Genomic DNA, 121896 nt, shown 5'->3' on the forward strand with positions numbered 1-121896 from the left:
CTGATCGATCTCACTTCCTCGTCACCATCTGAGAATCTGTCGGCGACAGATTTGTTATTGGGGAATTTATAGATTGCATTTGAGCGGGGCCTAACCACGTGGCCATGGCTGTAGAGAGAGTGGGGCAGTGGACTAAGAACACATCTTTGTTGTGTACCAGCGACGACTGTCAGTGAGGAGGAGACGTTATTTCCGATCTGTACAGGCTGTTGTCTCCTGAATAGGAAGTGAAGAATCCATTTGCAGTGGGAGGTACAGAGGTTTTGAAAGCTTGTGGATTAGTACAGAGGGGCTGATGATGTTGAACTTGTAGTCAATAAACAGCAGCCTGACATAGGTATTGCTGCTGTCCAGATAGTCTGAGGCCAAGTGAAGAGCCAGTGTGATTTTGCGTCTGCTGTAGATACATTGTGATGGTAGGCAAATGGCAGCAGGTCCTGGCCCATGCTTGTCCACAGTAGGTGTGAGTACAGCTGGGTCATGGAGGCAGTTCACTCTGTTCTTCTTGGGCATTGGTTTGATTGTCACCTTTCTGAAACATCTGGAAACTTCCGACTGCAGCAGTGAGAAACTGAATACTCCCACCAGTTGGCCAGCACAGGTTTTCATTGCTTGACCAGGTACACCAACAGGACCTGACACCTTGCGAGAGTTCGCCCTCTTGACCAGATGTTGTAACATCGGCCTGTGAGACAGAGGTCACAGGACTGCCAGATGCTGCAGGGACTTGCACGGTTGTAGTTTTACTCTCCCTTCCAAAGCCTGCGTAAAAGGCGTGACTTCATCAGGGAGTGAAGCTTCACAGCCATTAGGTTTTGCCTTGCAGGAAGTAATGACCTGCAAACCCTGTCAGAATTGACGGACATTGGATTCCATCTCTAACCTCAATCAGAATTGCTTTTATGCTCTTAAGATATCTTTCCATGGGTCATACCTGCATCTCTGGTATAGTTCAGGATCACCGTACTTGAACGCCACAAACTTAGCCATCAGCAGACCGCAAGTCTCCTGGTTCATCCACGGCTTCTGGTTTGGGTACGTCCGGTATGGTCCCACAGGCCTTTACGAAGTTGTGAAACCTGTGAAACGTTCATTCGGATTTGAAGGAAAATCCTTGAATACCGTCCAGTCTACCAATCTGAAGCAGTCCTGTTCGCACTCCTCCAGCTCTTCTGACCACACCTTTGTGGTCCTCAGTTGCTGCCTGTAGCGGGGTGCAGAAGTACAGCCAGGTAATTGGATTTGCAGGCAAGGGGTGGCACAATAAGCATTCAGTGGTCAAGTGTGTTGGCTCCTCCGGTTGCACAGGTGATGTGTGGGTGGGAGTTGGTCAGAGACCAGTTCAAGCTGGTCTGGTTGAAAATCCCCGCATCGGGGAAGGCATCAGGGTGCGCTGTTTTGTGACTGCTGATTGCAGTTCTCAGTGCCTGCCTGACGTTAGCCAGGAGTGGAATATACACTGCAACCAGGACGATGGCAGGAAAATGCCTTGTCAGATAAAATCGACCGCACTTGATCGAGGTCAGGGAGCAGGACTGAGACAGAACCACCAGGTCTGTGCACCATGATGAGTTAATCATGAAGCAAACTGCTACTCCTCTACCTTTAAGTGAATCAGCTGTCCCGTCCATGCAATGGCTGCTGAAGTCCACGGGGTACAGTGCCGTGTCTGGAGTGCTGGGGTGAGCCATGTTTCAGAGAAGCAATGTACGCAGCGCTCTCTGATATCCCTCTGGTAGTGTAATCCTGCTCTGAGGTCTTCAGTTTTATTTTCCAGAGACTGCACCATTCAGCAGGATGGAAGTGAATTGGGGCCTCTGGGCCTTGTATTTCACTCTTACTTGCAGCCCAGCATGCTTTCCACATTTCCTTTTTCTTAAAGGGAAACTGCACTTTCAACCTGAGTCTGTAGACTGGAGTCTGCTGATTCTGAGGATTGATAGGATTTTTAAATGTCTTAAAACAATATTGCTTAGTGAAGTACATGGCTGTGACTGGATCTCAACTGTAGTAGTCCTAAACAAGAATACTTGATGATTCCCTTCAGAGCTGCGCGCAAAGGGTCGCCATTTTCCAGCACCATCTTGGAAGTCCCTCTGTAGAATTCAGACAGAAAAATCCCAGGAAACTCATGCTTATTGTATCAAAATTCAGTTTCAGACATACTTGGAGCATTGTGTGCTACATTCCAGGAGGTTTTGGAGAAGGTGCTACATAGGTTCACTAGGGTGTTGCCTGGATTAGAGAGCATTATGTCTCAGGAGAGGTTGGACAACCTTGGATTGTTTCCTTTGGAGCGACAGAAGTTTATAAAATTATGAGAGACATAGATCGGGTAGACAGTCAAAGTATTTTTCCCAGGAAGTGTCAAGTACTAGAGGGCATAGATTTAAGATGAGAAGGGGAATGTTTACAGGAGATTTATGAGGCAAATTTCTTACCTGGAGAGTGATGATTGCTTGAACACGCTAACAAGGGAGGTGGTGAAATGAAATTCCATTGCAATGTTTAAAAGGTATTTACACAGGCACATTAAGAAGCAGGAGAAGGAGGGATATAGAATATATGCAGGTGGATGGGATTAGTTTAACTTGGCATCGTGGTCGGCACAGACATTATGAGTGATTGGAACTGTTTCACTGCTGGATATACAATGTCTGTGCTCTATCACTGCAGCGCCACTCTAACAGTGGCTTACAGCTGGAGATGCTGTCTGACCCAGAGTACAAGATGATGTCTGGCTAGGACTGGGTAAACACAGAACGTTGTCATCAACAGCAACATTTAGGTATTTCAATGGTTGGCCAAAAGATTTAAAAGATCACTGAGAAAAAGCATCTTTTTTACTCTCTGGAACTTACTGCTTGTAACAGTGTTGAAAATCATTACAAGGGATTTGGGTGGAAAATTCAAAATCTAAAAACAGAAAATACTGAAGCACTTTGCACATCAGGCAGTACCTGTGGGACTTACTGCCCATTACACTGCTGACACTTCGGGTTTCCTTCATCAAGTCAACAGCTTCCCCTCGGTTTTCACTGCTGTCTGTCCTGCAAGTCCCAAGTGGAGACTCAGGAATATCGTCGGACCCAGATGTAAAAGGTGTCACGGTGAGCGCTGGCAACGACTGAACCCAGTTGTGGAGGAACGGAAGACTCGCATGTCGAGACTGAAACAAGACGTTATACATAGGAATTCTACCAGAGCATTGGTGACACAATCAAGCAACACTGCAAGACAAATCATTCTAAACACAAGGGCCCCACGATCACCGCTAATTGAAAGTCTAAATTGAGTAATTACAGAAAGCGGAAAAACCCCTACCAGTAACAATTAACTTGACAAGATTAGACAGAAAGAACTCTCATTAAAACAACAATGAGTAAATGGAGGTGCTCCAGAAACCCAGAAGCCCTACTCTCTCTGCCTTGCCACAGAGCTCATGACAGAAGTATTCATTGCTGGTTCCATAATAGGTTTCTTTTACCAGCCAAGGTTGTTAGCACTGGGCTGAACCCCCAAACCTGGAGGGCTGGTGGACCACTCTTAGTCTGGCCTCTACACCTTGACCTGTTTGGCATGAGTGGCCCTATCAAGAGCATTAGCTTTAGCACAAGGCCTTGACACCAGCTAACATCATTCCCTGGGTCATTGAGGCACACAAGCCTCCAAACCCAGCAGCAGGCTGTGGTCCTCTAGGAGGATTTGTGGGAAGAGAAGTGGAACTAAAGCTTCAAGACAAATACAAATTCATCTGAACTAGGAAGGAGAGAAAAGAAGCATAAAGGGCATTAGTGAACCAGATTTGCTAATCTGGTATTAAATTCCACATATATGTAATTAATTCTATTTAATTTCTTCCGTTTTTGGGATTAGAATGAAGGCTCTGGCTTTGGATTATTAGTTTGATCATATAGATTAAACTTCTCGATCTCTACTTCACAATAGCTGATCTCACTTGAGCTGCAATATAATTGAGTTTTTTGAAGTGTCAGATATGCTTGATGGGACTACGACCTCCAGTTTCCTCCTGCTGTAGTCTATAAACAGTTACTTGGCTTTGCTGAAACTGAGAAGGATGTTGTTGTTGTTGTGGGGGGGGTGCTCAGTCATATTTTCAATCTCCTTCCTGTATGCTGACTTGTCACCACCTTTGATACGTCCAACGGCAGTGGTGTTGTCAGCAAACTTGAATATGGCATTGGAGCTGTGCTCACAGTCAGAAGTATAAAGCAAGTAGAGTGGGGGCTAGACACACAGCCTTGTGGTGCATCCACACTGATGGTGATTGTGGAGGAAATGCTTTTGCCAATCCAAACTGACTGGGGTCTGCAAGGGACGAAATCGAGGATCCAGTCGTACAGTTGCATATTAAGGCCTATATCTTGGAGCTTATTGAGTAACTTTGAGCGGATTATAGTGTTGAATGCAGAGCTGTCATCATTGAAGAGCATCCTGATGTATGCAAATTCACTACCCAGAGGTTTCTTGGTTGATTAAAGAGCCAGTGAAATGGCGTCTGTTGTGACGGTCGGCAAATTGGAGCCGATCCAAGTTGCATCTCAGGCAGGAGTTTCTATGTTTCATCACCAACCATTCAAAACACCTCATCACCATGGATTTAAGTGCTACTGGACGATAGTCACCTAGGCAGGTTGCCACCTTTTTCTTAGGCACCAGTATAATTAAAGCCTGCTTGAGCAGGTGGGCACCTCAGACTGGTGAAGTGAGAGGTTAAAGATCTCAGTGAACTCTCCAGCCAGTTAATTAGCACAGGTCTTCGGTACTCGGCCATGTACCCTGTCTGGGCCAAGTGCTTTCTGCGGGTTCATCCTCCTGAAAGATGCTGTCAGGCTGGCTTCAGAGGCTGAAACCACAGGGACTTCAGGGGCTGTGGGAGTTTTTGAAGGCGCCTCCACGTCTTGTTAGTCAAATCAAGCATACAAGGCACTGAGCTCATCTGGGAGAGAACCCCTGTTGTCACTTATGTCGTTTGGTTTTACTTTGTAGGAGGTGATGGGATTCAGTCCTTGCCACAGCTGTCAAACATCCTTCCGTGATTCAAGTTTGGTTCAGAGTTGCTGCTTTACAGGTGAGAGGGCTTTTCAGAGGTCATATCTGGACCTCTTGTATTTTGCTTGGTTACCAGACCAGAATGCCATTGATATGTCCCTCAGCAGCTTACATATTACTTGATTCATCCAAGGCTTTTGGTTGCAGAAGACTCCGAATGATTTTGTGGGGACACACTCACCCATGGCTGTTTTCTTATAAAGTCTGCGACAACTGTGGCATACTCATTCAGACCCTCTGATGAGTCCATGAGCATGGCACAGTCCACTGGCTCAAAGCAGTCCCGTAGCTGCTTCTCTGACTTCCGTGACCTCCACTTTTGTTTTCCTTCCCTCTAGAGCCTTGTTCTTTGGTCTCTGCCTGTATGCAGGAAGGAGGAGGTCAGCCAGAAGATCAAATTTCCAGAAATGCGGTCTAGCCATGGAACAGTAAGCATTCCCAACGGTAGTGTGGCAGTGGTCGAGTGTGCTGGGAGCCCTGGTGCTGCAGGTGATATGCTGATAATAACTGGGCAGAGATTTCTTCAAGCAAGCCTGATTGAAGTCCCCGGCAATGATTTGAACGCCATTGGGGTAGGCTGTTCCTTGTTTGCTAAATACAGCACTCAATACATGAAGTGTTTTCTTAACACCAAGTTCAAGTTTATTGTCATTCAGCCATACACATGTATGCTGCCAAATGAAACAATGTTCCTCTGGAACAAGGTGCACAACACAGTACATACAACATAATGTAAAGCAATATTGCCACAAATAAACTAACGTGCTAAAAAGTAAACACTTCACTGCTACTGGTGCTTCCTACATGCTGAAACCTACTGAAGGCAGGGAGTTCAGTAGATTTATGGCCTTCAGGAAGCAGCTGCTTCCCATTCTAACAGCTCTTGTCCTCGTGCTATGTTACCTCCAGCCTGATGGTAGGGGAGTCAAAGAGATTGTTAGACAAATAGGAGGGATCACTGACAATGCTAAGGGCCTGCGTATGCAGCACTCCTGATAAATATCTCTAATGGGTAGAAGGGATACTTGATGATCCTCTGGACAGTCCTCACAGTCCTTTGAAGGGACTTACGGTGAAATGCCTTGTATTTCCCGTACCAGATTTGGTCTGGACTCTCTCAATGATGCTCCTGTAAAAATTGGTTAAAATGCTTGGGGGGGGGGGGGGTGGACTTGGTCAACTCAATTTGCTCAGGAAGCGGAGACGTCATGTGCTTTACATCAGCCTTTGGCGAAACGTGATGTCAGGGGGTCACAGCGGAAAACTCTCATGGTAGACTGAAACGGACAGCACTTAATTTTCCGGTTCGGGAGAACAAGACTGCTATGATTGAATGCCACAAAGAATATACGAAAATAAAATAGCATGAATGCCTGAAATCTAATTAAAAATTGAAAACATGCAGAAAGGGAAGTGCAATTAAAATGTCTTCAGATTTAGCACAGCACTTCAGCCATGCGTGGGAAGGTCTTTCTCTCAGGCTAGGGTAAAACGAGGGTGTGTAGGTTTAGGGTAAGAAGGAAAAGACTTAAAAGGAACCTGAGGAACAAGTTTTTCACAAAATGGGTGGTTGGTGAATGGAAAGAGCTGCCAGAGGAAATAGTTGTGGTGGATAAAATTTGGGCAGAGATGTATTCCTATTCCTATGTATTGCTAAAAGTCATTGAAAAGATTTACAGGCATATAGGCCAAATGAAAGTAAAAGGGACCAGTTCAGGTAGGTGCCTTAGTCAGCATGGAAGAGTTGAGCTGAAAGACTGTATTACTCTAAAACTTTATGACAGAAGATCCCATCTCCCCTGCTCATATTTCTTTTGAAATACACTCATGCTAGAAATGGATATTAATAAAAAATAACGATTTCCTAATGATCATTTGCAACAGAGGCTGGCACATCCTCAGAACTGTACTGAACACAGTGAATAATTATTTGGAACAATACAGTGAACTCCTGACACTGTTCTCATACTTGCAGTTTTGTGGATTTAAGTTTTTTTTATGAAATACCATTTTTATACACAGTATTAGAGGGACCAAGCGATAGGAATCGGCAACAAGGAAATCAGCACTCAGATCAGCCATGATTTTACTGAACTCACACAAAATGCTGGTGGAACTCAGCAGGCCAAGCAGCACCTATGGAAAAGAGCAAAAAGAGCAACCAGTCAACTTTTCAGGCAAGACCCTTCACCTAGAGGGGTGTTTCTCAGCACACCAGCATCTCAGCCTGGCCTGCTGAGCTCCTCCAGCATAACCTGTGTGCTACCGTGATTTCTATACTGATCTCTGGAGAATCTGGACAGTAAAGATGTCCGTATCAGACTATTGTTTATTGACTACAGCTCCACCTTCATTGCTATAATTCCAAGCAAACTCATCATTAAAGATTCTGCTCTAACTCCACCTATGACAGAGGTTCCCAACTTTTTTTATGCCATTGACCCCCTACTATTAACCAAGGGGTCCGTGGACCCCAGTTTGAAAATCCCCTGATCTATAAGTTCTGCAGATGATACCACTGTGTGGGCCATATCTCAAATTACGATGAGTCAGAGTACAGAAACAAGATGGAGAGCCTAGCGACAAGATGCCACAAAACAACCCTTCCCTCAATGTCAGCAAAACAAAAGAGCTGGTCATTGACTTCAGGAAGGAGTGCGGTTCAAAGATTCAAAGGTCTAATTTAATGTCAGAGAAATGTATACATCTTGAAATGCTTTTTCTTCGCAAACATCCACATAAACAGGGGAGTGCCCCAAAGAATGAACTACAGTTAAATGTTAGAACCCCAAAGTACCCCCTCCAGCTCCCCTCCCTCCCACGTATAAGCGGCAGCAAGCAACAACCCCCCCCCCTCCCCCACCAGCAAAAAAAGATCAACAGTGTTGAGGATGAGAAGGTTCCTAGGAAGGAATGCCACCAAGCACATAGATGCTACAGCCAAGAAATCACACCAATGCCTCTACTTCCTCAGAGGGCTAACGAAATTTGGTGCGTGCCCACCAGCCAGCCCCACTAATAGTTGTCAGTGCACCACAGAAAGCATTTCTCTGCATGCATAACAGCTTGGAATAGCATCTGCTCTGCACTTAGCAAGTCACAGAATGCTGTTTCTGCATTTCAGCCTGCCGCTCAACACCACTGTCCCACAGACCTTGGTGAACAAACTCCCACTCCTCGGTCTAAATACAACCCTGGGCAACTGGGTGTTGGACTTGCTAACAAACAGACCTCAGACAGTCAGGATACACAACTGCTCCACCCTCCCCATCATCCTCAACATTGGATATATATATAATTTATATATAGACTAAATAAAATAAGTAGCGCCAAAAAAGCAAAATTAAATATTTGTTGTTTTGTGCGTATGTATGTACTTTGTATGGGTAACAGTGCAAAAAGAGTGAGGTAGTGTTCATGAGTTGGTTTATTCTCCATTCAGAAATCTGATGGTGGAGGGGTAGGAACTGTTCCTAATCTTCATGCTCCTATACCTCCTCCCTGATGGTAATAATATAAAAGAGCACGCCCTTTATGACGGATGCCACTTTTTTTAAGCTTCACCTTTCAAACGGAGTTTTGGGGGATTTTAAAAATCTGAAAAAATCACTAAGCAATTACCATCAACAGATCACTTGCAATAGCAGAGGAAACAACACACTGGACCATTGCCACACCACCATCAAGAATGCCCACCGTGCTATTCCACACCCTCACTTCGGGAAGTCTGATCACCTGGCTGTACTTCTACTCCCTGAGTATAGGCAGAGACTGAAGATTGCAGCACCAGCAGTGAGGACCAAGAAGGTCTGGACAAGGGAAGCACAGGAGTGCCTACAGGACTGCTTTGAATCAGTGGACTGGACTGTATTCAAGGATTCATCTTTGAACCTGGATGAGTATGCTGCAATTGTTACCGACTTCATTAAAACCTGTGTGGATGAGTGTGTGCCTACAAAGACTTACTGTACATTCCCAGACCAAAAGCCGTGGATGAACCAGGAGGTGCGTCGTCTGCTGAAAGCTAGATCTGTGGCATTCAAGCTTGGCGATCCAGGCCTGTACCAGAAAACCAGATATGATTTGTGGAGGGCTATTTCAAGGGCAAAGAAACAATTTTGAATGAGGTTGAAAGTGATATCAGATGTAGGACAACTCTGGCAGGGCTTACCAGACATTACTTCCTACAAAGTGAAACCCAATAGCATGAATGGCAGTGATGCTTCATTATCAGATGAACTCAATGCCTTTGATGCCCGCTTCGAAAGGGAAAATATAACTACAGCTGTGAAGATCCCTGCTGCACCTGATGACCCTGTGATTTCTGTCTCGGAGAATGGCATTAGGCTGTCTTTAAAGAGAGTGAACCATCGCAACGCAGAAGGTCCCAATGGAGTACCTGGTAAGGCTTTGAATACCTGTGCCAACCAACCGGCAGGGGGGACTCAAGGGCATTTTCAACCTCTCACTGCTATGGGTGGAAGTCCCCACTTGCTTCAAAAAGGGAATAATTATACCAGTGCCTAAGAAGAATAATTTGAGCTGCCCTAATGACCATTGCCCAGTAGCACTCACATCTACAGTGATGAAAGCTTGGAGAGGTTGTTCATGACTAGACTGAACTCCTGCCTCAGCAAGGACCTGGACCCACTGCAAATTGCCTATCGCCACAATAGGTCAACGGCAGACGCAATCTCAATGGCCTTAGACCACCTTGACAACACAAACACCTTTGTCAGGATGCTGTTCATCAACTATAGCTCAGCATTTAATACCATCATTCCCACAATCCTGACTGAGAAGTTGCAGAACCTGGGCCTCCATACCATCCTCTGCAATTGGATCCTTGACTTCCTAACCAGAAGACCACACTCTGTGCGGATTGGTGATAACATCTCCTCCTTGCTGATGATCAACACTGACGCACCTCAGGAGTGTGTGCTTAGTCCACTGCTCTTCTCTCTACTTACACATAACTGTAAGGCGAGGCATAGTTCAAATACCACCTATAAATTTGCTGATGATACAGCCATTGTTGGTAGAATCTCAGATGGAGATGAGAAGGCGTACAGGTGCAAGCAAGTGGTGTCACAGCAACAACTCAATGTCAGTAAGATGAAAGAGCTGATTGCGGACTTCAGGAAGGGTAAGATGAAGGAACCCATACCAATCCTCATAGAGGAATCAGAAGTGGAGAGACTGAGCAGTTTCAAGTTCCTGGGTGTCAAGATCTCTGAGGACATAACCTGGTCACAACATATCGATGCGACTATACTTCATTAGGAGCTTGAAGAGATTTGGTACGTCAACAAATACACTCAAAAACTTCTGTAGATGTACTGTGGAGAGCATTTTGACAGGCTGCATCTCTGTCTGGTTTGGGGGGGGGCTACTGCACAAGACTGAAAGAAGCTGTAGGGAGTTGTAAATTTAGTGGCTCCATCTTGGGTACTAGCCTGCAAAGTACCCAGGACGTCTTTAGGGAACGGTGTCTCAGAAAGGCAGCGTCCATTATTAAGGACCTCCAGCATCCAAGGCATCCCCTTTTCTCACTGTTACCATCAGGTAGGAGGCACAGAAGCCTGAAGGCAGCAATTCAAGGACAGCTTCTTCCACTCTGCTATCCTATTCCTAAATGGTCACTACCTCACTCTTTAATAAATATTATTTCTGTTTTTTGCATGATTTTTAGTCTATTCAATATACACATATTATAATCAATTTAATTATTTATTTCTTTTCTTCTTCTTCTTCTTCTTCTTCTTCTTCTTCTTCTTCTTCTTCTTCTTTGTCATTGATTGCATTGAACTGCTGTTGCTAAGTTAACAAATTTCACGACACATGCCGGTGACAATAAACCTGATTCTGATTCTGAGATCCTTGATGCTGGGGGGCCCCATGCCCATGATGAAGCTGGTTGAGCTTGCAGCCCCCTGCAGCTTTTCCCGATCATGTGCAGTGGCCCCTCCATACCAGATGGTGATGGAATGAGATAGAAACTTGCTAGAGTCTTTGGTGACATAACAAATCTCCTCAAACTCCTAATGAAATATAGCTGCTGACGTGCCTTCTTCATAAATGCATCAACATGTTGAGCCCAGGACAGACTGTCAGAGATGCTAACATCCAGAAACTTGAAACTGCTCTCCCTTTCCACTGCTGGCCCTTCGATGTTCCCTCAACTTCCCCTTCCTGAAGTCCACAATCAATTCCTTGATCTCAGCTAATCATGTCTGCACAATGCTGGCCCTCCTGTTTTTACCACATACAAGTCCAATGTGGCTTGTTGATTATTGTATTTCATGTTACTTATTACAAATGTCATTCCCACAGGAGTTAACATTTCTCTAGTATAAGTTTTATGTTAGAAATCTATAGGCTTCAGTTCAGTATTTTTGAAATACTGTTCAAACTCAATTTGTGAATGTTTGAAACAGTCAAGCCAGTGACCAAGTCCTTTTTAATTAATTTGCCATTCACTTCCGCTGTAAGCCATATTGCTTGTCTATTGTTAGTTTTCACATTGTAAATCTCAAAGCTACTCAGTCCTGCATCACTCTCATCATTATCAGATTTTTCGTAAACAGTGTGCAGATTAGTGCTCATTCTGAAACTTCAACTTGACTTTTTAGCTTTTTCTCTTCCCTGTGCAGTCCATCTATTTTTGTCTGCCTGATATGCTCTTTGTGTGTGCCCTACTTTCTTACATTTTTGGCAAGTTTCACATTTAATCCTGCTTTGTTTTGGCGCATGTGAGCCCGTTACAGTAGTATCACAATTTGTTCGGCCAGTTGGACATTGCAATTGTGTTCACACTCGCTTTCATTCCTGACTGCTGTTTCTATTGAGACAACCGTTCCAACTGCTCCTTTAAATGTAGGTTGTGCTTCAGTTAGGAGCTGTGTTTGAATGTTTTCTTGAAAAATTGCAATAACTAAGTGATATCTGAGTGCATCATTAAGCCAATCAGTGAACTGACAATGCACAGACAACTTCTTCAATTCAGCCATATATGCTAAAATGGACTCCCCTTCCTTTTGGTTTCACTTATGAAACCCAAAGCATTCTGCAATCAACAATGGTTTTAGTTCTAAATGCTCCCGCATTACTTTCACAATATCAGCAAAGCTCATTTCAGATAGTTCGTTTGGTATAGCCAAACTTATATGCAAGCTGTATGCTTTTAAACCCAAAGCAGTCAGCAAAACAGGCACTCACTTTTCATTTACTTCAAAATACTACTCAATTCACTCATTATATACTATCCAGTTATCTTTTGTGTAATCAAATGCTTCTATCTTTCCAATGCAGCCATCCATTTCTGCTTTTTTTTTTAAAAAATTATGATTAATATCATCTGGCACTCACTGTTTATGAACTGTGAGTTTGTTCATTTTCTACCTTTCATTTAACTCACCCGTTTCTGTCTCTTCCCGAAGAAACACAAAGTGTGCTGCTTTTTTTTAACCATCTTGATGGGCTTTAACAGGCAGGTAATCATCTTGGGCTTGTTATAAAACTTCCTCACTGCCACTGTAATGTTTTGTAACTCCAAAACATAAAACTAATTGAAAGAAAACACAAAGCCAGAAATACATGCCTTAGTTTTGTTTTTTTTTTACGTTTAGTGAGGCACACACATATGATGTAGTGGAATGATAACGTATGTCATTCACGTAATTTTACATATAACGTGCAATGCATTATGTAAACAACAAATAATACTTAATCGAACAATATATTTACAATAATACTCCAATAATACTGAAATATTAAATACACGCAATTGCCGTCACAGGTTTTCATTGCCCTACCAGGTACAAAATCAGGCCTGACACCTTGTGATGGTTCACCCTCTTATAAGATGCTCTGACGCCAGCCTCTGAGACAGAGATTACAAGGTCGCCAGATGCTGCAGGGTTTCACACAGGTGTAGTGTTATTCTCCCTTTCAAAGTGTGCATAAAAGGCATTGAGCTCACCTGGGAGTGAACCATCACAACCATTCATGATGTTAGATTTCACGTTGCAGGACCTTCAAACCTTGCCAGAGCTGACATGCATCCAATTCATCTCTCAGTTCAATTGGTATTGCTTTTTTACTCTTAAAACCCTTCCATTGGTCACACCTGGACTTATAGAGTTCCAGATCATCAGCCTTGAACGTCACTTATGTAACCCTCAGCAGACTGCTGATCTCCTACAGATTTCTGCACTGTTGAAAATATCCTGACTAGTTACATCATGGAATGAAACGCCATTTCCAATGCACATGAACACAAGAGGCTGAAGACAGTTGAGCCCTCCCTACCTCTAACAGCATCTACAGGAGTCACTGCCTCAAGAAACTGGCATCTATTCAGGGATCCCCAACCTCTAGGCCGGGGGTCGGCAACCTGCGGCTCCCAAGCCATTTGTGGCTCTTTCACCTCTGTGCTGCGGCTCCCTGTGGCTTTGGGAAATAATTGGTCAGTATTTAATTAAAATGTATTTTATGTTAGTTTGTTAGCTTTTGAAATGTAATTATGGTGATCTTGTACAACCTAAGTGTAGCGACACATTTCCTGCCACATCCAAAACGGCTCACAATTAGCCAGCATTCCGGCTAAGGGAGATAGCCTACGGGGGTTTGTGAGTACGCGTCTTTTGCAGCATCTGCGTCCATGGGGGCTGGGTTGAGGGAGGCTTAAAAGCAAGGCTGTTTAGTTCGAATAAAGCTATCTTTGACTGCAGTTTACTGACACCGCTACAACGTGTTTTTATCGCTGGCTGTCCAGACGGAAGGTGCTGAAACGCTTTGTCGCGTGTCTGGAAGAAGTGAAAACTTTCCTGGGCAGCAAAGGGCTCACCTTTCCTGAGCTGGAACAGCCAGAGTGGCTGGAAAAGCTACACTTCATGGTAGACATGACAGCGCACCTGAACACGCTGAACACAGCTCTTCAGGGGAAAGGACGTACAGCCCTGCACATGTTGGAGGATGTTTTGGCATTCGAGCGCAAGTTGACAGTGCTTGCCAGAGATTTACAGAAAGGCACTTTGTCTCACTTCCCCAATTTGAGAGAGTTCAAACAAGGTCACGACATGATAATTTCGGAGTATTTACATTCTGCAATCATCGCAATGCAAACATCGTTTGGGAAACGCTTCTGTGAGTTCAGAGAGGAAAAAAACACATTATCCTTCCCGGTCACTCCCTTAAGCATCGATCCTTCCCTACTGAATACGACTGCATTGGCAGGTGTGAGTCAACCTGATCTTGAGATGGAACTGGCCGACATAGCCGACAAAGACATATGGGTGTCCAAGTTTAGACGCTTGACAGCAGACCTTGAAGATGTTGCCCGTCAGAAGGCCGTTCTTGCTCAGAAACACAAATGGAGTGATATTGAAAACCTCACAGATGACAGCTTGCGATCCTGTGTAAAGATGAAGGTGACATCATACAGCCCTGATGTGCAGACGCTGTGCGCTGAGGTCCAGGAGCAGAAATCCCATTAACCAAGTATGATAAATATTTTAATTGCCTATTATTTTACTTATATTCATATTTTTTCATTGTTCAGTGAAATAGTCCTTTCATTTTTCAGGATGACAGCTGGCTGACGTTATTTTTGGTTTGCTGCTGGCGGAAAATTTAAGTTCGGCGTTTTTCATAAATACAAGAAGGACTCAAATAGACATTGAATATTTTACTTAAAAGTAACTTTCAACCCAACGTCTTTTTTTCGGAGTTCAAAATGTTTTTGTTGCATGCAGAAATGTAATTTCGTTTTCTCTGCAGGAGTTCATCAATTTCATAAATGCAACACATTATAGTTTGTTTATACATAGCATAAAGGCAAAAAAAACGTTGTATGCAGTGTTATTTCATTTTAAATGTCAAACGGGTTTTGCGGCTCCCAGTGTTTTCTTTTCTGTGGAAAACGGGTCCAAGTGGCTCTTTCAGTGGTAAAGGTTGCTGACCCCTGCTCTAGGCTAAGGGTTTGGGCATGTCCAGTAGGTTCTCCAAGACACACATTCATCCACACAGGCCTTTCTGAAGTCAGTGACAAATATGGTGTATTCATTCAGATTCCAAGGTGAAGATGCAGATGAAGAAGATTCTTCTAATAAGGTAGTTAAAACTTCTCCAAGAATACTAGCAAAACTGCCAGCAAGTCTATTTATCTCAGCACTGTTGAGATGCAACCCATTGCCTCAGAAGCCTAAAGTCCTCCCTCCTGCATATTCCTCCATCTACATGCTCATCTGCTCTGCCCAGATTCCACAGAAGAATTAACATAATCTCTTTCTTTTGGTACTCCATTTTTGTTAACATGTAACTGAAGCTGAAACTGTACTTCATCAATAGCCTTGGTCAGCCATTTTAAAAGATTTATATGCAAATAACTAAGCTACTCTATTTCTGCACTTCCTTTAACAATTCACTATCTTATGCCTTCCTGATGCTCCTGGATATATACTTCATTTCCAAGCTTTATGCCACCTGCCAAGGTTGAGATTATGTTCTGTATTCAAGCCATTACCACATAATATCTAGAAGAGCAGTGATCCCCATAATAATCGCTTTGTAGATATCCTTATATCCTACATTCACCAATATGAATGTAACTTTGCATTATTGTCACAGTTTTCTACCCATAAGCCATATTTGTGCTCACTCTATGGTGCTGAGGCTATGAAGACTGCCCACTCCGTGCCTGCTAATATGATAGACTGATACTGGAGCTTTGAGCCTACTCCGGGTTGCTGCGGAGTTCAAACCTAAGGACTCATGAACATTGTGTTTTCCCCCTTTCTCAAGGTTGTGCAATTTCTACATTCTTTGAAAATAAATGTACTTTGAAACTTCAAAACACTCTCATTGTCCCTTTAACCTGATAGTACACCTATGCTGTGATATGGCTACCATCTATTGGAAGTCCATATCGACTACACATCTCCTTTCTGTGCTTCCTATTCACCCTTCGTTCCCCTGACTTAACTCACCTTCAACAAATCTGTACCTGCCTGTCAATAAATGAGCCATTTGTTTCAACGTTATAATTAACAATTGATTATACTGTTTTTTCCCGCACTTTTAACACCAGAGCATCTTTTCCATAGACACCAGTTTGCATACAGGGAGGTCCTCCTCTCACACCATTACAAAATATAGACAGGATTAAATGATTATGGCTGGTGTTTCCCCATTCTTTCTTTACCTTAAACCACAGATGCATCCTATCACATGACATCCCTACTTTGAATGCTGTTCAACTCTTTAATCTAATTACATTCACCTTTAATATGACATTGACAGTATCCTCCCATTTGGTAAAGACATTTGCAAAGAGCTCACTTTACACATTGCCTGCCTTCACAAGAGGATAGCCTTCACGATGTCTAATAGGGCACACCCTTATCTTGGCCTGCCATTATGTTTTTTAAAAGTTTGCATCCCCTGTTGCATTACATTTTAATTTTTGCTCTCCCACTTTCTTTGCCACTCATTTCGACTTTCTGGAACCCCACAGAAGCTAAAACACTAAAGAATACGGTGAACTTTACAGCTTGGAGTCTTGGAATTCAGCCCAGGATAAGGAGTGGTTTTTGGCAAGCTTTTCATTACCCGCATTTCCAAAGTAGACAAAATAGTTTTGGATCAAGGTTTCTAATAGAGGAAACAAAGTACAAGTATGCATCTGGATAAAGCACCTGGGCTGGATGGCTTCCTCGAAAATTTACAACTGTTCTTGCTATAACTTGCTCTTCTGCTACTGAAGTACCTATCTACCTCCTCACAATTGGATAGGAATTTTTCTTTTCCTTTTCAGAAAAAGGTGAATTGCTGTTCATTAAAATCATTAGCCTTAGCAGAGAAATGAAGGAATATTCAAAAGATTTTCATATTCCATTTGAAGATAACTTATCGCCCGATCTTCCCCGATAAGTGTGGATGTGAAGAGGAAGCTTCCTATGATGGGGGAGGCTTGGACCAGAGGGCACAGCCTCAGAATAGAGGGACATGCATTTAGAACAGAGATGAGGAGGAATTTCTTTAGTCAGAGAATGGTGAATCTGCGGAATTCATCACCACAGGTGGCTGTGGTGGCCCAGTCATTGAGTGTATTTAAGATTCCTGACTGGTCAGGGATTGAAGGGAAACAGAGAGAAGGCAGGAGACTGAGGCTGAGGGGGAAATGAATCAGCCTTGATGAAATGACAGAGCAGAATTGATTGGCCAAATGGCCTAATTCTGTTCCTACATCTTACGGGATTCCTTTTTTTGACAAAGAATGTCAACCTACTAACAAGATTTTAGTACCATAACAGTCTGCACCTAGAAATAGGAGGGGTGCAGCCTCCAGAATAAGGATCGAGTATTTAGGATTGAGGTTAGCAGGAACTTCCTCACTCAGAAAGCTGTGAATCTTCAGAATGAACAAATTCAGTGAATTTTGGATGCTCATTTGCTGAACTTACTCATGGCTCCAAAGGAAATGAGCATCAAGAAAACATGGGAGCAATGATTAGTAAGTAAGGTAACAGGGAACATGTTTTTTTAAAACACTATGGTAGGCAAAGGTTAGGTGTGTTCTATTAGAAATTGTAAAGGATATCCTTGTGAATGTTCAAGTACTAATATATTAAATGAGAACTTTACAAAAGTCTTGACAAAGTAAGGGGCCACTCCCAATGTCATTATTCGCAAAGCAATATGAAGGATCCCACGCACCGCTCATACAAACTCTTCTCCCTCCTGCCATCTGGGAAAAGGCACCAAAGCATTCGGGCTCTCACGATCAGATTGTGTAACAGTTTCTTCCCCCAAGCCATCAGACTCCTCAATACCCAGTGTCTGGACTGACACCAACTTACTGCCCTCTACTGTGCCTATTGTCTTGTTGATTATTTATTGTAATGCCTGCACTGTTTTGTGCACTTTATGCAGTCCTGGGTAGGTCTGTAGTCTAGTGTAGTTTTTGTGTTGTTTTACACAGTTCAGTGTAGTTTTTGTATTGTTTCATGTAGCATCATGGTCCTGAGAAAAGCTGTCTCGTTTTTACTGTGTACTATACCAGCAGTTATGGTCGAAATTACAATAAAATGTGACTTGACTTGACATGCAAAGGTAGTAGTAAAGTTGAATGGAATATGGATAAAGAATGAAGAAGTTTTTATAAGATTGTAGATGGATATTTAGAAGCCAGGGGTAGAGATTTGGGCCAAAAAGCAGAGTTGAGGCTGAAGACTATATCACAGAGAAGAGTAGTCTCTAGTCATTGTCTAGCCTTCACCTTTGATCATTATTATGAGAAAGGAATGGAGTGTTCGTGGCACTTTGCACGCAAGATTCAAATCTGATACTAGCTTCATAGAGGAGGTTACAAAACAGAAGGGTCCATGTATTCTGAAAGTTGCAAAGACAGAAAAAAAACGTATCCATCACTATTCCTGTTTTTAAGCTGAGTATTAATCCCTGAGGAAGGTTTGGTGATAAGAGTTCAAAATCCTTAACAATCGTGGAAGAATTTAAAAAAACATAAAAACAGGAAGGTATTTGATCATGCACACAATTAAAACTCAAAATGGTTCATTAATGGTCCTCAGCAAAGGAAACTGCCATCTGAGGCCAGTCTACCATTTGTGTGACTCTAGTCCCAAACAGACCTGGTGACTCTGCTGCCCATAAGCTGCTTAGCAAGTAATTAGCTGGATGTGAACAATAATGAAGATGACACCAAGATCTGAAAATTGATACATGTTTTAAAAAAAAAGATCCAGCGTGCTCCGTAAAAGAGAGAAGACCATAGAGACATAGAAAATCTACAGCACAATACAGGCCCTTCGACCCACAAAGTTGTGCAGAACATGTCCCTACAGGTTCGAAATAGACCATTATTTTATTTGTTTTCACTAAGGAATAGTGAAAACAACTAAAGTGACGAATGCTGGAGGAACTCAGCAGGTCAGGCAGCATCTATGGAAAGGTATAAACAGTCGACGTTTCAGGCTGAGACCCTTCATCAGGACTGGAAAGGAAGAGAGAAGTCTGAGTAAGAAGGTGGCAGAGGGGAGGAAGAATACAATGTGGTAGGTGATATGTGAAACCAGGAGAGTGGGATGGGGTAAGATAAAGAGCTGGGAAGTTGATTAGTGAAAGAGATAACGGGCTGGAGAAGTGGGACTCTGATAGGAGAGGGCAGAAGACCTTTCTAGAGTTTAGCAACACTATGACCACTTTAATTGCTTTGCACTAAAATGAAGTTGTTTTTTGTTTTGTTTTAACATTAAAAACATCAATTATTTATTTTCAAGGTGATTTGATTGAATAGGTGGGAAACAGCAGTTCCAGTAATTTTGCTGGAAAGAAAGGGAGGAGCACCAGAGGAAAGTGATGAGCAGATAAGGTGAGAGATGGAAACGGGAATGGGGAATGGTGAAGGAGAGGGGCAGGCAATTACTGGAACGATAGCTCATTTTATATTGTCTTGTTCCTGATTCAAAGTTATAGAAACTCAAAGTTAGACAAAACTTTCAAAGGCCTTATTGCTTGTTTTGTTGTATTGGTAGTTTATCTTCCATAATGCTGCAACTTTGGAGCATTGTTCCACTCGCACAACAAAATGTAATCCTCTGGCTTCCTTCCCCAGTATCCTAAGTAGGTAAAATGTTTGGGTGGTTCGGAATTCACGGACGAATCCTGACATCTGGTGGTGTTGCATAAATACTGCACAAATGCTTCTCCAATTTCAATGTAAATGGGAAATGAATGAAATGAAATATCTTTATTGTCATTGCATAGTACAATCTGTCATGCACCAATACAGCGAAAATGAGTTTGCAACCCTCATACTCAATGCTATAAAACAACAAATAAAATAAATAAACAATAAATAAAATCAAGTTACCAGCCAGCACAAGCAATACAAAAGCGCAACTCACATGCATGATAGCCATAAAACCAGTATTAAGAGTAACAATATAACAAACATGCATTCAACACTGGGCAAAATTACTGGAACTGCTGTTCCCCACGTATTTAATCAAATCACCTTGAAAATAAACAATTGATGTTTTTAATGTTAAAACAAAACAGAAAACAACTTCATTTTAGTGCAAAGCAATTAAAGTGGTCATAGTGTTGCTAGACTCTAGTGGTTAGGGTTGTGCCAAATGATTCAGGAACCAATACACAATGTTCAATTATGAACAATTGCATAATGTTACACAACGTAACATTAGGGCAAGGCATTCAAGCTACTCATTATTTTTGTCCAAAATACTTTTAAAGAAACAAAACATTGGATTAAAAATAAGGTCCTATTCCAATAAGAACAGCTAGCGCTCAGCTGTTTTGCACACCCCTATCCTTTGTTATTCCAGGCACACCCAGTTTATATTTGTATCCTTTCATAGGTTACTCTGCATTCCAAAGGGCAAGGGCTAGACCTCTCAAGCTGGTGTTCTGTTTATAAAGATCTTTGCCTCTACACGATCTGTTGTCCTTTGCACATTGGTTATTCGTCCGTCTTTGTTGTAGGCCATTTTTCATTGATTCATTTGTGTTACTTTGTACTTACTGTGAATGCCTTTGAGAAAATGTCTCTCAGGATAGTACATGGTGCATATATGTACTTTGATGATAAATTTATTTTGAACTCTGAACTTTGAACACTTAATTTCCTTTAAGACCATCCTTAAAATCCTCGATCACTTTATCTGGGTATTCTTTTAATATTAAGTTTGTCAACTAGAAGGCCATTTCTTTCCAATAATTTCTCACAAGATCTAGGAATATTTTTCTTCATTAAATCATTGAAGTTGCCACAGATCAATTCCCTATCCATAACTCCTGACTCCCATTCACCCAAACAGATGTCAAAAGTCTCCTTGCCAAGCTGATAAACCCAGTTCTTTCGTAATTCAGACAGTGTGAGACAGTGTGGGACATCGGAGACCGAACGAAGGGTCGGTAAATTTTAACTTACAGTGTTTATAGCCAGACCGGTGGGGGCTTGTGTGTGTGTTCACCCTTGCCTGGGTGACGAGCCCACCATGGAAGAACAGTCTAGCTAAAGGATGGAGGGGTCTTACGTGAATGGCCACAACAACAAAGCATCAACGGATCAAAATCGTAAAGGAAGGTTGACAAGATAATAGCTGTTACTGTTCACACATTTTCTCTCTCTCGCTCTCTCTCTCCAACAATTGCAACACATCGACAAACAACTACCGCAGCCTGCATGAACTGAACTGAAATTTATATTTCCATCTGACAATTCATTATCCTGTAGACAACGATAGAGCTTGTTTCATTAGTGATTATTATTATACCTGCACTTTTAGGTTTAGTATTGCTAACGTATATTCTCTGTATATTCGCATTGATATTATTTTGTATATTTTTGCTAATAAATATTGTTGAAAATAGTATCACCAGACTCCAATGGACACTTCTATCTTTGCTGGTAAGACACCCAGTTACAGGGTTCGTAACACCACCAAGTGCTGAATCTGTGGAATTTTCTGCCTAATGAAACAGTGGAGGCTACCTCAGTAAATATACTTAAGACAAGTTTGAATAGATTTTTGCATAGTTGGGGAATTAAGGGTTATGGAGAAAGGGCAGGTAGGTGGAAATGAGTCCATTGCTAGATCAGCCATGATCCTACTGGATGGCAGATCGAGCTCGATGGGCCAGATGGCCTATTCCTGCTCCTATTTCTTACGTTATGTTCTGTCACAAACTGTGCAGCCTGGTGTCCCTACTAAGGTATAAAAGATGCTAAGGAAGCATGACATGGTGAACGTTGCAAGGTCTCCACTAGTGGGAGAGTTTCAAACAAGGAGACTAGTTACAAGGTAAGGGCGTGGTCATTTCAAACTGAGGTACACGGGAGTTACTTCTCAGAGATCTCTGGAATTCTCCACCCCAGAAATTTGTAGAGGCCAGATCATTACTTAAAGAAATGAATAAAGTTTTGGAAGATTGGTAATTGAGGACAATATAGAATTGGCAATAGAAGAGGGGTTGAGGTTTGGAGAAACATTAATCAACAGGAGTGGCTTGACGGGCCTGGTAGTGTAATCTGTCCATGCAAGGCCAAAAGACATAAAAAGGAAAAGGCTGCTGGGCCCATTGAGTCTGTTTCTACCGTTTGATCCTGCCTGATTTATTTTTCCTTCTCTATCCCCATTCTCCTGCCCTCCTCCCTTTAACCTCTGACATCTTTATTAATCAAGAACCTATCTCCGCTTTAAATATACCCAAGAGCTGGGCCTCCACAGCCATCTGTGAATTCTACAGATTTACCAGCCTCTGGCTAAAGAAATTCCTCCTCATCTCTTTCTGAAAGAGATGTTTTTATTTTGAGGCTGTGCCCTCTGCTCCCAAACTCTCCTAATACTAGAAACATCCTCTCCACATCCATTCTCTTCATGCCTTTCAATATTCCATAAGATTCCTTCCCACACCCCCCCACCCCCACCCCCACATGCATCTAAACTCCTGTGAGTATAGGCCCAGGGCAGAGCCATCAAATACTTCTCATTTATTAAACCAGGATTGTTATGTTACTTCTGTTTAAACTTAGCGTGGGTTAACAGTAAAGAATCATATCCTGGAAGAATTAGAGAGCTTTTATTTACAGTAATAAACAAACTCGGCTTAACCCAGCCATGTGCTGGAACATTCTGGCAATCCCGCGCATGCTCAGTGCTCTGTACTGGCACATCATTGCACATGATATTTCCATAAGGATCATTCATATAAACCTCCTCAGGGCCCTCTTCAACAACAGCACATCCTTCCTCACATATGGGGCCCTAAACTTCTCACAGGACTCCAAACGTGGTCTGAACAATACCTTATAAAGCCACAGGATTACATCCTTGCTCTTATATTCTGGTCCTCTTGAAACTGATGCTAATAATGCACTTGGCTTTCTCACTACCGATACAAATTACAAGTTAACCTTTAGGGGTGCCGCAGAGGTCAGTGCTGGGCCCGCAGCTGTTTACCATTTACATTGATGATTTGGAAGAGGGGACTGAGTATAGTGTAGCAAAATTTGCTGATGACACTAAAGTGAGTGGAAAAGCAAATTGTACACAGGATGTGGAGAGTCTGCAGAGGGATATAGATAGGTTGAGTGAGTGGGCCATGGTCTAGCAGATGGAATACAACATTGGTAAATGTGAGATCATCCACTTTGGAAGGAATCATAGAAGAGCAGATTATTATTTAAATGGTGAAAAATTGCAGCATGCTGTTGTGCAGAGGGACTTGGGAGTGCTTGTGCATGAATCACAAAAAGTTGGCTTGCAGGTACAACAGATAATTAAGAAGGTAAACGGAATGTTGGCCTTCATAGCTAGAGGGATTGAATTCAAGAGCAGGGAGGTCATGCTGCAACTATACAGGGTACTGGTGAGGCTGTACCTGAAGTACTGTGTGAAGTTCTGGTCTCCATACTTAAGGAAGGATATACTGGCTTTGGAGGCAGTGCAGAGGAGGTTCACCAGGTTGATTCCAGGGATGAAGGGGTTAACCTATGAGGAGAGATTGTCTCTCCTGGGACTATACTCTCTGGAATTCAGAAGAATGAGAGGGGATCTTATAGAAACATACAAAATTTTAAAAGGGCTAGATAAGATAGAAGTAGGAAAGTTGTTTCCATTGGTAGGCGAGACTAGAACTAGGGGACATTGCCTCAAGATTCAGGGGAGAAGATTTAGGATGGAGATGGGGAGAAACTGTTTTTCCCAGAGAGTGGTGAATCTGTGGAATTCTTTGTCCAGGGAAGCAGTTGAGGCTTCTTCACTAAATATATTTAAGAAACAGTTAGACAGGTTTTTACATAGTAGGGGAATTAAGGGTTATGGGGAAAAGGCAGGTAGATGGAGCTGAGTTCACAGACAGATCAGTCATGATCTTATTGAATGGTGGGGCAGGCTCGATGGCCTACTCCTGCTCCTATTTCTTATGACTCCTGCACCAGGACTTTAGTACCTCTGATTTTGTAATTCTCAATCCATTTGGAAAACAGTCTACTCCTGCATTCCTTCTACCAATGTTCAAGACCATATACTTCATTAACACTGTATTCCATTTGTAATTTAGGCCATTCTCCCAGCTTGTCAAAATCTTTGTGCAGGCTCTCTGCTTCCTTGACACTGTCTACCCACCACCTCCACAACCACCCCCCCCCCATCTTTGTATCATCCCAAACTTGGCCACGACACCATCAATTCCATCATCCAAATTATCAATATATTATGTGAAGAGACATTCCCAAAACCAATCCCTGTGGAATACTACTGGTCACCAGCAGCTAGCCAGAATAGGCCCCCTTTATTCCCACTCTTCGCCTCCTGCTAGTCAGCCAATTTTCTGTCCATGCTAGTATCTTTCCTAAAATATCACATGCTCCATCTTGTTTAGCAGTCTCATATGTCAAAGCCTTCTGAAAATCAAAGTAAACCTACTAACTCTCCTTTGTTAACCCTGCTTGTTACTTCCTTGAAGAATTTCAACAGAGTTGTCAGGCAAGATATTTCCAAAGGAAACTGTGCTAACTTCAACCTATTTTATCATGTGCTTCCAAATATCTCGAATCCACATCCTTGATAATCGATTTTGAAACCTTACCAACCACTGGGACTGCTTAGGGCAGCATTATCGCGTAGTGGTTAGCCAAATGCTCGTTATTACAGGCCAGCTTTAAGATCAGAGTTTGATTCCTGTCTCTATCTGTAAGGAGTTTGTACATTCTCCCTGTGACCATGTGCATTTCCTCCAGGTGCTCTGGTTTCCTCCCATATTCCAAAGACACACGGTTAGGTTTATGTTGGCACCAGATACTTATGGGCTTCCCAGCAGTTTTTGCTGATTTGATTTGATGCAAACAAGACATTTTACTGTATGTACTGTACATGTGACATATAAAGCTAATTTTTTTCTTTATAATCACTTAAGTCAAGCTAACCGGCCAATAATTTCCCGACTTTTGTCTTGCTCCTTCCTTAAAAAGTAGTGTGTCATATGTGAACTTCCAAACCTCTGGAACCATTCCTTGCCTGAGCAATCACCATAAGTGTGCCCACAATCTCTTCAGCAACCCCAGGGTGCAGTTAATTCCAATCCACTGACTTACCCATTGTCAAACCTTTCAGCTTCCCAAGTGGTTGACTTGACGATAAATTACTGTATGGCTAACTGGAGAGCTGGAGGAAGTTGACGTACATGTGAGAGAGAACTATGTGAATGAGTGGGACCAATGGGACTGCTGGTAGAACTGGTCATAAGGAAATGTGAGAAAATTCATGATTTCCCACATCCAGAACATACCAAAGATATTGGCCTGCAAACTGGAAGGATTGGATTCTACTTTGATGCGTAACGAAAGAATCATATTAACATGTTAAAGAGAATACAGTATAGCAACTTGTACAAAGTAAACAAATGTATATCAGAAGGTAGCGCAGCCAAATTGCACTGCAATCAACTCCACAGAAAGCACCCCAGAAGGAACTTGAAGGAGAATTATCCAGTTCCGGAGGCAATATTTCACTGCACATGTAGGGATTTCGGTTCTTCCAGTTCTGAGATGAATTCACTGGTAGAAACTTGAGATGGGAAATTACCCAAATCCTGTTGCTCCCTGTTTGAAACTGTTCCACGAAGTGCAACATTCAAGGGGCAAGTAGCCGAGCAACACACACAAAATGCTGCAGGAACTCAACAGGCCAGGCAGCATCTAAGGAGAAGAGTACAGTACAGTCAATGTTTCTGGGTGAGACCCTTCGTCAGGATTCATGAAGAGTTGTGATGGAGGATCTCAGCCCGAAACATTGACTGCACTCTTCCACAGATGCTGCCTGGCCTGCTGAGTGCCTCCAGCATTTTGTATGTGTTGCTTGGATTTCCAGCATCTGCAGATTTTCTTGTTTGTGAGAGCAGAATACCCAGCTTCTGCTGCTCTGAGCTCAGCAGAAAATATGGAGAAAGCAGACTTAAACTCTGCAGGAAGTTGTAGAGAGAGGGGACTTATCCCAGTTATGGCAATGGCCCTACTTCAAAAATCACTCATTGACACCTTGTAGGAAAGAGATTTTTCATAATTTCCCCATAACAAGGATGTTTTTGACCAAAAGTTTTAAGGTAAAGGGTTTGAAAATTTAGAGTTATGAGGGCTGCTTCCCCTAAAAGTGAAAGCCCTTGCCTGAGGTTTTTGGTGGAGTAAGGTACTCTCATGACATTAAAGTCAAGGTTTAAAGTACGTTTATTATCAAAGTATGTATGGTTTATACAGCCTTCAGATTTGTCTTCTCATAGGCAGCTACAAAACAAAGAAACCCAATAGAACCCATTAAAATGAAAGAAGGCCGTCTGGTTAAAGCAACTGAAGAGCTTTTGAAATGCCATGACATTGCAGGCTGCAGGGCAATCCATTTCACTGAGACATGGGAAATGCTTTTAGCTCTTCTCTCCTCGGATGAGAATTGCTTTTATCCCAATTTGACCCTTCTCCTCTCTGCAGAAACGATCTTAGTGGTAGACAATTATAATAAAAGAAAAGAGCCACTCCAATTCCACTGCTTTCTGCAAAAGCCACTGCAAATGTAAACCCATGACAACATGCACATGCTCACCGCCTCCACATGCGTGTTCCCAGAGCTGACTCGCGCAAAGTGCGCAGGCGCGCCCACCGGGAGGGAGCTGGGTGCGCAAGCGCATTGCCTCGGCGCCGGCTGGCGCGGACTGCGCATGCTCCCGTTGCTCCTCCGGCTGGCTGGTGGGGACCGGTTGCCGTGGTGATGGGGGAAGCAGGGATCCAGGCGTTGCTCTTTGACTTGGACAACACGCTGATCGATACGAGCGGGGCCAGCAGACGAGCGGAGACACAGGTACGTCCCGGCCCGGGTCGTGGGGGAGAATGTCCTCAACTAGCTTCCCGAGCAATCCGGAAGTGAGGGCGAGGCTGGTTGAGGGAAACTGATCTCTCATTTCCTGAACTTTGATGACTATAGAGATAGTCGGTCCTCCTTATATAACAGTCGTGTACTCCAGGACACTTTGCTACTTTCTTTCAATGGGAATTCTGTGGTTTCCTCAAATAGGGACCTAAACTGCGCACCAAGTCTATGTATGTCTGCAGTAAAGCTTCCTTCTCAACTGCTCGCTGCACCCATGTTTGCAGAGACAGATGTGCAAGGACCTTTGAACATCAACATTTCTCACCTTTGTCACTATTTAAATAATGCTTTTCTTCTCTCGGTTTTTCCTACCAAAGTGGATAATTTAACTCCCCCCCCCCCCCCCCCGCCCATTCATTCAGCTTGCCTAAATTGCATTGTAGTTCAAACTACAGATCTTCAGTTTCATGTCAGAATCAGGTTTATTATCACCGGCATGTGATGTGAAATTTATTAACTTAGCAACAGCAGTTCAATGCAATACATAATCTAGCAAAGAAAAAAATAATAAAATAAAACATAATTATAATAAACAAGTAAATCAATTTAAGTATATTGAATAGATTTTTAAAATGTGCAAGAACAGAAATACTTTATATTTAAATAAAAGTGAGGTAGTGTCCAAAGCTTTAATGTCCATTTAGGAAATAGATGGCAGAGGGGAAGAAGCTGTTCCTGAATCGCTGAGTCATCAGCAATTTAGAAATATTCTAATCAGTTTTCCTCATCCAACTCGAGTATATCCAAGACAATCTCACTAATCCCTGCACAACCCTCAAACATAACTGCCTGCTACTCCAAAAGAGGCTTGTTTAGTTCTATGCAATTTTCATATCTGTCAACCAGGCAACAGACAAAATGGTGGAGGAACTCAGCAGGTCAGGTAGCATCTATGGAAATGAAAGAACAGTTGACGTTTCAGGCCAAGACCCTTCTTCGGGACTGAGAAGGAAGGGGGAAGATGCCAGAATAAAAAGATGGGAGGGGAGGGGGAGGAGGATAGTTGGAAGGTGATAGGTATAGCCAGGTGGGTATGAAAGGTCAAGAGTTCTGGAGAAGAAAGAGCCTGGTAAGAGAGGGGAGTGGACCTTAGGAGAAAGGGAAGGAGGAGGAGATCCGGGGCGGGGGAGTAACAGGCAGGTGAGAAGAAGTGAAAGGTCAGAGTGGGGACTAGAGGAAAGGAGGCTGGGGTAAATAGCTCACCATAAGGAGAAATTGATATTCATACCCAGATGGAATACAAGGTGTTGTTCCTCCACCTACTCCAAACTCTAGTATGTTGGTCAACAAAATTTCCCATTCATAAATCCATGCAAGCTTTGTCCAATTAAAATATTTTCAAAATGTTATGTACAATTAACTCCAGCATTGTTCCTACTGCTGAATATTAGGCTAACTGCCCTATAGTTCTTCATTTTCTCTCTCCCTCATTTAAATGATGATTACATTTGTCACCCAGTAAGCTGCAGAGCGCATTCCATATTCTACAGAATGTTGGAAGGTGCACTCAACATTAGCATGGCTGCTACTTTCAGCAGTCTTGGGTACAGAGTATCAGGCCATGGGAATATATTATCTTTTTAGTCCTTTAATTTCTTCTTAAGTTCATTTTTCTCATTAAGTTCAAGGCTCCCTTTCATTTCTGAGAAACAGAGATGTACTCGTGTTGGATTTAAGAGGGCAGGTATTAACAAAACTGAAGTGCTTAAATTATGACAAGAGATTACACATTTGAGCTTTATCTTTTTAGGTTAAGGGATGATTTAATCAGTTCAAGATATTAAAGAGAATTAATGAAACAGCTATAGAAACTATTTCAAATAATGTCGGGATAGGATGCCTAGGTCTACAGGCAATGGCTTAATTAGGGTCAGAGCTTGCCTGAGTGAAGTTTGAAAACACTTCCACTTAGCTGGTGCTCATTGATTGATCAGAACCCACGATCCCTGTTCCTAACCAAAGATTTTATCACTGAGCTGTTTCTACTTTAATTCCATTTCTGTGGTTCTGAATTACTTCCTAATTCCAACTCTCCAAGATGCCTATTAGCTAGCATGTCTTGACATCGACTCTGGATACACACCTTTAGGAGTCAGCAATGAACACTGTCTAGGTTGCTGGCAAACTCACCATGCTGTATTTTCACCTGGAAATAAGCTTTTAAGGCCAGACTATTCAGTCCAGGTACAAAGTCCTGACTCTGGACTGTTGACCTCACAGTCTACCTTGTCATAACCTTGAACCTTATTGGCTGCCTGCACTGCACTCTCTCGGTGACTGTAACACTCAATTCTGTTTTCTGTTGGTGTTTTCCCTTGTACTGCCTCCATGTCCTGATAGCACAGTTTTCACTATACCGCAGTACATATGACAATAGTAAACCCATTTACCTTTTAATGGACACTCTCCTTAATGTATTTTTTTATTGATGTGCAGTCTTATGATAGCTTTCAATAGGTGGGTAAAGGGTATTCTTCATTGGGAACTAAAAGGTTTATATTTCTTCCAAGATTCAAGATTGTTCGATGTCATTTCCAGTGCACAAGTATAAAGGAAAATGAAATAATTGTTACTCCAGATCTGATGCAGCACAAAAAGAAACACAATAAATATAAATACATAATATATCATATATACATTGTATGAGTATAAAGTGATGCTAGGCACAAGAGTGTACATCATGTGTATCCGACAGGAAATGATAAAGTAGCGGTGGTGGGTGGAGGTGTAGATCAGCCTTACTGCTTGGCGAAGTAACTGTTTTTGAGTCTGGTGGTCCTGGTGTGGCTGCTACATGGTCTCCGTCCTATGGAAATTGGACATACAGTCCATGAGCAGGGTGGGTGAGATCATGATGTTACTGGCCTTTCTTCAGCACCTTTCTGTTTATACAATTCATACTTGATGGCGGGCAGGCTGGTGCCACTGATGCAATGGGCAGTTTTGACTGCCCATTATAGGGCTTTCCTCTCGCCACGGTGCAGTTTCCGTACCGTGCAGTGATGCAGCTTGTTGGGTTGCGCTGTTCTGTGCATCTGTAAAGACACGAGTATAGATGTGCATAGTCAACCATGTAAAGATCTGAATACTTTTTTAGTACAGATCTGTGATTACAATGATTGCAGTTAAGACATTTCTAGTGATCTAGTGTTAACAAATTACAGTCCACATTTAAGAGTAATAATGAAGGTAAGAGTGAAAGAAATTTTTTCCTGTCCTGATGAAAGGTCTCAGCGCAAAATGTCAACAGTACTCCTTTCCATTGATGCTACCTGGCCTGCTTAAGTCCTCCAGTATTTTGTGTGTGTTGCTTGGATTTCCAGCATCTGCAGATCTTCTCTTGTTTGTGATTAGAGTGAAATAAAAACTTTCAGCTTATATATTTTCTTTTTCCATTTAAAGGTTAAAGATTTATTGAAATCACAGTATGGTTATGAAGAATCTGCTGCAAACCTCATCATTGAGAAGTTTAATGCCAAATTGCAGATGGAGAATTTTGATTGCGTTACAGGAGTAAATGTTGATGAGGAACGGGTATTACATTTTGAAGCAGCTCTGCAAGAAACAAATGGTCTTAACGCAGATCATGATTTGGCTACTAAATGTTACCTTCTGTGGAAAACAACAAGGCTCCAACATTTTCGCATCTCAGAGGAAGTGAAGTCCATGCTGAAGACCCTGCATCAGTCCTACAAGCTGCTTCTATTAACTAATGGCAGCTCTCAGGTCCAGAGGGAAAAGATTAATGTTTGCGACTGCCAGCAGTACTTTGACGCGATAGTAGTAGGGGGTGAACAGCAGGAGCAGAAACCTGCTCTGTCCATATTCCAAAAATGCTTTCAGCTGCTCGGAGTGAAGCCAGAGGCCTGCATGATGATCGGTGATAATCCAGAGACCGACATTAAAGGTGGTGTGAATGCTGGAGTTCGTACAACTGTCTGGATAAACAATGCTAATCTAAAATGTGAGGCTGGTGCTATGCCTGACTACACTGTGAAATCTGTACTAGAGGTTATGGATATTTTAGGGAAAAATAGCTCTAAAGTTTAACAGAAAATAATCTTTTACTGTAAAATGTTTCTAAGTATAAATCAAATTAGTTTGAGAGGGGCTTTGAACTTTATATTTAATTTTTTTTCAGAAACAAAGTCCAAACAATTTCACAGATTAACAGTGGATATTGCAAGGGCTTGGGGTTTTATTATGATAGTTGTGGAAAATTCATCATAATTCAATGTATGGAATATTTATTTTATCAAAGTTTAGGTTAATTACAGCTTAATAAAAGCATCAACAAGATATAAAGGGTGACCAGCTTACTTTCACTAAAATGTTTTGTCAATATGGAATTTTCAATTAAAAAGTTAATGGAATTTTTAATGAAGTAGGTAAAGTATTTAAGAGGGATGATTGCATTTTCATAAAATACTAAAAGATTGTTATATTACCCCAAATTAATTATCATTGTACTGTATCATACCTGAAATGTGAATCATACATTAAAATCAACCTAATGCATGAATTTTTGTGTTATGTCTAGAATTCATTGGATGTAAAGAACAGCCAGACTGGTGTTTATGTTCTTGTTAAACTGCCACATTCAGTCTCCATTTACAGAAACACAAGAACAACACTGATTTATTGAACTAGTAGACAGTGAGGTACATGCAGCAAACCACAGTGCAAACTTCTGCTCTGGAGTGAAAGAACAGGCAGTGCAATCATCATCAGTCAGATATCAAATCTTGATAATGTACACTGCTTTAATGTGCACTTGTTCTACTGTTACTTGCCCTCATCACACCTAGAAAATGATTAATTGTGAAATTAATCATTAAAATAGTCATGACGTGATGCAAATAATGTGTGCCCGGAACAAGATGTTCATTTCATCACTTTCACACAATTAAAATAATTCAAGTTATCTTCACCCCAGCACTAGTTACTGTGTTCAGACCTTAAATCTGAATCTCTCCAATTCTCTCCTCAGAAATATCTTTGTTACTGTTACCCTTATCTTTATCTTGTACTTTGCTTTAAACATCTAATATTCCTGTGAAGCATCCTGGTATGTTTTTCCTACATCAGGTACTTCATAAATGAAAGTTATACAGGTAGTTCTGCTAAAATGCAAGCCTCCGTAACACAAATTGTGCATAATGCAACTGATGATTTAGCTAAGACTATTTGTATTTCATGAGCCAACCTGGTTTTAACATGATTTCAATCAGGAACTAAACCACTATTAATATGGAAAATGATGAAAAGGTTGTCTTTGGTAAAAAGAAAATGAGAAAAATCCTATTTACATGCGACCTCCCCACAGTAATTATCATGCTTTCTTAAGAACACAGGATGCCAGTTTCACCACAGGAGACTTGAAAAATAACAAGCAATCGCTGCTATTGATACTTATGCAACAATACTCTATTAAATGATGCAAAACACAGCCTTTAGTATTCATTTACAGTATCAAAGTAAACATATAGCTATTAAAAACACTTCTACCATTGAAAAGAAGTGATGTAGAGAAGCAGGAAAATTTGTGTCACAAATTTCAGACCAAAGAGGACTCAATGTAAGTGAAAAGGTCTGGTCATTAACTTCAGGAAACAGTGTGGAGTGCATGCATGCACACACACACACACACTTTAATGCATCAGTGGTGTTCAGGTGGAAATGGTTGAGAGCTTCAAAGTGTAAACATCAGCAATAGTTTTATCTTGGTCCAACCACATGGATGCTATGGCTAATAATTTACATCATCTTTTATTTCCTCAGAAGACCCTCATCAATTTTTGCAGCTAACATGCAATTGGATGCATTACCGTAAGTCGGTCATGAAAACCAGCCTCACCTCCACGACTGTCTACAATTCTCACTGCCTTGGTAAAGCAGATAAAATAATCAAAAGGCCTCTTCCACTGTGGTCATTGTCTCCTCCCTCATTGGGCCAAATGCACAAAAGCTCAAACACACACACACAGCAGCCTTAAGGTCAACTATCCCAATGTTGTAAAACATTCAAAAGGACCTCTTGTATAATAAAGATGAATTCTTGATCCCAGACCTTATTGTCTATCTACCAGAACTGCATTTTCTCTGTAACCGTAGCACTATATTCTGCATCCGTTATTCTTTTCCCCCCTTGTACTAATTGATGAACTTGGGTTTTGAAATTATCTGTACAGATGTCATGCAAAGCAAAGTTTTTGGTAATATCATGACAATAACAAACCAATTACCAAATTGGTAGCTGAAGACAGCCAAATTATGGGGATAAGCAAGATGTCAGAGTTGGAGATGTTCAAAGTTCAGAGTAAAATTTATTATCAGAGTGCATACATGTCACCACATACAACCCCAAGATCCTTTTTCCAAGCAAATTTATAGAACAGTGACTGTAAACTGTAAACATCAGGAACTTAACTGTAAACAAACTGTACAAATGCAGATATAAATAAATAGCAATAAATAATAAGTATGAAATAACAATATAACAGAGTCCTTAATTGACTCCTTAAAAGAGTGTAGCTATCTCCTTTTGTTCAGGAACCTAATGGTTGAGGGGTACTAATTGTTCTTGAACTTGATGTGCAAGTCCTGAGGCTCCTGTACCCTCTACCTGATGGCAGCAGTGAAAAAAGAGCACGGCCTGGGTGGTGAGGACCTTTGATGATGGATGATGCTTTCCTATGGCAACATTTCATGTAGATGTGTTCAATGGTTGGGAGGGTCTTACCTATGACGTACTGAACCAAATTCACTACCTTTTGTAGGATGTTCCACTCAAAGGCATTGGTGTTCCCATACCAGGCCGCAATGCAACCTGTATAGCAGTTTGCCACGGTTTTCGATGACTGCTGAACCTCCACAGACTCCTGTGGAAGTAGATGTACTGTCATACTTTCTTCACAATAACATTTATATGATGGGTCAGACTAGGTCCTCAGAGACAGTGATACCCAGGAATTTAAAGTTAACGATCTTCACCACCTCTAATCCTCTGATTTCCCTCTCCTGAAATCTGCAATCAGCTCCTTGGTCTTACTGACACTGAGTGAGAGGTTTTTGTTATTACAGCACTAGCTAAATTTTCAATCTCCCTCCTGTACACTGATTCATCATTTCCTTTGATATGGCCCACCACAGTGGTGATGTCAGTAAACATGTATATGGTATTGAAGCTGTACATAGCCACACAGTCATAAGTGTAAAGTGAGTAGAGCAGGGGGCAAAGTACATATCCCTGTACTGCTCCTGGTCTGATGGAGATGTGGAAGAGATGTTTTTGCCAATGCGAACTGACTGAGATCTACAAGTGAGGAAATCCAGGACCCAATTGCACTTGGGTATTAAGGCCCAGGTCTTAGAGTATACTGATTAGTTTTAAGGGGATGATAGTAAAGAGCATCCTGATGTATGCATCTTTGCTATCTAGATGTTCCAGGGTTGTGTGAAGAGCCAACAGGTTTGCATCTGCTCTAGACTTGTAGCTTTGCTAGGCGAATTGAAGTGGATCCAAGTCACCATACAGGAGCTGACATGCTTCAACAACAGCCTCTCAAAACACTTAATCACTGTGCCGATAGACAGATTACCATGCTCTTTAAGGGCACCAGTATGATTCAAGCCTGCTTGAAGCAGGTGGGTACCACACACTGCCTGAGCAAGAGATTCAAGATATCCGTGAATACACCAGCCAGTGGTCAGCGCAGGTCTTCAGTACTCGGCCAGGTACTCCTTCCTGACCAAATGCTTTCCTTAGATTCAGTCTCCCAGGCAGCCTGCTCGTCATCTTTGGATACTGGGGCCAAAGGATCATCAGGAGACATGGGGGTGCATGATGGTTCCTCCCTCTTCTGGTGGTCAAAGTGAGTATAGAAAGCATTGAGCTCACGTGAAAGCAAATTGAAGATGTCTCAGATCATTATTCTGATGCAGATGAAGAACTCGAAAAAGAGATCAGAAATTTTTAAAAATGTGTACTGTAACTAGAACCAATCAAGTCAGGTAAATAGGGCTGAGAGTGAATATAAATTGTGGTAAATAGTTATATGGCCAAAAAAGATTTGGAAAATCTCAAGTTTATCTACAGCAGAACAAAGCAGGCTGACCAAAAAAAAATTTTAAAAAAGTCTAGTCTGGATGAAACAAGGTCAGAGTGAGAACATCAATGAACCAGAAAATGTAGCTGCAGAATTAGGACCATTGAGTCTGGTCCACCATTCCATTATGGCTGATTTATTATCCCTCTCAATCTGATCATCCTGCCTTCTCCCTGTAACTTTTTACGCCCTGACTAACCAAGAAACTATCAACCTCCACTTTAAATATACTCAGTGATTTAGTCTCCACGGCTTCCGTGGCAATGAAGTCCACAGAATCATCATCAGCTGAAGAAATACCCCATCATCTCTGTTCTAAATGGACGCCCCTCTATTCTGAGACTGTGCCTTCTGGTCCTAGACACACCCACTATAGGGAACATCCTCTCTACATCCAATCTATCTAGACCATTAAAGATCAGATAAGCTTCAATGAGATCTCCTCTCATTCTTCTAAACTCCATTGATTACTGGCCCTGAGCCATCAAACGCTCCTCATTCATTTAGCCCTTTAATTTCCAGAATTACTTTTGTAAACCTCCTCTGGACCCTCTCCAATGCCAGCATATCTTTTCTTAACTACAAGGCCCAAAACTGCTTACAATACTCCAAGTGATGTCGGACAGTGCCTTATAAAGCCTCAGTATCTTTGCTCTTCCTTACCATCAACTCAATTTGCAAGTTAACCTGAGTCTAGTCTGATACCAACTTACACACACTCAACTGAACACCACTCCATTCCTTTTGCAATTTTTGCTCTTTTTTTCTTAACTCCTGCTAAAACATTGTTTACATTTACATCATTTATTATATTGTAATTTGCCCTTTACTGTGTTTATTGTCTTGTTTATTAATTATTGTACTGTCTTGCACTGTTTTGTGCACTTTATGTAGTCCCGTGTAGGTCTTAAGTCTTGTGTCGTTTCAGGTAGTCTAGTGTAGTTTTGTGTTGTTTCATGTAGCACCATGGTCCTGGAGGAATATTGTTTCATTTTTACTGTGTACTGTACCAGCAGTTATGGCTGAAATAACACAATAAAAGTGACTTGACTGTAACAATCCCTCACATGAACCACCAAGTCCCTTTGCACCTCAGGTTTTTAAGATTTTCTCCCCATTTAGAAAACAGTATGTCTTTATTCCTTCTAACAGAGTGACTAACAATATACTTCTGTACACAATATTCTGTTTGCACTCTCTTTCCCCATACTTCCAACCTGTCCAAGTCCTTCTGCCGATTCCCTACTTCTTCAACACTACCTGCCCATCCACCATGCAAAGGTTTGGCCACCCCAGTCAACATTTCTGTTACTGTGAATAGCTAAGCAAGTAAAAGATTATCTTAATCCCAAAAGGTATAAAGTTAAAGATGACACAATCCTTTAATGTTTTAAGCAAGGTTACTTTTTCATTTCCATCCTTTACAGTTTCAAAATAACTAAAAAGGAAAAGGGCTCAAAGCAAAGGTTTGGGCACCCTGCATGGTCAGTACTTAGTAACACCCTCTTTGGCAAGTATCACAGCTTGTAAATGCTTTCTATAGCCAGCTAAGAGTCTTTCAATTCTTATTTGGGGGATTTTCACCCATTCTTCCTTGCAAAAGGCTTCTAGTTCAGTGAGATTCTTGGGCTGTCTTGCATGCACTGCTCTTTTGAGGTCTATCTACAGATTTTCGATGATGTTTAGGTCGGGGGACTGTGAGGGCTGTGACAAAACCTTCAGCTTGCACCTCTTGAGGTAGTCCATTATGGATTTTGAGGTGTGTTTAGGATCATTATCCTGTTGTAGAAACCATCCTCTTTTCATCTTCCGCTTGCTTTTTTTTTTACAGATGGTGTGATGTTTGCTTCCAGAATTTGCTGGTATTTAATTGAATTCATTCTCCCCTCTACCAGTGAAATATTCCTCATGCCGCTGGCTGCAACATAAGCCCAAAGCATGCTCGATTCAACCCCGTGCTTTACAGTTGGAGAGGTGTTCTTTTCATGAAATTCTGCACCATTTTCTCCAAGCATACCTTTACTCATTGCAGCCAAAAAGTTCTATTTTAACTTCATCAGTCCACAGGACTTGTTTCCAAAATGCATCAGGCTTGTTTAGATGTTCCTTTGTAAACTTCTGACGGTGAATTTTGTGGTGAGGATGCAGGAAAGGTTTTCTTCTGATAACTCTTCCATGAAGGTCATAGATGTGCAGGTGTTGCTGTGCAGTAGAACATTGGACCATCATTCCAGAGTCTGTTAAATCTTCCTGAAGGTCTTCTGCAGTCAAATGAGGGTTTTGATTTGCCTTTCTAGCAATCCCTCGAGCAGTTCTCTCAGAAAGTTTTCTTGGTTTTCTTGGCCTCCACCGTTCCTGTTCTTGCCATTTCTTGATTACATCACGAACTGAGGAAATGGCTACCTGAAAACACTTTGCTATCTTCTTATAGCTTTATCCTGCTTTGTGGGCATCATTTATTTTAATTTTCAGAGTGCTAGGCAGCTGCTTAGAGGAGCCCATGGCTGCTGATTGTTGGGACAAGATTTGAGGAGTCAGGTTATTTATAAAGTTTTGAAATTTGCAACACCTGGCCTTTCCTAACAATGACTGTGAACAAGCCATAGCCCTAACAAGCTAATTAAGGTCTGAGACCTTGGTAAAAGTTATCTGAGAGCTCAAATCTCTTGGGGTGCCCAAACTTTTGCATGCCACTGTGTCTTTGTATCGTCTGCAAACTTGCCCACAAAGCAATTAATTCCATCATCCTAATCATTGACATATAATATGAAAAGAAGTGGCCCCAATACCAACCCCTGCAGAGGACCACTAGTTACCAGAAGCCAAACAGAATTATTCCCACTCTTCACCTCCTACCAGTCAGCCAATCTTCTATCAAAGCTAGTACCATTCCTATCATACCATAGGCTCTTAACTTGTTAAGCAACCTCATGTGCAGCATCTTGTCAAAGGCCTGCTGAAAATTCAGTCAATATTTACTGTCTCTCCTTTGTCTATACTGCCAGTTATTTCCTCAGAATTCCAACAGATTTGTCAGGCAAGATGTCCCCTTAAGTAAACCATGCTGACTTTGGCCTATTTTATGTGTATTCAAGATCCATAAAGCCTCATCCTTAACAATAGACTCCAACATCATCCCAGTCACTGGAGTCAGGCAAACTGGCCTATAATTTACTTTTTTCTGCCTCCCTGCCTTCTTAAAGATTGGAGTGACATTTGCAGTTTTCCAGTCCTCTGGAACCATTCCAGAAAATTGCAATTCTTTAAAAATCATTACTAATGCCTCTATAATCTGTTCAGCTACTTCATTCAGAACCCTGAGGTAAAGGTCCCACGGACCAGATGGACTATCTACCTTCAGACTTCCCAAGCACCCTCTCTTAGTAATAGCAACTACTCTAACTTCTGCCCCGACATCTTGAATCTCTAGCATACTGCTAGTGTCTTCCACAATGGAGACTGATGCAAAAGTACACATTAAGTTCCTCCACCATTTTTTGTCACCCATTACAGCAGTCCAATATCCACTCTCACCTGTGTTTTACTGATAAAACTTTTGATATTCTTTGATATTATTGGCTAGCTTACCTTCATATTTCATCTTTTCTATGTTTTTTCATTGTATTGTTTGTTTTCAAATGTTTCCCAATCTTCTAATTTCCCATTAATCTTTGTTATATTAATCTTCCTCTTGCTTGAATGCTGTCTTTATCTTCCATTTAGAATACTTTGCCTCATCCTCCCTTTGGAATATTTCGTCATCTTTGGCATACATCTATTCTGCAGCTTCCAAATTGCCCCCAGAAACTTCAGCCATTGTTGTTCTGCTGTCATCCCTGCCTGTGAACCCTTCCAATCAACCTTGGCCAGCTCCTCTCTCATGCTTCTATAATTTGTTTTAATAATAGATACATACAACTTTGACTTCTCCTTCTGAAATTGCAGCGTGAATTCTATCATATTATGACCACTGACTCCTAGGGGTTCCTATACCTTAAGCTCCCTAAAATCTAGTTCATTACACAACACCCAAACTAGAGTAGCCTTTCCCTTAGAGGTCTCAACTGCTCTTGAGGTCCAGCACCAACCTAATTTTCCCAATCTGTCTGCATATCGTAATTCCCCATGACGATCCTAACTTTGCCCTAACATGCCTTTTCTATCTCCTGCTGAAATTTGTACCTCACATCCTGGCTACTATTCAGAGGCCTGTATATAACTCCCATCAGGGTCTTTTTATTCTTGCAGTTTCTTTACTCTATCCACAAAGATTCTACATTTTCCAGTCCTATGTTACCTTATTCTGAAGATTTGATTTCAATTTTTATCAACAGCCAACTAACCTCCTCTGCCTAACCTTTCCATACAAACTGTATCCTTAGATGTTAAGCTCCCCAACTATGATCCTGTTTCAGCCAACTCAGTGACACCCAGTCATACCTGCCAATCTCTAACTGTGCTACGAGATCATCTACCTTATTCAGTGTGCAATTAAATATAACACATTCTGCCCTGTATTCATCACCTTTTTCAACTTTGCCATGTTACACTTCAATTTATCCCACTGACTGCAATTTTGCCCTATCCTTCCTCACAGTCTTACTACCCACTTGTATATCAACTGCCCCATCCTCAGCCCTATGACTCCAGATTCCAACGTCCTGCCAGCTTAGTTTAAAACTCCAGCAAACCTGCCCGCAAGAATATTGTTTCCCTCAGGTTCAGGTGTCATCCATCCTTTTTATGCAGGTCATAATTTCCCCAATGATCCAGAAATCTGAAAGCCTTCCCCCTGCACCACTTCTTCAGCCACTCATTCATCTAAACTATCATCCTATTCCTGACTAGCACGTGGTACTGGGAGTAATCCAGAGATTACTACCTTGCAGAACCACGCAAGAATGGTTAAAACTAATTGTGAGGGATATGGAGAGTTATGGTCCAGGTGCAGGTCAATAGGAGTAGACAGAATAATAGTTTGGCACAGAGCAGATGGGCTGAAGGGCCTACTTTTGTGCTGTAGTGTTCTAAGACGCTAATACTTGAATACTGATGTACTCAAAAGCTCACTGGTGTCAGATGTGACAAAGATTGAAAACAAAGACTGTATAACTGTAAGAGTGAAACAGTTAATGTCTCAGGCCAATGACCTTTTATCTGATAGACCATCATCTTAATTTTTCAAAACATTGCAGTCGTTAACATCTGTCGCCTTTAATTTGAACTGAATCCTGATGATTTCTGATAAACTTTCGGTAAAATGCCCAACAGTTATCAAACATGTTCACACTGGTTTCCCAGGACTAAACATTATTTTCCCAGAAGGTTCAACACACCTCAACATACTAACGTTGCAGGAAATTAATTTTCTAACATTTTGAGAGGCAGAGGTGGAGTAGGCTGTGGTATCTTTTCTCCAGTGAGGAAAATACTAGAAGACATGCATTTAAGTTGAGGAGGCAAGTTCAAAGGAGACGTTTGGGGCAAGATTTTTTTTTAAAACTACAGCGAATAGTCAACACCTGAAATGCACTGCCAGGGGTGGTAGTGGTGGGAGAGACAATGGAAGCAGTTAAAGAGATCTTAGACACATGAACATGCAGAAAATGGAGGGATATGGACTGTGTACAGGTAGAAGGCATAGTTTAGTTAGGTTAGAAGGGATTAATTTAATTAGGTTTCATTATCTTAATTAGATCAGCACCACATTGTGAGCCATAGGGCCTGTTCCAATGCCATACTGTTCTATGTTCTAAGCAGCGTCTGTAGAAATCAGTCATGTTCAGTCTCTTCTCAAGAGAGGGGAGCAATTTAAAAAAAGTTGACCTTATTTACGTTGCCACAGTCTAAAGGCTCCAGAATTTTATGGATTTCCCTTATGCTCGTGAAATTAATCTACTGCATTCAAGTTGCCTCATCACTTATACAGAAAAATGAATTTCAAACATTCAAAGGTTGACTGAAAGGTAAGAATGTTCCAAGCTACAGAAGAGCACGTAGCTGTTGATGAAATCAAAGCGTACAATAAGATAGCAACAGATAAGTCGGTAGCCCAAAGCTTTCGATCAGAGCAGTTTTCAGTGTGAGGCACGGTAACATGGCATTATAAATAAACCGATTAAAATCAGATACTGCATAATTTCTGGAATAATATGTCATGGTTTCTGAAGCACAATTAAATTTGCACGTATGGCACCTGTATATAAGAGCAGTTGAGAACACCAACTTTCATCAATAAACCACAAGTGAACCACACTATCTCAAAAATCAGTCCCAGATAAAATTCAACCCATCTAAACATCTGATCAGTCATTTACACCAGATATTTCAGGATGTTAAAGAAAAAGCTATCTTAATTCATCAACTAAATTAATTATTACCCTATATGTTTTTAATTCTAAATTTTTGCTTCAACTGTTCCACATATTGAACATAAGCTTTAAAACTTCTAATAGCTGTCATTAAATAACTACTTTGAAACTATATTCCTCTGTACTACAGGAATAATATGGTTACAATGTTAGACTCATACATCACAGCACAGTCTAACAAAAATTTGAATTTAATTTTACTTTGAGAATCACAAAAATATTAAACTGCCAGACTCTGAAAGTTCTTAGGTTTACTCTGGTGCTCGAGAAATAGAACTGCCATTCTTCACTTTATCCAGCCAGTAAGTCATTCTGATCCAAGACTAATATGGTTAACAGTGGCTAGCACAATACAGCAACCAGGGGTCAGTTCCTGCTGCTGTCTGAATGAAGTTTGCACATTCTCCCCGTGACTGTGCGGGTGCTGCGGTTTCCTCCCACAGTCCAAAGACGCACTGGTTGGCAGGTTCATTGTAAGCTGTCTAGTGATTAGGCTAGGGTTAAATCAGGGATTGCTTGGTGGCACAGCTCAAAGGGCCGGCCGATTCCACACCGTATCTTAACAAAAAAAAAATTGGATGCCATTCTATTGTAACCCAGTGAGCCAGTTGCAACAAGCCACAGAGAATTGCAACAGCATTGCCAGGCCAAAGCAGTTGAAGATTACAGCTCTTCTTAAAAAACACAAACACAATCCAGGAACCTGCCCCTGTACTATTGGTAATTTGGTATGCCCAGCTTATAGGCAATATTACTAATGAATACAGTAATAAATGGTGCAAAAGGTATTAAGGGTTTGTCAATGACCTAAAATTAATTGGTGAGTATGTTGCAATGTTGGATTCAGCAAATGGTCAGGAAGGCAAATGAATATCTGTCTTCACTGAAAGAGAATTAGTCTAGAAATGTGGAAATATTATTGCAATTGCATAGGCAGAATGGGTGCATTATTTAAGGTAGGATTCACTGATATTGGAAGCAGACCAGAAGGGATTCACTAAGTAATTCCCTGGGTGGGGGCGGGGGGGAACTTCCCTACCAGCAATGGTCAAATTAGAATGATATGCCTTGGAGTTCAGGAAAATGAGGTGTGATCTTATTGAAACATGCAAGATCAGATATTGTGATGTTACCAGTGGTGGGAGAACCTCCAATGAGTAGATACAGTGACTAGGTTAAAGGGCAGATATTTAAAAATGAGCAGCACAGGACTTTCCTCACAGCAGGTAGTGAATCTCTGAAATTTTGTGGGGGAGACATCATTGGGGGTATCTAAAGATCAGGGAACTGACACAGAAGTGTGACCTGCAGCATATTCGCTGGGGTCATACTGAATGGCAGGCAACGATTGAGGGGCCAGTCGGCCTACTTCTGCTTCTATGTTCTTATGTTCTTGTACCTTCCTTATGTGAGTGTCCAGCTTTTAATTCCATCCACTATTCAATCAATTTTGGTTAGGGGGCGTATAATCAATCCCCAACAAAATTCTATGCCTCTCCGTATTTCTTAGCTCCACTCATAGACATTCCATATTGATTTTCCACACCAATATTCATCTCAACTTTAATGACATCTCCACCCCAACTCTTTCTCCATTTTTTTTTGCCTAGCTTACAAAACTCAGAAAACTTTTGGATGTTCATTTCCCAGCCTTTGCCACCCTCTCTGCATCTCTATAATAACAGCAATATGATACCATTCAAATTCGTTTGTGTTATTAGTTGATGTACCTTATTGTGAATCTTTTGTGTAATAAGACAGTGTCATTACACTGTCGTGGCTTCTCTGCTAATCAGCATTTTTCTCAGTCACAATGGTAGCGTTCTGTAAATTTATGAGAAGCTGCCACCGTACTTTGCTGAGATTTCCCATCCTTACGTAGCAGACCCTTGAAGAGGCTTTCACACCTTTTATAGTGAGATTCAATTCTTCAATCTGTAGTTCAGACTGGCGAACCAGACGCAAGGCTCTTATTGCCTGTCTGCACTTTCTCTTTATTCTGCATTCTTTTATTGTTTTACCCTGTATCACCTCAATATACTTTTGTCATTAATTGATCTGTATGAACGGAATACAAGTTTTTCACTGTGCCTCGGTACATGTAATCAATAAACAAACATGGCAGCTGCAAAGAAAGATTAAACTGAACAAAGCTGCTACCATTAGAATGCACTTCAAATCTGAAAACATCTTGTAGAAACTACATGCAGCTCTTAAAAGACTGTGAATTGTAATTAAGGACTTCTATACAATTCAAAGAAAACACCTAATAGAATTTTATATCTTTTTAACTAACACATCAGCAAATATATCAAATCATTATGGGATGATTGACCAGTTTACCAGTGTCCCTGGCACTGATGGGAAATTAAATACTCAGAGGGAAAAATGGGATCTGTAAAATGTCTGACTAAAGAAAGATTAACATTTCAAATAGATGGACAGAGCAGTCTGAGCAGTGATGGGTTCCTTGAATTATCAGCCTTGTTACATGGTCAAATTTTAAAAAAGCTTCAAATGTCACTTTCTTTGCAATGGTTGTCAGATTAATGAGAAAACAGTCCAGGTGCAGGATCTCAGCTCAAAATGTCATTTATACCTATGCCATTTGAGCTCCTCTAGCAGCTTGCCTTTCTGAATCAGAAAACACACTGCTTATGATAAAAGAGCTCTTTGAAAGCAGAAGGGCCAAGATCTGGGAATAGGCAGAGGTGGAACCTCATGTGAACATGAAGGAAGGCTTTGAAAAGAAATAAATACAGGGGATGTATCCCTTATCCAAAATGCTTGGGGCTGGAAGTATTTCAGATTTTTGTTTGATTTTTGAATATATAATGAGGTAGCTTGGGATTGCCATAATTTCCAATTCTGCTTATGTGCTACTGATAAGCGGCATTTGACCTACATCACACATATGTACTTAACAGTAAAGGGTATCCCATACCTTTAATGCAATGGAAATATAACGCGTGCAGGATAACAGAATCAGCACAGCAGCATCGGGAGAATACCTGAATCAGCTGTTGAACAACAACAAACGGCAGGCTTTCAGTCTCTGCCTATGATGCCATATTTTGATTAAAAGGTTACAGTACACTGTATTTATATTTTCTTTTTTAAGTTTTATGTAAAATAATTAACATTGTAGATTTGTTCTGGTGTTAAATTTTCAACAGAATGATCTTCTCAAGCTCAATGATTTTCTCGACTGCTTCCTGATCAGCAAGCATTTTATTTTTAAAATTTTAAATCTTTAAAAATTTAATGCCATGCCTTTTCTTAAATATTTGCAATCAGCCTGCTGAATATTAACAATTACCTTAAATTTTCAGTCGTTGTGATTTTTGGTTGTTTCGTAGTCAGCATACTGTTAAGCAGCATATGCTCACTCAGATGCTGACGAATCTACTCAATCAATACACGATTGAGAACTTCATTTTTCACTTTAAAATTTTTCATTAACTTTTGTTCATTACATATAAGGAGTCACTTCTCATAACTGTCTGCGTGAATCTTTCCAGCACACTGTGTAATTTTCCATTTGTGATGTCAGGGCTCAAGCAGTTTTAGATTTTAGACCGTTCCAGATATTTTTTCAGATAAGGGGTACTCAAGCTGTACTTAGAAATAAAAATTGAAGCAAATTTCTTGAAAAATACATTAATTTAGTGATTTTCCCACAGAAAATTGTTCACACTGTAACAACTCTGTACTAAAATCATAATCTATAAAATGACTCCATTTTTAATGCACAGAATTATGGTGTGAAAAATGTTGGGAAGGTATTGTTGTCATGTTTAGATAATTCACTTATTTTTTTAAAAAGGTTCGACAACGAAATTGTCAATATGTTTACTTGTAGTCTGCAGAAAGCAACATAATCCTTAAATAAATGCATGTGTTGTCATCAAGAGTTAACAAGACCTGATTATAAATTGCTTTGTTTTTCTGCATTTTACAAGTTACCCCATATTTCCCCTTTCCTTAACAGCTGCACAAATCCAATTACAAAAACTCAACTGCGATGAATCTGCCAGATCATTGCACGTTGAGTCGGACGTTAATGTTCATTGCAGCCAGTTCAGCTACAAAGTATCGGAAAACGTAAGGCACAGATATGATCTCAATGGTGTCCGACTGCTGACACACAGTACACTGGTACTTCCTGTGGCGGGTTGCAGACCACGACGGCGGTGGCTTCTCCAGCACCGGTGACAGCAGGCTGCCGCACTTGACGCACACTCGAGCCACAGAACGGTCAGAGCAATTAAAGAGGCGGTCTTGCAGCAAGAAGGATGTGCCGTGAGCCAGAAGGGCATCACGTTCCATCTCCCCGAATCGAATGCCTCCTTGGATGTTTCTTCCTCCCAGAGGCTGGTTGGTTACTTTATCCCTTGCCCCAGTAGTCCTAACTTGGAATTTGTCGGAGACCATATGACGCAGGCGCTGATAGTAAACCACCCCAATAAAGATGTCTGCCTCCAGCTCTACCCCGCTAATGCCACTGTACAGCCTCTCTGTCCCGTAGTAATTGTAACCAGCCGCGTGGAGCATCTTCCCAAAGTATTCCAGAGCAGAGTTCTCCTCAGAGAACGTGAATGGCGTAGCATCGTGGCAGAGGCCGTGCATGGCAGCAGACTTACCTGCCATGCTTTCAATCAGCATCCCTATGGTCATACGGGAAGGGAACCCGTGGGGATTGAACAGAATGTCCGGCATCATTCCACTCTCAGTGAATGGCATGTCCTCTGCTGGCCATAGTCGGCTCAAAATGCCCTTTTGTCCATGCCGACTGGCAAACTTATCTCCAATCGTAGGGTTGCGAGGGATCCTCAAGGTGATGCAGACACGCTTAAACAGTGCAGTCCCACTATCATTGCTGCAGACTTTAATGTTATCCACAACAGCACTTTCTTTGCTCCTAGATAAAGTAACAGAAAAGTTTAAATTAATTGCAATTCACTAACTCTAAATATTAAATCCAAATTACCATATACCAACCATGATCAGGTTAATAACTTGAAATTTTACACTGGTAACAGTCTCTATCACAAATAATCGCACTTTCTTATCCTTTTCCCAAAATTCCTTTTCTTTTTGTATTTAAGTACCCAACAATTCCCATTTAAAAGCCCCCAGGACTGAATTTACATCTGGCACTGTATTATGCAATTCATTTCCAATCTTAAACTACATTCCCCACATCGCCTTTGACTGAAACTGCTCAATGTATCTACATCCTTACAAAAGTTCCTATATCGTCCTCATAGTTTGCATGCGTACTTGTATATCTTTGTATCGTTGGCATATTTGTCTATCCCTTTACTCCTTTCATGGGAACTATTAAAGTAGAACGTAAATAGTTAAGCCACAAATCTGACATGAGCAGCTTCAACTAATTACAGCTTGCCAATCTGAAAATGATCCATTATTTTCCATCTGTTAGTTAGACAGTCACCTATCCATTTTAATGGGATAACCTATTGGCACAAAGCCCATTTGAGTGTAGTAACCTTTGATGTGACGCATTATTGAATGGTTTCTTTTAATCTGGACATACCCACCCACATTCCCCTTTAACTATGCTGCATGCTATGTCTTTAAAGAGCACTACTGACAGGTCTCACATCAACTGGCTATCTTCCCGCAAATGGTGAATGAATCACCACCTAACTTATTCAGCGTTTCGTATAAACACCTCACAATACTGTACAAAAGTCTTAGGCACAGTTTTGCGGTAATTTTATATATTGTATCGTACTGCTGCTGCAAAAATAACAAATTTCATGACATGTGAGTGATGATAAACCTGATTCTGATATGAGTCTCTATTGTGGACTGAGAGTGGGAAGGGGACAGGAAAGAGGGGAATCATGGTTGGAAAACCCTTGCCATGCCCAGCATACTTTGCTCCCGCCAGATTTACAAACTTGCTCTCCAATGCAGGAGGGGGTCTTAGGCACACTGGGGGGGGGGGGGGGGGGGTGTGGTGTGTGTGTGTGTGTGTGCGCGCGCGCGTCTAAGACTTTTGCACAGTACTGTACATGTCATACTTGTCTTAGAGTATTACAGCAGACAAAACTAATATCCATCTAACCTTCCTATCCAGTATGTAAGATTTAGAGAGAACAAGAACAAGTTCAACCTTTGGATGGAAAAATGATGAAAATGAACTTAACACTCTGGGTATTTGGACTGAAAATAGGAGTTAGTTACTGCATTAAAACTCACTTGTAATAAATTACAAAACTTTCCCCCGTGTTGATATTCACATAGCCATAAAATGGGTCGCCGTACTCCAGTACAGCTCCAACGGACGGCAATCCATCATCATCAAGCTTGTGTGTTATTCGCTTTTCACCAGATGCCACACCAAACACAAAGTTTCCATTACTTTGCTTAACCTGTTGATCAAGGTCAATCATTTCGGTTTTATAAACACTGCCCTGGGCAAATCCTCGCTCCCATGATGCCTTGTTGACAATCTTTCAAATAAAACAAAATACACATGACATTAGAACCATACAAATAGCTTCACACAATCATATCCCCAAACCAAATTCCAGCTAATGGAAACATACTTTTCTCCAAAATGTTTCGAAGTTAATGAACACTGTTACTTAATATACCGTTTAATGTAGGTTAACCTCTCTCTCAACATCAGCAAAACTAAAGAGCTGATTGTTGACTACAGGAAAGGGGAAAGAGGGCTAATGTGCAGCAGTCTACACTGGGTGATCAGTGGTAGAGAGACAAGACAGCAGATTTAAATCCCTGCTGTGAACATATTGGATGACTTGTTACAGGACTAGCACATATAGCACAGTGCAAATGTCGTAGGCAGATATATATAGCTAGGGTGCCTAAAGCTTTTGCACAGTGCTACTTTATATATTGCACAGTACTGCTGCTGCCACAAATCATGGTTGGGAAAAGAGGAAGAGAGGGGGAAGGGAGTGGGAAGCACCAGAGAGACATTCTGTAATAATAAACCAACTGCTTGGAATCAAATAACCTTGTCTGGTATCTCAGGGCTGGGTGTGTCTACATCTGCATCACCACCTGCCTCTGGCACTCCTTCTCTGCCACCTGTTCCACACTCTCCTGTGGCACTCCACCTGCGCCATTCCCAACATCCTTCGCTCCTGCCAGATTTACAAACTCACTCTCCGCTCCACATTGACAAGTACAGCATTGTGCAAAAGTCTTTAGGCACTCTAGCCATACGTACGTGCCTAAGACTACTGTAGATGCAACCACAAAAAGAGCGTGCCAGTGTCTGTACTTTCTTAGGCGGTTAAGGAGGTCTGGCTCGTCACTCTGAACAGATTTCTACAGATGCACTGGAACGTAAGCAGCTGGAGAGTAGTGCACTCGGCCCGATCCATCACGGGCATATCCCTCTCCACCGTCAGTCTCTTCAAAAAGAGGCAGCATCCATCACCAGAGGTCCCCACCATCTTCTCATAGCTACCATTGGACCAGTGGTACTGAAACCTGAAGTGCCACATCATCAGGTTCAAGAACAGATTTTTCTCTTCAACCATTCAGTTCTCAAACCAACCAGCAAATCCTTAATCACTACACCTTTGCAACACTATGGCTAAAGTCACTATGTACTAAAGTCGACCTTGGAGGGTGTTTTTTTGTTCTAAATGCGTTATTGTTCTTGTAAAAATTGCATATGTACAATGTCCTGGGTATGTTACTCAAAATGGCCTCTTTGGTTTGTTACAAGTAGGAATGTTTCTTTGTCGGATAAGTGTTTCTCTAGCCGTTGTTTCACTTTAGAATGGCTGATATGGTAATTGTATTCATTTGTTAATCAATGGGGAATGTCATTGTGTCTTGTGATGCTGGGAACTTGGGGGAGGGGTTTTTTCGCGGGTTTTTTGAGAGAGGCCGAGGAAGACATGGAAGAAGGTGGACGTGTGCTGGACTGCTCGTAAGACCACCGGGGTGGTCCCAGGTGCGACGGCCGGATGGGTCGATTGGTTCGTTGATTGAGCTCCAACGAGTGCACTAAACAGACTGAACTTTGATAAGTGGCGCCTTTTGTTTTTTTTCCTTGTGTATATATATTGTATTGCTTACTACTCTTTTTAATTTTAGTAAACTCTTTAAAGTGTATTTCATAACGGTATTTGTTGTGGATTTGATACTGTTGGCGGGCTCGAGGCGTAAACTTGATTCTCACAGCACCTGCGTGTACGGGAGGTGGGTTGGAGAGTGGCTGGATCCCTTTTTCCCCTAGACATATACCAGCCTGTGGGTAAGTGTTACACATATAATTTATGTATACTTTGTTTTTCTTGTGATGCAATCTGTCTGTGACACTGCTGTAAGTTTTTCACTGCAAGCATGCATTCATATACTTTGTACAAACCAATAAACTCAACTGCTGACTTCTTAAAAATAGAGGAAGTTCAGTTTTCTTTACTAAACATTCTCCAGGGATGTGCAATAAAATTAGTTGCAGGCTCCTTTCATGGTAAGTAAATAATCACTGGTCTCAAACGTTAAAACAAATTGTCACAACGTGGATTAAGAGTTCAGAGGTTTGAATTCAGGGAAGTAAGTACATCCATACCATGGCATCTTCCATATCATATCCAGTGTATGAGATGACAGCTACAACAGCGTTTGTTCCTATGGGATAGTTATCCATATTAAAGAAGTCATACATATGTGGTCGCACCAGGGGGCTCTGTGGCGTTTGAAGGCGATACAGTTTGCTGTCAGATCTATCTGAGAAAGTGTATAAAGGAAACCCCATCGTTTGCTTCCCTAAGAGAAAGGAGAAATAAATCTATTGTTGGAATACAGTGGGAAATTGAAGATCCACTCATCAATACATAGAAAATACAGAATTCAAGCATGTATTTTGGTTGTATTAGTGAAGCTATGATCAATAATATTTTGCAGACAATATCTTCAACTGAGATAACACATAGGATCACAATGGTTGCAACCCGGATGGAGGCCATTCAGCCCTTCTAAGTCCACACTAGCCCAATATAGAAGCAATTCAGCTAGTTTGCTTCCTATATCCTTCCCTCCAGCCCTGCAATTTCTATCCTTTGGAGTAGTTATCTGGCTCCCAAATACATGTCTCTGGAAGATGAGAAAATCTGTAGATGCTGAAAATCCAAGCAACACGCAGAAAATGACCAAGGTCTCAGCCCAAAACAATGACTGTTTACTCATTTTTATAGATGCTGCCTAACCCACTGAGTTCCTCCAGCATTTTAGAGCATACGACCTTAAGATATAGGAGCAGAATTAGGCCATCAGACCCATCGAGTCTGCTTTGCCACTTCATCTTGGCTGATCCAATTTTCCTTTCAACCTCAATCTCCTGCCTTCTCCCCGTATCCCTTCATGCCCTGACCAATCAAGAATCTATCAATTTCTTCCTTAATATACATTGTCAGCTGGTCTCCACAGCTGCCTGAGGCAAAGAACTCCACAGATTCAACACTCTCTGACTAAAGAAGTTCTTCATCTCCATTCTAAAAGGATGCCCATCTATTCTAAGGTTGTGTCCTCTGGTGTTAAACTCTCCCACCATAGGAAACATCCTCTCCACATACACTTTATCAGGGCCTTTCACCATTCAATAGGTCTCAAAGAGGTCACCCTCATTGTTCTGAATTCCAGCGAATACTGGCCCAACGCCATCAAATGTTCTTCATATGACATACTATTCAATCCTGGAATAATTTTCGTGAACCTCCTTTGAACATTCTCCAGTTTCAGAACATCCTTTCTTAGACAAGGGGCGCAAAACTGCTCACAATACTCCAAGTGAGGCCTCCGCAGTGCTTTATGAAGTCTCAACACTACATCCTTTCTTTTGTATTCTATTTTGTGTGTAATGCCAGTATTGAATCTGCCTTCAGTACCTTACTCCCCTGCAGCGTGTACACAGCTCGAAGCACTCACTGCAAATAAAAAATTCATTCACCTTAACTTTAACTCTTTTGCCAGATACATTTATTCTATTCTCTTGGCTTGACCTTTGTATCATTAGAACAGATTGACTCCATCTATACCCCTTATTATTCTAAATACCCTCATCACACCCATTCTCACCTTCCTCTTCTCCAAAGATCACCTCTGGTCCATCAATCCATGAAGTTCCTCACTCCTGGTATCATTTTTGTAAATCTCTTCTGCATCCTCCCTAAATTCATAGATTTGTTTAACTGTACCTCAGATTTCCCTGCTCCTGAGAACTTCTTCAAACTCCTGACAACCTTTTCATTTCAGGGTTAAGACAGTACAACTGTTTATGGCGCAATTGTTCCCAGTTTACTCACCCATCTGACACTGGTACATGTTCCTGGGACTTTGGTTATGATCAGAGTAGGGGATGAAACTGGCCACAACACTCAGCATGCTGTGTGGAAAAAGCTCCTGATGGCTCGTTATTCCAGGCAAGATATCTGCCTCTGTAATGGCAATGTTCATGTACAGCTGCAGGATGACAAGATATTGTAAGTGTTTAGCACCTATCTTGTTCCAATATTATAGTAAATTATTCAATACTGTTATAACAACCACTGAGTTGATTTTCAGACACATCTGCTCATTTTCTTTGAGGCAACAACAATATTAGACGTTTTAATCTACTTAAACCTCCAGAGGATTACTTAATCTTCATTTGTTACCTTTTCATTTTTACTTATAGAGTCAGCCATACAGCAGGAATCGGGCCCTTTGGCCAAACTGGCCATCCGATGGGGTTAATTTAGGTGCTAGGGTCAGTATACTGAAGATAAGTTAAGCCTGAGGATCATCTCCATCTGAATCAGTTTAACCACTTAGTAAACGATGAATTAGATTTGTTCAGTCTTCATGTGGAAATTGCTGGGGAGGGGTTTTTACCTGTTCAAGTGTTCCAATAAGCTCCTCTTTTCCCAAGGCCAAGTTTCTCACGGGTCTCATCATCCGGCACATGGTGGTGAAGAGGTACAAACCGGGGTAAATACCAGGCTTACCCATCATCGGAATAAGAACAATTTCAATCCATGAAGGGACTTTTTTCATTTGTAGAACCTGTCAGCAAGACAAACTTAATGTAATTGCCATAAAGATCTTTATACTGTGATTCATTAATTCTGATCTTTTCTATTATTTACCATGATTACTATAAACAAATCAATGCAGAGTTTCCTTAAACAGACTGGAAATGGTCTTGACCTGTCTGTGTTGAGTAAGTGCAGCCGAGCAGAGTGGCAGCTTTGTGGGAGGGAAGTACAAGATGGTACTTGTCTCTGATCATTAACCAGGACATGGCACACCACTGTTAGACCACTGCAAACTTTGGGTTTTTGGCTTTCTATCATCGTCTTAAGTTCACACATCAATAAGACTGCTCTCAGAAAGGTACTGCATGGAATTTTAACTCAATAAGCCAACAGCAATGTCAAAACCAGGAAAACGAGAAGAATTATTAATTCTTGTAAGCTTGGCACGATAACAGTGGTTGGGGCAGCACAGTAGGTGTAATGCTATTTATAATGCTAGTGATGGCCGACAAGGGTTCAATTCCCACTGCTGTCTGTAAGGCGCCTTCTCCGTGACTGTGTGTGTTTGCTCTGGGTGCTCCAGGTTCTGCCCACGGTCCAAAGACTGACCGTTAAGGTTAATGAGTTGTGGGTCTGCTATGTTGGTGCCGGAATGACCATAGCGACACAAATGGGAAATGAATCACTACCTAATTCATTCAGAGTTTGCTGCTCCCCCCTCCCTCACTTTTCCCTTCCCCTTTTCCCAACCATGGTTCCCCTCTCCCACTCGGTCCACAACAGAGACCCACATTGATCTGACACAGAACGACACATTTCACTGCACGTGACAAATAACGCAAACTTTTATCGTTAATTGCAGTAATTACGTGAAAGAATTTCAGCCATCTCTGTTGGCAGCTCAAGATTTACAGCACTGTGCAAAAGTCTTCAGCACATATATATAGCTAGGGTGCCCAAGGCTTTTGCACAGTACTGTAGTAACTTTATGTATTGCACTGTACTCCTGCTGCAAAAAATAAAACAATTTTCATGACCTATATGAGTGATGATAAACCTGATTCTGATATGGGTCTCTATTGTGGACTGAGAGCAAGGAGAGGGGAGTCATGGTTGGGAAAAGGGGAAGGGAGAGGAGAGGGAGCAGGAAACAGGGAGACATTCTGTAATGATCAATAAACCAATTGTTTGGAATCAAATAACCTTGTCTGGTGTCTCAGGGTGTGTCTGTATCAGCGGTAACCCACACCCCCCGCCCTGGCACTCCTGTCCCACACTTCTCCTGCGGCACTCCACCCTCGCCATTACCAAACATCCTTTGCTCCCACCAGGTTTACAAACTGGCTCTCAGCTCCTTGTTGATAGATACAGTACTGTACACCCTAGTGTGTGCACACTCTCTGAATTATATAAATATATGCCTCATTAAATAAAGCAAAACTGCGTTTGCATGGGAAATCCCAAGCATTGGTGTCTGATTGCTATAGATGGCGCTCCATAAGGATGGGAAAAAAGTATTGCTTCCTTCTTTAATATCCTTCCATCTAAGGCAACGATATTCATTCTTTTTCTTGTTGATATCCTCTTGCATTTATCATGCACTTCCAAAATTACTGAACACGACCTCCAGTAAACCGATCGGCTACATAAAGAAAAGTGGTTCTCCAGTTACCAAGGGCATATTTTCATTACCATATATGACAAGGGTGAAGTACTACTACTAACGGAAAACAAAATACAGAGAGGATTCTCAATTCTGTGCCACAGACACAATGCTTGTCAGCTCAAGGACAAATCTCCTGACCAAGATGTTCAAATTTCCTAAGCTCCCTTTATCAGCAACCAAACGGATTGGCAGCTGAGGAAAGGAGAAAATGCAAGTCTCTGTTAGATGGGGTGCAGTCATCAAGAAAGACCAGTGAACCTCCCGCCGGCAGCCACCACATAAAATAGTTCAAAGAAAAAATAAAAACGATACCTACTTTGAAGTTGCGCAGCGCATCAGCAATACTCGGTCCCTTCTCTTTCTCTACCCAGCCCACTACAGCGCCATCCAGCAGAACCGGGTAGCACTCAGAGTACGGCTGGCTGGGCTTACCGTCGACCGGTGTAACACCTGCAGAGCACACAGAGCACAACAGTTCACAGCACAATCTGAGCAAAGAACAAACTGGTGAGGGAGCCCTTCACCAAATTCCATTATCTCTCATGTCTGCACAGCTAAAGAGCTGCTGCAACAGCAGAATTTTCAATGATTATAAGATACTGCTGCTCCTTCAATCATGCAAGCCCTCCCTGGTTTACAAACTTATGGACACCCCATGTAAACAACCTACCACAAATGTGATTAAATTCAAACAAGAACCATCCCCAGAACCCTTCTAATAAACCTGCACCCAACCCTTCTAATAAACCTGCACCACTTAAAAAAGTTTTAACACTACTGAAGTGCAATTTCCAGAATGAGATGTGATTTGTTTCCTATGGTTGCACACTGGCTGCCTAACAGGTTCAATCCTCACTTCTGACACTGCCTGTGTGGCATCTGCACACTCTCTATGACTTTTTCCAAGGGCTCTGGTTTTCTCCCACTTTTAATAGAGATGTGATCTGAATATCGGCTCATGGAAGACAGCAATCTCCATACGTCAGCTTTTATTCAGCTAAATATGGCTGGCTATGCCATATTTGCAGTATAATGTGCAGTCCTGGTCCTTTCACTAAAGGAAGGATGTGGAGGCTTTGGTGCAGAAAGGGTTCACTTGATGTTATGTGGATTAGAGTATTATCTACGAGAAGAGGTTGGGCAAACTTGGATTGTTTTCTCTGGAGTGTCAGAGGCAGAGGGGCAACCTAACAGAAAGGTGTACGTAATCAGACATTTCCCCAGGACGGAAACATCAAAGACCAGAAGTCAGAGCTTTCAAGTGAGAGGAGATAATTCAAAGGAGGCTTACAAGGCAATTTGTTTTATTAAAACACAAAACATGACGTTGCAGGTGCCTGGAAAACAGTCAGGAGAGGAGGTAAAAGCTGATAGGACAGCAGAATACAAGAAACATTAAGACAGGCACATAAATAGGCAGGGAATTATGAAGCACATGCAGCAGATGGGATTTGTTTAAATTGGCATAATTGAGGGTACAGATCTCATGGGCCAAAGAGCATCTGGCTGTTTTGTACATGCCACCGCTTGTACCCAATGGGTTTGAAGAACAATCACCGGTCTCCTGTTTTTTTATTCTTTAGTACCTTTCAAACTTTTGCTCTCAATATTTGTCACTATAATTGTGCCCACAAATGCTTTTTGCAAGAAGAAACAAAAACACCCTGTGTCCAAATAGCAAGTACTTCCATTCCATTTAATGGCTTAGGTGTACACCTTAGTATGCACAGTTGCAATAGTTATGCATCAACATGAATTCTCAAAGGACTTTATACCATAGTCATTCCTAGTTAGGAGAAACTCAATAAAGGTACAAATCACTTACCAAGTGCACAAAGCAGAGCTGGCAGAGAGACTGTACTTGACGTCTGGGTCACAATCTCACAAATTGCAGTCAAATGATTCATCAACCCACAGGGTTCTCCATCCGGAGTGTGCACAGGACAAAGGAAGCCCCAGGACTCTGGCAGCAACTTGCGTACGGAGGTGGTTCTCATCTTAGCAAAGGCCGCCCCTCTGTGTATACAGCGGAAGTGGGAAAGATAACGGATGAAATTCAACTTGTCCGCCACAATGCACAGACCCGAATCTTGCAGCATTCCCAAACCTTGGGTCAGAAATGAATAACAAGATTAAAATGAATGTGTTAATTGCCAGGGTTAGGATTATTGCAAGAAATAAGGAAATACTTTATTTTGCAATGGATTTAGTCAGGTACATCTTGTATAATTTTTATTTACTTGGAAGTTATACAAATGTTTTTAACAAAGAGTGCTCTCAGGTACTTTTCAGTAACTTTTAAATAAATATTGTTGCAGTTAAATAGTTTTGAATGATTGGAAATAAAGAAAACAATTGCTTTTTCAGAACTTCTGTTCTACCTATACATCACAAGCAACAGGGCAAAAAATGAACCCACTTGTAAATTCCCATCAGCTGTACATGCTGGAGCTCTTAACTACGAAGAATGACATTTCCTTAGGTGATATACAAGGTATATCCTGCAGATAAATACATTCACCACTAAATGAGACTATTATCAAGAATTGCTTATATGAAAACTATTTTCTTTTCTCATATTTCCCTTCCCTTGTAAAAAATGGCCATTCCAGCATCAAATCTATGCTGGCACTCTGATTCCCATCAGTCCCATTCTCCTCACTTACTAAAGTCATTTTTTAATGTTTTTTTTTATTTTGCTGGGAGCAAAGGATGTTGGGAATGGCAAGGGTGGAGCACTCTGGGACAAGAGGCAGAGGAGGAGTGTCGGGGCATGGCGTGGCAACATGCCCAGCTCCAAGACACCAGGCAAGGTCATTTGATTCCAAATAAGTGGAATATTGATCATTACAGAATCTCTCTGGTGCTGCCCACTCCCTCCCCTCACCCTTCCCCTTTTCCTGTTTTCCTCTCACTGCCCCCTGCCCACTCTCAGTCCACAATAGATACCCATATCTGATTCAGGTTTATCAGCACTCACCTTTGTCATGAAACTTTCGGGGGGGGGGGGGGGGTTTGTCACGGCAGTAAAGTGCAATACATAAAATTAGTACAGTATTGTGCAGAAGTCTTAGACACAGTAATCATTTATACGTGCCTAAGACCTTTGCACAGTACTGTATTTCCCTATAATCTGTTCTCCTGTGAACACGTGCATCTTCTCCTAACACCCACTTATAGCAGAGGCAATTTACAGCAGTGAGTTAATCCACCTGCACATCACTGGGATGTGGGGGGGGAGAGAGACAAGATCACTCAAGGAAAATGCACACACTCACTTCAGAGAGACTACCAGGAATCAGATTAAGCCTGAAATGCAGGAGGCAGCACTACAACAGCACTAACTGCTGTACCACTGTGCCACTCAGCTAGCAGGTCTTTGCCAAATGCCAAAACATAATTTGCCAATATTAATGGGTGATCAGGAATTAGAAAATGCAATTAGGTTTACTCCAGTGCACATTCAGTTAATGGAAATAAAAATTCATTCTCTTTTCTGGGCAAAACCCCCTATCATCCAAGAGAGAATAATATTTTCTGGAATCGGACTTCAATCAATTTTCATGTTCACTGCCCTTAGATTATATAAATAATTAACAAACTTTAAATACAGCATAATGTGACCAGCTATCCAAATATTCATGCAATAAACAGAAAGGTGATTTATCATAATCCCTATTTTGTTGTTTTCATGTGCTGTTTTAATTTATCCAAGTCTAGTCAATGTGTTATGTTTTAAATTCAAACAGAGATGCCAATACTCCCATCAAAGCTGGAAGGATTTTTCTCTATACACCTGGGACTTTGATAGTCCCAAGCTAGCAGACTTGCTGGACTACAGAATAAAACCATTAATACTTAAAAACATTTTGCTTACATGCTGCATCTTGCTTCCATTTTGAACTAATGAGTAGGGGGATGCAGAATCATCAACATATCCAAACAATTAGGTGTTGGATTAAGAGTTCCACCATACTACAATTATAGACAATAGACAATGGACAATAGGTGCAGAAGTAGACCATTTGGCCCTTCGAGCCTGTACCGCCATTCTGAGATCATGGCTGATCATCTACTATCAATACCCGGTTCCTGTCTTGTCCCCATATCCCTTGATTCCCCTATCCATAAGATACCTATCTAGCTCCTTCTTGAAAGCATCCAGAGAATTGACCTCCACTGCCTTCCGAGGCAATGCATTCCAGACCCCCACAACTCTCTGGGAGAAGAAGTTTTTCCTTAACTCTGTCCTAAATGACCTACCCCTTATTCTCAAACCATGCCCTCTGGTACTGGACTCCCCCAGCATCTGGAACTTACTTCCTGCCTCTATCTTGTCCAATCCCTTAATAATCTTATATGTTGCAATCAGATCCCCTCTCAATCTCCTTAATTCCAGCGTGTACAAGCCCAGTCTCTCTAATCCCTCTGCATAAGACAGTCCGGACATCCCAGGAATTAACCTCGTGAATCTACACTGCACTTCCTCTATAGCCAGGATGTCCTTCCTTAACCCTGGAGACCAAAACTGTACACAATACTCCAGGTGTGGTCTCACCAGGGCCCTGTACAAATGCAAAAGGATTTCCTTGCTCTTGTACTCAATTTCCTTTGTAATAAAGGCCAACATTCCATTAGCCTTCTTCACTGCCTGCTGCACTTGCTCATTCACCTTCAGTGACTGATGAACAAGGACTCCTAGATCTCTTTGTATTACTCCCTTACCTAACTCTACACCATTCAGATAATAATCTGCCTTCCTGTTCTTACTCCCAAAGTGGATAACCTCACACTTATTCACATTAAACATCATCTGCCAAGTATCTGCCCATTCACCCAGCCTATCCAAGTCACCCTGAATTCTCCTAATATCCTCATCACATGTCACACTGCCACCCAGTTTAGTATCATCTGCAAACTTGCTGATGTTATTCTCAATGTCTTCATCTAAATCGTTGATGTAAATCATAAACAGCTGTGGTCCCAATACCGAGCCCTGTGGCACCCCACTAGTCACCACCTGCCATTCCGAGAAACACCCATTCACCGTTACCCTTTGCTTTCTATCTGCCAACCAGTTTTCTATCCATGTCAATATCTTCCCCCCAATGCCATGAGCTCTGATTTTACCCACTAATCTCCTATGTGGGACCTTATCAAATGCCTTCTGAAAATCGAGGTACACTACATCCACTGGATCTCCCTTGTCTAACTTCCTGGTTACATCCTCGAAAAACTCCAATAGATTAGTCAAGCATGATTTTCCCTTGGTAAATCCATGCTGGCTCGGCCCAATCCTATCACTGTTATCTAGATAGATTGCTATCTAGACAATTGTTGCGCTGGTTGAAGAAGAACAACAGAAGCTTTACTAATTGGTACAAGTAACTGATTAAATAACATGTAATTTCTGTTTAAAGCTATAAAATATATTTTATTAAGTCACATTTAGATGCAGGTAGAATTTTTTACTGACTTTATCGCAACTGCTCGTTTGCCAGCTGCACGAAGCACTTGGGCACCTTACAGCCGAATACTCACCTGATTTTGAGCGCAGGTTTCCTGTGGCCAAGAGGTACTCAAATGGGCGCGTCAGATCTGCCACCAAGTTAAACACCTTCATCAGGTTTTCAGAATTAATTTGGATGGCTCCTTTTTGGCTCTTTTTGTCCAGCGCTAGTTTTATGGATTGTAACCAGAACTCCATCTTCTCCTGCAAGCAATAATCTTATTTTTATATGATTATCACACATACCGAGATACAGTAAAAAGCTGCCCAGATCATTCTATATACAAGTATATCAAGATTGCACAAAAGGAAAATATTAACAATGCAGCGATTAGTGTTACAATTACAGAGAAAGTGCAATGCATTATATAATAAGCTGCAATGATCATGAGTTCGACTGGGAGATCAAGGGGACACCTTTATCATATATAAAGTCCTTTCAGAAGTCCCTTAACAGCAGGATAGAAGCTGCCCTTCAGCCTGGCAGTATATGTCCATATGGTTTTGTATCTCTTCCCAAAAGAAGGTGCAGGGTGAGGGGAGCAGGAGAGGAGGAGGAGGAGGACAGAGTTATTGGTATCAACATGAACTCAAATGGCTTACACAACTACAATCAAAAATTTAGTGGAATTCTATAGAACACAACTTGCCCGTGACTCTTCTCTGAACTACACTAGCTAATCGAGCAGCGAGCCAGCATAGTTGTATCTATCTCCAAATTAGGTTAAGTACAAAAGAGACTGTTGAAACTCAGTAAACAGAGTGGAAATCTGCCTTGTGCCACCATGCGAGCAGTTCAGAGAAGCTTTAACTATGAGCGAGGAGCAGCAGCATCTTCCTGAAGGAGTGAACAACGCTGGGTTACAAAAAAGGGAAAAATAAATTATTCAACAATAGGATTTAGATAAAGTAGCATGTGAAAAAATATGGAAGTTTAATTGAATAGTTAAAAAAATAATTCTGGTGGATTTTTTTCCAAACTTGGCTGCCTCGTGCCGTATATATAACTCCCATGGGAAGTACTGATGTTATGCTTCCATTAAAGGCAAGAGAAGTCATGAAGGTCAACAAAAAGATAAATGTGACAATATTCAAACACATCAGCAAGGAGTGTCAATTCACTGGCCAATATGTTACTGAAAAAGGTTTCAGCTTTTAGGTTTTGTTTATTAGTTTACCCAGAATATGAGGCCAGTGTAGTATTGAGGAAGTCATTCAAATGAAGTGGCTAGTACTATGACTGACACACATAACAAAAACTATATGTTGGACATGCCCCACCTTACTCAAACGCACTTTAAAGAGCCAGTATTATGATTCAGTGAGTTCACCTGATTATCTAGCCCAGCTCCACTCTCAACTAAAACAGAATAACTTGACGCTCATACATACAAACAGCACAATACTGCGGAACAAGGATAATTTCATTGGTGCTTGCCTTCCATCTTAACAGCTCTGCATTTCTGCCAGTCCCAACAAGATCCCGCATCTCTTTCACCTCGCCTTTCGGCATTTCATAGGTTTCATTCCCTCTGCATCTCTTCCCCAGTCTATTTGACGTAACCATAAAAGATGCATTTTACTTCTTCCCTTCTCCACATCCGGAGACCCAAATGGTCTTTCCAAATGAAGCAGTGATTTACTTGGACCCCTTCTGACATGTGTACTGCATTTGGTGTTCAAAAAATGGTGTCCTCTACACTGGCGGAGCCAAATGCAGTTGGGTGACCTCTTTGCACAGGGGCGACTAGATGCTTTTGCTGATTCTCACTAATTCTCCATCCAACTCTGACCTGTCTTTCTGTCACTTCCTCCACAATGAAGCCCAATACTAGTTTGAGAGACAGCGCACCAGCTACTAGTCAGGAATGCTGCGGCCTTTCGGACTCAATATCAAATTCTGTGGATATTGGATCAAGTTTTCTCTCTACGTGAGTACATCCCGATCTGTTGAAGTCTGCTATAGGCATTGTGCATCTTCGTTTGTATTATTACGCTGACTCAGAAGCAAGTATCACCAAATCAGCCTAACGCTTCATACTGTATGACCAAACTGAAAAAGGCACGTGATCATAAACACGAGAAATTCTGCAACAAACACAAAATGCTGGAGGAACTCAGCAGGTCAAACAGCATCTATTTACATGAATAAACCATTGATGTTCCGGGCTGAGACACTACTTCAGGACTGGAAAGAAAAGGTGAAGGCACCAGAATAAAGAGGTGGGGGGGGGGGGGTGGGAAGGAGAATAGTTGGAAGGTGATAGGTGAACCCAGGTGTGTAGGAAAGGTAAAGGACTGAAGAGGAAGGTATCTGATAGGAATTGGAATTTAAATGTTTGGCTACCGGCAAGTTCCACTTTTGGTAGATGGACTGGAGGTGCTAGATTAAGCAGTCCCCCAAGTTACAACAGGTCTCACCAATGTACAGGAGACATTGGGAGAACTGGACACAATAGATGAACCCAGCAGATCTGCAGGCGGTGTTGCCTCACCTGGAAAAACTGTTTGGGGTCTGAATGGAGCTGAACAGGAGGACGTAGCACTTAGGCCGGTATCAGATATAAGTGCCAGGAGGGAGATTACTGGGAAAGCACAAGCGGACAAGGGAATCACCAGAGGAAGAATCCCTGCAGAAATTGGAGGTGGGAGGAGGTAAATGTTTGAAGTAGCATCCCTTTGCAGATGGCAGAAGTTGTGGAGAGTGATGTGTTGGATGCAGAGGCTCGCAGGCAGGTAGGACAAGAGGAACTCTTTCACTGTTAAGGCAGCGGGAAGATGGCAGATATTCGCAGCGCAGATATTCGGGAAATGGAGGAGAGGCGGGTGAGGGCAGCATCAACGGTGAAGGGAAACCCCGTTCTTTGAAGGAGGAGGGCATCTCTAGTGTACTGGAAAAGAAAGCCTCACCCTGGGAACAAATAATTCAGAAATGAAGGAACTAGGAAAAGAGAATAACATTTTTACAGGAGACAGGGAGGGAAGAGGTTTAGTCAAGGTAACCACTGGAATCGGTAGGTTTATAAAAGATGTCAGTAGACAGTTTGTCTCCAGAGACGGAAACAGAGAAGTCAAGAAAGGGGAGAGAGGTGTCAGAAATGCATCAAGTGAACTTAGCAGCAGGGTGGAAGTTGGAGGCAAAGTTGAAGAAATTAACAGGTGCATGAAACGTCCATGCAGTCATCAATGTAGCCCAGGAAAAGTTTGGGAGCATTACAGGGAAGGTTTTGAATAAGGACAAAGCTAATGAAGAGGCAGACATAACAGGGGCCAATGCAGGTGCCCATGGCTATTCCTCGAGTCTGGAGAAAGTGTGAGGAGTTGAAGGAAAAACTGTTGAGGGTGAGGACCAGTGCAACCAGACAGAGGAGGGTGGTGGTGGAATTGAACTGGTAGGTTCTTTTATTAAGAAAGAAGCAGAGATTTTCAAGACCTTCTTGATAGTGTATAGGGATTGGACATCCATGGTGAAAATGAGGCAGTCAGTGAGGAAATCGACAGCATGTCTTCAATTGTCATGCTTTCTTTTCAAATCTTTTTATTATCAATCGGAAATTATCAAGAGTACATCAAAGTAAACATCACTTACAATGTCTCAAAGAAAAAAAGACATTCATATTAAAAGATTGAAAACTTTTTAGTGACAAAAAGAAAAAAAAAGAAAAAACCCTACTAAAGGAAAAGAAAGTGAAAAAAACCCCATTGGGTGTTCAAACCCGGAGCCGTGTGTCATAGAAAAAGCTTCTAAAAAAAGATAGACATCAAACCGCCTGCAAAAAAAATATACAAACATTTACAGCTAGATCATGAACGAAATCCATCAATTAACTCAATTGTCATGCTTCGTATCTTTCCACTCAGAATTAAACATTTCACAAACTCAAAAATTAAAATCAGGAAAAATATTGTTAGCTACATTAGTGATGACTCTAAGTAGAGAATGCAAATAAAATATCCAAATAATATACATACTCCAAGCCATTCCTAGTCACTAACCTTCAAAAACATCAGATAGAGCTGGCCAGGAGTCAATACTTCATGATTTATCAAACTGTCTGGATTCTCTTCCTGACATTCACCCTTGGCGAATGCGAACAACTTCCGAGTCATCAAGCAGAGCAGATAAAACTTCTCCACATTGGACTTCAAGTGTATACACAGGCAGTGACTGTGGGTAAACAGGCAGAGCATAATCTTCTATACAGTATGCATTCACTGTAGCAAAGTTACATTACATTTATTTTACAGTTCTATTTCACAACACCCCACCACCACTGCTTTATCATTTCCTGTCAGTCACCTGATACACAGACACTCTTGCACCTGTATCTGTACACATACAGCTTTTGGTGCCCAAGACTTTTACAAAGTATTATATTTGTCAATGTGGAGCAGAGAGCAAGTTGTAAATCTGGTGGAAGCACAGGATATTGGGAATAGCGAGCGCAAAGTGCCACATGAGGGGTGTGGAACAGGTGGCAGAGGAGTGCCAGGTGGGGGGGTGGTGTGGGTGCAGTCACACCCGGCCCTGAGACACTAGGCAAGGTCACTTGATTCCAAACAATTGGTTTATTGATCATTACAGAATGTCTCTCCGGTGCTTTCCAGTCACTCCCTTCACCCTTCCCCTTTTCCTGAGCATGATTCCCCTCTTCTTGCCCCCTTCCTACTCTCAGTCCACAATAGAGACCTATACCAGAATCAGGTTCAACATCACTCACATACATCAGGAATTTTTTTTGTGTGGCAGTAGTACAATGTGGTACATAAAATTACCTCAGTACTGTGCAAAAGTCCTGGGCACCCTAACATGTGCCTCAGACTTTTTTTTTAAACACAGTACAGAACAACCTATTATATAGGCTATCTTATATCTTTATATTTATTGCTTTCTATCATTGTGTTCTTTCTTATTGTGTTTTTTGAGCTGCTTCTGATCTGGAATAATAATTACTTCATTCTATTTGACAAGTGTCTACTGGAAATGACATTAAACAATCTTGAATCTTACAACGTAAGAAAAATGCCTAGGCAGAGCCCAATATCCAGGCAGCATCAACCGATCATTGAACAATTAAATATAAACAATATGCAAGAGGGCAGATTTAAAGGAATTTGAAGATCTGCAGGTTGCCAAGGTTGAAGTACTGCTGGAGAGCATATCTATGTATATTACTGAGCAGACAAGTGATTGATCAATGAAAGCTCATTTGAATCATGACATGGGTATCATAGCTTGAGAAGGTCTCGCATTTTGCAAAACAACAACAGTATTTCTTTTTTTTAAATTCATGTTCAAGATCTAGACAGGCAGAGCAAGCATTATATTGCCTATTCCTAATTTCTCTTGAGAAGATAGTGACGAGTCACCTCCTTGATCTGCTGGAGTCCATTTGAAGGTACACACACCATCATTAATGCCAGGTGATGAAACTAAGGACTTAGACACAGCGACAGTAAAGGAATGGCAATATATTTCAAAGGTTGTGCGATTGAAGCAGAACCTGTAGGTGGTGCTGTTTCACCGAATCTGCTACCTTTGTCCTTTTCATGCTCAAGGTCACATACTTGAGACCCTGTTGGAATAGCCTTGTAGCGGTGTGCTACACGCAGCGCTAAAATTACGACACGGAGTCGGTAACTGCAGTCGAAGGAAAAAACTTTATTCGAAAACTTCAGCCTCACTTTTAAGCCTCTGTCAACCGGCCCCCCATGGCGCGGAGGCTCCAAAGCTCTGTGCTCGCAAACCCCCGTAGGCTATCTAATTGTGAGTCGGTTCGGATACGCTAGGAAATGGGTCGCCACATAACCCCCCCCCCCCCAGAACCGGCGATACACCCCCCAATGTCCACAGTCGAACGGGCTAGTGGAGCGTTTCCACCGTCACCTGAAGTCGGCCCTCATGGCCCGCCTGCAAGGAGCCAACTGGGCGGACGAGCTTCCCTGGGTCCTACTCGGCATCCGCACAGCGCCCAAGGACGACCTGCACGCCTCGTCGGCCGAGTTGGTATACGGCGCGCCCCTGGTCGTCCCCGGGGAGTTCCTACCAGCCCCAAGGGGGCAAGAGGAAGAACCTGCAGCAGTCCTGGGCAGACTTCGCGAGAAGCTCGGTAACCTGGCCCCCATACCCACTTCACAGCATGGGCGGAACCCGACCTGCGTACCCAAAGACCTACAGAACTGTAAGTTTGTGTTTGTACGAAGGGGCGGGCATCGGCCACCGCTGCAGCGGCCATACGAGGGGCCGTTTATGGTGCTCCGGAACAACGGGTCCACGTCACCAATTGTAGCGGTGTGCTACACGCAGCGCTAAAATTACGACACGGAGTCGGCAACTGCAGTCGAAGGAAAAAACTTTATTCGAAAACTTCAGCCTCACTTTTAAGCCTCTGTCAACCGGCCCCCCATGGCGCGGAGGCTCCAAAGCTCTGTGCTCGCAAACCCCCGTAGGCTATCTAATTGTGAGTCGGTTCGGATACGCTAGGAAATGGGTCGCCACAGCCTCACCTTAGGCAAATAACTACAAAGCATTTTATAGATTATACATGCCAGTTATGCCAAGGTAATGATGAAGAGTTTGAATGCTTGCTTCTTCACACTGAAATACATTGGCCATCAAAAAGCTGCTGCTTAAAATGTCTCTTTGATCTTTTTGACACCGTGGTTGAATTTTTGCTCAAAGCTGATAAGAGCTTGGGAAACAAGAGTGAACTTCTACGAGATGTGGCATACCTAACCAAAATGGACATTCTAATTGTGAAACTGCAGGGTGAGAATTTCAATTCAATCCAAGCAAAAAGTGCAGTGTCCACTTTTATTGGAAATACAGAAGCAAAACATTGGGAGAGGAATGTTCTCCCAGTTTCCCTGCATGGAAAATATGTCACTCTCTTTCACAGACGGTGATTTGCAAGAGTACTGCTTACACCTGCAGTCACTGAAGAAGGATTTTCAGAATTGATTCATGGATTTGAACAATCTGGAAATTCCTGACAGGGTAATTAACCCATTTCTTTACAAGGTGAAAGAAAAGCAAGAGAGCTTGCAAGTAAAAAATTATCAAAATTCAGAATGAAGAAGAAGCAAAAATACTTTTCAAAAGTGACGGCATTTGTAGTATATGGGTGATTACACTGTCATACTAAGTTTCCTGGTCTTTGGAGAAGAGCCAAACTGCTCTTCATTGCATTTCTATCCTCCTACCTTGTTGAAAGATGCTTTGGTGCAGTGAACCATAATCACAAAAAAAACACAGAAACCACATGGGCATTGTTACACTTGGGGACTTTAGGCTTTTGCTGTCACAACTTGAACCAGATTTTTCAACTCTTGCTAAAAACAATCAAGCTCAAGGATCATACTGATATCAGAAGCTGCTGAACAGCGCACAGGTACTGCGTAAGCTAGGTTTAAAGACAAATAAAAATTTAAAGCAGAATAATTTTTCTCATGTTAGCATTTGGTAGACATATTTCACACTACGGGGTGCCAAAAAATATACTGTGCTTGGAAGGGGCATTGGGCTAAAAAAAAAAGGTTGGAAACACTGGGATAGACCAGTTGATGTGGTACTTTGCCCTGTCACAGCATTCCTTCAAGCAGATGGAAGTAATCACTCATAACACTGACCTGCTTTGAGGATAGTGGAGAGGCCTTGGAGCGTCAGAAAGAGAGTCACATAGCGTTGCTTAAAGGCTCAAACATTATGGATCCAGATGTTCCAACAACAAGAATAAATACTGCCTTTTTACATTGAGCTTTAAATTAATGATTGCATCTCTCAGATCAGGAAGAACTTACAATTTTGTTTTTTTTGTATCAATTTATCAAGCCATCCAAGATTCAATGTCACATGTACATCGAAGCACACAGTGAAATGTCTTGTTTGCATTACCAACCAGCTCATTCAAGGGTGTGCAGGGAGCAGCCTGTCACTCTCGCCACACATCCAGCACCAAAATAGCATGCCTACAGTGACTGGCAGAACAACACCGATGACAACAAGCAACAAAACAACAGTAAAACCAGCCCCCATTCCTCCATCCCACCTGCATGCATACACAGTCTTCTAAACCTAAGACAGCCCATATTCTTCATTCATGGATTTCTTTTCTATAATGGAATAGGTGGCTTTTGGGCAAACCATTTTGCAAATAACTGATGTGGTCTTAAATACGACAATAACATCTCATTTCCACTGGTGCAAACATCTTCAGTAGATTATCTGAAGTTACATGCAATACTAAACTGTCAATCAAAGCACCATTAGTAAGCTTAAGGGACTTCCTCCTTCAACTAACCCAAACTAAAAAAAAGATTAGAAATTATAAAATTAAAAATGATGGAATCTGTGACAAAGTCAAAAATCTTGGAAGAACTCAACCAATCAAACAGCATGTATGGGAAGAGAAACTAGCCAATGGCTCGGCTCAGTGACAATTCTTCAGAACTGGAGCAAGAGTGGCAAGTTTATGCCAAAAAAGAGCTGGGAGGAAGAGAGGCGTAAGACTGAAACAAAACATGGAGATTTGTGAAGTTAGATCAGGTGAAATGGAGCACGAGCACTGACCGTCAGCAAGGCATCTTACAGAAATAGAGCAAGAGAATGGGAAACATTGCGAGAGCAGCTTACATGAAGCTGGAAAGTTCAATGTTCATTCCAGATGAAGGCAAAATGTCTAGAATGAAGATGTTGTTCCAGTTTACACTGGGCTTCACCATGGCAATGGAAAAGGCTACAGAGAGAGGTCAGAAACAGTGTAGACTGTGAAGCATAAAGTCTTCTCTGGTGCAAACATCCCAAGTTGTTTATCTCATATGAGGCACAATAATAAAAGAGCAAATGAAACATTGCTTCACCTGGATGAGCCCTTGAATCGTGGTAAGGGAAGAAGTGAATGAAGAATTGTACGGGAAGATGCCATAGGTCAGTAAGTGATAGGTGGGGATGATAGGATGGACTAGGGAGTAATGAATTGAGTGGTCCATGCAAAATACAGAAAGGGGACTAGTGGTGAGAGCTAGCAGAGATTGCCAAGGATAACGTGTTCAATGGGGAAACTGGTGACGAAAGGTGAACACTAATGAGACTCTATCTGTGTCCTGGCAAAAAAGGAGCAAGAGCAAATGTGGGAAAGAGGGGAAATGAGGTTGAGAGCTCTATGCACTGTGACTGAAGGGAGATCATATTTCAGGAAGGAGAAGGACAACCACCAGCTGATTAAGTATCTGCTCTCAATTTAAGGTCAACTTAAGAAATCTACACCTTCAGAACTAAATGACAACCGCTCAGAGACACTGATGTCTCTGGGCTTTGAATGGCTGATAATGGCACATATCATAAACTCCATTCCTGCCACGTTGGACACTCACCAAAATGCTTACTGACAGAACCACTCATAGCATCTGTCATTGACATGGCCCTGACAAACCTAGGAAACAAAGACACTTAAGCTGGAATGCAGTTTCTGGATTTCAATTCGGTATTCATCACTGTTGTCCCACAGAGTTGGGGGAACAAACTCCTACTCCTCAGTCTAAATACAACCCTGTGTAACTGGGTGTTGGACTTCCTAATAAATAGACCTCAGATAGTCAGGATGCCCAACCCCTCCTCCCTTCCCATCATCTCCAACACTGGTGCCATGCAGGGCTGTGTGCTGTACATGTTACACGACGGCACGGCTAAACACCTGATCAATCACATCATCAAGTCCACTGATGACCTAAATAGTGGTGGAGCTCATCACCAACGATGAGGCAGCCTACAGACGGGAGATGGAAGGGCTCAGGGCCTGGTGCCAAGCAATTAACCTCTTTCCTAATGTCAACAAGACAAAGTACGTATATACAGAAAGGTGCCCAAAAAGGCACCGGAAAGATCCTACACACCCTACTCATAGACTGTGCTCCACTCCAATCAGGGAGGATGCTACATAGCATCCACGCCAGGACCTCCAGAACTCAAAAACAGTTGCTTTCCCCAAGCAGTAAGACTGACCAACACCACCACCCACTAACTCTACCTCCATTTTATTATTTTCTGTCAGTCACCTTGTGTGCAGCCTAGCATCACTTTATGGACAAACAATGTATATAAGCTATCTTATGTATTTATATTTATTGTTTCTTTTATTTTTTGTGGGGGTGTTTTGTGCTGCATTGGATCCAGAGTAACAATCTTGTTCTCTTCATACTTGTATACAGGAAATGACATTGAGCGATCTTGTATTTTAAATAATTCCACTTACTCTAACAGGAATTCTGCAGCTTGCTCGTTTGTATACCACTCTGGGAGGAAAAGCTTCACACGGAATCTCTGCCCCAGGTAATTCAAGACCCGCTTCTTCGTGGTGCACCCCTCTGACATCACAACTCTCAACATCTGTGCCACGCAACTCTTGAAGAAAGAGTTATTTTCTTTTCCTTTAATCAGCTCCTGATAAATCTGGAAATCTGTGAAATCAACTAACCCCTGCAAAAAGAAAACAGGAAGATCTACATTAAACTCAGAATGAAATAAAAGAAACAAATGCAAATGGTCACACTTGACTGACAAGTGCACAGAGAGTCAAGTTATCGATCCAAATGAAGAACTGGAAAAGAAAGCAAAGATAGAACTGGTCTAAGAAAAGATAAAGATCCTTCTATTATTACAAATGACTGGCTAAAGGGATCTACAGCTTCAAATATATTTTACAATATATTACCATAAATGCCACAAATAAGGTTTGTCTGAGGATTAAATTTCCTTTAATTTACTGCCCGTAGATTGATCATGGTAAAGATCTAGTATATAGTTCATCTCACCCTACCTCAACAAAAAACACCCATGAAAGAAAGTTCACCAGAGTGATCATAGGAGCTGGTCTCACGATAGAAGATTAAGCAGACTAGAATGACATTCTCTGGAGTTCAGAAGAATGAGAGATAATGTCACATTTATATGTTGTCTACAATATCATGCTGATTTGATACAGTGCCAACACATTCAGTTGAAGAATCAGAAGGCCTTGTTGATATTCTTACATTATATAAATCATACCATGGTCATCCCTATAAAATTGTCAGCCCATTTTTCATCCGAACCCAAAACCGGTACAATATTCCATCTCACCTTAAGTGCAAAGCAGAGGGGTATAAAGAATAGTTCCTTCTGGTAAATGAAGTTGAGCATCACCATGCCATTGTCCAGATAATGCAAATTCATATTAATGGCTGTATGCTCATCCTTCACACAGTGCATATTGATACCTGGCAGAAGAAAACCAACAAAAGTAGTTCTTACAAATTATTGCACTTATATTTTATAGAAGTAGTTCTTAGAAAATGTTAGCAAATTATTGTCATTAATTGCTACTTCTCTACCATAAACTATTTTCTCCCCTTAAATTCTTTTGTTACAAGCATGAAATGCAACCAGGGCAACTTAACTTCACCCCTCTCTTTACTACAAACTGTCAAATTAATTAATAAAGAATGCTTTGTGGAGAGTTAATATTTGTTCTACCATCATTCAAGCTTATTGGGCTTTTATCTACATCTTATTTGAGGAAGTGGACACAATTATATTTTAGACCATGCAAAAATGTTGCATATAGTAACTTCCAAGGAAATCTAAAGCAGAGCACAATGTATTATGACAAGTTTAATGACCGCTATGAAAATTGTTCACTAACTTCAACCTAAAGCAGAGCACAATGTATTATGACAAGTTTAATGATCTCTATGAAAATTGTTCGCTAACTTCAAGTTTGCTTTTATTAACATCTTTTACCACATTATTTTTGTAACGGCAAATTTTTTTATTCTATGTCTCAAAGATTTTTTTTTTGTCAATGATTTGTGAATTCTTTGAAGACGAATTTTTGTTACCGGTACTGCTGTTATGTGAGGGTCACCGGTATTCGTGTGCAAACTGCAGAGTGCATGAGCAGGCTGTTCAAATTAATTCATTTTATAATCAAGCCCTACTCATGACATTCATCACCAGAATACTGGCTTTATTATAAGATTTTCAAATAGAAAATCATTTAAAAGCACTTCACAGACATTGAGCCTGTATTGCAAATAGGGTTGTTAAAATCTTAATAACATGGATCTTGAAGCAAGGCTAATAACCAAGCATATTAAAGAAAGTAAAAGCAAGATGCTGAAAATTGAGTTCAAGGAGGTTAGGTCTTTAACATGAAAGTGAGAATTTAGTGTTTTGGTATTACAGGTCCAGAAATCAGGTTCTTTAAGCAAATTAGGAGTGACAGAAGAATTGTGAACAAGCTTAAGTTACAAAAGGTGGTGGTTATCAGATCAGCCAACACCACATGGGAATACTGAAATACATTAGAGGCAAAGGCAAGTCATTGAACGGCTGATGAGCTGAGGTAAAGATCAAGGCAAACAATTTGATCTTTGTCAGAGAGGGTCTGTAGTCAGAGCACAAAATGGGATTGAAGATCTGAGATGCGGCTGCAAACAGTCTGGTCAAGGCTGAAATAACGGCCAGGAAAAGCTTTCAAAAAAAAAATCAAGAGAACCAGGAATAGACAAGAAATGATGGAACTATCAATTCCCTCCACAGCTGGGAATTAATTTATTAGGTTAATATTGGCATTTCATTGAGCTAACAGAGAAGAGAATGACATCTTACTGTTATATTTTAGTCAATCACTGGAAGAACAGATTCAGTAAATGTTCTTTCATTATTTAACAAAATTACTTAGGTACAAGCAACACACACAAAATGCTGGAGGAACTCAGCAGGTCAAGAAGCATCTATGGTAAAAGTACAGTTGATGTTTCGGGCCGAGGCTGCCGAAGGGTTTTGGCCTGAAATGTCGACTGTACTTTTTTCCACAGATGCTGTCTGGCCTGCTGAGTTCCTCCAACACTTCGTGCGTGTGGCTTGGATTTCCCGCATCTGCAGCTTTTCTTTTGTTTGTACTTTAAGTACAGGGAGGTTCACACTGAAAACCAAGAATTTTTTAATTTGTGCAGTTGCACTGGGTAGTAACTATCTATATATAGTTGCATTACAATCAACACTGATGCAGCAAGTTCAGAAAGTGAAAGCAATGCAAGTTGACTTTAAAGTCTGCAGGTGGATTCCTGGCAGAGACAATAAACTACTAAATAAAACAACAAGCACAAAATACTGCATTCACGTCGCAATAGAGCCATAGAGTTGTTCAGCACAAAACAAGAACTTCAAACCACTATCCATTTACATTAATCCCATTTGCCTTCATTAACTCTTCTATGCCTTGCTAATTCAAGTACTTGCCTAGACATTTCTTAAATGCTTCTCAATCACGTGTCAGAATATATCCCATCTAAATCTACTACCTCTCATCTTCAAAGTACTCTTCCTTGTCTTAGACACGCCTACCACAAGAAAAAGATTTTTTACTATGTACACTACTCCCCAGAAATTTTGATACACCTCTATCAGCACTCAGCCTCCTCTGCATCAGGCAAAACAATCCCAGACTAATCAGTATCCACTTTTAATCATAATGAAACCTTCAAGGCAACTAAAACATTTACACAACACACACAAAATGCTGGTGGAACACAGCAGGCCAGGCAGCATCTATAGGAAGAAGCACTGTCGACAGTGCTTCTCCTTATAGATGCTGCCTGGCCTGCTACGTTCCACCAGCACTTTGTGTGTGTTTGAATTTCCAGCATCTGCAGATTTCCTCCTGTTGCTCTTAAAACATTTACACTTTCTGTCCTCCTAGCTCTGACAAGTATATGAACCTCATCCTTTTATTTAATGATTATTTGAAGGTAATGGTCAGTAGCTTAGAAATATGACTACCTACAAGTTTATCTCCATGTTGAGAACCATCTTAATTTGGAAGTATAATACATAGCTATTTTTTAGGGTAAAGATTCTGGAACCTGTCACTCAACAAAACTATTGGAAGACTTTCACCAGAAGAACTGCAGAAGTGTAAGTTAGTGGCCCACCACCACCTGCTCCACTAAAGATGGGCAACAACTGTGCTTGCCATCAACCCTTGCATCCCAAGAGAACACAAGCTGGGAAAACATCACTCACACATTAGTTCTATTGTATAAGCACACTAACCAACAATTAAAATCATTTCTCAGCATCTTCAGCAGCGGAGACTGCTATCCCATTCGACCATACCGTGGCGGTTACAGTTGATTACAAAGAAAACAAACCACATCAAGAAAGGGTCTTCACTCCCTCTTTCAAATTACATACGGAGGACATTAGAGCTATATTACCATACTGGGTGTAGCCAGGCCCTCTGTTCTTCCACTTGGGTCTCACCATAGCAATGGGGAAATTTCGACGTGGCATGATCAGCATCCGGATTACCTTCTCTATACCATTTATTATGAAGTATCCTCCCATTTCCTAAAGAGCAGAGAATAAAAATCAGTTTCTGTTGTTTTGTCCTTATCTCCCTTTTGTCACCTGATCTCAATAAATATATCTTTAAATTTTACAGTTGAAAGTAGAAGACTGAACACTAATCAAGGTCTGGTATCTTCTCTCTGATACTGGATGTTCAAGAGGTACGATGATGCTCAGATGCATCCTAGGATGACTGAGACACATCATCAGTAACGTAGCCTGGGGGTCATCCGGTGTTTTGGGTCCTCTGTCATCAGATACCTTCACCCAGGCGACTCAGGCAGGGTTGATCAGGCCCTGGCTAATGTCCCAGCAGTACTGGTCCACGGGTCATACCTCTTGATCCAGATCCACCAGGAGGCTCACTCAGCAGCCTCTGTGACGGCCCTGATGGCTCTTTCCTTTGCAGCCCCCGTAATACCAAGGAGAGAGTAGGTGACACGAACCAAGAGTGTGCTTTCCCTACATACATCTCACACACTGACCAAGTGAAACAAATTTCTTCAGCAGTATTTATGTTCCTCATGGATAGAATGATAAATTCAGCAGTGAGTTAGAAATATGGTCATTAGTAACCTGGGTGACACCATAAAGGAATTGGGACATTCTTTGCCATTGTTTACAAATTAACCAATTTCCCAAACTTTTTACAATGTCATTAATACAGTAATTAGTACTGTGAACATAACACAAGTTGTCATTAGAGATAGGCATCCGTTAGTCTCATGAGACCATGGATTTGCGCCTTGGAAGGTTTTTTCCAGGGCGCAGGCCTGGGCAGGGTTGTATGGGAGACCGGTAGTTGCCCAAGCTGCAGGCCTTCCCCTCTCCACACCACCGATGTTGTCCAAGGGAAGGGCACTAGGACCCATGCAGCTTGGCACCAGTGTCGTCACAGAGCAATGTGTTGTTAAGTGTCTTGCTCAAGGACACAACACGCTGCCTCAGCTGAGGCTCGAACCAGTGACCTTCAGATCACTAGACCGATGCCTTATCCACTAGGCCATGTGCCAACACTGTCATTAGTGATGAATGATTAAAAACACTAAAATAAGTAGAGCTCATGAGCTTCCAAGACTGTTCTACTATCCAATATCACAACTGATCTGATGTTTGGCCTCAATTCTATTTCTGAAGACTATGTTCTGAATTCCCATTTAGTTAAAAAACCTATCTCTGCCTTGAATAAACAACAATTTAACATTCACATCTCTGTGCATAGAGAACTTTATACACTCAAAACCCTTCATCTCAGTATTATGAGCAACCTCTTACTCCAAGTCTATGTCTCCTAATTCTAGACAAGCCCACTAGGAGAAAAAAAATATCTACCATGACCAAACTTCCTCGGCATGTTAAGTTTCGATAAGAATAGCTTCTTTTTCCTCTTTAAGGGAGTACAGGCATAATCCTTCCTCAAAATCTATCAACTAGTGCACCTATCTAGTGAATCTATGAATCTAGTGAAATCTAGTGGCAGGTTGCATTACAGCCTGACAGGGAAACATCAACGCCCTTGAATGGAAAATCTTACTGAAAGTAATGGATACAGCTCAGTCCTCTCGGGTAAAGCCTTCCCCACCACTGAGCACAGCTCAGCGGAGCGATGGGGCAGGAAAGCAGCATCCATCATTAGGAACCCCCACCACCCAGGGCACACTCTCTTCTCTCTCTCCTGCCATCAGAAAGAAGGTACAGGAGCTTCAGGACACACACCATCTGATTCAGGAATAGTTATCAGGCCCCTGAACCAAAGGGGATAACTTCGCTTAACTTCCCACAACCTATAGACTTGCTTTCAAGAACACTTCATCTCACACTCTCGATATTTATGGCTTATTTATTGACTAGTAATATTTCTTTCTTTTTGTATTTGCACACTGGTTGAACGCCCAAGTTGGTGCAGTCTTTCATTGGTCCTATCATGGTTATTATTCTACTATGGATTTATTGAGTATGCCCGCAAAAAAAAAGTCATGGTTGTATATGGTGACATATGTATTTTGATCTTCGAAATCATTTATATTCTTCCTTAAATAATAAAACTAAAACTGCATATAGTATTCCTGAAGTGTGCTGACACCAGAGCCCATACACCTATAGTAAGATTCCTCCCAATAAGTATTCCATTCATCATAAAAAAAAAGAATAGCCCATTTCATTCCCTCGGTAGTTGCCTTAGCTGTGTGCTAATATGCTGCATGGTTTGTTCCTTTCCTTTCTTCCAATGCTGATGCTTTCCCCAGCCATCCCAGAAAGAAAACTAGTTCAAAGTATTAATTCAGTACCTCTGCTTCTTCATGATGTTTAATGAGATCTTGAGGAGATAGGCCGTATAGGTTACACAGATTTGATTTTACCATAATCGGGATCAGACCCAGGTTCTGTTTAATTATCCCTTTGGGTATACCATTCACTGACCAGCTAATATCTGCCTGCAAGATGGAAGGGAAAACGTTAGTTGCTTTTAACAAGCTCCTTGACATATAAGCAATTACTTTCGCATCAGTATTGACACTATCATGACACTATTAAGTAAGGAGCATGTCATGAGCATGACATCTATTGGAGTTTCTAGTTGAAAGATAATGCACAACATAAATCTTGTGTAAAGGTCAACTAAGAATTTAGTTAATACCAGAACAATCACAGATAACACTGAAGGATCAGATATTACAATTACAGCATGAGCTTAGACAAAAGTTAAAGCTATGCAACTCATGTGTTTCTGGATTACGAATGGACAGAAAGAATCCTTCACCCAAATCTCTACCATAGATTATAATTGCCCCCTACAGAGGCATGACTACAAACAGGACAAGCTCCTCAGTAAGTAGCACAACAAAGGATTGACGGCCACTTTGGCAAAGTACAGAGAACTCTCAGCTAATCGTATCCGAGCCCGTCTTTGCTCTAGAGCAGCAGTTCCCAACTCTTTTTATGCCGTGGAGCCTTACCATTAACCAAGGGGTCCGTGGACCTCAGGTTGGGAACCCCTGCAACTAGAAGAAGAAGAAAACCCTTAACTCGACGCTCAACCCAGCACGGATGGAAAGCGTGCAAGGGAGACGGCTGGATTTGAACTCAGGAGCCTTCGCTCCGAAATCCGGCGCTGACGCCACTACGCCACCAGCGACTAGAGCAAAGTTATAAATATAAATTTAGTCTATTTAAGTATTTCTGAAATAACACTAAAAAATGAACACGCATCTATCAGAAAATCATTAAAGGTCCAGCTGATTCAGCAATGCCATTCTCTGCATTAATGGCTTACTTATGATGTTGATCCAATCCTTGCACCTTGATTTTAATGCCCTCGGGATAAGGAACTCATCAAAAATATTGATTTTATTTTTTAAAGAATTTAAAAATAAAGAAACACAAGCTGAACAACATGCAGATTGAGTCACATATCAAACTGGACACAAGACCTTTTTTCAAATAACACTGCGGACTATAAAGATGAAAAAACTGGATCTCAATTTTTTTCTTTAAACCAGTTAAATGTAATATTAACTAGACTGAGTGGACAAATGGGATTATAATAATCCTCAATGGGCTAGACAAGAACTGCACTAATTCATTAGCTACATTTAAAGTTATAGGTCAGAACTAGCAGCACTTACTGTCAACTTGCCCTTGTACGTACTCCGCCTCCCTCTACACTCCGCCGGGTAGATTTTCATGTCACAGCAGATGCTGCCTTTAGGAGCCATAGGGGGACTGATGACTGCATCGGCAAACACCAGGGTGATGCGATCATTTTTGTAGTTGAACTCTAATGGACGAATAGCCTACGGTAAACACATTTAAACAAATATATCAAAACAATGAAATAAGAAAAATCTATGGTGCACTAATATCACCTTATTTTAAATAAAAACTCCTACTGCAAATTTCAAAGGTTGGGACTTTTAACAGCTTGAAGTGTGGCAGTCCGTGATGGAGAAATTATAATTCAAATTCTCAAAAGACATAGAAAACAGACTTAATGGTAACTGACATAAATTACAAAGATATAGATCGCTAAGGAATCTCTAATCTTAAAGCTGTCTGAGTGGTCTAAACTCTCTAGCCACAATAAAACTCACCTCCTCTTATAACACTATGGGGACCTTAACTGCACCTACTGCAAATTAATTTTCCACAGTGAGAGTCTTACTGCATCGAGGTACCAGAATTACCCACCTATAGCCCATGCCAGCTTCCAAAATCCTCACCCACGGCAAGTTTGGAATCCACACACTGCCCATCCAGAGAGTAGGGGGGACAGGCAGATTCTTTTTAGGATAATTGTAAGATTCTCAAAGTGAGAATTACAGAAGATAATCAAAGTAACCGGTGATGTGTGGGGAAAGAGAGAAACTCTTGAGAACCTGAGAAGGAAATGGGGGCTGGTGTGGGGGGAGAGAGCACGTGCAGTGTGTGAAGACTTGTGGGAAGGGAAGAGGGAGGGTCAAGATTCCTTGCAGAAGTAGAGGTTGAGGGTGAAGAAACACTGGGAGGTGACAGAGATGATGAAGATTATCTGGAAGAGACTGGGGAAGGAGGGGGATGCAGGGTGAAGATTCCATAAGACCAAAAGACAAACAGAATTAGGCCATTTGGCCCATCAAATCTTCTTTGCCATTCGAACATGGCTGACTTACCATCCCTCTCAACCCCACTTTCCTGCTTTCTCCCCATAACCTTTGATGCCCTGACTAATCAAGAATCTATCAATCTCTGCTTGAAATATAGCCAATGATTTGGCCTCTATGGCCATTTGTGTCAATAAATTCCAGATACATCACCCTCTGACTAAATAATTTCAGAAGTCCATATACATCTCCCATTTAGGCCTTTTTACCATTGCAGTTTCTGAACTCTACCCAGAAGACTTCAATATATTCCGATTCCATGTCATTTCTTTCTAAGGATGTGATTTCATTTTTACCATAAGGAGGTCAGCACCATAGCTTAGCGTTTAGCACAAAGCTTTGCAGTATCACTGACCCGAGTTTAACTCCATCCGCAGTCCGTAAGATGTTTGTACATTTTCCCTATGACCGCGTGGGTTTCCACCAGGCGCTCTGGTTTCCTCCCACAGTCTAAAGACGTACAAGCTAAGTTAAGTGGGTTAGGTTAAGTGGTCATCATAAATTGTCCCACAATTAGGCTAAGGTTCAATCAGGGTTTGCAAGGTGGTGAAATAAGCTAAAACTACCCACCCTGACAACCTGCCTGATTTTTTTGATAAGATCTGTAAACTTGAATGTTTAGCTCCCATGACTCTGTGATGCCCACAGTCTTACTTGTCAATTTCTAGCTGCACAACAAGCTCGTCTACCTTATTTCATCAGCTGCTTGCATTCAAATTTAATACCTCCAGTCCTGTGCTCACCTTCCATTTTCTTAGTTTTGTCTCCATGTTGTCTGAAGTTATTATCCCTTTCTAAATTTTGTCTTATTCTACATTCAGGAGATTTCAGTAGCCTCTCCTGCACTTTTCTTCACATTTAGCTTATCCATTCTTTTCCAAGCTGTTGAATCCATAACCCCCCATGATTAAATTTAAAGCTCCATCCATAGCTCTAGTTACATGATGTGACACGGATCCCAGTGGAGCATATCCCATCAGAACAGCTTCTCTCTTCCCAATTCTGGTGCCAATATCCCACAAATTCAAACCCACACCACTCTTTGAGCCACACATTTTAATCTCTGATCTCATTAACCTGTGCCAAATTGCACATGGGAACAATCTAAGGATTAATAGCTTTTAGGTTCTGAGTTTTAACTTAGTCCTCAGTTGCTCAAATTCCCTCAGCAGAATTTTTTTTTCTTTGTTCTTCCTAGAGTTGATGCCCACATGAACTTCCTTGAAAGGGGATGGGAGGGACCAGGTGAGGATTCAAGGAAAGACACAGAGGGGGCTGAAGATTCCCTGGAAAGAGTTGGAGGAATCTGAATGAAAATTCTTTGGGAAGAGGGAATGGAGTGAAGATTCCCAGGGAAAAGAGAAGGGGGAGCGGGTCAAGATTCCCTGGGAAGAGACAGAGGTGCGGGGGTGGGGGGTGCTGTGAAGAATCCCTGTAAAGTATTTGAGTGTGGTGAAGATTCCTTGGGAATTGACTTGGGTGGAAGTGAGAAAGATTCCTTAGGAACTGACGGGGGAACCGCCGGGGAGGGATGGGGCAGGGTCCCCCGCGAAGCGCCGGCAAGGATGGGTCCCGATTTCCTGGGAAGAGAAGGAAAGATTCCCTGGAAAGAGAAAGGATGGTGTGATTTCCCTGAGGAATGAAGGGGGGCGGGGGCTGAAAATTCCCTGGGAAGAATCGGAAGGGAGAGAGCGGTGGTGAAGATTCCTTGAGAAGGGGTGGGGGTGTGAAGATTCTCTCGGAAGTAATGGAGAGGTTGGCTGAAGAAAAGGTGAAGAGGTGATTCCCTGGAAAAGGACGAGGGTGAGGTGAGTGGTTTCCCGACAGGGGAGAGGGCTGGAAGGACGGAGGTTGTTACGAGTCCGCCGGGGAGACACGTGCGCGGAGGCAGCTCACCTGCACGGCCCGTGTCAGCCCCTCAGTCACTGCCTGGTTGAAAGAATCCACATGGGCCCGGACCAGCTCCTGCAGGGCCCGATGCTGATGTTGTCGTTGCCCCTCCGGCTCCGTCAGGTTCTTCAAGCTCGGTTCCAACCTATCCTTCCCACATAGCCGCAGCCATTTGTCGGCCATGTCCGTCCCTGGACCGGGGTCCGGGAGGAAGCTCTATAACCAGTACAATCGTTCCGCTGAACCGTCCCAGTTGCACGTTGACGCGATAGAGGAGAGCCCACTGGGTTTTCCACTGTTTCCTCTGAGTAGCATTAAAATTTATCTGTAAAATAATGTGTCTTTCTAATTTCCAAAACAGAACTATAGAACCGTTCGCGTTCATGGAAAAAGCCATCAAAGCCATAGAAAAGTGTACACATTTATATTTACAAAATATAGGCAGTGTAACTGTCTCAGGGACATGTTTCATTGAGATGTTTATTTTATATGTTTCTGTCATAGATTCATAATTATTTGAGTTCATACAGCCGTAAAAAGATCAAAATGTAATAAATAAGATGTTAAAAATTTGTCTAAAACATATCACCTTAAAATATTGTTTGATTAACATGTTTGTGCTCTTTATGTAAGGTTTTATTTAATGTAGAGTGTGACGGGTCACATGAACAGAGTTTAGTAAGAGTATGACCTGGCATTATGGGCCAGAAGATACATGGGTGCAGAGAGAGACGTGTAGCCAAAATAACCATATTCTGCATGTGGTCCAAGAGGCGCACACGGTAATTGTTTTCATTTGTTTTATTTTGTGTATAACGTTGTTGATGCGTCTTTACGTGGAGAGTGTGATACGTTTTCAGTGATTTTATTTGATTTCAGCACAATTCTGTTGTGCAAAAGTGTTTTGGGCCTGTTTATCAGCGGGCACTAGCTTGAGAGATGTATGCTTCAAACCTTTTATGTCCTTTATTTTCTTGTAGTTTTCACGGTGTCTGCTGAAGAAAGAGAGATAAAAAAAAATAAATCTTCAAGGACATCTGTATGTTGCGGGGCCATTATTTCACTGGACCGGTGCAGTTACAGTGAAAACGTGCAGCCAACATGGCCGAGAGTTCAAAGTAAGGAGCGCTGCGTCCGGGATGAAGCACGATCGCTGGGGCAGCGTGTGGACGGAGAACGATTCACGGGAGAAACCGGAGTGTCTGCTCCTGACACCGTCGAGCTGAGAGTACCGCGATTTCACCAAGAGAGGGCAACGTTTGCCAGCGTAGGCTGCAGCTTTGCAAATACCCTCTCTGCAGGCTTCAGTGTCAGTTTCATTCCCTTCAGGCAGGAAAGCCCGGCTCTGCAGACGCCGTCAGGTTTGACTGTGCTACCTCTACAACTTTATGGACATTCGTAAAAAAAGACTTGTTAAAATACTGGTTTATTGATGAGAAAAGTAATTGATTTATCATTATAGCCTAATTGTTGTTCCTGCATTGTTATGAATGTTCCTAATGGTGTTTTTGATCTGAGGGTCCAAACGCATAATCAAAAGGAGTATTGGAAGTTTTTTGAGTAAATAGTTACTAAATATCAGTACTTGGATTGCACGGACGATTACATAGTTGCAAAAAGTTATATGCACACTCAGCAATAACTTGGTGATAGTTTTTTTTCTAAAACATGTACGCGGAGTCAGTTCGCGGAGAAAATCACAAGGTGGTGAATCCAGTGAGCAAAATGAGTCCCTTCAAGTAGAATTGACTAGGTGAACAATTAAAATCACAAACTGATGATGTTGAAAAGGAGATTAGAGTCACTCATAGGTGATATTCATGCCAAAATAGAAATACACCAAATAGCGGTGATGGAGCCTCTGCCACTTCGAGGAGAGTTGAACCCAGGAAATCTTCCCGAGAAAGAAAGTTAACCCCAAAAATGCTGGAGCTTAAGCAACAAGAGGCTTCTCAGAGGGAGAGTAAATTCGTCAAGCTAAATGAAAGCTGGAAAGAACAAGTTAGAGCTACACCTACCAAACTTAAGGGTGAGTGCTCTGAACAAGACTTAGGTGGCATGATGGAGGCACAAGTGAGAGATGTGTGTGAAAATACACGATCTCAATCGGCACCGTCTACTGAGATTAGAAGAAATATGGATTCCTGCACAGCAGTAACAACAGATTTGATGGGGCTAGTGAAAGTACTATGAGTGAAGCGGGTCAAGAGGAGTTTGATGCTAAGGCAGAAAACGCAAGACTTCATATGTTGTTCGATAAAGAGTATGCCCAGTCAATATCTGGGACTACAATCTCCAAATCTACTGTTTGTAGGCACCACTCAAGCTGTCTATCAGGACAGCAAAGCATCACAGCAAAAAGAGCAGAGTGTGCTGTACAGTTTGCTGCAAAGCAGGCCGAAATGGAGATGGGAAAGGCTATCACTGCACAACGGCAAGAACTTAAAAGACTGGAAAATCAGAGAGATCAAGTAATAGCCGCAAAGCTTAAGGTTACTCTGAAGCTGACGCAGTTGAGGCCTTGGAGGAAAGTAGAACAGCACGCAGTGAGCCGGCTAATTGTCCTCCAATACTTTATAAAGAAATTAAAGGGGAACAAACATGTAAGAACAATAGCAATGAACAAATAGACAACATTAACAATGCAGCATCATTAGTACAAGCCCTACATGATGCAATGGTTCTCAGCAGACTTAACTACACCCGAGCACTCAGTCTTCTCAGGGGACCCACTTTGGTCCTTAGAGTGGAGCACAAGTTTCAAGGCATTGATAGAACGGCGGGGCACAAATCCAGCTGACAGGTGGTTCTACCTACAAAACTACATCAGTGGTGAGGCATGATCTGTATCGGAAGGAAGCTTCTACAGGAAGGATGATGAAGCCTATGACCAGGCATGGAAGGCTTTGAATGCTTGGTATGGCCACCCCTTCATAATCCAGCGTGCATTTAGAGAAAAACTGAATAACAGGCCAAAGATTGGCTCAAGGGAGTCAGTCAAACTGAGACAACTCAGTGATTTTCTGACAGAATGCCATGCCATACATCAAAGGGCTTCAGGTGTTAAATGACTGTGGTTAAATGGTCACCTGGAAATGCCCCTCCCCTTTAAGACACGCCCTCAACTGCCAGAAAATAAGTGGCTGGCTCTGGTGTGGTTGAAGCACCTGAGGGGGAAATTTGAGAAAAATCCCAAATTCAAGGATGACTACGTTAAATTTATGGAAGGTATCTTCAAGGACGGTGATGCAAAGAGAGCTGAAGATCAACCCAAAGCAGGAAATGTGTGGTATGTTCCTCATCAAGGAGTCTAACACCCTAGAAACCCAGCAGAAATTAGAGTTGTATTCGACTGCTCTGCTAAGTATGATGGCACGGCTTTGAATGATCACTTAGTAACTGGACCTGATCTCACAAAAGGGCTGACAGGCGTGCTCTGCAGATTCCGCAAGCACCCAATCGCAGTCATCTGTGATGTAGAAAAGATGTTCCACAGGTTCCATGTAAGCCAAGAGGGCAGAGATTACTTACAGTTCCTGTGGGGGGGGGGGGGGGGAACAGCGATACAAATGTAGAGCCAAAAGAATATTGCATGAAGGTCCATCTTTTTGGAGCAGCATCCTCTCTTGGCTGCGCAAATTATGGAATGAATTATCTTGCGAGCCAAAATGATAAAGAGTATTCAGCAGCAGCCAACTTCATCAGAAAACAATTATATGTCGTTGGTGGTCTCATCAGTGTAGAATCTGTGGACACAGCCATCAAACTAGTAAGAGAAGTGCAAAATGTGTGTGCAAAAGGGAGATTACACCTCCACAAGTTCATCTCCAACAGCGGAGAAGTCTTGCAATCAGTTCCGGACAGTGAACGAGCTAGTGGAGCTCAGGATGTGGATCTCAATTATGATCAACCCCCAGTCCAGACTGTGTTGGGAGTAAAGTGGAGTGTGATCAGTGACACCTTCTCTTTTAAAGTCACCCTAGATGAGAAGCCAACAACACGGCAGGGAATCCTCTCGACTGTAGCCTCAGTGTCCGACCCACTAGGCTACCTAGCTCCCTTCCTCCTACTAGGAAAGAAAGTACTACAGGAAATGTGCCAAAAGGGCATTGGATGGGACGAACCACTGCCTGGAGAATTAAAGACAGGACGGGAGAGCTGGCTGAATGATCTAAAGAATCTGCAAAAACTCTAGATTCCAAGATGATTTGCTCCTGAAAACCTAGGGAAAGTCCAGAGGATTAAACTGCACCTCTTTCAGATGCGAGTAGCCATGGGTATGGTCAGTGCTCATATATCCGAGTACTGAGTGAAGACAAAGTGCATTGCTCCTTAGTGAAGGGTTGCACCCACAAGAGTTGTAACCCTACCAAGGCTGGAGTTAACGGTTGCAGTGGTCTCCTCAGTGGTCAGCAGTATGCTAAAGGAGGAGCTGGAGCTCAAAATTGACCAAGAGTATTTTTGGACAGATTCCCAGGTAGTCTTGGGCTACATTAATAGTGAAGCCCAAAGGTTTCACATTTTTGTTGCAAATCGGGTCCAAAGAATGAGAGAAGTAACTGATCCAGCACAGTGGTACTGTATCGACACTGATCAAAATCCGGCAGATCCCGCTTCCAGAGGCCTCAGGGTAGCAGAGCTGAGTGGTTCAGATTGGCTTACTGGACCCAAGTTTCTGTGGGAAAGCGAGACTGTGACACTGGCACTCCAGAGCTTCTGGTGGGCGATCCTGAAGTCTACATGGCACAAGTACTACAAACAAGGGTGGTAAAAGAGAACAATTTCTTGGAGAGACTTAAACGGTTCTCAAAATGGCATACAGCATTGAATGTGGTTGCCTGGATCCAGCAACTAGCAAAGGGAGCCAAAACAGCAAAACCCATAAATGTCAAAGACAGAAGAAAGGCCAGTCTTGTGCTTGTAAAATTGGCACAAAGGATTGCCTTCAAAAAGGAAATGCAAATACTGAGTCATGACAAACTGCCACATGGCCATCCATTGTTCCAACTTGACCCAATATTGCAAGAGGGTGTTCTCAGGGTGGGAGGACGGTGTTCTCAGGGTGGTAAAGAAGGCTTCCTTACCTCTCTACTTGAAACATCCAGTAATCCTACCAAGAGATGGTGTGGTCACACGTCTGATCCTAGATTACCACCATGAAAAAAAACTCAGCACCAAGGCAGAGGACAAACCCTTAATGAACTGAGAGCAAATGGTTATGGGTTGTTGGTGGCAGCAAAGTTGTGGCGAAGTACGTTAAACAATGTGTAATGTGCAGGAAAGCTCGCAGGCCAACAGAAACGCAAAAGATGGAGGATCTTCCTGCGAACCGTGTTGATCCCTCGCCACCATTTTCAAACCGTGGGATGGATTGTTTTGGACCATTTCACACTAAGCAAGGTCGAAAAGAGTACAAGAGATGCGGTCTCATATTCACCTGTCTGTCCTCGAGGGCAATTCACATTGAAATGTTGGAAGATCTAACAACTGATGCCTTTATAAATGCTTTACGGTGTTTCATAGCTATCCATGGAGCTGTGAGACAAATCAGATCGGATCAAGGGACAAACTTGGTTGGGGCAAAAAATGAACTGACAAAAGCCTTAAAGGAAGTGGACAAAGACAGATTGACTGCTTACCTGGCTGAAAAACAATGTGACTTCACCATGAATGTACTGTACCTGATGCCAGTCACATGGGAACTGTTTGGGAACAGCAGATCAAGACAGACAGGAGACTTAGGAGTCTCAAAATAGACTTATTCCTTTTACAATGGATAATCAACTTTTATATAACTGGTTTCAAAAAGGGATCAGATATATAGGTGACTGTTTTGAAGGAGGTATATTGATGTCGTTTGATCAATTAAAGAATAAATATTAAATAATACTCTTTTCTGTTATTCTCAATTAAAGGCCTAATTAAGAGATAAACTGGGTCAACCAATGTTAATTGCAAAACCTAATGAAATAACAGACAATTAAACTAGGAATTCATAAGTCAAGCCAAAAATGGGAAACTGATCTGAATATTAAAATTGATGAAAAAAATTGGTCAAGACTATGTCTTGATAGTATGACAAATACAATAAATGTCCGACTTAGATTAGTACAATACAATTTTTTACATCAATTATATATTACACCTCAAAAAATAAATAGATTAAACCCAAATTTATCTGACCAATGTTTCCGATGTAATCAAGAAATCGGTACTTTTTTTACACTCTACTTGGTCTTGTTTTAAAATTCAACCTTTTTGGATAAATCTAAGTCTTTTACTGGAACAAATTATTGGAATACAACTTCCACATAGCCCAACATTATTTTTATTAGGCAATATTGAAGGGATAATACCGAAACCTAAATTGAATAAATATCAGAAAAAATTTATAAAAATTGCATTGGCTGTAGCCAAAAAAGCTATTGCAGTTACTTGGAAATCAGATTCATACTTAACTATGGACCATTGGAATAATGAAATATATAGCTGTATTCCACTTGAAAAAATTACTTATAATTTAAGAAATGAATATGATATATTTTTGAAAATTTGGCACTCCTATCTACAAAAGATAGGATTAAATATATAGGTCCTTTGAAGATAAAATTATTAGTTATTTGGGGAAAAAAATAATACTGAAGTTATTTTGAACTCCACGGAGCATGTGGGGATCTTCCGATATCCAGGCAATCCTTCTTTCTTTCTTTTTTATAGACAGGGATGTTAAGGGGGGAACGGTTAAGGGGAGGGGGGAGGGCTAATATTAATTTTCATTGCTCTATTATTCTATACATTGTATGCAATTCTCTTAAAAATTTAATAAAAAATATATTAAAAAAAGATAGTTAGGAGTGTCCTAAGCTGGGTCCTCTCACAGAGCGCTGGAAGATTAGATGATGCTTCTTTATGAACCTTCTTCTATGAGGCCATGTCAATTATAAACAGCCGCCCACTCACCACTGACAGTATCAATGATCCCAAAGACCTAGAGCCACTTACCCCAAACCATTTACTTACTATGAAAACTTCTGTCCTGCTGCCTCCACTAGGAAAATTTATGGCAGAAGATTTGTATGCCAGGAAAAGGTGGCACAGAGTGCAATATCTGACAGAGCAATTCTGGAGTAGATGGAAGAAGGAGTATCCAGCAAACATCACCCTCAGACAGCGCTGGCACTCTTCAAGACGAAATGTGAAGATTGGAGATAGTGTCATTGTAAAAGAGGAAGAGATTCCTTGTAGTGAATGGAGACTTGGAAGAGTGCTTGGTGGTTGTGAAGATGAAGATGGACTGGTGCGAAGAGTCACAATACAATTAGGAAATAAAAAGCTAGGAAAAGAGGGTCAACGACTCATTAATCCATCCATTCTTGAATGTCTTGTACTTGTAGAAAACAACTAAAATGTGTTCCAATGGAACCAATTTCTAAACGCCTACCTATGTGGAGAGTTTAAAGTATCAGTCTTGATCTCAGAGTTTGTTAGAAATACCAACTATTTGGTTCCAGAAATTGTTAATTTATCCAAATATTTGTATAAAGGTTATCATAAATCATAGTAATTTGGTGAGAATGTCACTGTCTCAGAGACATGATTCATTGAGATGTTTATTTTATATGTTTCTGTCATAAATTCATGATTGAGTTCATATAGTTGTAAAAAATTAAGTGATAAATAAGATGTTAAAAGGTAACATTGATAAAAAAATTTGTCTAAAACATATCACCTGAAAATATTGTTTGATTAAAAATTTTGTGCTCTTTATGTAAGGTTTTAATTAATGTAGAGTGTAAGAGCTTAGTAAGAGCATGACTGCAGCATTATGGGTCAGAACCAACATGGATGTAGAGAAAGACATATGGCCAAAATAACCATATTCTGCATGTGGTCCAAGAGCTGCACATGGTAATTGCTTTCAGTTGTTTTATGTTGTGTATAATGCTGTTGATGTGCCTTTACATGGACCGTGTGATACATTTTCAGTGATTTTATTTGATTTCAGCACACTTCTGTTGTGCAAACATGTTTTGGTCCTGTTTATCAGCGCACACCAGCTTGAGGGCTTTAAAAGACTGAGAGATGTATGCTTCAAACCTTTTATCTCCTTTATTTTCTTATAGTTTTCATGGTGTCTGCTGAAGAAAGAGAGAGAAATAAAAATAAATATTCAAGGACATCTGTATGATGCCTGCCATTATTTCATTGGACCTGTGTAACAGGCAGAAACCATTCAATGTTATCTCAGTACATGTCACCACATTCCACATTTCCTTGCAACGTATTCTGCCACATGACCACCAACTCCAATTTGAATTCTTCTAAGACTTAAGATTATCAAAAAATACAAGGGGATTTTGATCAACTGTGTAAATGCACCAAGGAATGGCAACTGAGACTTAATTTCGGTAAGTGGGAAGGGTTACATTTTTGAAAGTAAAATCAATGTAAAGACTTTCCACAGTGAACAGCAGAGTCCAGGGAGTGATGGGCCTTGGAGTACAAGCACATGGTTCCCAGAAAGTGGGTTCAGATATCAGAATCAGTTTTAATATCACTGGCATACAGCATGTCGTGAAATTTGTTGTTTTGTAGCAGCAGTAAATTGCAATAAATATTAATAAAAACTATGAATTACATTAAGTATATATGTGTATATATACACATTTAAATTAAGTATGTCGTGCAAAAAGAAAAGAATAGTGTTCATGGGATCACTCTCCATTCAGAATTTGATGGCAGAGGGAAAGAAGCTGTTCCCGAAATGTAGAGTTTGTTTCTTCAGGGTCCTGTATCTCCTCGATGGTAGTAACGAGAAGAGGTCATGTCCTTATTGATGGATACTGCCTTCTTGAGGCATCACCTCTTGAAGGTGTCCTCAGTGCTGGAGAGGAAAGTGCCCGTGATGGAGCTGGCTGAGTTTACAAGTTTCTGTAGCCTTTTCTGATCCTGTGCAGTGATTTCTCCGTACCAGACAGTGATTCAACCAGTTAGAATGCTCTCCACAGTATGTCTGTAGAAATTTGCGAGCGTCATTGGTGACATACCAATTCTCCTCAAACTCCTAATGAAATACAACCACTGCTTTGTAATTGCATCAATCTGTTGAGCCCAATCTGGACCTTTAGAGATGTTGATACCCAGGATTTTGAAACTACTTTCTCTTTCCACTGCTGATCCCTTGATGAGGTCTGGTGTAAAAGGCTTCTGGCAACTGGCCATCATAAATTGGGGCATTGAATACAAAATTGGGAGGACATGGTGCAGTTGTACAGGATGTTGGTGAGGCTGCACTGGAGTATTGGGTTCAGTTTCATTTGTTCTGCTTTAGGAATATTGCTATTAGACTGGAAAGAGTGCAGAAAAGACTTACAAGGGCTTTACTAGGACTTGAAGAACTGAATCACAGGGAGAGGCTAGACAGATTAGGACTTGATTCCTTGGAATGTCGGAGACTTAGAGGTGATCTTATAGAGGTGTATAAAGTCACAAGGGCCATGGATTGGATGCATGCACTCAAAGACTTTTTTCAGGGCTTGGGGAATCAAGAACTAAATGGCATGGGTGTAACTTGAAAGAGGAAAGATTTAATTGGAACCCAAAGGGTCCTATCTATGTGGAATAAGCTGCCAGAGGAAGTGTATGGAGCAGGTAATAAAACTTTTAAGACAGTTGGACATATATTGGAGAGGATTAGAAGTTTATGGGCCAAATGCTGTCTGGCTTAGATGGAGTGCATTGGTGAACATTGACCAGTTGGGCTGAAGGACTAAGCTAGATGTAGGTAGGGGTAAGTTGTGTGAGGACTGAGTAGATCTCAAGGAAAGAGACAAGTGGACAGAGGGGAGCAGGTGACCTGAACTTGGTGAATTAAAGTTTATTCTGCTGTGTTGTAGATGGCCCAGGTGAAATATGATGTGAATTTGTTTGCATTTAGCCTCACCTTGGCAGCGAAGGAGGCAGAGATGAGTTTGGGAATTGGGAAGCCAGTAACTAAGATTTCCAGGAGGTCTTAGTGCAAGCTCTCAGCAAAGTGGCATCTGAAATAGCTGTGACTGTGTCTCTGTTTCATGTTCCCATTCACAGGTGCTCCAAGGACCAGGCACAAGAGGTTAAAAAAAGTAGAAGGCATGTGAGGACCACCTCTTTTCACATACGCATTACAGGTCCAACTAGAACTCTCTACTAGAATGGTGCAGTCAATCCAAGGTTCCAAAAGAGAACTTGATAGGTACTTGAGTGAAAATAATTTGTACAGCTAAGTGACTGGTGTTCTTTACAAGCAACCTGCATGGATTTCTTGGGTAAAAAAAAAACATTAGAAAGGAAATCCTCCTCAAACTGCATAAAATACAAGTCAAAGAGCTACACCATTCATCTCCTCCCTCATCTCTATTCAGGGCCCCAAACAGTCCTGCGAGGTGAGACAGTACTTCACCTTCAAATCTTCTGGGGTCAGCTACTGTGTCGGTGCTCCTGATACGGCCTCCTCTACATTGATAAGACCCTTCATCGAGCACCACCGCTCCATCCGCCAAAAATGGAGCTTCCCAGTGGCCAAACATTTTAATTCCGATTCACATTCCTGATTTCATACATGTCAGTCCATGGCTTCCTCTTCTGCCACAACCAGGTGGAGGAGCAACACCTATGTTTTGTTTGGGTGGCCCCCAACCTGATGGCATGAAGATTGCTTTCTCCATCCAATAAAACATGTTCCCTCCCCTTCCCCCTCTTCTTCTATTCTCCACTCTGGCCCCTTACCCCTTCTCACCTGCATAGGGCCATTTCTCCTGTGGTCTACTTTCCCCTCCTATCAGACCTCTTCCTCTCCTGCCCTTTACCTTTTCTACCCACCTGGCTTGTCCTTTTGCCTTCCAGCTATCCTTCTTCCATTCTTTCCTGGCATCTTCACCCTTCCTTTCCAGTCCTGAAGATGGGTCTCGGACCAAAACATCGACCATTTATTCAGCATTTTGCCTGTGTTACTTTGGATTCCCAGCATCATCAGAATTTCTTACTTTTATTAATAAGATGACTGCTCCATTATCTGAAGAGAGGCGGATTGTGCACATCGATGCTTACAACTTTCTAGGTGCACAATGGAGAGCATCCTAACGTGCTGCATCACTACGTGGTACAGAAGACTGCGCTGTGGCAGACAGGAGGGCTCTCTACAGTGGGTAATTAACACTGCCCAACACATCACTAGCAACAGTCTACCCACCATCACAGACATATACAGAAAGGTGCTGGAAAACAGCAATACTGGATCAGGAAGGACCACCACCCTGCTTATGGACTGTTTGGCCCACTCCCATCAGGGAAAAGGCTACATCACAGCCACACCAGGACCACTAGTCTCAAACAGTTACTTCCCCCAAGCTGTCAGGCTGATCTCTACCTCCACCCATCAACCCACCTCACCACCACTACATATACATCATCCAGCATCACTTTATGTGCATACCTCAGTCTATGTATGTACCAGTTAACTGTACATTGTTTTATAGGAATACTCTTCTATTTATATGTAGTGCTTTTTGTTTTCATTATGCTCTGTATGCTTGTGTTTTTTTAATGCTGTATTGGATCCGGAGTAACAATCACTTCCGTTCTCCTTTACACTTGTGTACTGAAGTACGACAATAAATAAATCTTGTATCTTCAAGGGTAGCAAACAAGGTACTGGCTTACATCCCAGAATAAAAAGCTGATGGCACAGAGTGGAAAAGGAGGGATATGACAAAGTTATTTCCATGGTAGGGTAGTCTAGCTCAAGAGGGCACGACTTCAGGATTGAAGGATGTCCATTTAGAACTGAAATGCAGAGAAATTAGTCAGAGGGTGGTAAATCTGTGGAATTTGTTGCCACGAGCGGCTGTGGAGGCCAAGTCATTGGGTGCATTTAAGGCAGAGATAGATAGGTTCTTGATTAGCCAGGGCATCAAAGGGCACAGGGAGAAGGCAGGGGAGTGGGGATGACTGAAAGAATTAGATCAGCCTATGATTGAATGGTGGAGCAGACTCAATGGACTGAATGGCCTACTTCTGCTCTTATATCTTTATGGTCTTATGATATAAAAACATCCTCACAACTTTGCACCCCCCACCCCCAAGAACATGATAGGCACACATCCACTTTTAATCATGTCTTATACAGTGAATGGTAGTGCACCAGTGAGTGTGGTAGAACAAAGGGACCTGTATTTCCAGATCCACAATTCATTGAAACTGGTGTCACAAGAAACGCAAGGAAGCTTTTGCATACTGGCCTTCATATATCAAAGTATTGAGTACAGAAGACAGGATGTTATGTCGTACAAGACATGGGTGAGGCCTAATTTGAAGTATTGTGTTAGGTCACCTACTTACAAGAAAGACATAAATAGGGTTGAAAGAGCACAGAGAAAATTTGCAAGGATGTCGCCAGGTCTGGAGGACGTGACTTATAAAGAAAATCTGGATAGGTCAAGGCTTTATTCCTTGGAATGCAGAAGATTGGGAGGAGATTTGATGGAGGTATACAAAATTATGAAGGGCATAGATAGGGTAAAATGCAAAAGCAGGCTTTTTCCACTGTGGTCATAGATTAAGGGTGAAAGGTGAAAAGTTCAAGGGGAACATAAGGGGAAACTTCAGTCAGAGGGTCTTGAGGGTGTGGAATGAGCTGCCAGCACTAGTGGTGCATGTGAGCTCAATTTCAATGCTTAAGATCAGTTTGGATATCGACAAGGATGGTAGGGTTACGGAGGGTAGTGATCCTGGTGCAGACCTACTGGAGTAGACTGTTTGAATGGCTCAGCATGGACTAGATGGGCCAAATGGCCTGTTTCTGTGTTGTACTTTTCTATGACTTTATGGCCCTCACTTCATTTCCAGTGATCTGCTAATGAAAGGGGATATCAAACAAAGATGAACTCTTGCCTACATTTCTCCTCCCCAGCCCGATAATATTCCTGTTGCTGCCACATTTGGCAAAGGTAACACAGTAGATCAGAGATGAAAACAGGTACTCCCCTGGTTTTCATTTCTTCACTACACCAAGCTTCAAGCTGATAACACTCAGAATTTGAGTTTTGCTTTGCAAGATTATTTTTTAATAACTGTAAACACTGAACCTAAAAGCAGTCTGAAGGTTTGGGGAAAAAAAACACAGCCATTGGAAAAAAGGTTAAGCACAGGGTACTTAAATTAAAGATACTCTGGCATCTTTGTTCACAAGCTGATGAATAGAAGCCTCATTTGGTTGTGTTGCTTATTTGTCCACTGAAATTTCTGTGCAAGTTTACTGTGTTTAAACCTACATTAAAGTTATAGTGCACCAACCCATTGGCACTTGGCTCTCAAGATGTTACTTTATGAATAATCACTCGAGATTCACCAATGCAAGGAAGTGTCAGCTATTCTGTTTATTCCTCATGATTGTGTTTTGAAGTTAGATACCATACCAAGAACATGCACTAATCGTAACATGTTGTTACAAGAACCTGTCCACAGTGTACAATGCATATTATATACTCCATAGGGAATATTCCAGGGGTAAACTCAATTTGAATGACACTCCATAATAACAATGGAGTGATAATTAGCTCATTTCCTGCTGAAGGTTAACACTTTAGATGGGAATGTGCCTCCATCTTCAGTACTGGACAGAATTTTACTCTCAGATAGGAAGTAGAACCATAAATACTTAAGTAAAATAATTAACTGACTTATAAACACACTCAAGCATTTGGCATGACATAATAAAATTATAGTGATGATCTAGACACAGGTGTTCAATTTGGCAAGAAAACAAAACAGAAAGCCATAAACAGACAATAGGTCATAAGAATCTTACTTACAAGACCAATTACTTTCAGAGGCCATTCTTGCTATGAACGTTATAACCTGCAAATTAGGACAAGTGCATTTCATGCATGCTACCAATTTATCTTATATTAAGCTTCATCAGCTTTGTAAATGCTTCAGTAGGGTGCAAGCAGAATGAATTGGAACTTGTGTAGTACATTTCATGTTGCAGAGTTCTGAATGGAAACAGCAACAATTGGACACAGACAAAAAGCAGGAAAGGATTTTCATTTCTTTACCTTCATAAAACTTGCTTAAAGTTCCACTCCCACCCTATCCCAACTCCTCTCAGAGGATCAAGTATTTGCAAAATAAAAACAATACAAGCAGAGCCCCTTGCTTTCATTTTCAAGTGCATTTCAGAAAGCACTGCAGTGTAGATAATTTAAATGATAGTAGTGCATGGTGTCCTCCATGGGTTCGAAGGCTTTTACAACTGCTGAAACAATACTACTGTATACACATAGTGAGATGTGCATTAAGGAGTTAGTTTCTGCCATGCGTGATCACAGTGACATCCATCTCTTTGCACCACATTATGAACGATCTTGGTAGAATATGGGCATTATGAAAGATGCCAACACTTCACTCGCCAATATTGCAGCATTCAAGCTGAAGTACTATGGAGTACCTCAATAAAACCTGTCAAGGTCCATAAGAGTAATCATATAATCCATAAGCAGATTACGTAAAGGTAACTACCCTGCAATGCCTGGTAATCGTGTATAATAAACAGAGCAAGTGCTTGTCATATTTCCATAGTGTTTAAAAACAACAAATATCAGGTATAGGAACTCCTATCAGGGTTTGATTGTAATCTTCCAACAAGAGTCTCAAAGCTGTACACACATCAAGATGTTGGTTCATACAAGTGATCAACCTTTGCTAAAAATTCCATAATTCCCTAATTGTTGTTCCATCATATCTGCACCAGATTATTGTTGCTTATGAGCGGAATCTCTCTACATGATTTAAAATGCTCAGATGATACTGTTACATATATCATCGGTCTATGAAATTAATAGATTATGACAGATTCTGTTAACTTCCCAATTTGATGAAGACAGACTGTTGACTTGGCTTCTGTGACGAATCGCTCAATGGAAAGACACAGGAAATGGCTACGTCCACTATTCCTTGACAAAGTTCAGCGTAGAGCTTCCTGAGAAAAGCAAGCACAAAACATTTCAAAGATACAGCTCAGAGAGTGAAATGGTTCTAGCCAAACCTCCATAATTGAACTGGTTTCCTATACAACTGTAGGAATGTGTGTGTGTGTGTGTGTGAATATATATATATATATACACATACACACACACACATAAACACACACACACACATAAAAACATATATATAGGACAGTTGTACAGGAAAGGTTACAAACGTGCCATTAGATTTCCTATTTCACATAACTAAACTGTGTTTTTGCTACTTTCCCCCAACTTGTCTCACAGCTTGACTCTTCTCTACTCCAGAGAACCTTGACTTGCAGGTGACCTTGGATTGCTATCACATACATATATAACAGCATATACAATAGGAAACACAAGACTCGGCAAAACTCCTTCTGTGTCAACAAGAGGACATGGCCACCATCATCATGAGGAAATGTTGGAGATGCGTTGAGAAGCGAGTTCAACTCTATCATCAAGACAGTACTTCACTGGACCCCTGAAGGGTGGGGGAGAAGCAGGAGACCAAAGACAACTTAGTGCCTTACTGTAGAGGCAGAAATGAGAACCCTGAACCACACCAAGGCCAAGGACAGACAAAGATGGAGGGCCTTCATTGCTGCCCTAAACATGAGGCATAACAGGCAATAACTAGATATGACTCAGAATTCCTACAGTACAGACGGAAGCCACTCAATCAAGTAGCTCCTAGTAAAGCAATTCAGTCAGCATGTAATCCCCATCATTAACTTTGTATAAATATATTTAATATTTGGCTGCAACTGTCTTTTAACAGCAGAGAATTCCACAAATTCGCTGTTCTCTAGAATTTTCCATCTTAACCCTACATGGACTATCCTTACCCTCAGACTGTGACCCTTAGTTCTGGACTCCCCTACATAAGAAACATCCTTCCTGTTCAGTCCCATTAGAATTTTCTACATTTCCATGAGATTAACCCCTCATTCTTCCAGAGCAAATAAAAATCTGAGCCAATCACTCTCTCTTCATACCAGTCCTGCCATATCAGCAATCAGCTTCCATAGCAAGAACACCCTTCCTCAGATAAGACCAAAACTGCACACAAAACTCAAGATGTGGTCTTGGAATGCAAGATGCTGCCTGAGCGTGGCGTCTTGTTGCAAGCTGCTCTCTGCAGATCTACCCTTGACCAATTTATCATGGTCATGTACAGTTGCAGGAAGAGGTCCATGTTCCCATACTCAAATCCTCTCAGTATGAAAACCAGCATATAAACTTCGACTTGTTAAAACAAGTACCCGCAGGCTTATTTTCAGTGACTGATTCACAAGGACACCGAGCTCCCTTCGCCCCTCTCCCCTTCCTAAGCTACATGCCCCACCCAAGTTATAAGCACCTGATGCAGAGATACCCTGTAAACGTGAATGTGTGGTTGGGAGACTAGTGGGATGGATTTGCCTGCTACTGCAGGCCCCCTTCACCAAGTAGGAGCAGGGCATTTCCACCTTCCTTCTCTGTGCTGCCACAGCTACAACAATGGGGAACTGGGATGGCTGAGCTGAGCTGAGATGTACTAAGCAGAGCAGACTCACTCACTGAATCAGCAAGCCTAGCCAGCAGCTGCGATTCCTGCGTCTGCTCACTCTCCCATTACAGCTGTTTCTGTCCATTTCCAAACTTACGAACAGTTCACTGGAATGAAACCCTGTCATAATCCAAGGACTGCCTGCAATAAGTTATGTCTCACAAGAGGGCATGCAATGAAGGTGAGAGGGGGTAGGTTTAAAGGGGATGTGAGGGGTCAGTTTTTTTTACTCAGAGCCTGGAATACACCTCCTGGTAGAGGCAAATACATTACAGGCTTTTAAGAGATGTTTAGATAGGCACATGAATGTGAGGAAGATGGAGGGATATGGACATTGTGTAGAAGGAGGGATTACTTTTCGGTTTTTAAAAAATTTACTTTTTAGCTGCTTTGGTACAACATTGTAGGCCGAAGGGCTTGTTCCTGTGCTGTACTGCTCTATGTTCTAAATTCAAGCAACTTCATTCTGGATACCGTGTTGTGAAAATGCTAACATAACTCGGGTTACAGATCACACTGCCAAGAGCACCTCTATAGGCCACTATACCATAAAAGTTCACAACACTTTGGCTTCACAACATGTGCAGCACTGGGCCATTTCTCAATTAGTCTACTGAACATACAGAAAAAGCATAACTTCAGACTCATCATCATTATTGTGCGCCATGTCGTATGATGTGGGTGATCATGGTCATGACCTATGGTCGTGACCATAACTGTTCTTTGAAAATTTTTCTACATAAGTGGTTTGCCATTGCCTTCACATGTGTCTTCACATGACAGGTGACCCCAGCCATTGTCAATACTCTTCAGAGACTGTCCGCCTGACGTCAGTTGTCGCATAACCAGGGCTTGTGATATGTACCAGCTGCTCATATATCTGCTCCCCATGGTTTCACATGACTCTGATCGAGGGGCAAAGCAGGTGCTGCACTTTGCCCAAGGGAGACCTGCAGTCTAGTGGAAGGAAGGAGTACCTTACACCTCCTTTGGTAGAGACATATCTCTAGCCTATACAACAAGGAAATAAAGACTGCCAAGGAACAGTCTAGTTTGAAGATGGAAAAATACACCTCATCCCAAAATAGAAAATTGCACACAGAAATAAAGCTTTGTACACTATCATTTCACAATACTGGTACTGGAATATTTTTAGAACAATTATTGTACTTTCAATTAAGTTCATGCACAAAGAGTTGACTGTTACTAAAATGATCACTATCTATCAGGTGTTTTAAAATATCTTGGTCATGTAAATTATTGCTTTTTCCCCCAGACGGAACAACCTAGCTGCTATTCAAACCACAAGATAAGGCAGACTAAGACTTATTTAATACCTCAAAGAGGACCACAACTTTGTGGTGGTTTGGAGGCTTGCATGCTCCAATGACTCAGAGAGCTACGATGGCTGGAGTCAGGGCTTTATGCTTCAGCTCTTGGTCGAGTCACCCATGCCAAACAGGTCAAAGGGTACAGACCAGACCAAGACTGGTTCACCAGAACTCCAGGTTTGGAGGTTCAGCTCAGGACTAACAACCCTGACTGGTAAATCAAAGCTTACAGAAACAGCAACGAAGAATCCTTCTACATCTGATTGAGACAGTATTCCTGAGTCTCCACCCGGGACTTGCATGACCAACAGTAGTGAAAACTGAGAAGAAGCTTCTGACATGATGAAGGAAGCCCTGAACCTTGAGAGATGGAGGACCCTCATTGCAGCCCTAAATGCCAGTGGCATAATGGGCACTAAGTCATGACCTATTTAATACATGCGATGTGCTAGAGCATCACTTTCACCTAAAGGCAAACAAATTGAGTTCATGCTTGGCTCACTGAGAATGAAACGCAGCTATATGCTGACCTAAAAAATGTGCCAGAGATCAATGAAAACAAATTATACAGAGCAGCGGCACAGATTCTCTTGGAAAACTTTAGACTGAAGGCAATTGATGTGTAATTTTAATAGTGGGCTCTGTCCTGGGACCCCTGCTCTTTTTGAGTTTTATAAATGACTTGGATGAGGAGGTGAAAGGTTAGATTAGTAAGCCTGGACATGACACAAAGGTTGGAGATATGGTGGATAATGTAGAGGGTTGGCATAGGTTACGATGGGACATTGATAGGGTGCAGAGCTGGGCTGAGAAGTAGCAGATAGAGTGTGTAGTGATAACTTTGAAAGGACAAACATGAAAGCAAAATACAAGGTTAATGGCAGGATTCTTCACAATGTGGAGGAACAGCAGGATCTTGAGGTTCACGTCCATAAATCTCTCAAAATTGCTGCAAAAGTGCATAGGGTGGTTAAGAAGGTATATGGTCTGTTGGCCTTCATTTGTTGGGTACAGTACTGAATTCAAGACCGCAAGGTAATAATGTTACACTATACAACTCTGGTTGGACCGCATGGAGTACTGTGTTCATTTCTGACTGGCCCATTAAAGGAAGGATGTGGAAGCTTTAGAGAGGTGCACAGGAGATTTACCAGGATGTTGCCTAAATTAGAGCATGTCTTATATGAGGAGAGGTTGAGCAAGCTAGGGCTTTTCTCTTTGGAACAAGGGAGGAGGAGCTGTGAATTAATGGAGGCGCATACGATAATAAGAAGCAAAGGTAGAGTGATAGCGACTTTATCCTCCCCAGGGCAGAAATGGCTAATATGAGGGGGCAAAATCTTAAGGTGATTGGAGGAAAGAATGTCAGTAGTTTTATTTTTATACATAGAATGTAAGTGCATGGAACTCGTTATCAGGGTGGTGATGGGGATGGGTACTCTTAAATAGGCACACAGGTCAAAGAAAAATGGACAGTTATGTGGGAGGGAAGGGTAGGGTTAGATTGATCCTGGAATAGGCTGAAAGATCAAAACAACATTGTGGGCCAAAGGGCCTGTACTGCGCTGTATTATTCTATGTTATACCATAGTAATGAACTATCATGTAAAAACTGCTGCAGAAAACCTTCCTTAGGAAATTGTAACTCACTGGGCACAGGCTGGAGCTCCATTCACTTCAATAAGCCAGACTTTGAGATCTTCATCAACCATAAAGTCAAACCCAAACAGCTGAAAGCTGTGGTATGGGAGAAACTTGGTGCCAATTGCAGGTTCTATGCACATTAAGCAGCTCCTAAAGATAAAGACAGAAAATATTGTACTCAAAGTCCACAAAACTTAAGGGATTGCACACAAAATTGAATCCACAACCACTCCCCCATCCCAACCATCTCTTTTATGCCTTACAATAAAAGTCCAAGTTTTGGTAGAGGTGACAAGTTTATATCCTTAATTTGCTAATGTCATAGTGGAATAACGTTCAGCAAGTTCTCATCCAGACCTGGATTTGGATCCCAAAATATTAACTTAAATTCATCAAATTTTGAAGACTAATATTCTCGGTGCGCAAGTAACCCAGGAGAAACATCAGGAAGGAACAAAAATGAAAATATTGGAGACTGGGAAACTAGGGGGTGTGGGAGATATATTCACCAAATGTTTATTAACCCGTTCCTGTTACATTAGGCCTGAAGGACAGATCAGAGGCTGGAGCTGGGTGATTTGATGAGGGATGTCATATAATCAAATATTCAGGAACACATCCGACCAGACTTGACAATGCTCCCAGGCCCATCATTGAGAAAGCTGCCAATAACTCTGGATTATCAACCAAAAGCATGAACTGATCCACATGAACTGCACGTCTCTCTAAAGGAAATTATGGAATTGCACCTTCGTTCTTCCTCCCCTGAAGACAGCGACAAGGCAATAGACTTGGGAAAGGAAAAGAACTCTGGACAGTAAATAATATCAGCCAAACTTTATTACATCAAAAGCTGTTCTACCAGGATGTGAAGAACAGAAAGATGACCACAGTGAGGCTAGGACTGATCAGAGGAAGAAACATGAGCCTGGAATCAGGGGAGGTAGGGGTGGTCCTTAATGAATACTTTGCTACATTATTCACCAGCAAGAGGACAGCATAAAACAGGCTGATAGGCGAGAACATGTTGATGTTTAGAAAGAGGATTTGCCGGAACTTTTGAAAATCATTACATGTCCCTGGAGCCACACAGGATATAGCCCAGGTTACTACAGGAAGTGAGGGAAGGGATTGCTACGCCTTTGGCCACAGGAGTAATACCAGAAGATTGGAGGGTGGCAAATGTTATTCCTTTGTTCAAGAAAGGGAGTAGGGCTAACCCCAAGAATTATAGGCCGGCAATTCTTACTTAAGTGGTGAGCAAATTACTGGAGAAGATTCTTATAGACAGGATTTGGAGAAGCATAGTCTTGATTATGGGTAGTCAGCATGGTTTTGTGAGGTTTGTGAGGGTCGAGTCATGCCTCATGAGCTTGAATTAATTTTTTTGAAGATGTGACGAAGTTCACTGAAGGTAGAGCACTTGATGTGGTGTACATGATTTTAGTAAGGCATTTGATAAGGTTCCCTTTGGTAGGTTCATTCAGAGAATCAGAAGGCATGGGATCCAGGGAAACCTGGCTGTGTGGATTCAGAATTGGCTTGCCTATAGAAAGCAGAGAGTGATCGTATGTTTTGACCTCCGCTAGTTGGGGCATTGAGTTCAAGAGCCACAAGGTAATAATGCAGCCCTATAAAACACTAACTAGCTCACACCTCGCATATTATGTTCAGTTCTACTCACCTCATTATAGGAAGGATATAGAAGCTTTAGAGAGGGTACAGAAGAGGTTTACCAGAATTCTATCTCGGTTAGAGAACACGTCTTGTAAAGAAAGGTTAAGTGAGCTAGCACTTTTCTCTTTGGAGAGAAGGAGGACGAAAGGAGCCTTGGTAGAAGTGTAAAAGATGATAAAAAGGTGTAGATAGAGTGGACAGTCAGTGCTTTATCCCTCCCAGGGTGGCAATGACTAATACAGAAGATTAGTTTTAAGGTGGAGAAAAGTATTGGGCACGGGAACAATATCAGGAGGAGTTTCTTCCTTTTTCTTTAAAAAAGCACAGTGAGTGGTAAGTGCATGGAACACACTGCTTGGGGTGGAGATAGAGGCAGATACATTAGGGACATTTAAGTGACTATTAGATAGGCACATGGATAAAAGGAAAAACAGAGGGCTACATCAAAGGGGTTAGATTGATCTTTGAGCAAGTTAAAAGGCTGGTACAACCATGGGCTGAAGGACCTGCACTCCGTACAGATTAGGAGAATGGGCAAAGTGGTAGATTGAATATAATGTAAGGGAAGGGTATAGTCATGCAATTTGCTAGAAGGAATAAAGGCATAGATTATTTTCTAAATGGGAAGCAAGTCAGAAATCAGAGTTGCAAAGGAACTTAAGAGCCCTCATGCACAATCTCCTAAAGGTAAGCTTGCAGGGAAGTTGCAAGTTTAGGAAGGCAAATGCAATTTTAGCATTCATTTCAAGATTACTGGAAAATGAAAGCAAGGATGTAAGGCTGAGGTTTTATAAAGCACTGGTCTGACTACACTTTAAGTATTGTGAGCCCATTATCTAAGGAAGGATGTGCTGGCATTGGAGAGGGTCCAGAAGAAGTTCACAAGAATGATGTCAAGAATGAAAGGGTTAACTTGTAAGGAGCATTTGAATGCTCAGGGCCTGTACTCACTGGAGTTTAGAAGAATGGGGTGGAGTGGTGAAAATCTCACTGAAATCTGTTGAATAATTAAAGACCTAAACAGATTGGATATATGGAGAGGATATTTTCTAAAATGAGGGAGTCTGGGTGCAGCCTAGGAACAGGAGAATTTCCCTTTAAAACAGATGACGAGGAATTTCTTTAGCCAGAGGATGGGTGGATTTGTGAAACTCATTGATTAGTTAAGGTGTTAAATGTTACAGGGAGAAGGCAGGAGAATGGGATTGAAAGATAATAAGTCAGATGTGATGGAACGGTTGGGCAGACACAATGGGCCAAACGGCCTAATTCTGCTCATATACCTTATGGCCTTGTTTTCTAATAATTTAAATTCTCAGATTCTCAGTTAAAGAAAGCTAACAAGAGCCCTTAGAACGCTATTTAACAAACATGCTGGAATCAGAAGAGTTAAAAAAATGCACCTTATGATTTGTTTGATTTGCGGTAAAATACTGTTTTCCAAGGTAACATTGTGAGTATTCATTAAGTACTGATTGAATTCTTCAAAGAACATTTCATTGCCTTCTTCGTATTTCCCATAATTCTTGGAGAATTCTTTCTGAATACAGTGATTTGTCAGGTGACTAGTTTTATCCTGAAAATCAGTGCTGTTGTATGGTTCAGAGGAAGTTCGCAATACTCCTTCCTTGTAGAGGTAAATGTTATATTGATGGTCAAGAAGAACCCAGCTTCTGCAAACAGAATGAAGATAAAAAGGAATCATACACACTATAAGGATGGTACATCAGGTCAGCAGTAGGCAATACAAACTAAGTTCTCTGAAAATGCTGGAAATAGAAAATCCGCAGCATGCACAAAGAGAAACGCAGAGTTAATCATTCAGATTAATGACCTTTCATCAGAATTTCCTATCTGCTACTCTCACTTATCCATATTTAATGCTTATCTATTACATTGCAGATCTCCAGGAAGGAAACTATATTTAATTTTTTATATTGCTAGAATGCTCCAAAGTGCTTTACAGAGTCTTAACTGATTTCAAGAAGCTGTAATACAGCTGCCAGTTTTACACATTATTTTTCACCACAACTCATCATGAAATAATGACCTCCTATTTATTACAATACGGAAGAAAACCAGTCAACCCACCGGGTCACATGAAGCAATCCTATTAGTCCCATTCCTTCCAATTATTTCTCTATAATCCACACATACAACCAACTCCCATTTCATTCCTTTGCCATAGACTATATATTGGAACAATTTACAGCAGTCAAGTGGGGCACCATGGTATTGTAGCAGTTAGCGTGACAGCTTGAGGTGTTCCAGAGTTCAATTCCAGTGCTGTCTGTAAGAGGATCATACGTTCTCCCCATGAACGTGTGGGTTTCCTCCGGGTGCTCTGGTCTCCTCCCACAGTCCAAAGACATACCGGTTAGTAGGTACCATTGTAAACTGTCCTGTGATTAGGTTTCCATTAAATAGGTGGGTGCTGGGCGATACACTCTTTGGGCCAGAAGGGCCCAACCATAAGAGCAGATCTTTGGGATGTGGGGAAAAAGCTGCAGCACCCAGTAGTAACCGACACAGATCGCAGGGAGAACATGCAAACTTCACATAGACAGCATCAGCGGTCAGGTCTGGAAATGGGCTCCCTGGAGCTCTAACTAAACACCACCAAGCATTGGGCCACCCTGCTCCCTGATGGTATAGACTGAAGAATTAATACTCTCCCAGACAAGGGGGAAAAGTCAGCTGCTCTGTGGTAATGCCAGTAACTGGGGCAGCACGGTGGCCCACAGCTCCAGTCAGCCAGGCTCAATCCTGAGCTCTGGTGCTGTCTCTGCAGAACTTGCACAGACATGTGGTCTCCACTTCCTTCCACATCCAAAAGGAGTGCTTTGGAAGATTAATTGGCCACCTTTGATTGCCCCTAGAGAGCAGGTAAGTGGCAGAATCTGCAGGATGTAGATGGGAACACGAAGGGAATAAGATCAGTGCAAAATGATAGCACAGACTTTGTGAGCACACAGTGCAACTTTGACAACATCTGAGAGGGAAGGAGTAAAAGGTGCTGAACCGCCAGTGGGGCCTTTCATTCATTTACTCCTCTAATGCACAAGCTTAGACTTGATGCTCAAATCCTCTGAACTACCATGGAGTTTTGATTGTTGGAGGACAACTGCATTCACTTCAGTGGAGTTTTACAGGCTCCCACAGCCCTCTGATAGCCAATATCCATGGTTGAGCCCGGTTAGAACTTGATAGGAAACCAGGCCTGATACTGGATGACCCCAAGCTCAGTATATGCACAGTTTTCCATAGTCAATATACAGAAATTAGATTAGAAACATAGAAAATAGGTGCAGGAGTAGGCCATTCGGCCCTTCGAGCCTGCACCGCCATTCAGTATGATCATGGCTGATCATCCAACTCAGAACCCTGTACCTGCTTTCTCTCCATACCCCCTGATCCCTTTAAGGGCCATATCTAACTTCCTCTTAAATATAGCCAATGAACCAGCCTCAACTGTTTCCTGTGGCAGAGAATTCCACAGATTTACCACTCTCTGTGTGAAGAAGTTTTTCCTCATCTCAGTCCTAAAAGGCTTCCCCTTTATCCTTAAACTGTGACCCCTCGTTCTGGACTTCCCCAACATTGGAAACAATCTTCCTGCACCTAGCCTGTCCAATCCCTTTAGAATTTTATACGTTTCAAAAAGATCCCCCCTCAATCTTCTAAATTCCAGTGAGTATAAGCCTAGTTGATCCAGTCTTTCTTCATATGAAAGTCCTGCCATCCCAGGAATCAATCTGGTGAACCTTCGCTATACTCCCTCTATGGCAAGAATGTCTTTCCTCAGATTAGGGGACCGAAACTGCACACAATATTCTAGGTGCGGTCTCACCAAGGCCTTGTACAACTGCAGTAGAACCTCCCTGCTCCTGTACTCAAATCCTTTTGCTATGAATGCCAACATACCATTTGCCTTCTTCACCGGCTGCTGTACCTGCATGCCCACCTTCAATAACTGGTGTACAATGACACCCAGGTCTCGTTGCATCTCCCCTTTTCCTAATCGGCCACCGTTCAGATAATAATCTGTTTTCCTGTTCTTGCAACCAAAGTGGACAACCTCACATTTATCCACATTAAATTGCATCTGCCATGAATTTGCTCACTCACCTAACCTATCCAAGTCACCCTGCATCCTCTTAGCATCCTCCTCACAGCTAACACCGCCGCCCAGCTTCGTGTCATCCGCAAACTTGGAGATGCTGCATTTAATTCCCTTGTCTAAATCATTAATATATATTGTAAACAACTGGGGTCCCAACACTGAGCCTTGCGGTACCCCACTAGTCACTGCCTACCATTCTGAAAAGGTCCCGTTTTCTCCCACTCTTTGCTTCCTGTCTGCCAACCAATTCTCTATCCATATCAATACCATACCGCCAATACCGTGTGCTTTAAGTTTGCACACTAATCTCCTGTGTGGGACCTTGTCAAAAGCCTTTTGAAAATCTAAATATACCACATCCACTGGCTCTCCCCTATCAACTCTACTAGTTACATCTTCAAAAATTTCTATAAGATTCGTCAGACATGATTTTCCTTTCACAAATCCATGCAGACTTTGTCCGATGATTTCACCTCTTTCCAAATATGCTGTTATCACATCTTTGATAACCGACTCTAGCATTTTCCCCACCACCAATGTCAGACTAACCAGTCTATAATTCCCCGGTTTCTCTCTCCTTCCTTTTTTAAAAAGTGGGGTTACATTAGCCATCCTCCAATCCTCAGGAACTAGTCCAGAATCTAAGGAGTTTTGAAAAATTATCACTAATGCATCCACTATTTCTTGGGCTACTTCCTTAAGCACTCTGGGATGCAGACCATCTGGCCCTGGGGATTTATCTGCCTTTAATCCCTTCAATTTACCTAACACCACTTCCCTACTAACATGCATTTCCCTCAGTTCCTCCACCTCACTAGACCATCGGTCCCTTACTATTTCCGGAAGATTATTTATGTCCTCCTTAGTGAAGACAGAACCAAAGTAGTTATTCATTTGGTCTGCCATGTCTTTGTTCCCTATGATCAGTTCACCTGTTTCTGACTGTAAAGGACCTACATTGTCTTGACCAATCTTTTTCTTTTCATGTATCTATAAAAAGCTTTTACAGTCAGTTTTTATGTTCCCTGCCAGCTTTTTCGCATAATCTTTTTTCCCTTTCCTAATTAAGCCCTTTGTCCTCCTCTGCTGGACTCTGAATTTCTCCCAGTCCTCAGGAGTGCCGCTTTTTTTTGCTAATCTAAATGTTTCTTCTTTGGATTTAATACTATCCCTAATTTCCCTTGTCAGCCACGGGTGCACTACCTTCCCTGGTTTATTCTTTTGCCAAACTGGGATGAACAATTGTTGTTGTTCATCCATGCGATCTTTAAATGCTTGCCATTGCATATCCACCGTCAACCCTTTAAGTATCATTTGCCAGTCTATCTTAGCTAATTCACGTCTCATACCTTCAAAGTTACCCTTCTTTAAGTTCAGAACCTTTGGTTCTGAATTAACTATGTCACTCTCCGTCTTAATGAAGAATTCCACCATATTATGGTCACTCTTACCCAAGGGGCCTCACACGACAAGATTGCTAACTAACCCTTCCTCATTGCTCAATACCCAATCTAGAATGGCCTGCTCTCTAGTTGGTTCCTGGACATGTTGGTTCAGAAAACCATCCCGCATACATTCCAAGAAATCCTCTTCCTCAGCACCCTTACCAATTTGGTTCACCCAATCTATATGTAGATTGAAGTCACCCATTATAACTATTGAGTGTTGAGGTGTAACCCTCAATAAGATTCATTGTTCACCCAGGCACTGCAGTCAAGTCTTATCTAAAGGGTTAAAATAGAGAATCCAAAACTATACTCTGATAATCTCTATCCAATTATTTAAAATTCCCGATGGGTCATCATCTGGTGCACTGGGTACCAATTCCAACACTCACTGTAGCTCCAGTTCCCAACTCAGCCCACGGCCACAATTCCCAGGCTCCCTTTAAACTGTCCGGGGTCTCAATTCCCAGGCTCCCTACTTGCGACATTCCTTATACATTCACCAGAGGCCTGGTTTACCACACTAACTTTAAACTCACTGGGGCAGTGGAAGCTCTGGCAAGGCAATGTTAACAATGTTCAGGCAGATAGCCCAAGCAAGAAAGATCTTTGAAGAGAATAGTTTCTCTTTGCACAGAAGTTTATGCTTTCTGGATACGATATACGAAAGGATGGGAAACACACAGACCTGGTATGATTTGGAAGTTTCCTGTACACTTGTGGGAGGTTTTATAGCTCGCTGGTCTCGCCATGCCTCTAAGGAAATATTGCTTTACTAACTTCGAATTGTCAACTTAATAGTTTCTATTAACTCTATCTACCTCTACTGTGAATGTCAATTGATCTTGCCAGTAAGCATTTCAAACATGCAGTTTACCAAATGGCCAACATGAGTTAACTGCTAGTTAATTCTGTATAAAAATGGCTTTTTTCTGTTCTGACTTCAGAACAGTGTGGTTTCAGGGACCATGCTGTTCCCCTCAAGCACAAGTAAAATAAAGTACAGCTGTGTCCAGTTAATCAGCGACAACAAATCCCCTTTCCTGCACTCCCATTGAACTCACCGGGACCCCAATTCCCATACTCTGAAAATTTATCAGGCACACTGGAAAACCGTGATACTACTGCCACAAAAAATTGAATTAAAATTGTGTTGGGGGATTACTTGGAACAGCATCCAACAGCATGAAAAATCTGGCAGTATGTCACCACCAAAGTCCTGAGCATGCGGATTAACAGAGTTTTACGTATTGTACATATTAACGACTGAGACAAGGGTAGAAAGTTTGCTTCTATATAAATATGAATTGGAAATTATGGTAAGACGTATTGCTCCGGGGGTTGATTCCTAATGGGTTTTTTTTCCTTCCTTTTTTTTGTAGTCAGTGGGTTTTTTTCTTAGTTAGATGGGGTTCTTTTTCTTTACATATAAAATTTTTTTCATTTTTATATATCACGATCAGTTTTTATTTTCTTCAGCTTTATTAATTGTATATATATTAATTTGTTGAAGTTTTGTATCATTTTATAGCTGTAGAAGATTATGTACCAATAAAAAGATTCTAAAAATGAAAAATGAAGAAAATTTGCAAATAAGAAAAATCACAGTGTGGATGACAAGGAGGACACAAGCTTTTGACTTTGGGTTGATGTGTACGGTCTGGTCAATTTGACAAAGATGTTTATGGAAACATCATTCAAGAACATACACAACAAATGGCAGGATTTTAAGAGGCCCTGAGAGACTGGAGAGCAATAAAGCTTCCCACAAATATAGAGGAAACATACAAATCATACCAGAGTTGGAGGAGGTTTACTCATAAAAGTTAGACAAACAGAAAACAATTCATCACCTACCACTGTGCACAGTCAGAGCAATGGGAAGCAAAGCCATTTTTAATTTCAGAAGCTGACCTTATATCAAATTTGCGGTGACCTGGTTCTAACAGTAATGGTCTCTCGAGGTATTTTTGAATCACATGAACTTGACCTTGATTATCTATATAGTCCAATAATTCATTGGCATCAGAAGAAATCAAAATTCCGGCACCTGAAGAAAGATTTTAATATATCAGTTCCAATGGAAACATATGACATGTAGAAACAAAACATTTCTTGTTCTGATCAGGACAAGGAAGAATCTATTTCAAAGTTCAAAGCAAATTTTATTATTAAAGTACATGTGCAACCCTGAGATTCATTTTCCTGTGGGCATATTCAGCAAACCTATAGAATAGTAACTATAGCAGGATCAGTGAAAGATCAACCAGAGTGCAGACGACAAACTGTGCAAATGCAAGTATAAGTAAACAGCAATAAATAACGAGAGCATGAGATATCAAGATAAGAAGTCCTGGAAGTGAGATAATTGGTTGTATGAACATTTTAATGACGGGGCAAGTGAGTGTAGTTATCCCGTTTTAATCAAGAGCCAAATGGTTGAGGGGTAGTAACTGTTCTTGAACCTGGTGGTGCAAGTCCTGGGGCTTTTGTACCTTGGATTATAATCAGAGAGTTCTCAGAATATTCAATACCAGGTAAGAGTTTGGCCTTCAAAATAAAGTTGCAGAGACAAGTACAACTGCAGTACTTACAGATACAAGCATAGAATGGTTTTGAGGGAAATGGGCCAAGCACAGGCAAATGGGACTAACTCACTCAGGCAATTTAATCAGCATGGACAAATTGTGCTGAAGGGCTTGCTTTCATGCTGTGAAACTCTATAACCAATGATTACAGTAGACAAAGTACACACAGAGACACACGTGCAAATTAAAATCTCAGCATCGACAGTATTTTTGTCAAAGCAGCGTTCAATGATGGACTATGTTTTTAATCTAGAATATAGGTTATAAATATATTTATTATTGAACTTTGAATATAAGATTAAATCCAAAATAGTTTGTGGTAGCTAAAATCATCCTGCCTGGACTAGAGAGCCTAAGTTACAGGAGGAGGTTGGCCACCTCCTTTATTCCTGTGAACATAGGAGAATGAGAGCTGACCTCATAGAAGTTCATAAGATCATAAGGGAATGGTTAGGGTGGACAGGATAGTCTTTTCCCCAGAGCTGGAAAGTCCAAAACTAGATGACGCAGATGCCGGATGAGAGAGGAGATACTTTAAAAAAAAACCTGAGAGACGGCGAGTACCTGGAATGAGCTGCCAGAAAAGTGGTCGAGGTGAGTACAATTGCAACATTTAAGAGGCATTTGAATAGGTACGTTCTAAGATCGAAGTCTCTGGAGGGACACTGAACCTGGTCTTTGTTCATTCAACAAGCAGCCATTCTCTTGGAGACACTCTCCATAGAGGCTCACAAACCAAAAGGTAGATCACATTTTCAGACCCTTAAGATCAATAAGTGATTCAATACAGTTTCAATTGTTACAATAACATTGCTTAGTTCAATACTTTGGGTTGACGAAGCTTCCTTTGAACTGCATATCTACAGTAGGGGACCTGAGTGTTCATATAGCTTCCTGAAGGCTTCACTGTTACAATGATGCAAATTCCTTAAGCCCATAGTCGATGCGGGGCAATTAAACCCATTGCCTTAACGTTTGGCTGATGCATGCGCAATCTTTTAGTCTATGGGCTAGTTTAACTTCAAATTACAATAAGAACTGAGGACTAGTTCTTGCTTGAATTAATATCTGCTCTATTCGTGAAACTCCAAACAAGGTAGCTGGAGGGAAAGGGGTTGGAGGTTCATGGGCCAAACATGAGCAAGGTGGACTAGCAAAGACCAGTTGGGCCTAAGGGTCTGTTTCCCTGCTGTAGTACTCTACTCTATGACTCATGTTAAGAGATAGTTCCACACTGCTCACTTTCCAAAACTACAGGTAGTCATGATTAACACAGAGCAAAATTTCTTTGCAACATCCCTTTCAAGGACCACTGCAAGCCTGCTACAACCTGACACTCATTTTTGTGGGACAAAAGCAGGCAAAATGCTGATGGAATGCACACAAAATGCTGGACGATCTCAGCAGGTCAGGCAGCATCAATGGAGGGGAATAAACAGCCAAATTTTCGGGCTGAGACCCTTCATCAGGACTGGAAAGGCAGGGGAAAGAAACCAGAATAAGAAGGTGGTGAGAGGGGAAGGAGCAGGTGAGACCAGGTGAGGGGTAAAGTAGGTGGGTGGGAGTTGGGGGAAAAGTAGTAATAAACTGGGAGGCAATAGGTGGAAGAGGTAAAGGGCTAAAGGAGGTATCTGCTAGGAGAGAAAAGAGGGGAAAAAAAGGATGGAATGCCAGAAGAAGGTGATGGGTAGGTGAGGAGAAGGGGTAAGAGGAAAACCAAAATTGGAAATGGAAGAGAGAAGAGGAGGGGGGGAAATTATTGGAGGTTAGAGAAATCAATGTTGATGCCATCAGGTTGGAGGCTACCCAGACGGAATATGAGGCGTTGCTCCTCCAACCTGAGTGTGGCCTCATTGTGACAGTATCAGCCATGCACCAACATGTAGAACATGTTTGATGAAGCAGTTCCCCAATCCATGTAAAGAATCACTGACATATAGGAGGCTGCACTGGGAGTGCTGGATACAGCAGATGACCCTGGCAAACTTGCTGGACAAGCGTCACCTCACCTGCAAGGACTCGGAATGGTGGTGAGGAAGGAGGTGTAGGGGCAGGTGTAGCACTTGTCATGCCTTCAGTAAGCTCAGAGGGGAAGGATGAGTGGACAAGGGAGTTATGTAGAGAGTGATCCCTAGGGAAAGCAGAGAGATTTTTATAGAACATTGCTGAAAAAAGGCCCCAAGACAATTTATAGTTTGGGTCAGACAGTATGAGATGGTGACGAACAATGGGCAAGAGTTGGACTAAGAATTTTTAAGGATACAAACTGTAATCAGACAGAGCAACTGAAAGTCTGGGTGGTGAGTAGATAGACCGTATTAGAAAGCTGAGCAGGGACGGGGCACAGTGCTGTAGCACTGTCACAGCCTCTCATTTTCAGGGACCTGGGTTTGACCCTGGCTTCTAACAGTGTGGGAGTTTGCACGTTCTCCCTGTAAACTCCATGCCAACATCTCTCTCCGCCACCCTCCCCCCCCCCCCACCCACTGCACTACACTCTGGCCTCCTCCCACATTCCAAACAAGCATACCAGCTGATGAGTAATTTACAGTGACTAATTAATCCGAGTAGCGGTAGGTGGCAGATGAATTGGAGAACTAGGGTGGGAGAGGGAGAAGGTTACATGGAAATTACTGGTAAAAATGGGGATGATGGGCTTGCTGAGAGAGCTAGCAGAGATCCAATAGGCTAACTGGCCTCCTAGGTTTTAATGAAATATGAAACTGTACGAATTATGATCTGGAATCAGCACATTTACCTGAATTCTTGCCTTTTAAGTTTTTTTTTAAATCAGACTGTTTCTAATATCAACTAGTGACGTTAAACTCGATTAACTGCAGCACCTTAGAGCCAGAATAAACCTCCCTCCCTTTTGGAGCAATTTTTCAGTTCCGCACCAGCAACTCACTTGTCTTCCCTGATTAATTCCATCAAACTGCGACTCATTAAGTTCAAAGACTTTGTTTCCACTAGGAAGGGAATGGAGACTGTCCAAAACAGAACGTGGTTCAAGCGGCCTGTAGCCTACAGAGCGAAAGGCCTTGTAATGTCAGCTGATCCCACAGCTAAGGAGATGTTCATCACACTGCAAGAGCCAGCTACCAAATGGCATGTTAAAAATCCATCACTATTAACTTGTAACTGATTCTTTCTAATGCCTTGGTAATGAATGAACCCAAATCCTTTCCAGTCCTGAAGAGGGGTCTTGGTCCGAAATGTTGACTGTTTATTCACTTTCGTAGATGATGCCTGATCTGCTGAGTTCCTCCACCATTTTGTGTGTGTGTGTTGCTTTGGATTTCCAACATCTGCAGACTCTCTCTTAGTTATGATAATGTAACAATTCAGAGAGGTAGGATGAAGAGTATAGGAATGTGGATGTAAAAGAGGTGAATGAATTGAGTTAAATTTGAATTTGAATTGAATTGGTTCAGAAGACTGACAGCAGTGGGAAGAAGCTGTTCTTAAGGCTAAAGGTCTAGGCTTTCGAGTTCCTGTATCTCCTCCTGGACAGCAAAATGTAGAAAATGGAAGGCCAAGAATGGCAAGCATCATTGACAATATTACAAACTGTATACTTTAAACATGACTTTACAGATCTTTATCCCCTTCCCAAAAACTGGGAAGCTCCCAGCAGTGTAAAGTCAGATCTAAGAAGCCGGAGCCTGTAGCTAGCAGGAAACATCACAGATTGGATTGTTAATGAAGGAGGTTAGGGTAATTGGAAGGAACTGGAAGTTTTGGGAATGCTGTGATGTATATTGCGATGTGGGGCAGAGAAGGAGGATTAACTTCATACTGCAAATTCATTGCAGATTTGCTTGACGAAACAAAAAAAAACAGGCTGCTGTTCCACCCTGACTGCTGGGAGCAGCACTCACATGCTGACTTGGACACTCCGTATTTCTCCAGCTCTCAGACTTAAAGGAAGAACACTTTGACATTATTTCAGATCCACCTCATCAGCAGATCCAGATAACCCAAATCCATCAAGGTAAAATATACTAACTTAAAATGTACTTTTATGTCCACACATCTCATTGCACGTCTGAAAGTAAAAATTCTCTGTATTGAATTCTTCTCAGTGATTTAGTTCTAGCAATCCAGACACAAAATCATCACACAATAATCTAACAGAGATACAGCAAAACCTCCTTTCTCCAGCAACGTTACCTTTGGCTCCAGCAGAAGATTTGGCTATCCACACATTCCTTTCTCCATTCGCTTGCCTCTTGTGGTAAGATGCTTGGAACTCTTCCCGATCATCTGTCCTCACATTATTTCTTTGTGCTTTTATTCCGTTCTGCGTGGGACTTGCTGTGGTTTGCAGCCCCATGGGATAGATGACATAGGATTCAGGAAACCAGGTGCATGATTCTATCAGTTCTGGAATTGACTTGATGAGCCTGTTTTTTTTAAAGAAAGCACATCAATTCCATGAGAAGTTATGAAACAGAGTACAATCTTCACTTGTGAAAGAGAAATGAACTTTTGATCTCCCAATCTACTTTGCCATGGCCCTACACTTTCCTTGCAACTTTAACACCATACCTCAATGTACTTATGTACAGAATGATCTGTCTAACAAAGAGCAGTCCACTATTTCAGTACACGTGACAATACTAATAATCTAATTCCTGAAAACACATTTCCCATTGCACTCTAGTCTCAACATTCATCACTCTCGTATCAAGACAACCATCCAACAAATTAGTCTCTTCCTCACAAGTTTTACAATACCAACTTCCTTTTTGATATTTTTCTACCAGCTTGACAGTACTGACATTTTACTTGAGTTGCAGCTGTTTATGCAGTACCTCTGACAAAGGTAGCAGGAATGAACTTTGTTTAAAAATGACAGGGAAGATAGGTTTACAATCTTTCCAACATGTCCTAGACTTGACCAGTACCATTTAATTAAATACGTCATTTAATCAAAAGTTCGTCCCGCTGCTCCCTTGGAATGGTGGCTGCAAAGTGCATCAGATTATAAAATGCTTTTACTGTAATTGGAACAATATTCAAGTTGAGTAAAACCCAACTGAGGAAGTCGAGCATTTCCCCAAGAAATGCACAAGTTACGTTGCTTATGGTTGTTGACAATTTGGAGCCAGGATGTAGTTCACCCAATCCAACATGACAACTGGGGAGTTTCTAATGCTTGTTTGTTTGTTTGTTTATTGAGACGCAGCGTGGAATCAGGCCTTCTGGCCCACTGAGCCGTGACACCCAGCAATCCCCAATTTAACCCTAGCTCAATCACGGGACCATTTACAATGACCAATCGACCTGCCATCCACCAAGTCTTTGGACTACGGGAGGAAACTGGAGCACCCGGAGGAATCCCACGGGGAGAACGCAGCAGGAATTGAATCCAGGTCACCTGTACTGTAAAGCATTGTGCTAAACACTACGCTGCTGTGCCACTCCAGCTGATTAAGCTGAAGCCAGAAATCAAGTTGTGTTCTTTCCAGTTTGCACTGCTCTGTTCTGGTTGGTCCATTTAGCAACAGTGAGATGGCAAGTGTGGGCGGCGCAGATGGGATGGGAGGGAATCAAAGGAAAAAGACAGAACACGAGAACAACCTAAATTACTACAGGAATAACACACTGCACAAAATCGCACGCACACAGTTTAGGAAACATCAGTTACAATCAGGTTACTGCAGGTTCCCCAGACAGATGCATCGATATTCACAGTAGGGTGCAATAACAAAGTGAGGTCACTTTACCAGACCAGCACTGCAGAGATGTGGTTAATTGACCAGGACAGACAAATTCAAATCCTGCACAATAAGTTACATTCATCTGGAATCTAATAAAATTCAACTGAAAACCCCTATTAGACTACCATCTTGTTCTCTTAAGTCCTTCAGAAAAGGCAATCTACCATTCTTGTCTGACAGATCTACATGAATCTAGATCTACATGAATCTAGGAGTGTGTGGGGGAGATGGGGAAAATCAGAGTCCTCCCAAGAAAAACAAGTAATTAGCAAAAATAAAACCTACTGAACATGAAGTCAGAGGTAAGCATTCTTTCAACCCATAACATTAAGGACGTGCACTTGCGTCCTTTATAAAGGTGGCAAATTTAATTCCTCTGCAGTGGTATCGTTGAGCCTTACTCACCATGAAATACGCAACACCAGTTTATGTTTAAAGAGCTGCATACATTGAACTATGGTCCTGCACCTACGCTATTACCAGAGATTCAGTAACAGAGCTTTGGAAAAAATGTGAAAACCTTCCAATTCATGGCAAACTTTTCTAAAGAAGCGTTAAGAAATATGATAAACAGAAGTGACAATTTTAATTTTCATTCTCACCGGCAACTTGCTCAACTTTGAGCTCGTAAGAAACACAATGAAGGTGGTGCAAGAACTGAAGGGGGAAGGGGAAACCAATCCCCATTTCTGTATTGCCTTTCACAACCTTAGAATATCCCAAGTGCTTTTCAGACAATGAAGAAGTTCTTGCAATGTAGGTGGTACTGTAATTAGGAAACACTGCAGCCAATATGACCTTAAATACTTCTCATAAACAATGTTAACATGAATAATTTTTCGTTGAGTTTTCATCAACAGCCTCAACGTGCAGAATGAAAATCCTGTGACTCAAATGAATTCTGCCATTTGTGCCCTCTGTGTAACAGGCAATGAGAAAATGTTTTACTTACTTGACTAACGATGCCTTGCGGCAGAGCTTGTCAGCTCCCCGATAATAGTTCACAAGCTGTGCGAGTCCTGGTTCATGACCTGTAAATAACCAGAAAATCTATTATTAGATCATTCACTGATGAACAGCATTGTGCAAAACAAGAAGGCACAGTAGTGCTTCCACTTCCTGAGGAGATTGAGGATACACACACACCCCACCCCTTAACTGGATTTTATAGGAACACCATTGAGAGCAACCTGACAAGCGGCATCTCCATCTGGTACGGGAGCAGCCAAGCATCGGACCGGAAGTCCCTACAAAGGACTGTGGGGACAGCTGAGAGGATCAAAAGGGTCTTTTTACCATCCATCAGGGACATTTATCAGGAGAACTGCATACTCAGGGCCTTTAGTATTATTCAGGATTCCACTATATCTAGCATCCTCTTTGACTTTCTACCATCAGGAAGGAGACTCCAATGTATAAAGACAAGTATGGTCAGGATGGGAAACCATTTCTTCCCTCAGGCCATGACGCCACAGATCTCCCTGCATCATTGTATTTGAAATATCACTAGTTAATTTGTTCGTACCCTACAATATTTAATTTATGCACTTTAGTTTGTTTATTTATGCATAATTCATTAGTAAATTTTATTCTTACTTTTCTAAGTTATTGTGTGTTATGTGTACTACAGTGCTTGACACCCTGGTCCAGAGAAACATCGTCTCATCTGACAGTATACGTGTATTTAGTTTAAATGAAAATAACATTAACTTGACTTGACATACGCAGAAAGTCAATCTATAACCGTGGACAGCTCAAGGGGACCATCCATTGTTTGTGGCAGTGAGATGAACAAGCTGGAAATGTCAATACCCATTCCAGAATTCAGCCAATGGCTTAATTTCAGTCCATGTCCTATAAAGGATATTGTGAAATATGGGGGGTGCCTATAAGGCTTGCTGTCTACTAGAAACCAAAAACAAAACCACTGGAAAGAAAACACACCATCAAATATTAATTTTTCAATTATAAGCCCCTGTCGGTACTGAAAATAGAAATCACTGAAATGTACTGCAATAGTGCTTTCCTTGACCTCAGGATAATCCAAAGCACTTCATAGTCCTGAAACACTATTTTCTTTGTCACTGTTATGATAGAGGTAGGGTGCCAGACAGCCAATCCACACATTAGATCCCACAAAATACAATGTAAATTGTATTGATTACTCATCAATTTGCTGCAGTAATTCTGCTTTCCCATCTTTTCACATAGATGCTGCCTGTCCTGCCGAACATTTCCAGTGTCTATGTTCACCTCTGCTTTGTCATCAATTAAGAGATAAATATTGGCCAGGAGAGAACTTTCTCTTTCAGAAACAGTATTTGGGCATCATCATCAAAACCGGTATTGATGCCCACTCTTAATTACCCTCGAGAAGGTCATTGCTTCCTTCACTCATGACAACCAATGTGAAGGAACAGTTGACAGTGCAGTCCAGTAGAGAGTTCAGAGCTCTAACCCAGTGCCAACAATAACAATACATTTTCAAGTCAGTACGGTAAATAACTTGGAGGGGCACTTGCACCTGAGGGCATCACCTTTCTCCTAGTTACCTTGTGCTTCCCTGTGGCAGAGCTCGTAAGTTAGGAAGACCCTGTCAGAGGTTTTTGCGGTTTAATCACCTCCTGTGAAGTTGGTCAATGTCTGACACAGAAACAACACAAATACATTTGCTATTTATCATGCCCCTAGGAAAAACAAATCTACTCTTCTTTAAAACAATGCTATTGGATGGTTTAAATCCACCTGTGAAGATCAATGGGGCCTCAATTTAATGTGCTTCATCCAGTATTGAGTATGGAGGAAACCAAACTTTTTTTTCTTAAATTTAGTAGTTAGAAGCAGTTCCTATTAACTTTTAAACAAGCCTGATGGCTACTTAATTACAGACACTTGGATTTGATGCACAATGTGACTATGTAACTGCATGGGGACCCTAAAGGGAGATATGATGGGATTTACAGAGTTTTCAGAACAGGAAATCCAGGCAAGTGAACTCGACCGAAATTGGTGTGCATTTATTCCATCCATCACAAAACCCATTTATTATTATGAACAGACGTGCTAACCAAGAGAACCTTTAACTAACCAGTATGACAACTAATATTTTGCCCTGGACAGATTTACAAGAGGGAAAAAAAAGAATTGTGGTTTCTACCTCAGGATTATATTTTGCTCCCTCTTGCTTAAAATAAAATCACTATCTTAAACTGCTTGAGACGTTTAGATGGCCCCTCAGTAAGATGACTCAATGTGCAGACTTAATATAAACTCACCTTTCTACTCGTTTCATCGCTAATCTGGATATTTTCATTCCTGTTCCCACCCCACATTAAGATTTGCTGTAAGGGTACTTGCAAGATGAAAGGGCAATGCCCTGGCATCTCTGCAGAGTGTAATGCAGCAGCACCACTCTGCCCCACCCACTAGGTAACACCAGATCTTTCCAGCACTGGCCCCTACCCAACACCAGGCTTGGAGGCATCGTCAACCACAAGATGGGCATGGGTGCAGCGACGTGACTTACTCGCGCAAATCCGCAGGGCAGACCTGATCCCGCGTCTTGTCACACTGCAATTCTGGACTGCAACACCCCCCCCCCCCCCAATCAATTCACAAACAGAAAGCTGGTGGGAAGCACATGGAAAAGGTCACTGAGCTCAATATATATGGAACCTCCTACGACCCTGGATTTCTTTACCTCCGAGCTTTTACACTGGGCATCTTCTGGGGTTAAGTGATTTCACGTTGGAAGTACCGCCTGCTTGAGGAGGGAGTGCCTCAAATGATAAGCAACCATACCCTTTCTGATGTCAAGTGGGGTGCATTAACTTTTCCAGACCTGCCTTTTACCCCATATAGCCTCATTAATACCAACTGTGGAAAAACAACACTCATGAGTTAGAAGCCCTTTGTAACTCTCTGCAAACCTGGATATGCAACAAAAACACCGGACTTGGCTTCTAGCAGGATCCAGGTAGTAACGATGCTTGAAGTGACCTGAAGTACATAATGCAGCCCTATCTCAAGGTCTGAACACACCCAGTATTTGTCAGGGAAGAGGGGATGCGCAGAGCTGCCAGTGCAAAACTTATACATGTCTAAGCGTCACATGGAGATGGCAATGCAAGTCATTGCTTCAGCCAGCCCAATGAGGCATCAAAGCTTTTAGGTGAAGTTGTGAGATTAAGGAGGGCAGGGGTGGAATGAAGAGGGTAAAAGAGTTAAAGATACATACAAGATTGAACAGCTCGGTGTAAATAGAAATTAAAAGAATGAAACTAACTAAATACTTCCCAGAAAAGCACCGGTTGAAATCAAGTTTGCTCTGAAAACCTACGTCACGAAAAGCACTGGAGGTATCTTTGCTCATCTTAGTGCGGTGAATGGCAGAGGCAAGGTTTAAAAAATAATAAAATGTCCCACTATCACTTTAAAGTTATTTCAATATTAATAATAAAAACAATTCTTCCCTCCCCATACTATTTATTGGATTTATTAACAATTTTGTAAAGAGCACGGGGAATGTTAATTATCAAGCTGAGAAAATTTGACCCCCCTTACATTTGGGGCAGTGGAGACTCCCCAGTGTCCTGGTTTTGGAGAATGTACATAAAATATTTAAAGAGATAATCAAGAGAAGACAACGCCCAGATCTGCAGCGCAGCCCTGCACTGATCTGGAAGGGGGTGACAAATTATAATTCCTTCTAAAGTGCATGCGCCCTTTTTTAAAAAAAAGTATAATCTTCAATAAAAAAAATTAACAACCAGAGAGATGCGTGCATGCAGTCTCTCGCTTGTGAGCTGGTCTTACCCAAGGTCCCGAAAGGCAGTTTGTTTCTCTCCCCCAGCATCAGGTTGAACCTGGGATTGTCCCTCTTGAGTCTCCGCCATTGTCCCGTGGAGATCAGCACCTTGCCAACTTCTGCGTAGATTGAGCTGTTCCGATCCCGCAGCACAAACGTGTACATAATAGAAACGGGAATAGACCTAAGCGCACAGCTGGCACCCGCCTGATACTGCCAGTCTCACAATGGGCACCCCACAACTACCACCCCAGCAGAGGCACTTCCTTGTAATCTTGTTGGGCAGCGACTAACAAACCATTGGGGTACCGAGGAGCATGCCAACGCCAGATACCAACTAGCAACCTTCCCGGGCGTTAGTGAGCATTCTCCGCTTGTAGGCACTAAACTGTAAATCTAAGTATAAATAAACATCCCTGCGATAGCCACTAGCTAGCAAACACAGGCACCCATTTGCAGCCCACAATAGTTACTAAAATGGTAACTATGAACAGCGGAATAATGATCTTGCCCCGGCCGGCCACTCGTGCCACCGCCGCCCCACTTGCTACTGGAGGGGAACGCAAGGAGACCGGCACGGCTGAGCAGACATCGGACACTGGGAGGAGCAGTGCGACGTTTCCCTCTCCCTCCGGGAGGTCTCCTCTTTGCCGGGCTTACTGCTCTTTGTCTGCCGGGCCGGCCCGCTCTCGGGACTAGCGCCTTGGGTTTCGTGCCAGCTTTGCGGCAGCTGCTCCCATCCCTCGCCCTAGCGCCGCCTGACCCCTGCGAGGCTCAAGTTGTCGCCGCCGCCCCTCCCTCGCCTTCTCTTCGCGGCCTCTGCTTCTTCACCATCGCCGCAGCTGACGCCTCACATCGATCCCAACCGGAGGGGCGGGGCGGGGCCGGACGCACTGCGCACGCGTCTGCTGGCGTTCGCCCAAGGCCTCCTGGTAATTGTAGTTTCTTTGCCTTTACTACACCCCCCCCCTCCCCTCCCCTCCCCCTCCCCTCCCCTCCCCTCCCCCCGCGGCAAAACGAGGTCCGGATTCTTAACGGGAGGGTTCACGGTTTTGTTAAGACTTTGTAATTGTATCATGTGCAGATTTCATATCCTCTCATAATGACTCGTGCAAAAGATTTCCAATCGATACAACGTAAATGCAAGTTTTTTTTTAATTAAGGATCACGCTACAAGAATTGGTTCTGACACCGCTGCTGAAGTTGACAACCCTGGAAGGGATGTGCTGCGTTCTTCATTCGCGAGAAAAGTATTTTTAAAGTGTGCATTTAATCAGGGCCTTAACGGAGAACGCGTATTAACGGCTGCTGGGACCCCTGA

At 41.8% G+C, this 121896-nt stretch overlaps 4 protein-coding genes across 4 annotated transcripts; 2 read left to right on the forward strand and 2 right to left on the reverse strand.

Moving 5' to 3' along the window:
* The first annotated feature begins 26813 nt into the window (after positions 1-26813).
* nanp (N-acetylneuraminic acid phosphatase) lies at positions 26814-31546 on the forward strand. The gene is made up of 2 exons (XM_059982852.1): positions 26814-26966; positions 30438-31546. The coding sequence occupies exons 1-2, from the start codon at positions 26877-26879 to the stop codon at positions 31083-31085; spliced, it is 738 nt and encodes a 245-aa protein (XP_059838835.1). The 5' UTR covers positions 26814-26876; the 3' UTR covers positions 31086-31546.
* A 13805-nt stretch (positions 31547-45351) lies between these two features.
* Positions 45352-80859, reverse strand: polr1b (RNA polymerase I subunit B). Its single transcript, XM_059982849.1, has 15 exons — positions 80648-80859; positions 77738-77905; positions 76400-76546; positions 73979-74111; positions 70839-70975; positions 69973-70196; positions 63719-63890; positions 59755-59926; positions 56039-56320; positions 54530-54663; positions 52405-52575; positions 51837-51993; positions 50105-50301; positions 47746-47999; positions 45352-46435 (listed from the first exon to the last, which is right to left on the reverse strand). The coding sequence occupies exons 1-15, from the start codon at positions 80822-80824 to the stop codon at positions 45553-45555; spliced, it is 3408 nt and encodes a 1135-aa protein (XP_059838832.1). The 5' UTR covers positions 80825-80859; the 3' UTR covers positions 45352-45552.
* A 165-nt stretch (positions 80860-81024) lies between these two features.
* Positions 81025-89475, forward strand: LOC132401354 (uncharacterized). Its single transcript, XM_059983485.1, has 3 exons — positions 81025-81055; positions 81622-82002; positions 87694-89475. The coding sequence occupies exons 1-3, from the start codon at positions 81025-81027 to the stop codon at positions 88044-88046; spliced, it is 765 nt and encodes a 254-aa protein (XP_059839468.1). The 3' UTR covers positions 88047-89475.
* A 4563-nt stretch (positions 89476-94038) lies between these two features.
* On the reverse strand, positions 94039-121450 carry ttl (tubulin tyrosine ligase). The gene is made up of 7 exons (XM_059982850.1): positions 120584-121450; positions 116721-116799; positions 114216-114448; positions 109369-109504; positions 103290-103559; positions 100216-100359; positions 94039-95657 (listed from the first exon to the last, which is right to left on the reverse strand). The coding sequence occupies exons 1-7, from the start codon at positions 120738-120740 to the stop codon at positions 95537-95539; spliced, it is 1140 nt and encodes a 379-aa protein (XP_059838833.1). The 5' UTR covers positions 120741-121450; the 3' UTR covers positions 94039-95536.
* Between the last annotated feature and the right edge of the window lie 446 nt (positions 121451-121896).

The sequence above is a fragment of the Hypanus sabinus genome, chromosome 10, assembly GCF_030144855.1.
Source record: "Hypanus sabinus isolate sHypSab1 chromosome 10, sHypSab1.hap1, whole genome shotgun sequence".
NCBI classification, from domain to species: Eukaryota; Metazoa; Chordata; class Chondrichthyes; order Myliobatiformes; family Dasyatidae; genus Hypanus; species Hypanus sabinus.

Excerpts from the sequence above, each read along its gene's own strand:
- nanp (XM_059982852.1), top strand. The coding sequence starts at position 26,877 with ATGGGGGAAGCAGGGATCCAGGCGTTGCTCTTTGACTTGGACAACACG. Across the intron at positions 26,967-30,437 it reads GCAGACGAGCGGAGACACAG|GTTAAAGATTTATTGAAATC; the intron begins GTACGTCCCGGC and ends TTCCATTTAAAG.
- polr1b (XM_059982849.1), bottom strand. The coding sequence starts at position 80,824 with ATGGCCGACAAATGGCTGCGGCTATGTGGGAAGGATAGGTTGGAACCG. Across the intron at positions 48,000-50,104 it reads ATGATATGGAAGATGCCATG|ATTGTCAACAAGGCATCATG; the intron begins GTATGGATGTAC and ends TTTATTTGAAAG. Across the intron at positions 46,436-47,745 it reads AGTTTTGTAATTTATTACAA|GAGCAAAGAAAGTGCTGTTG; the intron begins GTGAGTTTTAAT and ends TACTTTATCTAG.
- LOC132401354 (XM_059983485.1), top strand. The coding sequence starts at position 81,025 with ATGGAAAAAGCCATCAAAGCCATAGAAAAGT. Across the intron at positions 81,056-81,621 it reads CATCAAAGCCATAGAAAAGT|TTTTCACGGTGTCTGCTGAA; the intron begins GTACACATTTAT and ends ATTTTCTTGTAG. Across the intron at positions 82,003-87,693 it reads GGCTCTGCAGACGCCGTCAG|GAAAATTTATGGCAGAAGAT; the intron begins GTTTGACTGTGC and ends TGCCTCCACTAG.
- ttl (XM_059982850.1), bottom strand. The coding sequence starts at position 120,740 with ATGTACACGTTTGTGCTGCGGGATCGGAACAGCTCAATCTACGCAGAA. Across the intron at positions 116,800-120,583 it reads ACTGCCTTTCGGGACCTTGG|GTCATGAACCAGGACTCGCA; the intron begins GTAAGACCAGCT and ends GGTTATTTACAG. Across the intron at positions 103,560-109,368 it reads CACCGCAAATTTGATATAAG|AAGCTGGGTTCTTCTTGACC; the intron begins GTCAGCTTCTGA and ends TTCTGTTTGCAG.